Source organism: Somniosus microcephalus, unplaced genomic scaffold (genome assembly GCF_052327205.1).
Source record: "Somniosus microcephalus isolate GS21.2 unplaced genomic scaffold, FLI_Smic_1.0 unresolved_chr1, whole genome shotgun sequence".
Taxonomy (NCBI): domain Eukaryota; kingdom Metazoa; phylum Chordata; class Chondrichthyes; order Squaliformes; family Somniosidae; genus Somniosus; species Somniosus microcephalus.
The window spans coordinates 143,636,710-143,780,189 of record NW_028225179.1 but is presented as its reverse complement, the minus strand read 5'-3'; the positions used below and the strand labels follow the sequence as shown (position 1 = coordinate 143,780,189).

General features: G+C 48.7%; 8 protein-coding genes, 1 long non-coding RNA gene and 3 pseudogenes across 9 annotated transcripts in view; 8 read left to right on the top strand and 4 right to left on the bottom strand.

Moving 5' to 3' along the window:
* The first annotated feature begins 9,948 nt into the window (after positions 1-9,948).
* Positions 9,949-10,624, top strand: LOC147096163 (histone H2B 8-like). Its single transcript, XM_085975039.1, has one exon. It carries the CDS (start codon positions 9,971-9,973, stop codon positions 10,349-10,351), a length of 381 nt encoding a protein of 126 aa, XP_085831165.1. The 5' UTR covers positions 9,949-9,970; the 3' UTR covers positions 10,352-10,624.
* An 866-nt stretch (positions 10,625-11,490) lies between these two features.
* Positions 11,491-12,048, top strand: LOC147096162 (histone H3-like). The gene has a single exon (XM_085974110.1). It carries the CDS (start codon positions 11,491-11,493, stop codon positions 11,899-11,901), a length of 411 nt encoding a protein of 136 aa, XP_085830236.1. The 3' UTR covers positions 11,902-12,048.
* An 8,983-nt stretch (positions 12,049-21,031) lies between these two features.
* Positions 21,032-22,050, bottom strand: LOC147096161 (histone H2B pseudogene; annotated as a pseudogene).
* A 1,260-nt stretch (positions 22,051-23,310) lies between these two features.
* On the bottom strand, positions 23,311-24,177 carry LOC147096160 (histone H3-like). The gene has a single exon (XM_085974109.1). The coding sequence runs from the start codon at positions 24,175-24,177 to the stop codon at positions 23,767-23,769; it is 411 nt and encodes a 136-aa protein (XP_085830235.1). The 3' UTR covers positions 23,311-23,766.
* Positions 24,178-24,655: 478 nt separating this feature from the next.
* On the bottom strand, positions 24,656-25,564 carry LOC147096159 (histone H2B 8-like). The gene has a single exon (XM_085974108.1). It carries the CDS (start codon positions 25,528-25,530, stop codon positions 25,150-25,152), a length of 381 nt encoding a protein of 126 aa, XP_085830234.1. The 5' UTR covers positions 25,531-25,564; the 3' UTR covers positions 24,656-25,149.
* Positions 25,565-32,462: 6,898 nt separating this feature from the next.
* LOC147096158 (histone H2AX-like) lies at positions 32,463-33,018 on the top strand. Its single transcript, XM_085974107.1, has one exon. It carries the CDS (start codon positions 32,520-32,522, stop codon positions 32,817-32,819), a length of 300 nt encoding a protein of 99 aa, XP_085830233.1. The 5' UTR covers positions 32,463-32,519; the 3' UTR covers positions 32,820-33,018.
* Positions 33,019-37,541: 4,523 nt separating this feature from the next.
* LOC147096157 (histone H1.1-like) lies at positions 37,542-38,505 on the top strand. Its single transcript, XM_085974106.1, has one exon. It carries the CDS (start codon positions 37,622-37,624, stop codon positions 38,303-38,305), a length of 684 nt encoding a protein of 227 aa, XP_085830232.1. The 5' UTR covers positions 37,542-37,621; the 3' UTR covers positions 38,306-38,505.
* A 2,202-nt stretch (positions 38,506-40,707) lies between these two features.
* Positions 40,708-41,364, top strand: LOC147096156 (uncharacterized; annotated as a pseudogene).
* A 32,213-nt stretch (positions 41,365-73,577) lies between these two features.
* On the top strand, positions 73,578-77,297 carry LOC147096155 (uncharacterized). Its single transcript, XR_015074657.1, has 3 exons — positions 73,578-73,644; positions 75,120-75,208; positions 77,205-77,297. It is a non-coding gene; the product is annotated as an uncharacterized LOC147096155 (long non-coding RNA).
* Positions 77,298-79,007: 1,710 nt separating this feature from the next.
* On the top strand, positions 79,008-120,180 carry LOC147096154 (uncharacterized; annotated as a pseudogene).
* A 19,736-nt stretch (positions 120,181-139,916) lies between these two features.
* Positions 139,917-140,524, top strand: LOC147096153 (histone H1-like). The gene has a single exon (XM_085974104.1). The coding sequence runs from the start codon at positions 139,941-139,943 to the stop codon at positions 140,451-140,453; it is 513 nt and encodes a 170-aa protein (XP_085830230.1). The 5' UTR covers positions 139,917-139,940; the 3' UTR covers positions 140,454-140,524.
* Positions 140,525-143,284: 2,760 nt separating this feature from the next.
* Positions 143,285-143,480, bottom strand: part of LOC147096152 (uncharacterized) — a 1,642-nt gene continuing 1,446 nt past the window's right edge. The window contains exon 2 of the mRNA XM_085973788.1: positions 143,285-143,480. This exon is cut by the window's right edge and continues 500 nt beyond it. Coding sequence (XP_085829914.1) covers positions 143,285-143,480 — 196 coding nt within the window.

Below are 143,480 nucleotides of genomic sequence, written 5' to 3'. Positions count from 1 at the left end.
ATCTTTAATGTGACTCAAGTTTGTGAAATCGCTGGGTCGCTGCCCGGTTGAAACTACGTCACATGCCTCAGTCAGGCGTGCTTTGACGCCATTGCGGTCACCCTTATGCTGATTTCTGATTGGCTGTGGCCGGGCAGTTTTTTGGCGATATTTTCAATCCGCTTATGCAAATGAGGTTCCCTGTTGCATCACAAACGGTTTGCCGTTGGGAGATTTGGATTTTCAAAAACTGGCCGCGGGAACGAGTTTAACCGTCAGAAGTGCTCAATGGCCTCAAATTATGCTCATAATATTCCTCCAAACCTGTTTATTGCGGCCTGTTTCTGTGCTGTATATCCTATGTAATATGTAATTTCTGAAGAACCATTTTTCAACAATGCACCTTTATATTATTAGACTTTAGGTGGGATCATAATCATAATCATAATCAATTTTATTGTCATTGTTAGTGCACAAGTGCAGTACAATGAAATGTAGGCTTGCGGCTCCCGAGAGTGTACATTTAGATTAAGACATTTAAACATTCAACATACATTTGGCTTGTAATACATTAACATAAACATAACCATAATAAAGTGTATTGGCAGATGTGCAGGCTTTAGAGTTTATTTGTGGAGTTCAGTAGGATGACAGCCCTGGGAAAGAAGCTGTTCCTAAATCTGGTCGTTCGGGTGCGAATGCATCTGTAGCGTCTCCCAGATGGCAGGGGGGCGAACAGACTGTGGCTTCTCCCTTGAAAATTTAGTATAAATAAATATATTTAGTATTTGCCCTTTTGCTCCATATCCTGTGGTTGTCTACAACGGTGAACACTTTGAAGATCTGATTCTTCCCTACCTTTCTTTTCATCTCCAAGGTCTTCAAATGAATTGTCACTGCCCAACTCCATGGTTATTTCTTATTTAAGTGCTTTCAGTCCTCACAGCAGTGATGTCCCTGGACAAGGTTACCAATGACATTCTTTCTAACTGTGGCGCGCAACCCCTCCTTGACCTCTTGCAAGGCACCACACGATTAATCACTCCCTCCTCCTCTCCCATCTCCTGTCTGGTCCGCCCTTACTTGGTTCCACTGCAGTCCAATCTGTCCCAGCACATACCTTCTGGCTGGCGTGGCTAACTCAAGGTTTGTGACCGCATGCTTCTTCTCAGTGGCATCATCCTTCGACGTGTGGGTCAACTTCCATGTGTATGTTGGTGACAGTAAGATGTACCACCATTAGCTCTTCAACCACCACTGTGCTGTTTGACTGCTTGCTTGACATTAAGTCATGAATAAAGTAGAACTTTCCACAGCTTAACACCAAATCCAATTCTGTTTGGCTCCCATTAAGAACTGTTCCTTAGCGTCCATACCATCCCCACCCTGGGCTGTTTATTCAGCCTAAATACAATGCCATAGAAACATAGAAGATAGGAGCAGGAGTAGGCCATTCGGCCCTTCGAGCCTGCTCCGCCATTCAACGAGATCATGGCTGATCATCCAAGCCCTAGCACCTGGTCCCTACATCGACAGCCATCCCACCCAAGCCCTATCCCTGTAACCCCACGTATTTAATCCCCCCTAACACTAAAGGTCAATTTTTATCATGGCCAATCAACCTAACCCGCACATCTTTGGACTGTGGGAGGAAACCTGGAGCACCCGGAGAAAACCCACGCAAACACGGGGGGAATGTGCAAACTCCACACAGACAGTCACCCGAGGCCGGATTTGAACCCGGGTCCCTGGCGCTGTGAGGCAACAGTGCTAACCACTATGCCACCGTGCTGCCCACTGACCCTGAGCTGTACTTCAAACCCCATTTTATATGCATCACCCGGAGTATCTAATTCCACCTCCACAACATCATGTGTTTCAGTTTCTTCCTTTCCACTACTGCTGTTGAAACTCTCATCCACACTTTGGCCAACTTGGCTCATTGGTCGCACCCTCACCTCTGAATCAAAAGGTTCAAGCTACACTCCCGGGACATAAGCATACAATCTAGACCAAGGCTTCTGTGTAGTACTGAGGGAGCGCTGCACTGTTGGAGGTGCTGTAATACAGGTGAGATGTTTAACTGAGAACTAATGATCTGGAGACATGAGTTGAAATCCCACCATGGCAGCTGGGGAATTTAAATACAGTAAAATTAAATAAAAATCTGGAATAAAAAGCTAGTATCAGTAATGGTGCCCATGAAACTACCAGATTGTTGTAAAAACCCATCTGGTTCACTAATGTCCTTTAGGGAAGGAAATCTGCCATCATTACCCGGTCTGGCCTACATGTGACTCCAGACCCACAGCAATGTGGTTGACTCTTAACTGCCCTCTGAAATGGCCTAGCAAGCCATTCCATTGTATTCAAGAAGGTGGCTCACCACCACCTTCTCGAGGGCAATTAGGGATGGGCAATAAATGCCGGCCTTGCCGAAGACGCCCGCATCCTGAGAATAAAATTAATTGTTCAGGTGAATGCAAAAGATCCCACGGCACTATTTGAAGAAGAGCAGAGGAGTTCTCCTGGTGCCCTAGCCAACATTTCTCCCTCAGCTAACATTAGTAAAACAGTTTATCTTATTATTGTTTGTAGGACCCTACTGTGTGCAGATTGGCTGTCGTACTTGCCTATGAAATGGCAGTGACTACACTTCAATTAATTGGCTGTGGAATGTTCTGAAAGAGGCTATATAAATGCAAGTTCTTTCTTTCTTTCTTGTTACTTCCAGGTTTGGCTTCCACAACATTATTTGTTATTTTCTCAGAATGAGGGTGATGCCAGCAAAGCCACATTTTATTGCCCATCCCTAGTTACCCCGAAGTTGTGGCAATGACCCTTCTCCTTGAACTACAGCAGTCGTTGTGATGATGTTGTTCCCTTGATGGTGTTGGTTATGGAATTCCATGACTTTGGACCAGTGATGATGAAGTACCGGTGGTATATGTCCGAGTCAGGATGTTGTGTGACTTCAAAGTGAAGAGGGAGGTGATGATGTTCCCATATTACTGCTTTATCCTCTGATAGGTCACGGGGATGGGAGGTGCTGTAGAAATAAGTTTGGTGCGTTGATGATTTGCATCCTGCCGATAGTACAAATCGCAGCCAAAGTGCTCTGGTGTAGATACTGAATCAGTGACAGGGGCACTGATCAAGCAGAATTGTCCTTTTCCATACAGTTTTGAGTTCCTTGGTGTTGTTGTAGCTGCGCCTATCCAGACTAGTGACAAGAATTCCATTACTCTCCTGACATGAGTCTTGCAGATAGATGGCGGAGGAGCTTTGAGGAGTCAAGACGTGAGCTACTCATCACAGAATGTGCAGTCTCTGTCCTTCTCTTGAAACCACGTTGTTCATATGGCTGGTCCAGTAAAGCTTCTGCTCAATGGCGACCCTCCCACCCCATGATGTTGATGGTGTGGGAGGGGAAATTAATCAGCCTTCCAAAAGATAGGAGAACTGCACATGAGGATAGGTTACAGTATCAAGTATATACAACGAGGGGTTTCATTGTTATGACCCTTCTCCACCCCAGGCTATTTTATTGTATGGCTAGATATTGGGCAGTTAAGTTAAACTCCTAATCACACGTGATGCAGGGTCTGCTTATGGGAGAGACCGCTGTTACTGAGCACAAGAGAATATCCCCAAAATTTGTAACAGCTGGCAAGGAGTGTCGTAGATTGGATTTTTTCCCAACACCTCTATTCATGAAAAGAGCTGGAAGACAGTTTTCATAAGCAGATGAAGCATCTTATTAAAACTTGCATCTAGATTTTCCCCTGTGTTAAATTACCCATAGCCCAGGTCGAATAATTTACCCAGACTTCAGTAACTCGGGTACCGGAGGATCTGTGGATGCCCACCATCTATCATATCAGAGGGCAGAAAATTTCACACCACTAGACCGTGGGTATACAGGCTAAACTACTTGATCAGATTTAGTTACAGATATAATAATACGCAGAAGCAGAGAGATAAGCAAATACCAACAATACAATAACCAATCTTGCCGTATATACAAACTGGATTGACTATTTAACAATCTTCACCTAGGCAACTCCTTAGAAACAGATGAATAGAAAATAGGGCAGGTTCCGTTATGACAGTACATTCGTCCCCCACCCGATTTTTCTGTATTCGTTGGGCCCAGGCAATTGAGTACCTCACCTGCAGGAGGTAAACGATCCGCCCTACATCTTCTCTGTTAAAGTTGCATACATTAAGACTTTAAATCCTCGTGCGTAAGGCATCAAAGTATCTTTATCTTAATCGATTTCTGAACAAAAGCCATTTTGACCTGATCCATGAGTGACTGTCTCCAGTCTTCCACTTTGAAACCTAATTAAGAGAGATGTCTCCTTTTTGCACCCGAATTAAAATCATATAAAATAAAGACAGGCACTCTTGTTTTCAGGTTTTGCGGTCCTGAACAGGGTAGGGCGAGGGGAAGAGTTTAGTCATGATGCTCCGCCATGGTCTGTGGGGCTGGCTAAAATGGACCAGCTGGTCTTTTCCTGCCGATCAATTTTCGCATATTCAATAGTATCGATAAAGTAAAGACTGATCAGAGAGGTTACAACAAAGAGAGAGAGAGAGAGAGATTAAAGGCTATTAGTGGGAGAAGGATCACTGAGCGAATATTGTACTTCACCATTAATAAGATCACAATGGACTGATCATGCTAACCATAGTGACAATGCTGTCATTCCACACAATTCCCATGTGCCTCCTCTTACGAAATCATCTGGATTTCAATGAAAAAGGAGGAAATTATATATTTTTTAAGAAAAATGAATTATTTCAGATAAATATGAACTCTTGTTGTAACTGGTGCTCAGTAAATGAGGCTGGTAAAGTAAATTTTACATTTACATTTACTTTGTGCATATTTCTAGTAAGCAAACAAGGTAGCTGTTTATTCTGCTTTGGTAAAATACACACCTCGAAATATATATATATTCCTGGGACTAGGGACAGCGTCACTGGTCTAAAGCTTAGATGCTAAGCATGAGCCAGGCCTGGTTAGTACCTGGAGGGGTGACCATCAGTAGAAGACCAGGTGCAGAAGGATCACGGAAGGAGCCTCGGGAGGGGTGGCTGGTGAGCAGGCCCGGGCGTTGGGCTGAAGATTGTCAGACAGGAGGAATGGTGGAAATGGAATGGCGGCGCGCACAGGCGCAGCGGCTTTGCTTCTCCCAGGACGATGTTATTTGTACTGGGAGCTTGCAAGATCACATTTTGTTGTTCATGTACTTGTGCATTGTACAATGACAATAAAGTTGAATTATTATTATTATTATAATATATATATTTTATATATTTATATCTATAGCTATATATATATATATATATATATAAATAATGTCCATTTGAGATAATAGGAGGCAAGTTAGAAAGAAGTTTCCTTGAGGAACTTATTATCCAGGACAGCTTGGGCAGGGGAGAGGGCTTGAAGGATTCTCTGTGAGTGGTATTAGTATTGTCAAGTGTTTCAATGACTAACAGAACTAGGTGGTACAGTGGACCTCACCCAGAAGACATTGGCCTTTCAGCTCTGGGACTGGAGTTCAAAACCAAGACGTCACCTCTGTTGCTTGTGAAATGAGTTTGGGCCCAATTCTATGTGGTCATGTTCCCCCCCCCCCCCACTCCCTGACACCCGCCCCCCGCGACCCCCTTCCCCTGCCAACCCCAGCACAAAACGGCCTCATAATTCGGTGCAGAATTGGCTATCTCACTCAGAGAGACCACTGGAGGTTGATGTGGGAAATAGAAAATACCACATTGGTTCCGTAGGGGGTTTTCCTCTGGCACCGAGGCTGAGGCACCTTCTTGGAGCAGAGCTTTATTCTGTATCTAATCATACTATACACCCAATGCCTGATGCCAATGCTGGGTACCACAAGTGGAAAATGTTGGATTTTCCCAGCACTAACGCTCTTTCTTACCTTGTCAAATATTCATGAAAATCCATTTGATTCAATGGATTTAGCTGGCGTTTGCCTGGCATCCCATTTTACACTGGGCACCCCAGAATCACAAGATAACCGCCCCCTCCCACCCCTACTGCCAACCTTATGACTTGAGGGTGACAATTGTTGTTAAACTTGTTGTCATCCAGCTTATCATCCACGTCCTGATAATGAATGTTGGCTGGCTGTCTGATGAGGGTGGAGGCATCTCATGAATATCTCACGACTGAGCTTGATCCTGTTTACTCATCATCTACACACATGCACTTTCCAGTAGGATATGCTGAATAGTGATCAGAAGCAATTTCCAGCCCCCCAAACCCCGTAGTAGTGAGGTCAATTGTAGCCACAATACCAGTTGAGATCCATTAAGTCAGCATAGACCTGGGATTAAACCTGTGGACTCTTCTTGCCCATATGATTCCACTACTCACTAGATAAACCTGCTGAGCTAGTGGAGTCGGAGATAGTGAGACTGCCAATTTAGGGTAATCTTCCGAGTATATTCTAATAGCGTGGAATACTCACTCATCGCCAATGCATATCGCTTGCAATTTTCCATTATGCACATGTAATGGTTGAGTTTCGTCACCACTAGCAACTAGGAAAATGTAAACTTTTGTGCTTTTGTGTCAATTTATAGGCATTAGGAATTGGATTGATTCTCCCCAAAATACATTTCAAGTAGAACCCTTGCGACGCTCTCGGGCAAATTGTAGCACCACGGCTGTTGTCCTGATTGAGTGTGAAGTGGGGAAAGAGTTAAAATAACATCACTGGCAGCTCACAGAATGGTGTAAGAGAGGCAGTTGCTGACATGAAAGACCACATCCATAAGGTGTGGTCAAGATAACCGACCTTTGAGACTAAAAACAACTCAGTTGAGACATGATGCCTAGCAATTCAGCTGCCCTTATGGTTTTGTTATCTGGGTCACAATGCTTCCAAGTTATTTTTTAATCAGCCTTCAGCAGTTTGAGTGATTGATTGAGTATGCAGCTTGCACATGTTTACCTTAGAACATGTAACCCAATCCATGAAGGTGCATGTGGGCCAAGATCCAATCAGGTTGCGGGAATGAATTGTGCATGAGGCCACCATGCTTATTTGGATGTATAAAAATGTAATGCTTGCTGTAACAATTTGGAGAAGTCTGGCTAAGACAGAGCAGATTGTCTCCCCACCGGTGTAATAAAGATGGCTTGACTATCGATCTGAAAACCTTGTGTCGAGTGTTGGTTTAAAATACTCCACACCAAGTGCAACTAACAGAACCTGGACAGGGGATGACACCTGGGACCTCCACACATTAGATGATGCAGTACCAGGCTGAGAATTTTAAATATGAGATGTTGAGGGATCAGTTGTCAATGTAGGTCAGTGAGGACTGGGTGAATGGGATTTAGTGCGGAATAAGATATGGGCAGACATACTTTGGATGAGCTGAAGTTTATGGAGGGTGGGGGCTTGGAGGCTAGCCAAGGGATCATTCGAATAGTCACGTATGGGGGTGACAAAAGAAATAGATGAGGGCTTCAGTGGAAGATGGGCTGAGACAGGGTCAGAGGTGGGCAGCGTTATGTAGGTAGAAGTAGATGGTCTTTGTGATGGAGAGATTATGCAGTTGGAAGCTCAGCTAAGGGTTGACTAGGATGCTGTGGTTGCAAACAGTCTGATTCACCTGAGCTAATGGCTGGGCAGGGGATGGAGTTGATATTAAGGGTATAGAGCTTGTGGCATGTCCAAGTCCAATTTCGCCCTCAATGTCTTTTGAAGTGAGGTTTCTGGACAGACTTAATTGAATTTAAGGATTATAAAGTTGGTTGGTCCAGAAATACAATTCATAGCACCCAAACAGCCCTAACAAACGTCATGAACACCATTCTCTGTAACTGTGACCGTGGCGTTCTATCCCTCCTGACCTTCCTCAATCTCTCTGTAACCTTTGAGGTTCCATCATTGTCCTGCAACAGCTTGTCTCCATTATCCAGCTCAGGGGGACAGCTCTCAATTGTTTCTACTCCGACCTTTGTGAATGCAGCCACAGCATCTCTATCAATGGCTTCTCTTCCCATCCTCGCACCATCACCTGAGGAGGCCCCCGAGCATCCATCTTGACCCTCTCCTCTTCTTCACCTGCAGGCTGCCGCTTGGTGACATCATCCAAAAATATGGGGGTCAGTTGCTGCATTTGCGCTGATGGCACCCAGCACTACCTCTCCACCACCTCGCACAACCTCTCCACCACCCAGCACAACCTCTCCCCACCCAGCACAATCTCTCCACCACCTCGCACAACCTCTCCACCACCCAGCACAACCTCTCCACCACCCAGCACAACCTCTCCACCACCTCACACAACCTCTCCACCACCCAGCACAACCTCTCCACCACCCAGCACAACCTCTCCACCACCTCGTACAACCTCTTCACCACCTCACACAACCTCTCCACCACCTCACACAACCTCTCCACCACCCAGCACAACCTCTCCACCACCCAGCACAACCTCTCCACCACCCAGCACAACCTCTCCACCACCCAGCACAACCTCTCCACCACCCAGCACAACCTCTCCACCACCCAGCACAACCTCTCCACCACCTCACACAACCTCTCCACCACCCAGCACAACCTCTCCACCACCCAGCACAACCTCTCCACCACCCAGCACAACCTCTCCACCACCCAGCACAACCTCTCCACCACCCAGCACAATCTCTCCACCACCAAGCACAACCTCTCCACCACCCAGCACAACCTCTCCACCACCCAGCACCACCTCTCCACCACCCAGCACAACCTCTCCACCACCCAGCACAATCTCTCCACCACCAAGCACAACCTCTCCACCACCCAGCACAACCTCTCCACCACCCAGCACCACCTCTCCACCACCCAGCACAACCTCTCCCCACCCAGCACAACCTCTCCACCACTCAGCAGAACCACTCCACCACCCAGCACAACCTCTCCACCACCCAGCACAACCTCTCCACCACCTCGCACTACCTCTCCACCACCCAGCACAACCTCTCCCCACCCAGCACAACCTCTCCGCCACCTCGCACTACCTCTCCACCACCCAGCACAACCTCTCCACCACCCAGCACAACCTCTCCACCACCCAGCACAACCTCTCCACCACCCAGCACAACCTCTCCACCACTTCACACAACCACTCCACCACCCAGCAGAACCTCCCCACCACCCAGCACAACCTCTCCACCACCCAGCACAACCTCTCCACTGCCTATGCGGCCAGGAGTGCGTTGGAATAGTCAAGCCTAGAGGTACCAAAGGCATGGATGAGGGTTTCAGCAGCAGATGAGCTTAGGCAGAGGCGGGGTCGGGCGATGGACCGGCGGCGGAAATAGGCGGTCTCATTGATGGCGTGGATATGTGGTCGGAAGCTCATCTGAGGGGGGTGGGGGTTCAAATATGACCCCACGGTTGCGAACAGTCTGGCTCAGCCAGCTGCCCAGGGAGAGGGAGGGAGTCGGTGGCGTGGGGACGCAGTTAGTGGCGGGGACCGAAGACGATGGCTTCGGTCTTCCCAACATTCAGCTGGCTCAATGTCAGGCAAGCAGTCTGCAATTTAACAGGGCAACTTATGGTACCAAAAATATATTTTTCAACAGAAAATGCTGGAAATACTCCGTGGAGAGAGAAACAGAGTTAACGTTTCAGGTCTGGGACCCTTCATCAAGTATTTCCAGCAATTTCTGTTGTTATTTCAGATTTCCAGCATCCGCAGTATTTTGCTATTGTAATATATTGTTCAAGCTGCAGCCATGTGGAGACTCTCCCCCACGTGCCTGAAACAAGCTGCAACACCATGAGCGTTTCTGATTGGCCAGTTGGCACCCCTTGTTCCTAACTCACAATAGATACTTATGCGCTGGTTCACCAATAGGAATCCTTCACTTTCTGATTCCTCATTTGCATACGTCAACTATTAAATATCGCGTCCGGGAGACTTTCTCCATCACAAACCTTCACATCCATTCACCATGCCTGAAGCGGCGTCCAAGGGCCTCGCCCCGAAAAAGGGGCCGAAGAAAGCGGCCACCAAGAAGCGGGCCAAAGGCGACAAGAAGCGCAGGAAGACCAGGAAGCAGAGTTACAGCATTTACATCTACAAGGTGCTGAAGCAGGTCCACCCCGACACCGGCATCTCCTCCAAGGCCATGAGTGTCATCAACTCGTTCGTCACCGACATCTTCCAGCGCATCGCGTGCGAGGCCTCCCGCCTGATCCGCTACAGCAAACGCCAGACCATCTCCTCCCGGGAGATCCAGACCGCCGTCCGCCTCCTGCTGCCCGGGGAACTTGCCAAGCACGCCGTCTCGGAGGGGACGAAAGCTGTCACCAAATACACCAGCTCCAAATAAAGCCTCGGTCCTCCCACCTTAAAAATTCAACCCAAAGGCTCTTTTCAGAGCCACTCACGAGATCCAGAAGGGACTATTTATTTTCATTTGACTGATGACATTTGAAATATGGACAGCATAAAGAATGAAACTTTTTAAAAAAATGTTTTATCTTTCTGTATTTAATTAACCCTCACAGTTTCATTTTTTTGTCGTATGTTGAGATTTTGGTGGTGTGTTTTTGTAATACATCGTTAATTTAAAATAGATTGAAATTGAACAATAACAAAATGATGCATTGTCACTGCTCTGTTTTGTACAACACATTTAGAAGCGGGTCGCTGACAAGCTAAAATGATATTAAATCTGGAACCAGTAATTTTAAAGGATCAATTTGCCATAATTCAGATTTAATAATGAATTATTCAGTCTCATGCCATTTTAATGATCATTCAGTCCCACAGACGCTATAATTTTAATTAAAATGATTATTCAGTCGCACAGATGAAAATTTTTAGCAATTATTATTTAGTCTCACAGATGCCATATTCAGTCCCAGATACCATAATTTGTAACGATTATTATTCAATCCCACAGATGCAATAATTTTAACAATAATGATTATTATTCAATCCCACAGATGCAATAATTTTAACAATAATGATTATTCAATTCCACAGATGCAATAATTTTAACAATGATCATTATTCAATCCCACAGATGCAATATTAACAACAATGATTATTATTTAGTCTCACAGATGCCATAATTTTAATTATTATTCAGTCCCAGATACCATAATTTGTAACGATTATTATTCAATCCTAAAGATGCAATAATTTTAACAATAATGATTATTATTCAATCCCACAGATGCCATGATTTTAATAACTGGTTATTCAGTCCCACATAGGGCCATCATTTTAACAATAACGAGTATGATTCACAGACGTGCTTTTATTCTATAAGCCGCCTTTTTCGTTGGTGTTAATTTTCCCTCCCTTTCTCTTTGGTGTCCGAAGTTGGAGTGGATTGAAAAACGCACCAATCAGAGGCAGAGATTTGCCGTGCTTGCAGCCAATCAGAAGGCGCGCCTCGGCCGGCGACTGCTATAAAAGCCGCAGCCCGGAGCCCGGAGAAACAGCAGTAGTTCGAGGAGAATGGCGAGGACGAAGCAGACGGCGCGCAAATCCACCGGGGGCAAAACACCCCGCAAGCAGCTGGCTACTAAGGCGGCCCGCAAGAGCGCCCCGGCCACGGGCGGAGTGAAGAAGCCTCACCGCTACCGGCCCGGCACCGTTGCTCTGCGGGAGATCCGCCGCTACCAGAAGTCCACCGAGCTGCTGATCCGCAAACTGCCCTTCCAGCGCCTGGTCCGCGAGGTTGCGCAAGATTTCAAGACCGACCTGCGTTTCCAGACCTCTGCCATCATGGCCCTACAGGAGGCCAGCGAGACCTACCTGGTGGGGCTCTTCGAGGACACCAACCTGTGCGCCATTCACGCCAAGCGGGTCACTATCATGCCGAAGGACATCCACCTCGCCCGGCGCATCCGCGGCGAGCGCGCCTAAGCCTCCCGGCGCCAGCAGTCTTGACCCATTTGAGGAACGGGAACTTGAAACCAAACGGCTCTTTTAAGAGCCACTTCAATCCTTGGGAAAAGCTATAATGCAGAGAAACCAGAATAACCCAATATTTATATTTAATTGAATCCTGTATTTATCCCAATTGTTTCCAGTCTATCCCAAGTTTACAGACATCCTTTGCATTTACTTTCGTGATTTATTTATATCCTGCATTTAACCCAATTGTTTTCCGCCTGGCATATTAAGTTTGAAGCGTTGTACATGTAAACCATCATTTGCCTGAAAGTGTCGCAGGCAAATTAAAAAAAAACAAGTACTGGAAAACACTCAGCAGGTCAGGCAACATCTGCAGAAAGAGCAAAACCGAGATGGTGCGGAGAAAAGGGATTGAATCGGGCTGAAGGAAGGTTATACTAAACAATTACAAATCACTGATTAGGCCCCAGCTGGAATATTGTTCAATTCTGGGCACCCACTTTAGGAAGGATGTTAAGGCCTTGGGGAGGGGGCAGAGGAGATTTAGAGAATGCAGCATCTTGTTCAAAATTCTAAGCTGTTTTAAAAAAAATTATCGTGGTCAAAAAGAATTTCATCAAAAAGCCCACGTTGCTTCCAAAGAATTGAGACAGCTACTCATTGAAGGAACAAATAATCTTTAATAATTTTGAATACTGTAACAATCGTTCGATCGTTTTTCTTTTTTAATGTTGGCCACGAATTTACATTTTCAATTTAGAGCAGGTTTTACATTGAAAACAAATGGGTGCCTCCAGCCAGTAATTAATTTTCACAGCATTTTAACAAAGTATTAGAACTAAAAAGTCTGGAATGAAACATTTCTTCTGGAAGTCCGCTGGTAGATCTCTGAAGTTATTCAAATTAAAGTGGAGAATCTGGCTGAAGTTCTTTAGAAAGGAGGTGGGTGGCTCTGAAAAGAGCCTTTGTGGTCCGTTGAATCGATTTATTGATGTTTGTCCTTTGGGTGTAAACCTTGCTGGGGTGGCCAGTTTTCTTGGGCAGGACCCCACCCTGGGCTATGGTGACTCCGCCCAGCAGCTTGTTGAGCTCCTCGTCGTTGCGGATGACGAGCTACAGGTGGCGGGAGATGATGCGGGTCTTGTTGTTGCGGGCCGCGTTGCCGGCCAACTCCAGGATCTCGGCCGTCAGGTAGAGCAGGGCTCCGGCCCCCACCCGCTCCGAGTAGTGGCCCTTGCGCGACAGGCGGTGGATGCGGCCGACCGGGAACTGCAGACCGACTCGGGAGGTGCGGGTCTTGGAATTGGCACGTACTTTGCCTCCAGTTTTACCACGACCTGACAGCTTATTACAAACTCTCACCGACTCTAATTAGCCGCTTAGTACCGAGCAATTCTCCTTTTATACCTTTCAGCCAGATCGAGATGCGGTCATTTCTCATTGGTTGAATAACTTTGATTTGTTTCTGATTCGTCTATAACTCAGCAGAACAATAGACACATTACAAAAATTTAGCGAATAGGAAGCGGCGTCTTACCCATCCCTAATTAGCATACTTTGTCTCATGGACCAAGGGCAAACTTTTGGGGCACAGCGCGGCCGAAATTGGCTCCCTCAATATCAGTAACAAAAATCAAGCTGTCAATCCAGTTTCTCCATGCCAGCTTGTAAACTGAAAATACACCAAACTGACAAGCAGTTTGCGTTAATAAAAACAGAAAATGCTGGAAAAACTCAGCAGGTCAGACAGCATTTGTGGAGAGAGAAACAAAATTAACGTTTCAGGTCGATGATCTGAAACGTTAACTCTGTTTTTCTCTCTCTCCACAGATGCTGCCTGACCTGCTGAGTGTTTCCAGCATTTTCTGTTTTCATTTCAGATTTCCAGCATCCGCAGTGCTTTGTATCTGTAAGCAGATTGCGTTTACGGTAGGCTTTTGTCTGAGGGATTGTGAAACAAAAATAAAAGCATGTCAAGAAAAGCGTAATAAATGCAGCATTCCCCATCATAGATTTTCAATAGCTGTAAGAACATACACAAAGGAAATATTCAGTTCCTGGAGGTGGTGCAGAAAAACGCCGCTTAAACTTTTCGTCTTGTTCCAGTTTTTATTTTATCTATTGCAAGGCTATTAATCATTTTAACGCTCAATATTATTACAAATAGAAGGAAGACGATTGGGCAATTGGGATCGAATATTGCACACTGTCCCCTGCCGTTTTCTACTGCAGCCAAGTCAAGTCATGAAGATCTCGTGTGATTTATCCAACTGGAAAGAAATGCTATTGGCTGAAGTTAACACGCTTTCTATTCGAGACGAGAGGCACATTTCAGATGACTTTCTTGTCGCTTCCAGCCTCCTTCGTAGCCTCTAAGATTCGTTTTGCACGTCTCATGTGGTTGTCTGCATTAATTTTGTTTCTGCCATAACTCTCAAAGGAAAGGCAATATAAAGGCCGTCACACATTGCCCCTAAATCCTGGGTGAATTCAGCAGATTGCAGTCTTGTGAGCCATTGTGTGTAGCTCTGTCTCTCCACGTTGTCTAAAGCAGCAAAGAAAATAGCATGAAGTGCCTCACCGATATCCCACACAGAACGCTCCTGTCTGAACTCGCAATCCACTTGGATTCTTAATATTCACCCGATTTTATTTTGATGCAAATCCAGGCCTTCAGCAAATTCTCGCAATTCCCCTTTCTTTGAGCAGCGAACAGTAGCTACAGGGCTCGCCTATAAAAGTACACAAAACCATTTAGAGTCATAGAGTTTTACAGCACAGAAAGAGGCCCTTCGGCCCATCGTGTCTGCGCCGCCCATCCATCCCTGTCCAGTCTAATCCCATTTTCCAGCATTTGGTCCGTAGCCTTGTATGCAATGGCATTTCAAGTGCTCATCCAAATGCTTCTTGAATGTTGTGAGGGTTCCTGCCTCTACCACCCTTTTAGGCATTGAGTTCCACATTCCAACCACCCTCTGGGTGAAAAAGTTCCTCCTCAAATCCCCTCTAAATCTCCTGCCCCTTACCCTGAATCTATGCCCCCTTGTTATTGACCCCCCTACTAAGGGGAAAGGTTCCTCTTTGTCTACCCTATCTATGCCCCTCATCATTTTGTACACCTCAATCAGGTCCCCCCTCAGCCTTCTTTGCTCCAAGGAAAACAACACCAGCCTGTTTAGTCTTTCTTCATAGCTGAGGCGCTCCATCCCAGGTAACATCCTGGTGAATCTTCTCTGCACCCTCTCCAAAGCAATCACATCCTTCCTATAGTGAGGTGACCAGAACTGCACACAGTACTCCAGCTGTGGCCTCACCAGCGTTTTGTACAGCTCCATCATAACCTCCCTGCTCTTATATTCTATGCCTCGGCTAATGAAGGCAAGTATCCGATATGCCTTTTTAACCACCTTATCTACCTGTTCCGCTGCCTTCAGGGATCTATGTACATGTACACCAAGGTCCCTCTGACCCTCTGTACTTCCTAGGGTCCTACCACTCATTGTGTATTCCCTTGCCTTATTTGTCCGTCCAAAATGCATCACCTCGCACTTTTCAGGGTTAAATTCCATTTGCCACTTTTCCGCCCATCTGACCAACCCGTTTATATCGTCCTGTAGCCTGAGGCTTTCCTCCTCGCAATTTACCACCCCACCAATTTTCGTGTCATCTGCGAACTTACTGATCATACCTTTTACATTCTCATCCAAATCATTTATGTAGATCACAAACAACAAGGGACCCAGCACCGATCCCTGAGGTACCCCACTGGACACAGGCTTCCAGTCACAAAAGCAACCTTCGACCATCACCCTCTGCCTCCTGCCAGTCAGCCAGTTTAGGATCCAACGCGCCAAGGCACCCTGGATCCCATGGGCTCTTACCTTCTTGACCAGTCTCCTATGCGGGACTTTGTCAAAAGCTTTACTGAAGTCCATGTAAACCACATCCACAGCATTTCCCTCATCCACCCCCCTAGTCACCCCCTCGAAAAATTCAATCAGATTTGTCAGACATGATTTACCCTTGACAAAGCCATGCTGACTATCCCCGATTAATCCTTGCCTCTCCAAGTGGAGACTAATTTTGTCCCTCAGAATTTTTTCCAATAATATCCCTACCACAGATGTTAGGCTCACTGGCCTGTAATTCCCTGGTTTATCCCCGCTACCCTTCTTGTATAATTATACTACATTAGCTGTTCTCCAGTCCTCTGGTACATCCCCTGTGGCCAGAGAGGTTCTGAAAATTTGTGTCAGAGCCCCTGCAATCTCCTCCTTTGCCTCCCACAGCAGCCTGGGATACATCTCGTCCGGGCCTGGGGATTTATCCACTTTTTGGCCTGCTAAAACCGCTAGCACCTCCTCCCTCTCGATGCTAATATGTTCAAGTATGTCACAGTCCCCTTGCCCGATTTCTATGTCTGCATCGTCTTTCTCCATAGTGAACACAGATGCAAAAAATTCATTTAAAACCCCGCCTACATCATCTGGCTCTACACACAGATTGCCACTTTGGTCCCTAATGGGCCCTACCCTTTCCCTGGTTATCCTCTTGCCCTTAATATACTTATAAAACATCTTAGGATTTTCCTTTATTTTGCTCGCCAATGTTATTTCATGGCCCCTCCTCGCCCTCCTAGTTTCTTTTTTAAGTATGCCCCTGCACTTTTTATACTCCGCTAGGGCTTCTTCCGTCTTTAGTCTTTTGTAACTGCCAAAAGCCCCCCTTTTATTTCGAATGCATTTTTGTATATCCCTTGTCATCCAAGGTTCCCTTTGCTTGTTGGTCCCACCCTTGACCTTTACAGGAACATGTTGGCGTTGTAATCTCTCTATTTCCCTTCTGAAAGTCTCCCACTGTTTTGATGTGGATTTTCCTATAAGTAGCTGCTCCCAGTCCACTTTGGCCAGATCCTGCCTTATCATATTAAAATCGGCCTTCCCCCAACTTAGAACCCTTATTTCCGGGCCGTCTTTGTCTTTTTCCATGACCACCTTAAATCTCACCGAATTATGGTCACTGTCGCCAAAATGCTCTCCTACTGATACTTCCACCACTTGCCCGGCTACATTCCCCAGAATTAGGTCCAGTACCGCCCCCTCTCTTGTAGGACTTTCTACATGTTGGCTCAAAAAGCTCTCCTGGATGCACTTTAAGAATTCTGCACCCTCTAAGCCTTTCACACTCTGACTATCCCAATTTATATTGGGGAAGTTGAAATCCCCCACTATTATTACCCTATTATTTTCACACTTCTCTGAGATTTGCCTACATACCTGTTCCTCTATCTCCCCCTGACTGTTTGGGGGCCTATAGTACACTCCCAGGAAAGTGCTTGCCCCCTTTTTGTTTTTAAGTTCTACCCATATGGCCTCATTAGAGGAACCCGCTAATATATCATCCCTCCTTACAGCAGTAATTGACTCCTTAATTAATATTGCAACACCCCCTCCCCTTTTACACCCCCCTCTGTCTCGCCTGAAGATTCTATACCCCGGAATATTGAGCTGCCAGTCCTGACCCTCCCTCAACCATGTCTCCGTGACAGCAACAATATCGTACTCCCATGTGTTCAACAACAACTTCAGTTCATCCACCTTATTTGCAAGACTCCTTGCATTAAAATAAATGCCTTCCAGCCCTGCCATATTCCCTTTTGCCTTCACATATTTGCTCTGCCTTCCCAGCTGACTTGTTTTTTCCTCTGTATTTGGCTGTAAATCACCCCCTACTATAGCTCCACTCTGTACCCCATCCCCCTGCCAAGTTAGTTTAAACCCCCCCCAGCAGTGCTAGCAAACCTCCCTGCAAGGATATTGGTTCCCCTCTGGTTCAGGTGTAAACCGTCCGACTTGTACAAGTCCCACCTTTCCCAGAAGCAGACCCAGTGATCCAGGAAACTAAAGCCCTCCCCCCTGCACCATCCCTTTAGCCACGCATTCATCTGTTCTATCTTCCTATTCCTATACCCACTAGCACATGGCACCGGGAGTAATCCAGAGATTACAACCTTTGAGGTCCTGCTCTTTAATCCTTCACCTAGCTCCCTAAATTCTTGCTGCAGGACCTCATCCCTCTTTTTACCTATGTCGTTGGTACCAATGTGGACCACGACCTCTGGCTGTTCACCCTCCCCCTCCAGAATGCCCTGCAGCCGCTCAGTGATATCCTTGACCCTGGCACCAGGGAGGCAACAAACCATCCTGGATTCACGTCTACGGCCACAGAAACGCCTCTCTGTTCCCCTTACTATAGAATCCCCTACCACTATTGCTCTCCCACTCTTTTTCCCACCTTCCTGGGCAGCAGGAGCACCCCCATTGCCAGGAAGTTGGCTGCTGCTGCCTTCCCCTGGTGAGTCATCCCCTCAACAGTATCCAAAGCGGTATACTTGTTTGAGAGGGGAATGGTCACAGGGGTCTCCTGCACTACCTGCCTGCTTCTATTGCTCCGCCTGGTGGTCACCCATTTCCTGTCTTCCTGTGCAGCCCTTCCCTGCGGTGTGACCAACTCACTAAACGTGCTATCCACGACCCTCTCAGCATCGTGAATGCTCAACAACCCATCCACCCGCAGCTCCAGCGCCTCAATGCGGTCTGCTAGTAGCTGCAGATGGATGCATCTCTGGCACACGTGGTCATCAGGGGCACCGGGGTCCCTGAATTCCCACATAGAGCAAGAGGAGCATATCACGGGGCTGGGCTCACCTGGCATGACCTTCCCTTTACTTAATTTAAATTAATTTACTATCACCAATTAAAAATATCTCTAAGGCGCTTGTATAGTCTACCAACAGTCCCTGCTACACCAGAAAAGACCCTAGTAACTATAAACTACAGAGTTAAAGTTTAAAAAAGAGAAATACTCACCAACCAATCACTTACCTGCTCCCTGGTGACCTCACACTCTGATTACGTTTTACCTCTCTCCTCTGCTGTTGATTTGGTCCCGCCTCACCTCGCTGCTCCCTGTGGTCGGGCCTCGCTGCTCCCTGTGGTCGGGCCTCGTTGGTGGAGCCGGTTTTTAAGCCGGGCTCCGCCTCACCTCGCCTCGCTGCTCCCTGTGGTCGGGCCTCGTTGGTGGAGCCGGTTTTTAAGCCGGGCTCCGCCTCACCTCGCCTCGCTGCTCCCTGTGGTCGGGCCTCGTTGGTGGAGCCGGTTTTTAAGCCGGGCTCCGCCTCACCTCACCTCGCCTCGCTGCTCCCTGTGGTCGGGCCTCGTTGGTGGAGCCGGTTTTTAAGCCGGGCTCCGCCTCACCTCGCCTCGCTGCTCCCTGTGGTCGGGCCTCGTTGGTGGAGTCGGTTTTTAAGCCGGGCTCCGCCTCACCTCGCCTCGCTGCTCCCTGTGGTCGGGCCTCGTTGGTGGAGCAGGTTTTTAAGTTGGGCTCCGCCTCACCTCGCCTCGCTGCTCCCTGTGGTCGGGCCTCGTTGGTGGAGCCGGTTTTTAAACCGGGCTCCGCCTCACCTCGCCTCGCTGCTCCCTGTGGTCGGGCCTCGTTGGTGGAGCCGGTTTTTAAGCCGGACTCCGCCTCACCTCGCCTCGCTGCTCCCTGTGGTCGGGCCTCGTTGGTGGAGCCGGTTTTTAAGCCTGGCTCCGCCTCACCTCGCCTCGCTGCTCCCTGTGGTCGGGCCTCGTTGGTGGAGCCGGTTTTTAAGCCGGGCTCCTCCTCACCTCGCCTCGCTGCTCCCTGTGGTCGGGCCTCGTTGGTGGAGCCGGTTTTTAAGTTGGGCTCCGCCTCACCTCGCCTCGCTGCTCCCTGTGGTCGGGCCTCGGTGGAGCCGGTTTTTAAGCCGGGCTCCGCCTCACCTCGCCTCGCTGCTCCCTGTGGTCGGGCCTCGTTGGTGGAGCCGGTTTTGAATTCATCAATATAACCTCTAATTTACCATTTAGTCCTGCGATTGAGACAGTGCCATATTATTAAATCCGGATATTCGCCTGAATGATACTGACCAACTACTGTGTTTGTTGTGCCTAATATTGCATTAGCCCAATCACCAAAACATGCAACTAAATCGTTCTACAACTATGTGTCACTGAATCAGTGACGATCAATGCACTCACACGGGCTCTCTATGATAATTCGACTTTTTAGTTACAGATTTCCAAGAGGCCGAAGAGCAGGTAATAGGGTCGGTGCGTTTGTCGGTGTCACACTAACATACCACTAGAGTAGTTTTGTTGCTATGTAGAATCGTCAATTAAAATTGTTAGCTTGCCAAAAACGGCTTTAATCTGATTGCAGATTTTCTTATGTAATTAATAGAGCCTTAATAAAGCGTTGTGGAAGGACATGAGAAGGTTGGGCGTTTACAGAGAACAATTGCAAAATTCAGGCTGATAACAACTTTTCCTGCTCTTTTTTTCTGCTGGAGTCTTGAGTTGAGCTAAGCACACACCAATCACATTCAATATTCCACAGCAGCTAGCTGCTAACACGCACCGACTTAAACGGCAGTGTCGAGAAATTAACAAACTATCCGCAGGTTAACTGATGCGAACGCTCCCGGCAAAAGTTTGGTCACAAAGGATGCCCACAGAAGCGGCCTACTCGACATCCTATAATGACGGGGAAGTGTTTTAAATGGAGTTAGAATCCACCAGATGCGGCTCCATGCACAGCAGCTAGACATTTCATCATTTGACACACGTTTCTGTTGATATCGACCCATAACAACCTGCCTACAAACAACTTCCCGGGCACATGTGTTGGCTCCGAACTACGAGAACCACAATTTCAAAGTGCACACTGTTGCCAGACAGCTGAATTGAACGCACAGTTGCACAAATGGGCATGCTGTTCAACGTTTTAAAAATTGGCTTTTTGATTTAATTTCACATGAGGAACGAAACCAAGTAGCCTTCACTAGATGAATCTTTAAATAATTGGCAAAAGAACCAGAGAGGAGATTTTTTCTTTAGGCAACGAGTTGTTGTGATCTGGAACGCACTTCTTGAAAGCAGGGTGGAAGCAGATTCAATGGGGAATTGGATAAATACTTGAAAAGGAAAACAAAAAATTGCAGGGCTATGGGGAAAAGAGCAGAGGAGTGGGACTAATTCGATAGCCCTTTCAAAGAGCCGGCACAGGCACGATGGGTCGAATAGCCTCCTTCTGTGGTGTATGATTTTACATGTAAGGAAATAGCTTTAAAAAAAATTGAAAAAAAATGGCTAATATTTTAAGCGCCTTATTATAAACAGCAGAAATATCATAATTTGTGACATCACCCTCGGGGAAACGATTATTCGTTTTAATCTTGAAGTAAGTACGACTTAGGAGTAGTTGAAACGAGTAGCATAGGTGCATTTAAGGGAAAGCTAGATAAGTACATGAGGGAGAAGGGAATAGAAGGATATACTGATGGGGTGAGATGAAGAGGGGTGGGAGGAGACTCGTGTGCAGCATAAACAGCGGCATAGACCAGTTGGGGCAAATGGTTTGTTCCTGTGCTGCAGAATCTGTAACTCAATGTAAATATTTTTAGCCCGTGGCTGACATGACCAATGTGCTGAATGTGCAATGCCAGATACAGCAAATTAATGGCAGAATTGTCTTGTCCGCCAAATAAATTTATGCAGCTGCGTTACCATCATCTTATCAGTAAGATTGGAATATCTTCAGTGTCCATTTTTAAGACTGATAAAATAACTTCCCCCCCCCCCTTCCACTATATCATAACACCTTTGCTTGAATTTAGTGCCCTTCTTTGCTTATTGTGTGTGGCTCTTAAAAGAGCCGTTGTGTTTTTTAAAATTATTTTACATGGTCGGCCTAAATGGAGTTGGTGTATTTGGTAACAGCTTTCATTCCTTCAGAGACGGCGTGTTTGGTCAGTTCCCCCGGCAGCATGAGGCGGACAGCGCTCTGGATCTCCCTGGCCCAGATGGTCTGCCGCTTGTTGTAGTGAATGAGATGCTTGGCCTCGGAGGCGATGCACTCGAAGATGTCGACAACGAAGGAGTTCATGACACTCATGACCTTAAATGAGATCCGGGTGGCGGGGTGAGCCTGGGTCAACAGCCTGTACACATACGTGGAATCGCTCTGCTTGCGGATTTTCCTTCACTTGTTTGGCACATTCTTGTTCATTCATTTTATAGTAAGCGGCTGCTTCGACGTCTTACGAGACACACCACCCTGACCCGCCGTCTCCAGCATTACCGTCAGTTCAAACAACCTGCTACTCAATCAAAGGAAGTAGCTCCGCCTCTTGAATATATAGACCCCGTTATGCTAATGAAGAATTAGAAAGAGGGATTTCCTATTGGACGAACTCCAGCTTTAAACCAATTAGCTTTCAGATTGCGTTACCTCGCTCGAAGGAGCGGGCCAATCAGAAGCGCCAGACGGTTTGGATTGTGTGGGCGATCCCGAGCGGGAATCACTGGCAGCAGCGCGAGGTGACCTTTGACACCAAAGACCGCACCCAATGCAGCCAAGCGCTTGGGCTTTTCATCTTTATAAGCAATGCCGGTGGAGGATCTCCTGAAACATTCACAGAGACCCCGGCAATCTCTGCAGGGAGGCGTTGGAACCAGATGGCGGATTAGGATAGGTTAACGTGGTCGTTTCTCTTACCAGCTGTGATTTTCTAGCGTTATGTTTTAATTTTATCTGTGATAGTGAATGCTTCGCAAAATACTGTGGATGCTGGAAATCTGATTAACAACAGAAAATGCTGGAAACATTCAACAGGCCAGGCAGCATCCGTGGATCTGAACGGCAATAGATTGGGAGAAGGGGGAGGTGGGGGGCGGGAGTGCAACGAGACCTGGGTGTCCCTGTGCACCAGTCGCTGAAGGTAAGCATGCAGGTGCAGCAGGCGGTTAAGAAGGCAAATGGTATGTTGGCCTTCGTAGCGAGAGGATTCGAGTACAGGAACAAGGATGTCTTGCTGCAGTTATACAGGGCCTTGGTGAGGCCACACCTTGAGTATTGTGTGCAGTTTTGGTCGCCTTATCTGAGGAAGGATGTTCTTGCCATGGAGGGAGTTCAGCGAAGATTCACCAGATTGATACCTGGGATGGCAGGAATGACGTATGAGGAGAGATTGGGTCGATTGAGCTTATACTCGCTGGAGTTTAGAAGAATGAGTGGGGATCTCATTGAAACTTATAAAATTCTAACAGGACTAGACAGACTAGATGCAGGAAGGATGTTCCCGATGGTCGGGGAGTCCAGAACCAGGGGTCACACTCTAAGGATAATGGGTAAGCCATTTAGGACAGAGATGAGGAGGAATTTCTTCACCCAGATAGTGGTGAACCTGTGGAATTCTCTACCACAGAAGGCAGTGGAGGCCAATTCATTAAATATATTCAAGGAATTAGATATATTTCTTAAGGCTAAAGGGATTAAGGGGTATGGGGAGAAAGCAGGGAGAGGGTACTGAATTTGGATGATCAGCCATGATCGAATTGAAGGGTGGAGTAGGCTCGAGGGAGGGGCTGAATGGCCTACTCCTGCTCCTATCTTTCTATGTTTTAACACTGAAAAAGAACCATCTTTTGCAGGGCTATAGGGAAAGAGCAGTGGGACAAATTGGATAGGAGCCGGCGCAGGCACGATGGGCAGAATGACCTCCCTCCTGTGCTGCAAGATTTTATATTGCATTATTGCAACTTGCTCTACTTTTTCAATTTGGTCACTGCAACATTCATAGTTAACGTTTCAAGGCGGTGACCTGCTGAGTATTTCCAGCATTCATTCCAGATTCCCAGCAGTGTTTCGCTTTTTGTAATGTAAATATTGGATTATTCAGGTTTCTCTGCATTACAGCTTTTTCCCCACAAAGACTAAAGTGGCTCTTAAAAGAACCGTTTGGTTTCAAGTTCCCGTTGCTCAAATGGAGCAAGGCTGCTGGCGGCGGGAGGCTCAGGCGCGCTCACCGCGGATGCGCCGGGCCAAGTGGATGTCCTTGGGCATGATGGTGACCCGCTTGGCGTGGATAGCGCACAGGTTGGTGTCCTCGAACAGCCCCACCATGTAGGCCTCGCTGGCCTCCTGCAGGGCCATGACAGCCGAGCTCTGGAAGCGCAGGTCCGTCTTGAAGTTCTGCGCGATCTCGCGGACAAGCCGCTGGAAGGGCAGTTTGTGGATCAGCAGCTCGGTGGACTTCTGGTAGCGGCGGATCTCCCGCAGAGCCACGGTGCCGGGCCGGTAGCGGTGAGGCTTCTTCACCCCGCCCGTTGCCGGAGCGCTCTTGCGGGCCGCCTTGGTAGCCAACTGCTTGCGGGGAGCTTTGCCCCCGGTGGACTTGCGCGCTGTCTGCTTGGTCCTCGCCATTCTCCTCAGACTGCTGCTGGTCCTCCCGGTCTCCGGGCTCCGGCTTTTATAGCAGCCGCCGGCCGAGCTGCGCCTTCTGATTGGCTGAAAATCCGGCAAATCTCTGCCTCTGATTGGCGCGTTTTTCAATCCGCTCCATCCTCCGACACCAAAGAAAAAAGGGAGGGAAAATGAAAACCAACGAAAAAGGCGGCTTATAGAATAAGAGCACGTCTGTGAATCATACTCGTTATTGTTAAAATGATGGCCCTCTGTGGGACTGAATAACCAGTTATTAAAATCATGGCATCTGTGGGATTGAATAATAATCATTATTGTTAAAATTATTGCATCTGTGGGATTGAATAATAATCATTATTGTTAAAATTATTACATCTGTGGGATCGAATAATCGTTAAAAATTATGGTATCTGGGACTGAATAATAATTAAAGCTGGCATCTGTGAGGCAAAATAATAATCATTATTGCTAAAAATTCTCATCTGTGAGACGGAATAATTTTAATTAAAATTACAGCGTCTGTAGGACTGATTAATCATTATTAAAATGGCATCTGTGAGACTGAATAATAAATCATTATCAAAAATGTGAATTATGGCAAATTGATCCTTTAAAATTACTGGTTCCTGAATTGACAGATTAAATTTCATTTTAGCTTTTCAGCGACCCGCTTCTAAAGGAGTGCTTTGTACAAAAACAGGGCAGTGACAATACATCATTTTGTTATATATTTGTTAAATTTCAATCTATTTTAAATTAACGATATACTGTATTACAAAAACACACCAGCAAAATCCGAACATACGACAAAAAAATGAAACGGTGTGGGTTAAATAGTTTCATTCTTTATGCTGTCCATATTTCAAATGTCATTAGTCATCAAATGAAAATAAATAGTCCCTTCTGGATCTCGTGAGTGGCTCTGAAAAGAGCCTTTGGGTTGAGTTTTTAAGGTGGGAGGAACGAGAGGCTTTATTTGCAGCTGGTATATTTGGTGACAACTTTCGTCCCCTCCGAGACGGCGTGCTTGGCCAGTTCCCCGAGCCGCAGGAGGCGGACGGCGGTCTGGGTCTCCCGGGAGGAGATGGTGTGGCGTTTGGTGTAATGGATCAGGCAGGAGGACTCGCAGGCGATGCGCTCGAAGATGTCGGTGACGAACGAGTTGATGACACTCATGGCCTTGGAGGAGATGCCGGTGTCGGGGTGGACCTGCTTCAGCACCTTGTAGATGTAGATACTGTAACTCTGCTTCCTGGTCTTCCTGCGTTTCTTCTCTACTTTGGTCCGCTTCTTGGTGGCCGCTTTCTTCGGCCCCTTTTTCGGGGCGATGCCCTTCGACACCGCTGCGGGCATGGTGAATGGACGCGAGAGTTTGTGATGGAGAAAGTCTCCCGGACGCGATATTTAATAGCTAGGCGTATGCAAATGAGGAATCAGAAAGTGAAGGATTCCTATTGGTGAACCAGCGCATAAGTATCTATTGTGATTTAGTAACAAGGGGTGCCAACTGGCCAATCAGAAACGCTCCTGGTGTTGCAGCTTGTTTCAGGCACGTGGGGGAGAGTCTCCACATGGCTGCAGCTTGAACTATACATTACAATAGCAAAATACTGCGGATGCTGGAAATCTGAAATAACAACAGAAAATGCTAGAAATACTTGATAAAGGGTCCCAGACCTGAAACGTTAACTCTGTTTCTCTCTGCACGGATGCTGCCTGGCCTGCTGTGTATTTCCAGCATTTTCTGTTGAAAAATATATTTTTGGTACCATAAGTTGCCCTGTTAAATTGCAGACTGCTTGCCCGACATTGATCCAGCTGAATGTTGGGAAGACTGAAGCCATCGTCTTCGGTCCCCGCACTAACTGCGTCCCCACGCCACCGACTCCCTCCCTCTCCCTGGGCAGCTGGCTGAGCCAGACTGTTCACAACCGTGGTGTCATATTTGAACCCCCACCCCCCCCAGATGAGCTTCCGACCACATATCCACGCCATCACTGAGACCGCCTATTTCTGCCGCCGGTCCATCGCCCGACCCCGCCTCTGCCTAAGCTCATCTGCTGCTGAAACCCTCATCCATGCCTTTGTTACCTCTAGACTTGACTATTCCAACGCACTCCTGGCCGGCCTCCAACATACTACCCAACGTGAACTTGAGGTCACCAAAACTCTGCTGCCCCTGTGTGCACTTGCACCAAGTCCCGTTCAACCATCACCCCTTGTGCTCGATGACCTACAGAGGCTCCCGGTTAAGCAACGCCTCGATTTAAAAAATCTCATCCTTGTTTTCAAATTCCTCCATGGCCTCACACCCTCCCCCCCCCCACACACAAAGCTGGGTGGGCGTGTGTGCTGTGAGGAAGATGCAGAGAAACTCCAATACGATTTAGACAGGTTGGGCGATTGGGCAGATGCATGGCAGATGCAGTATAATGTGAATAAATGCGAGGCTATCCACTTTGGTGGCAAAGACAGGAAGGCAGATTATTATCTGAAAGGCAATAGATTGGAAAAAGGGGAAGTGCAACGAGACCTGGGTGTCCTTGTGCACCAGTTGCTGAAGTTATGCATGCAGGTGCAGCAGACGGTTAAGAAGGCAAATGGTATGCTGGCCTTCATAGCGAGAGGATTCGAGTACAGGAGCAACGATGTCTTGCTGCAGTTGTACAGGACCTTGATGAGACCACACCTTGAGTATTGTGTGCAGTTTTGGTCACCTTATCTGTGGAAGGATGTTCTTGCCATGGAGGGAGTGCAGCGAAGATTCACCAGGCTGATACCTGGGATGGCAGGAATGATGTATGAAGAGAGATTGGGTCGATTAGGCTTATATTCACCAGAGTTTAGAAGAATGAGAGGGGATCTCATTGAAACTTTAAAAATTCTAACAGGACTAGATAGACTAGATGCAGGAAGGCTGTTCCCGATGGCGGGGGAGTCCAGAACCAGGGGTCACAGTCTAAGGATAAAAGGAGTAAGCCATTTAGGACTGAGATTAGGAGGAATTTCTTCACTCAGAGAGTGATGAACCTGTGGAATTCTCTACCACAGAAGGCAGTTGAGGCCAATTCATTAAATATCTTGAAGAAGGAGTTAGATATATTTCTTAAGGCTAAGGGGATCAAGGGATATGGGGCAGAAGCAGGGACAGGGTACTGAGTTTGGATGATCAGCCATGATCGCATTGAATGGCAGAGCAGGCTCGAGGGGCCAAATGGCCTACTTCTGTTCCTATCTTCTGTTTCTCCAACAACAGTTAAAAACAGAGGGCTAGATTTTCAGTCGCTTGCGCCAGCAGTTAGCGCCTTAAGAGAAGTGATTTCCGGGCGCTATGCGTGTAGCGCCTGGGCGCAGCGCAGTTTGCGCCCCGCCCCAAATTAAGTTGCCCGTTAGCGCCGGCGCAAAGTTTAGCGCCCGCCCGGATGCGCGCGCAGAAAATGACGTCACATCCTCGTGCAACGCCCTTTGGCCGCCCCGATTGCAAACTTCAGTCGGACCGCCCCATTGTGCGGCGGGCGGCCGGAGCGTTTGGAAAAAGGAACGCAACACAACCAGCGTGGGCCCCGGGGGGCGCTAATTAAAGGGAACGTCCTCTCCAGTATAAAGGCCAGCCTTTTTTCAGAAAACAGTCTTGTGCAACGCATTTCTGGAGACACAACAAGGAGGATAGCTAACTGGTTTCAAGCAGCAAGAGCCAGGTATTTTTGGACTCAGGCCATAGCGCTGCAAGTGGCCATTTGGAAATTAGACTGTTTGCCAGGATTTGATGGGGGCTGCATGGGGTGCCAACGCGGAGCTGCAGCGCCATGTCCGTAGGGCTCGCAGACGCATTGTGAGAGGGGCAGCCCTGGCTAGAGGCAGAGGGGGCTACAGGCGTCGGCCACGTAGGCCTTACCCAGTCAGGCTATACCGCCAGCAGCGCTCCTACCTAAACATGAGTGCCGCGCGATGTGTTAGAAGGCTCCGATTCCGAAAGGAGGTGATTGCAGAGATCTGCCACCTGCTTCGCCGAGATCTGCGGCCAAAGCTCAGGTGCAGGGCGTCTCTGTCGGTGGAAGTGAAGGTGACGGTGGCATTGAACTTCTATGCCACCGGCTCCTTCCAATACGCTGCTGGGGACATAGCAAACATCTCCCAGTATGGCGTGCATCGCTGCATCCGCCACATGACCGAAGCACTGTTCAGAAGGAGAAGCCAATTCATCTCCTTCCCCATGGCCCTCGAGAGCCAGCATCAGCGCGCATTGGGATTTGCCAGACTCGGGGAATTCCCCTTGGTGCAGTGCGCCATTGACTGTACGCATGTGGCTTTGCGGGCCCCTCTGGAGCATGGCGAGCAGTATCGCAACAGGAAGGGCTACCATTCTCTGAATGTGCAGCTGGTATGTGACCACAAGCAGTGCATCATGGCAGTCAATGCCAGCTTCCCAGGCAGCAGCCACGATGCCTTTATCCTGCGGCAGAGTACTGTGCATGACATGTTCCAGGCACAGCCTCCCCCAAGAGGATGGCTCATCGGGGACAAAGGCTATCCTTTGTGCACCTGGCTCATGACCCCGCTCCGCGCGCCCAGGACCGCTGCTGAAGAGGCCTACAACGAGAGCCATCAAACCACCCGCAACATCATCGAGCTAACTATTGGGGTCATCAAGCAGCGGTTCCGCTGCCTTGATCGCTCCGGAGGAGCTCTCCAGTATTCGCCGGACCGGGTCTCCCAATTTGTGGTGGTTTGCTGCATGCTACACAACCTGGCTATCCGCAGGACTCAGGCACTGCCACCTGACGTTGGACCAGCACCTCAGGAGGAGGAGCAGGAGGAGCATGAGGAGGAGGAGCAGGAGTACGTTCCCAGGAGGGAGCGACCAGGGCCAAGGGCCGCACGACGCCACCTTATTACACGGTACTTCTAAGCCCACTGTCAGGGAATGGCCAGGGGCCATGAGGGAAGATGAATGCAGCCGCTCCGCAAGCCCTCAGCCGGCGAAGCCAACAAACACTAAGAAGAACAATCATGGAGACTGCATGAATAAAGATAATTTTTTATTGCACAAAAATGAAAAGCCCTTCCCACATGAATCCCCAAAAACAATAAACGGGCCCCACAAAAAGCCCAACAAACGACTCACTCCCACAAACTGGGGAGGAGTCACTCCACCTTTCTTCAAACCGGGCCTCAATGTCGGCCTAACGCAAAAAATAAGCCCTCCAAAAGCACAACCATGGGCAAAATAAAGATGGCCACCGCCATATTAAAGGAAAGCTGCCCACACCCTCTACTGAGTGGCCCGCGAGGGCGAGACCTTGGCCAGCCTTTTGCCTCCCCTGCCCGGCCTGCTGCTCCTTCGCAAGCTTTGCCCAGTGGCTGCTGCGAGGCTGGGGGAAGGCGCCTGAGGCTCAGATGCCCTTCCGCCAGATGCCGCTGGGGGGCGGCCTACACGGCGTTTGGGCCTCGAGGGGCCGTCTGCTGAGTGGCGCACCTGAGCCTGGCCACCATCAGCTGCAGCCGCTTGCCCTTGACGCCCCAGTGGGGGAATGGCGGCGACGGATGGCGCAATGTGGGCCAGCTGGCGTCTGGGATGCGCTGGCTGGTGCTGTGGCGCCGTGGCACTCGGCCGGGCCCGCACTGCAGGATCCGCAGCAATCAGCCGAGGGGCGGCTTGCTGGGATGGTCCAGCGCGGCGGCTGCCCTGGCGATGCCTGCCTGAGACAGCGCGTGTGGCAGCAGTGAGTACCCCTGTGGTCCTGGTGTGCGCGCGCATCACATCCGCCAGGGTCTTGACGGCATCAGTCAGCATGCGGCCACTCACGGCAGTTGCTGCCCCGAACTCGCGCACACTGGTCGCCAGCGACTCGATGGCCTCAGGCATGCGCCCCACCACGCTCATGAGCTCCGTGTGGTGCCGGTCCGAGTCGTCGGCCATCTTATCCAGCTTCCGCACCTCCTCCGAAGTGAAGGTGTCCGGACTGGAGTCGCGACTCTCCCGCTGGGGAGGAGGGGGCCGAACTAGGGGACCCTTGCCACGTTGGTGGCGGCGAGTGTGCCGATCAGCAGCACTCCTCTCTGATCCTTGCCCCCTTTGGGGGGAAGGCCGCGGGCCACGCGCACGGCTGCTGGGTGGCTGGACGCCACTGGTCCCAGAAGCTGCATTGCCCTGCGACAGTTCCTCCAGGCACTCGTCCAGTGAGGAGGTGTCAAGCATTTCCTCCTCTCCTGCGGGACGTGACTGTTCCCCCGAAGGTCCGGCTTGCTCCTCCTCCTCCTCCTGGTCGGAGGTGCTGTCACTGGCAGCTTCAGGGTCCTGGTCGTCACCAGCTGAAAGCAGGAATGCACAAGAGTAGCTTCAGAGTGAGGAGACGGCGTCAGCGAGGGAGTTAGGACTGGTGGGATTCAGCGCATTGGTGGGACAGTGGCAAAGGAGGTAGCTCGGATGGGCCAGTGCGATGCGAGAGGGCCAAAAGGCGAGGTCCTTACCATTGCCGGGCAGTGGAGGGTCGGATACACCGCACGCTGTGGGGACAATTACACGGGCTCCCATGAGCACACACATGCGCTCCTCCAGCCGAGTGAGCTTCTGCAGCTTGGCGCGGCCACCCCTGGCACGGGCCTGGCGATTAAACGCTACTTTAGCCTGCAAGAGAAAGGACGGGCTGTAAGTGCGGTGAAGCCCTGATGTAGTGTGCACTGCCTCCCATGGTGGAATAGCTTGGACAGAGTGAAGCCCTGATGTAGAGTGCACTGCCTCCCATGGTGGAATAGCTTGGCCAAAGTGTAGAGTGCCGAATGGCCATTTGATGCTCATGACTGTCCCAATGCTGCTGGCTGAGGGCTGGCCAATAGGACTTTCAGCTCACTTTGCCCATCATGTCAGGTGTACATGCAAGAATGAGGAGGAGACTGGAAAGGCTACTCACCTTCACAATCCTGGTCAGATCGTTGTATTTTTTACGACATTGTTTGTGGGTCCTGGGGGCATCGCCGGTGAACGTCACCCTCTGGGCGATCTGCTTCCAGGCTTTGGTGTAGTCATGGTGGGTTGGATTCCTCCCACTCTCTGGAAACAAGATCTTGCGCCTCACCTCCAGAGCTGTGACCATTATGTCCAGATCACCCTCTGAGAAGCGCAGGGCCTGCTGACGGGCCTTCTCTGGCGTTGCCATGACTCCCTGGGGCTGAGCAGCAGTGTTGAGGCCTCTTTGCAAGGCTGCAGTGTGCAGGGCATGGCAGCAGACCAATTCGTCCCTTCCCCCTTTAACAGCTGGTCGGCACCACGGGGTCTGCTGTCAGTGCAAAAATGACCGCACCCGCGCTGCGCCCCGCCTGGGCGCTATCCCTCTGGACCGCCGGCTTAGCGCCTAAAGGTAGGAGTGGAACGCCTCTTTCAGCGCTCCACCACTCTCTTAGGGCGAAGCCACTGAATTTCCGGCAACGGGGCGCTACTTTGGGGCGGGCGCTAACTTCGGGCGGGCGCTAAGGTTAGCGCCCCAAAACTGTCTATACTGAAAATCTAGCCCAGATTATCTGCTCATGATCTCATTGCTGTGTGTGGGGACCTTGCTGTGCACAAATTGGTTGCTGCGTTTCCCACATTAAGTGACTGCACTTCAACTAGTACTTAATTGGCTGTAAAGCGCTTTGGGACATCCTGAGGTTGTGTAAGGTGCTGTATCAATGCAAGTCTTTCTGTCTTTCATCAGGGCTGGTCTCCAGTTCCCGGTCGGCCGCATGCACTGGCTACTATTACGCCGACCGTGTCGGGGCCGGAGTTCCCAATTACCTTCAAGCGAGAGCTGGACCTGTTTCTGACTGGGGCGGAGGTTACCTCTTACAGAAGATGAGTACTGCAGAGTGATCTCGTGGACTCGTTTCCATCGCCTAGATGAGTCAGAGAGGAAATTCCCTCCAAATTGGCCTGTTTTAAAAAAAAATCTGTTTTCTCGTCTCTCCCAGGATGTCACATGGCTTCGGGTTGGGGGTGGAGACCATATATATTGTGATTCACAGGTTGTGCAGTTGTGTGAGACAGGCTGGACGGACCAGAGGACTTTTACCTGTCCGCCATTGTTCCTGTGTATGTTCGTACCTGGCCGCTGACCTTGAGGACCGCGCTGTGCCCCATGGTCCATGATCCATGAGACAAAAGTATGCTAATTAGGGATGGGTAAGACGCCGCTTCCTATTCGCTAAATATTTATAATGTGTCTATTCTGCTGAGTTAGAGACTAATCAGAAACAAGTGTAAGTTATTCAACCAATGAGAAACGACCGCATCCTGATCTGGCTGAAACGTATAAAAGGAGAATTGACCGGCACCAACCGGCTTATTAGAGTCGGTGAGATTTTTTATGAAGATGTTGGGCCGCGGTAAAACTGGAGGCAAAGGACGCGCCAAGTCCAAGACCCGCTCCTCCCGAGCCGGTCTGCAGTTTCCGGTCGGCCGCATCCACCGCCTGCTGCGCAAGGGTCACTACTCCGAGCGGGTGGGGGCCGGAGCCCCGGTCTACCTGACCGCCGAGATCCTGGAACTGGCCGGCAACGCGGCCCGTGACAACAAGAAGATCCGCACCATCCCCCGCCACCTGCAGCTCGCCATCCGCAACGACGAGGAGCTGAACAAGCTGCTGGGCGGGGTCACCATAGCCTAGGGCGGGGTCCTGCCCAACATCCAGGCCGTACTGCTGCCCAAGAAAACCGGCCACCCCAGCAAGGTTTACACCTAAAGGACAAACATCAATAAATCGATTCAACGGACCACAAAGGCTCTTTTCAGAGCCACCCACCTCCTCTTTCTGAAGAGCTACCTCCTAACTTTCATTCCCAATTGAGCTCCTTGAATGGGCTGTTGTTAAAAACCCGCCTTGACCTCTAATGAGTAGGTCACTAATCTTAATGGACCAAAGATCGTGAACAACGGGCGCCCGAAATCAGGAAAGGTGTCTGAGGTGGGCGAAGCTCTTTGCTCAGGAGGAAAAGCCGGGTTCTAATGGTGCTGCTGGAGAGCGAGGCTCCATTTGGAAAATGTGCCCTGTGGAGCTCCTTTATGTTGCCTGAAACGAACGCCCCTTTGGTTCGAGGCGACGGTTGCTTCACTCAAAACAGAAAGGGGGTAGAAATTCATCTGGGGCGGTCGTCCAAAACTGGCGGAATAGACTGGGCCGCCAGTTAAACGTCCCGCCCAATATTCAGTTCTATTGAGGGAGGAGGGATCATTTTAACTTAACCCGCCCAGCGGGAACAGGTTCCGGTTTTACACCTCATCCGATTGTAGTCTTCTTCACTTCTTGCGGCGAAGGTTCACCCGGGTGGTAGCGGATCAGGACTTGGGTGTCGCACAGTTTATATTGTTTCTATTGAAGTTGCGGGATGGGGGTAAAAGCGTAAATTCACCGCGCTATTGGAGTGCAAATTCGGGTGTCGAGCTGACCTCGCCTTGTTCTCGTTTGAGCGGGTTAGGTTAACTTCGGGTCTGAAATTGGTTTTGCTCCGTCGATGGCTGGAGCACCCTTGGTGGCCGTCTGTTTACCGGGAGCTTTCTCTTCAATTGATTTGCCTGCAGTTTGCTCGATTTCTGTCATCTTCTGACAACCACCACCAACCCCGTAGATCTGCCCAGTTGTGATTTTATATGGTCTACCCATTGGCTTCAAGGTTGAAGTATTGAGCGTACTCGGAGTGCTTTTCAATGTCCTTCCTCATGTATCGAAGATGCCGTCGCTCCTTTTATATTCTCCATTTTCTTCAGGCTGGTGTGCGATCCTTTCTCCTGTCTTGTACCTCATTGATGGCTCGGTATTCTTACTCCTTCCTCCCTCCTCATGGAAATCCAAACCCATCCCACAGTCTCCGACACAAGCTCATGCTTTCCCAATACTGGAGCATTCGAGAATGGCCTGGATGCTCAGTGATGGCTTAAAACAGACACCAGTGAACGTTAAATCAAGCAAGTTGACTAGGACCTTTTTTGGGGGATTGCTCAAAAACCCTAATCTATAATATCCTCAGATCCCTGATCATTCCTTTCCAGACGAGTAGTTACAGTAAACAGTTACAGCAATTGTTTTTATTCTTCATTCACAGGACATGGGCATTCCAGTCAAAGCCAGCTTTTATTGCCCATTCCTAATTGCCCTTGAGGTGGTGGTGAGCCGCCTTGCTTGCTAGGCCATTTCAGAGGGCAATTAAGAGTCAACCACATCCTGTGGGGCTGGAGTCACATATAGACCAGAACATTCCTCCCATTGTGTCTCTCTGAAAGAACTTCCAATGAATCCCACTTCCCTGTTCTTTCCCCATAGCCCTGCAATGTTTTTCCGTTTAAAGTAGAGATCCAATTCCCTATTGAATCTATTTCCACCACTCTTTCAGGCTGTGTATTCCAGATCGTACCAATTGGAATCTCTATGATCTTCTGCTCCCTGCTCCCTGGCTGCTGAGTAATGAATTTGGTCTGCAGACTCTTCAGCAAACAGGTTGGAAAGTTCAATCTGCAATGTTATTATTGAGCCCGACTGCATCCTATGATGAGGTTTGAACCATTTGACATAGTGGTCGACGGGGCAGCAGGCTTGTGCACTGCACTATGCACAGATAGACCATTCCCAGAGGGACATCAAGAGCTCCAGGTATATCCATTCGTGCGGCGAGCGCTGAGTATCCGGAAAAGTGCTTCTGAATCTTGGATTCATACAGGTGCTTCTTAGAATTCAGAAATTAATTCGGAAATGGGCGCAAAACACACAAATTTGGAAATCGCAAAACGGTCGGTATTGACACAGTCTTCCCTGTAACAACAGCTTTGGGGAGAGATGTATTAGCATAGGTTCAACAACTTTAAAATAAATTTGCGTGCGTGCCCGCAAGAAGGCGGAAGTTTTCCGCTTATGCATTTGCCGGCCCGCGATTTTCCTCCACTTCCCGCCTATGCTATTAAAATGTCGGGCCAGCGAGCGCAGAAGCGGAAAATCCCGGTTAAACTCCAGGGAAGCACATATCTTTAGCGTCATTGGGAAATTTCTGCCGAATTACTTTCAGTGCCAGATCAGATCAGAATGTTTAATTGCCGCTTTTTTTTAAATAAAGGAAATGTATTTTAATATAAAATCTCTGTAGATGACTAACTTTAAACACAGAATGGGTCACATGTGATTATTATGTTTCCGACAGCCACTATTGAATTGTCCGTGGACTCTGAGGTTCTGCCTATGTTTCAGTGACAAATCGGCTGAAGAAAAGCGAAGGGATTTATCAGGTCCATAATGTGCCCCATGTGTGTGTTGAAATAAATAAGGAACACATCGACCCAGTTCACATCAAATAACCTATAAGGATCTGGTCTGTTGCGTCCCTGGCCATCAATTAGATTGGGCGGTGATTACATAACGGATCACCCACAACTGCGACTGAGCGGTTGTAACCCTCGATTTAATAGTAACGTTGAAATGTTCAAAAGAGAACACATGTATTTTCATTCCGATGCTCGTATCTAGTGTGTTATTTTCCCCGGGATCCATTTATTCCTGATGTAATGGGTTAGCTGGGACCTCAAGCCTTGGACTGTATTGTCGAACACCTTTTAGTATTTAAAAAACTACGAGGAGCAAGCAATTGACATACCTATTTTTATATCTGCACCGTAAGAATTGAATTTGCAAGCATTCATTCGCCACGATCACCATCATTCAAATGGTATCAGTTAAGATTAGAAATGCTCTTTAAGACTCCCAACCCATCCTGAAAAAAAGATCAAATATCTGGTTATGAGCAGGCGGACGGAGTAAACCTGGTAATAATTAGTGGTACAATGACATGGAAATGTGGTGCATTATAAAGTTGTCTTGTGAACTGGGCTGATTTCAAACCAGACTGGTTGGCTATCCATTGGAACTGAAATTACGCCCTGATCAGGTCAGAGTATGGGGGCGAGTAGGCTCCCAACTCTCTTATTGCTCATTAGTCCCATCACCCACACCCACCCCGCAATAAAAATCACATTTGGCACAGCCTTTAATTGACTAAGGACGTCTGAATGGGTGGTTTGTATAAACAATAGCTGGCGTTTTGTGTTTAAACGGGGGCGGAGGGCGGGGGGCGGAAACTCGCATCATGTTCTGAAAATAAATTTTCAAGTTTCCTCCCTTTCAAAAATAAATGAGCTGCTACTGAACAGCATTTTAAACGATTTTTTTTGTGAACTGGGTCGATGTGTTCCTTATTTATTTCAACACACACATGGGGCACATTATGGACCTGATAAATCCCTTCGCTTTTCTTCAGCCGAATAGTCACTGAAACATTCTGATCTGATCTGGCACTGAAAGTAATTCGGCAGAAATTTCCCAATGACGCTAAAGATATGCACTTCCCTGGAGTTTAACCGGGATTTTCCGCTTCTGCGCTCGCTGGCCCAACATTTTTCTAGCATAGGCGAGAAGTGGAGGCAAATCGCGGGCCGGCAAATGCATAAACGGAAAACCCCCGCCTTCTTGCGGGCACGCACGCAAATTTCCACCCATCCCCCCTCCAACAAATCAGGAAAAGAAAAGTTCCAACACAAGCACGTTTCAAACGACTACATCACATTCTTGGATAACAACAGAAAACGCTGGAAACACTCAGGCAACATCCGTAGAGAGAGACAGAATTAACGTTTCAGGTCTGGGACGTTAACTCTGTCTCCCTCTTCGCAGATGCTGCCTGGCCAGCTTCCAGCATCTTCTGTTGTTATTTCAGATTTCCAGCATCCGCAGTATTTTGCTATTGTATCACATTCTTGGAGCCGTGAATTCCCCAGAGCAGGAATTTGTGAAGTCAAGCGATCCCATTGGCTTAACCCAACTGGCCGGTGCGCCGTCCCGGTCCCTGAATGATCTGTGCTACTGCGGCCACCTTCACGGGATCCTGGCAGCGCAGCCGAAAGCCCAGCGCCGGGGGTTCCCGCTGAAAGTTGGAGCCGAGCAGCCCCGCTTTGAGGGAGAATTCTCAATTCCGGCCAAAGCCGGCGTTTAGGGCGACCTTTCCTGGGCGGAAGGGGCAAAACGCCGAAAGGCGCCGCCGATTTTCGCACCTGGCCCCACTTTCGGCGTGGTTTTCAGGAAACCAGGGCCGCCACGCCGCCGCCGGCCAACACGGTGCAGCCGGTGCCTTGGGGCGGGCCGGGTGCCGGAGGCCGGGGCGGGTGGGTTTTGAAGGAATCTGGGGTTTTAATATCAGGGAGAAACACAAAAAGGCTAAAGTCAAGAGGTCAAGGGGTGGTGGGGGGGGAGAGGACAAGGGGGTGGGGCCAGGCGGCGGGTTTACCCCACTCCGTCCGCCTTCCCTGTATAAAAGCGCCGGCTCCGGCTAGCATCGCCTTTAGTTTCAGCCGCTTTTGGTCCGAGGTTAGTACAGGGAGGAGGAAAGAGCGATTCTTAACCCAACCCCAATCCCGGCATCACACCAGCCCCCGGGCATGGCTGAGAACAACCAAAAGGCGGAGGTGGGAGATTCGGGCGTGGTGGAGAAGCCGATGGTCAAGAAGCGGCGGCGGCAGCAGCAACACCACCATCGCCAGCACCAGCGGCCGGTCCCGCCTCGCCCCAAGAAGACGGGCCCCACGGTGACCGAGCAGATCCTGCAGGTGGCGGCGGCCACCAAGCAGCGGCGCGGCATCTCGCTGGCCGCCCTCAAGCAGGCGCTGTCGGCCCGCGGCTACGACGTGAACCACAATAACACCCGCGTCAACCATACGGTCAAGTACCTGGTGAAGGAAGGCTCGCTGGTGCAGACCGCCGGCACCGGCGCCTCGGGCTCCTTCAGGTTCAACCGCTCCAAAAAATCGACGGCCGCCAAGAGTTCGGCCGCCAAACGCCCGGCGGCGGCCCGGCCTCGCAAGGCGGCCCCAACTCGCCGCAAGCCCAAGTTGGCGGCGGGGCGGGCCAAGGGCCGGGCCGCCGTCCGCGTCCACAAGGCCAAAGCTGCCAAGGGCCGCAAGGCGCGGCTCTACCGCAAGTTCAAGCCCGCCCGCGGCAGTAAGGCGGCGGCCAAGCTCCGCCGGGGGCGATTGCCGGCTGCCAAGCCCAAGAGGTCGGTGGGGCGGCCGCGGAAAAACCCCGTCGTCCGCGGCTACCGGGGAACTACGCCTGCCGCTAAATAGGAGAAACTCCTGTGAGAAGAAAACTTATACCTGAACACAACGGCTCTTTTCAGAGCCACCGATTTTAACCAAATTTAGCTATAAACGAGTGGTCATTGCCAAATATGTTTTTTCTGAACACGGGTCACTAGTTGGAAAATGATAAAGGATAAATATTTTCGCAATGTAAGGATAACGAAATAAACTCGATGACAAATGTGTTTCGGAAGTTTTATAAAACATTGATGATTGATGATTTGATTACGGGGAGTTGAGGGAAATTAAAAAGCGAAAAGCGCTCTGATTATTGGGGAAAATTAAGAGCCGGTGTGAAAATTTTCCCCTGCTTGAGTCGGGATCACTCACCAAGCTAATGTGATGGCCACAGGGGCACCGCACAGGACACGTTAGTTATTAAGCTTTTAGTTTGATTGATTCTCCGGTTGGATTATTTTTCAGTGGCGCCCTCTTAAAGGCGGTGTATTTACTGGACTTTGGTCCGTTGCCACCTTTCCCAATCCAATTAAAGTTTCTTTTTGAAATACTGATGAACCCCCCACCAATCGAATTTCACAGCCCAATTTCACAGGTTGTTGATGGACGGTAGTTTTTTTAAACAAAAGTTAAAATTAATTTTCCACCCAGAATTGTTTCCTACATTACAACAGTTTACTAGACTTCAAAATGATTTCATTGGCAGTGAAGCGCTTCGGGACGTCTTGGGGTCGTGGAAGGCGCGATATAAATGCAAATCAATTAAAAAACATTGAACACACCTTTCTCCCTAAATGCTGGACGAACTGCTGAGCGTTTCCAGTAGTTTCAGTAATTTTTTTGTTTTTAGTTCCAGGTTTTCCATTTTTTGTACCTGTAAAATTCACCGCTCATTGTTAAAACAAAGGACAGAAAAATACTTTAAATTAATTGACAGGAGTCTGAGACAACTAATGTAAATACTGGAGATGGGGAAATCTCTGGGACATTCTTAGACTTTTTTTTATATTCATATATGTCCCAACGACAGACATCCTATAAAGTGATTTCATTCGGTTTTGTGGACGAGTACTCGACATGGCTGGCTCCTTGTCCCCTAGACTGATCGTAAACTTTTCTCTGCATCCCAGATTAATGTTAACGGAGGATAACACTAATACGATTGTTTAACACATAAATGCATCGGTTACACAATTTAATAGGACGGTGTCTGCATTTCACTAGTAAATACATTACACTAGTGTTTACTCGGGTCATTGTGCTGGTGTGTTTTTTGCTCAGTTTCCAGATGCAGTGGATCCTAAGAGTTGTACAATTACTGAACTGGGTCCATTCCTTCTTGCGGATGCAGCAGCCCAGCTGGATTTCCTTGGGAATGACGGTGACTCGCAGAGCAAGGATGGCGCACTGTCCTGGGAGCCCCACCTCAAGCAAAGACCGGTCTTGAAATCCTGTGCGATGTCCCCAAGCAGTTTGAAGATAACCGAATTCGTGGCAGTGGCGGGTTTGCGACTGAGCCCATGGCGCTCCGCTGGTCTTGGCGAGGGTTCTTCACTCCTGTCTTGTAGTCACGGCACTGCTAGGGGGGCAGCAATGGTTTCTAAATCTGTCTTTCTGAGGCGTTTTCCCCAAACGGTTTCGCCTCCTGTCACTTCCTCTCTGGCACCCGATCTGCACTCCAAATTGAAGCTCAGAAAGATGCGAGAGAACGCTCCCGGAGTGGAGGGCCAAATTATTTGCACCGGGGGCTATTCCCGAGATGTTAATAATCTACTGAAATCCCCAAACCCCGCTCCCCACAACAATTCACAAACCAAAGACGGTCCTCAGCCCAGCAGTAATCTGTCTGCGAGCTGCCGAGAAAGGCGGCTGGAGAAAAAAAAGTCATCACCTGCTGCTTCCAACATCACCTCACTGGGGAAACGACTTTAACTCAAGTCCAAACTGAGATGCGGAGAGCAATCAGAGCACAAACATTGCGTCTTCTGCACCGTGATGGCGAGTGTAGAAAACAGTCATGAAAAGGCAGGAAATGAAAGGATGAAAATGAATAAATAATCGATGAGCTGATGCCAAGATTTAACATTAAAAGCCTTTATTATGGTAAAAGGAAGAGAAGAACTTGAAGTTCTGGGAACTGTGTTGTATTGAGATAATTGGCTTCATGAACTGTCCCAAATTACATATCCGGGAAGGCATTATCACTCCAGCCTAGTCCACGGTTTGGAAATAAAACCAATCCCCTCGTGTAATGCGTTTCTTCTTAAACATTTAAGGAGCTGAGATGAGCCCAGGAGGTGAGACCTTTGGCTCTGCAGCGTCCGGTTCGCCTGGTTAAATAGCGCCGGCTGCTGGAAACTCTTCATTCCCCCAACACACACTCAGATAGAGAGAGAGAGAGAGAGAGAGAAAAGGTCCCAGCCCAAGCCATGGCCGACACTCTCCCTGCCAGGAGCACCAGGAGGAAGACCAGGGCTGCGCCCCCGGCCAGGAGACCCGGCGCCACCGTGTCCCAGCAGATCCTGTAGGCGGTGGCGGCCACCAAGGAGCGCCGGGGGCTCTCGCTGTCGGCTCTCAAGAAGGTCCTCTCGGGCCGCGGCTACGACGTGGCCAGAAACAACTGGCGGGTCAACCAGGCGGTCCGGAGCCTGGTGACCAAAGGCTCGCTGCTGCGGCCCACCGGCACCGGCGCCTCGGGCTCCTTCAGGCTCAGCAAGACGTGGGGCGACCGGGAGGAGGAGGAGAAGCCCAAGAGGGAGCCAGCCGCCGCCGCCAGGGAGAGGAGGAGGAGGATGAAGCAACGTGCGCTCAGGAAGGCGGCGCCCAGGAGCAGAGGCTCGACCAGGAAGACCAAGAAACACGGCGCCGCCAGGAAGGGGGCGAGGAGGGCCACCGCCCGCAAACCCAAGGGGAGGAAGGCGGCCAAGGCCGAAGGGAAAGGCAAACGCCACCGTGCAAAGCCGATAAATCTGGCCAAACAACCGGATCAGGAGGCGGACCAAACCCCCGCTCAGGAGACCTCCCTCTCGGAGAAAGAAAGCCAAGTGTGCTCGGAGCAACAGGACAGCTCCTGAGTGCAAGCGAATCTCCCCGAATGATTGATTTATTAGACTGGGGATAAAAAAAGACAACGGCTCTTTTCAGAGCCACAAAATAATTCATCAAAGAGCCGAATTAATTTTTTTGTGTAATTATGTAATTGAAATAACTGCGGAAGAAGGGGTGGTGGAAGTGCTTGGAAATAAATATACAACACGTCAGTCAGTCTGAACGTGTGGCGAGGTCATTCCTTAGGAATAGTCTTCAAAAGTGCTCTGCATTGTCAGCAATTTTAAATGTTTTAGAAGATAGGAATAGGTCATTCAGAACCTGGAGCCCGTTTTGCACGAAGAATCATCGTGGAAGTTGATGTAAGACGAGCCTGGGGGAATTTGCCCGTTTTGGGGGGAGATCTGGGACTTGAAACATTGTCTTGTTGCAACCAGGCGAGGCGCCTGATTGGCCGGCGCAGGAGGTGATGACCCCGGGGGCTGCTTCTATCTGGTCCGCCTTGTGCCATTAAATAGCAGCGGCGGCGGCTGATGCTGCTTTTTTGATGGCAAGTTGTTGAAATTGGAGATGACATCCCATCATTAAATTGGGCGAAAGAAATAAAGACTTGCATTTATATCGCGTTTTTCACGATGACCGGACCTCCCAAAGTGCTTTACAGCCAATGTACTTTTTGGTGTGTAGTCACTGTTGCAAGCTTCCACAAACAGCAATGTGATGATGACAGAAACATAGAAGATAGGAGCAGGAGTAAGCCATTCGGCCGCTAATGCCTGTTCCGCCATTCAATGAGATCATGGCTGATCATCCAAATTCAGTACCCTGTCCCTGCCTTCTCTCCATATCCCTTGATCCCTTTAGCCTTAAGAAATATATCTAACTCCTTCTTGAATATATTTAATGAATTGGTCTCCACTGCCTTCTGTGGTAGAGAATTCCACAGGTTCACCACTCTGGGTGAAGAAATTCCTTCTCATCTCTGTCCTAAATGGCCTACCCCTTATCCTTAAAGTGTGACCCCTGGTTCTGGACTCCCCGGCCATCGAGAACATCCTTCCTGCATCTAGTCTGTCTAGTCCTGTTAGAATTTTATAAGTTTCAATGAGATCCCCTCTCATTCTTCTAAACTCCAGCGAGTATAAGCCCAATCGACCCAATCTCTCCTCATACGTCATTCCTGCCGTCCTAGGTATCAGCCTGGTGAATCTTCGCTGCACTCCCTCCATGGCAAGAACATCCTTCCTCAGATAAGGCGACCAAAACTGCACACAATACTCAAGGTGTGGTCTCACCAAGGCCCTGTACAACTGCATCAAGACATCCTTGTTCCTGTACTCGAACCCTCTTGCTACGACCAGATAATCTTTTTGTTATGTTGATTGAGGGATAAATATTGGCCATCTCTGCTGACCTGAGTGCGAGGTCAGCAGAGAGTGCTGTGAGTTTGGGTAAGTGTGAGAGTTCTTTAATTGTTATTTCTCTTTAAATCATTCTTGATAAGATTACTTAAGCAGTTTAAGTAAAGGGGAAAAGTTAAGTATTTAGGCTTCTGTTGGTTAAAGAAGAGTAAAACAAGGTTACACTGCAGTAGGAGTAAATTGGCACAGCAGGCAGTGAAAACCAGTTTTCTAACCAATCAGCAGGGGTGACTCATTTGGCTGTAAACAAACAAACAGTATAAAAAGACCATTGCTAGTGCGAGCAAGCACTGAGTGCGAGGTCAGCAGAGAGTGCTGCGGGTTTGGGTAAGTGTGAGAGTTCTTTAATTGTTATTTCTCTTTAAATCATTCTTGATAAGATTACTTAAGCAGCTTAAGTAAATGGGAAAAGTTAAGTATTTGGGATTCTGTTGGTTTAAGAAGAGTAAAACAAGGTTACACTGCAGTAGGAGTAAATTGGCACAGCAGGCAGTGAAAACTAGTTTTCTAACCAATCAGCAGGGGTGACTCATTTGGCTGTAAACAAACAAACAAACAAACAGTATAAAAAGACCATTGCTAGTGTGAGCAAGCACTGAGAGCGAGGTCAGCAGAGAGTGCTGTGAGTTTGGGTAAGTGTGAGTTAGGGTAAGTGGGGTGTTAGGTGCTCTTTTCAAACTTTAACTCTGTGGGTTGCAGTTAATAAGGCCTTTCTGAAGGTGCAGAGTGACTGTTGGTGAACCATTTAACTGGTGTAATTAGAGGGATTGATTTAATTTAAATCCAATAAATTAAAGGGGATACTAGCATCTATAATCGGGCAGAGGGTGTCCATAACTAACAATAAAAATTTTAATTAATTACATAGAATGGAGCAGGTGATGTGTTACTGTTGCGAGATGTGGGAGCTGGTGAACCCCATTGAGGCTCACGGTGATTATGTCAGTGACAAGTGTCTGCTGCTACAGGAACTCCAGCTCCGTGTTGATGAGCTGGAGTCTGAGCTTCAGACACTGCGACACATCAGGGAGGGGGAGAAGTTCCTGGACTCTGTGTTTCAGGAGATGGTCACACCTATGAAGTTAATTAATTCAGATGTAGCCCATGGTCAGGGACAGGACAGTGTGACTACGAGTGAGGCAGGTACGGGGATCCAGGAGGTAGTGTTGGAGGAGCCGCAGCCCTTGCTCTTGTCCAACAGGTTCGAGGTTCTTACTCCCTGTGGGGACAGGAGCAGGGACTGCAGGGAGGATGAGCAACCTGGCCACAGCACCGTGGAACGGGGAGCCATTCAAGAGGGGGGAGTAAATAGAAATGTTGTAGTGGTAGGGGATAGTATTATTAGGGGGATAGATAGAGTTCTCTGCAGCCGAGAGGGAGAGTCCCGTAGGCTGTGTTGCCTACCCGGTGCCAGGGTTAAGGACATCTCCTCTGGGCTGGAAAGAAACTTGCAGTGGGAGGGGGTGGATCCAGTTGTCGTGATCCATGTTGGTACAAATGACATAGATAGGACTAGGAAGCCGGTTCTGTTGAAGGAGTATGAGCAGCTAGGGGTCAAATTAAAAGACAGAACCTCAAGGGTAATAATCTCTGGATTATTACCTGAGCCACGAGCGAATTTGGCTAGGACAAATAAAATTAGAGAGTTAAATGTGTGGCTCAAAGACTGGTGTGGGAGAAATGGGTTTTGCTTCCTGGGACACTGGCACCAGTACTGGGGCAGGAGGGAGCTGTTCCATTGGGACGGGCTTCACTTGGCCAGTGCTGGGGCTAGAGTCCTGGCGGATCATATAACTAGGGCTGTAGAGAGGGCTTTAAACTAACTAGTGGGGGCGGGGGGAGGTTCCTAGAGAGCAAATAATAAAAATGACAACAGAGAAGGTCATAGACTTAGGTAGCAGTGGGGAAATTAAAAACCAGAGCATGTCAGGAAGGGGCAGAAGGTATGGAGTAAAAGGTAAAGTAATAAAAAGGGCAAAAGCAGGAACTAAGTGTCACAAAACATATTTGAAAGTTCTCTATCTGAATGCACGTAGCATTCGTAACAAAATAGACGAGCTAATGGCACAAATAACGACATATGGGTATGATCTTGTGGCCATTACAGAAACATGGCTGCAGGGTGACAATGCCTGGGAATTAAACATACCAGGTTATTTAACAATCAGGAAGGACAGGCAGGAAGGAAGGGGAGGTGGGGTGGCTATGTTAATAAAGGAATGTAAGAAGTCACACAACACCAGGTTATAGTCCAACAGCTTTATTTGAAATCACAAGCTTTCGGAGCGCTGCTCCTTCTTCAGGTGAAGTGGAGAAATGCATAAAGACACAGCTTATATAGTCAGAGAATCATGTCAGATGTTTACAGGTAACCTTTCCAACTGCCATTTATCACACCTCGGCAGAGAGATAATCACAGCAGTCAAAGGTGTGAATGGTGTCCAAACAGGTCAGTCAGGGAAACATTACATCAAAGAACAATGAGGTGGGGTCACAAGGGGTCAAATATTGCAGATGCTGGGGTCTGTATGAAAAACAAAAAAACAGACAAAAAACATTTTTTTTGGCTGGAAATCACAGCAGGTCCGGCCGCATCTGTGTAGAGAGAACAAGCCAATGTCGACTCGAGTCTGGATGACCCTGCATCAGGTGGGGTTACATGTAGCGTGACATGAACCCAAGATCTCGGTTGAGGCCGTCCTCATGGGTGCGGAACTTGGCTATCAGTTTCTGCTCGATGATTTTGCGTTGTCGTGTGTCTCGAAGGCCACCTTGGAGAATGCTTACACGAAGATCGGAGGCTGAATGTCCTTGACTGCTGAAGTGTTCCCCGACTGGGAGGGAACACTCCTGCCTGGTGATTGTTGCGCGGTGTCCGTTCATCCGTTGTCGCAGTGTCTGCATGGTCTCGCCGATGTACCATGCTCCGGGGCATCCTTTCCTGCAACGTATGAGGTGGACAACGTTGGCCGAGTCACATGAGTATGTACCATGTACCTGGTGGGTGGTGTCCTCATGTGTGATGATGGTATCTGTGTTGATGATCTGGCTTGCTGTGGCAGGGTTGTGTGGTGTCGTGGTCACTGTTCTCCTGAAAGCTGGGTAATTTGCTGCGAATGATGGTCTGTTTGAGGTTAGGCGGCTGTTTGAAAGCGAGTAGTGGAGGCGTGGGGATGGCCTTAGCGAGGTGTTCGTCGTCATCGATGACATGTTGAAGGCTGCGAAGAACATGGCGTAGTTTCTCCGCTCCGGGGAAGTACTGGACGACGAAGGGTACTCTGTTGGTTGTGTCCCGTGTTTGTCTTCTGAGGAGGTCCATGCGATTTTTCGCTGTGGCCCGTCGGAACTGTCGATTGACGAGTCGAGCGTCATATCCCGTTCTTACAAGGGCGTCTTTCAGTGTCTGTAGGTGTCCATCACGTTCCTCCTCGTCTGAGCAGATCCTGTGTATTCGCAGGGCTTGTCCATAGGGGATGGCTTCTTTAACGTGGTTAGGGTGGAAGCTGGAGAAGTGAAGCATCATGAGGTTGTCCGTGGGCTTGCGGTAGAGTGAAGTGCTGAGGTGTCCGTCTTTGATGGAGATTCGTGTGTCCAGGAATGAGACTGATTCTGAGGAGTAGTCCATGGTGAGTTTGATGGTGGGATGGAACTTGTTGATGTTATCGTGTAGTCTTTTCAGTGTTTCTTTGCCGTGGGTCCATAGGAAGAAAATGTCGTTGATGTATCTGGTGTATAGCGTTGGTTGGAGATCCTGTGCAGCGAAGAAGTCTTGCTCGAACTTGTGCATGAAGATGTTTGCGTATTGGGGTGTGAATTTGGTCCCCATGGCTGTTCCGTGTGTTTGGGTAAAGAACTGGTTGTCGAAGGTGAAGACATTGTGGTCAAGGATGAAGCGGATGAGTTGTAGGATGGCGTCTGGAGATTGGCTGTTGTTGGTGTTGAGTACTGAGGCTGTCGCAGCGATGCCGTCATCATGGGGGATACTGGTGTAGAGTGCCGAGACGTCCATCGTGGCGAGGAGTGTTCCTGGTTCAACTGGTCCGTGGGTGCTGAGCTTCTGTAAGAAGTCTGTAGTGTCGCGACAGAAGCTGGGGGCATGTACCATGCTCCGGGGCATCCTTTCCTGCAACGTACCTCATACGTTGCAGGAAAGGATGCCCCGGAGCATGGTACATCGGCGAGACCATGCAGACACTGCGACAACGGATGAACGGACACCGCACAACAATCACCAGGCAGGAGTGTTCCCTCCCAGTCGGGGAACACTTCAGCAGTCAAGGACATTCAGCCTCCGATCTTCGTGTAAGCATTCTCCAAGGTGGCCTTCGAGACACACGACAACGCAAAATCGTCGAGCAGAAACTGATAGCCAAGTTCCGCACCCATGAGGACGGACTCAGCCGAGATCTTGGGTTCATGTCACGCTACATGTAACCCCACCTGATGCAGGGTCATCCAGACTCGAGTCGACATTGGCTTGTTCTCTCTACACAGATGCGGCCGGACCTGCTGTGATTTCCAGCCAAAAAAAATGTTTTTTGTCTGTTTTTTTGTTTTTCATACAGACCCCAGCATCTGCAATATTTGACCCCTTGTGACCCCACCTCATTGTTCTTTGATGTAATGTTTCCCTGACTGACCTGTTTGGACACCATTTACACCTTTGACTGCTGTAATTATCTCTCTGCCGAGGTGTGATAAATGGCAGTTGGAAAGGTTACCTGTAAACATCTGACATGATTCTCTGACTATATAAGCTGTGTCTTTATGCATTTCTCCACTTCACCTGAAGAAGGAGCAGCGCTCCGAAAGCTTGTGATTTCAAATAAAGCTGTTGGACTATAACCTGGTGTTGTGTGACTTCTTACATTTGTCCACCCCAGTCCAACTCCGGCATCTCCACACCATTAATAAAGGAAGGAATCACTGTAATACAGAGAAATGATATTGGGTCAAAAGATCAGGATAATGAAACAGTTTGGGTGGAGATAAGGAATAATAAGGGGAAAAAACACTAGTGGGCGTAGTCTATAGGCCTCCGAACAGTTGCAACTCTGTTGGACGGAGTATCAATCAGGAAATAGTTGAGGCTTGTAACAAGGGAACATCTATAATTATGGGGGATTTTAACTATCATATTAACTGGACAAATCAAATTGGGCAGGGCTGCCTTGAGGATGAGTTCATTGAGTGTATTAGGGATGGGTTTCTTGAGCAGTATGTAACTGAACCGACCAGGGGGCAAGCAACCTTAGATCTGGTCCTGTGTAACGAGGCAGGATTAATTAAAAATGTCCTAGTAAAGGATCCCCTTGGAATGAGTGACCATAACATGGTTGAATTCCATATTCAATTAGAGGGTGAGAAGGTTGGATCTCAAACAAGCGTGCTAAGCTTGAATAAAGGAGACTATGAAGGTATGAGAGTGGAATTGAGTAGAGTGGATTGGGAAAATAGATTAAAGGGTAAGACGATACATGATCAGTGGTGTACATTTAAGGAGTTATTTTACAACTTTCAAAAAAAATATATTCCACTGAGAAGAAAAGGGTGTAAAAGAAAAGACAGCCATCTGTGGCTAAGTAAAGAAATTAAGGATAGTATTCGACTAAAAACAAGGGCATATAAGGTAGCCAAATCTAGTGGGAGGATAGAGGATTGGGAAAACTTTAAAAGACAGCAAAAAATAACAAAAAGATTAATTAAGAAAGGGAAGATAGATTATGAAAGTAAATCAGCAAAAAATATAAAAACAGATAGTAAGAGTTTTTATAGTTATATAAAAAGAAAAAGGGTGGCTAAAGTAAATGTTGGTCCCTTAGAGGATGAGACTGGGAAATTAATGGTGGGAAATATGGAGATGGCAAAAACACTGAATGAATATTTTGTATCAGTCTTTACAGTAGAGGACACTAAAAATATCCCAACACTGGACAAACAGGGGGCTATAGGGGGGGCGGAGCTAAACATGATCAAAATCACTAAGGAAATGGTACTCGGTAAAATAATGGGACTCAAGGCGAATAAATCACCTGGACCAGATGGCTTACATCCTAGGGTCTTGAGGGAAGTGGCGGTAGGGATTGTGGATGCATTGGTAATAATTTTCCAAAACCCCCTGGACTCGGCAAAGGTCCCGGCAGACTGGAAAACTGCTAATGTAACACCCTTATTTAAAAAGGGCAGTAGACAGAAGGCTGGAAACTATAGACTGGTTAGCCTAACATCTGTGGTAGGTAAAATTTTGGAGTCCATTATTAAGGAGACAGTAACAGGACATTTGGATAATCATAATTTAATAGGACAAAGTCAGCATGGTTTTATGAAGGGGAAGTCATGTTTGACAAATTTGCTGGAGTTCTTTGAGGAAGTAACATATAGGGTGGGTAAAGGGGAACCAGTGGACGTAGTGTATTTAGACTTCCAAAAGGCATTTGACAAGGTGCCACACAAAAGATTATTGCTTAAGATAAAAAATCACGGGATTGGGGGTAATATTCTGGCATGGATAGAGGATTGGCTATCTAACAGAAGGCAGAGAATTGGGATAAATGGTTCATTCTCAGACTGGCAATCAGTAACTAGTGGTGTTCCGCAGGGGTCAGTGCTGGGTCCCCAACTCTTTACAATCTGTATTAACGATTTGGAGGAGGGGACCGAGTGTAACATATCAAAGTTTGCAGATGATACTAAGATGGGGGGGAAAGTAGTGAGTGAGGAGGACATAAAAAACCTGCAAGGGGACATAGACAGGCTAAGTAAGTGGGCAGAGATTTGGCAGATGGAATACAATACTGGAAAGTGTGAGGTTATGCACTTTGGCAGGAAAAATCGTAGAGCAAGTTATTATCTTAATGGCAAGAAACTGGAAAGTACTGAAGTACAAAGGGATCTGGGGGTCCTGGTGCACGAAACTCAAAAGGTTAGTATGCAGGTGCAGCAAGTGATTAAGAAGGCCAATGGAATGTTGGCTTTCATTGCTAGGGGATAGAATATAAAAATAGGGAGGTATTGCTTCAGTTGTACAAGGTATTGGTGAGACCGCACCTGGAATACTGCATACAGTTTTGGTGTCCATACTTAAGAAAAGACATACTTGCTCTCGAGTCAGTACAAAGAAGGTTCACTCGGTTAATCCCGGGGATGAGGGGATGGACATATGAGGAGAGGTTGAGTAGATAGGGACTCTACTCATTGGAGTTCAGAAGAATGAGAGGCGATCTTAGTGAAACATATAAGATTGTGAAGGAGTTGGATCGGGTGGATGTGGGGAGAATGTTCCCGATGATGGGTGAAACTAGAACTAGGGGGCATAGTCTTAGAATAAGGGGCTGCTCTTTCAAAACTGAGATGAGGAGGAACTACTTCACTCAGAGGGTGGTAGGTCCATGGAATGTGCTGCCCCAAAAAGCTGTAGAAGCTACATCATTACATAAATTTAAAACAGAAATAGACAGTTTCCTAGAAGTAAAGGGAATTAAGGGTTACGGGGAGCAGGCAGGAATTTGGACATGAGTCTAGCTTCGGATCGGTCATGGCCCTGTGGGTAGCGGAGCGGGCCTAAGGGCCGTGTAGCCTGATCCTGCTCCTATTTCATGTGTCTAATTCTGCTAGATTCAGGAGATGGTTCTGTGATAGTAGATTGGCGGTTAGGATCAGATCAGCCATGATCTTATTGAATGGCAGAGCAGGCTCAAGGGGCCGATTGGCCTACTCCTGCTCCTATTTCTTATGTTCTTATGTTCTTATGTAGGACAACGGAGAGAACTCCCCCATGCTCCTCTTCGAAATAGTGCCGTGGGATCTTTTACGTCCATATGAGAGAGCAGACGGGACCTCGGCCTCACCCGAAAGACAGCACCTCCAGGAGTACTGCACTGGAGTGTCGGCCTGGATTTTTGTGCTCATGTCTCTGGAGTGGGACTTGAACACACAATCTTTTGATTCCGAGGCGAGTGCTGCCCACTGAGCCACTGGCTGACACTGGTGGGTGCGCTTCAACCCTTCCCACCCACGCCCAATTTGCCCAAGGCTCTCCCCTGGCGCTAACACCGACCACCAGCAGGAGCAGCAGAAGATGACCCAGAAGAAGAAGCACCAGCTCCAATCCTACCTGCGCCGCAGGAGGAAAGAGCTGCGGATCTCCCAGCTGATCCTGCAGGCACCGTCGGCCCACAAGCAGCGCGGTGGCCTCTCCTCCGGAAGGCGCTGCTGGCCAACGGCCACGAGGTGGAGAAGAACCAGGCCCATGTCCAGCTGGCTGTCAAGAGCCTGGTGGGCAACGGCTCGCTGGTGCAGACCCAAGGCCACCGGCTCCTTCGTCCACAGCAAGAGGCAGAAACAGGGGCGGGCGGAAACTGTGGCCGGTATCAAGGCCAAGAATGAAACCAATACAACCACAGGGACAACCAGGAATGTCGGCAAGAAACCCACCAAGAAGCGGACTGAGAGGAAGACAACTTGCAGAAAAACTAAATTGTAAAAAAAACCTAAACAAATTGAAGGGAAAAAGAAAGGCATCTTAAAACTGTAAACATAAAGGCCTAGAAATTCAGTAGAGCCACGTTTGGGGCGCTACACCCGGGCGTTCACTAAATTTAGCGCCCGGCGCAACTTAGCGCCACCTTCGCCGATATTCAGTTGCATCGCCCCAAGAGGTTGCTGCTGCACTAAAGCAGGCAATGCACGACTATCATAAGGGGCTCAGCCGGCATGCCGAGGCGCTAACACCGAGGGCGGGTGCAGCGCAGGTGCGGCGAGTTGCTGATTGAAGGCAGACACGCTGGCGCCGGTCCGCTCTTAAAGGGGGAGGGTCGATTTGTTTGGCTGGCACACCCTGCACACTGCAGCCCTGAAGCAAGGCCTGACCATTGCTGGTTCATCATTTCTACGCCCAGGACCATGCAGAAGCCCGCTCTTCTTCCAAATCCCATTGCACGCTCTTGCTGCTTGTCCAGGGTCATGGGGAAGGAGATGTACTGACGTCTCCTTCTGAAAAGGGCATTGGTCACCTGGCGGCTGCAGCAATATACTGCGAACTGGGAGATGTTGGCAATGTCCCCAGTAGCGGATTGGAAGGAGCCGGTGGCATAGAAGTTGAGAGCCACCGTCACCTTCACTGCCACCGACAGAGACATCCTGCTCCTCAGCTGTGGCTGCAGATCTCTGCGAAGCAGGTGGCAGATCTCAGTGACCACCTCCCTTCTGAATCACAGCCTCCGAACACACTGCTCCTCAGACATGTTCAGATATGAGTACTGCTGGCGGTATACCCTGGGTGGGTAAGGCCTCCTGTGGCCCTTCTCCATCTGGCCATGACTGGCACTCTCTCACGGCGTCTCTGAGCCCTTTGAATGCAATGGAGAAGCCCAACGTTTCCACCCATTGCAGCCCCCATTATATGTGGCGACTCAAGGCTATGGCACTGAAAGTTAAATTCAAGTGCAAAGCTCTGGCCTGAAGCCAGAAGTACCTGTGCGAGCGCTGAATCAAAGCACAAAGCTCTCTCCCTTTGTCTCTCCAAATATCCGTCTCTCACACAGAAGGATTGGCACAAAATGGCTGCCACTTATAATGCAGGAGGAGTCCCCTTTAAATAGCGCCCCCCACGCCCCGCAGTGACTGGGAACCATTCCCCTCTACCAGTCGCTGGGGGCGCCAGGCGCACAGAAGGGTAGCACCACTAAAGTTCCGGTTCGGGGCGCACCAAGGGCGTTGCACCATGAAATGACGCCAGGATCTGCGCGCGCAGCTGAGCGGGCGCTGCGGTTTAGCGCCGCCGCTAAATCTTGAGTGAAGTTCGCGAGAGGCGCAGATTGCGCCGCGCCCAGGTGCTAGCTGCTTAGTGCCCCACTTCTCCTCCTCCTAAGGCGCTAGTGGCTGGCGCTAACAACTGAATTTCTAGGCCAAAGGCTCTTTTTAGAGCCACAATATCTCTGCAATGGACTGAAGTAACCATTTTAATCCATTCATTTCGCAATTAGAAAAAGATAAGTTTAAATGGTGAATATATTTAAGAAGGAGATAGATAGATTTCTGGACACAAAAGGCATCAAGGGCTATGGGGAGAGAGCGGGAATATGGTATTGAGCTAGAGGATCAGCCATGATCATATTGAATGGCGGAGCAGGCGCGAAGGGCCGAACGGCGACTCCTGCTCCTATTTTTCTATTTTTCTTTGTTTCTATGAAACATTACCAGTGGAGCCAGGTAGTGCTCAAGAGGGAACCAGATGCCTATTGGGAAGAGCAAAATCGGGTGTTGTACAAGATTTGTGCAACTTTGGGACAGCGGCAGAATGAGTGTAATAGTCCTTTATAGCTCCTGCACATTGTCAATGTCTTACAATTGAAATTCAGTGAAATCTCCCACTAACATAATCTCTCCTCGGTTGGGGGGGTGGTGGGGGGGCGGGAGGCGACAGGGGGGCTGCCAGTTGCTCCTTTCAGTACAGCTTGTCACCAAATCCATTCTGGTGGCTTTCCTTGTCTGCAATCAACCGGTTTGCGGTTTTGATCACCCTTATCTTTGTGTGTGGACATCCAATAGATGTAGCAGCAGATTGATATTTACACATTCGATGTAGGCAAGCATTCAGCTGGCTCTCATTCCACCGATTGGCTTGGTTTGTGCATTTTAGGTTTTCCTCAGGGACCACGATTACAGCTGATGAATCTACCCTTTCATAACAACTACAGGAACTGTTGGGAGGGCTTTAATGGACATCAATACTTCTAAACATGTTCTCATTATACATAATCTTCTGCCAGAGCTGTTTTCATCGCTATCAGGTTTCCTCTCAAATCACTTTACCTGTGCCGTTGGCATATCATTCTCTTTTCCCAGGAAGTCAGGTTTCCCAGGGCTCTGTCCTCTATGACTAGATTACTGAAGGTTTTCTAGACCCATCAGTAAGAAGGATTCTCTGAAACCCATGTTACACGAAGGGCTCATATATAACTCATAACATCCTGGAGTAAAAACTACACTTTGAATCCCTTCAATCAGGATTCTGCCCCACCCACATCACCAAAACAGCCATTAACAAAGTCGTGAAAGATTCTCTCAGACTTTCTCAGATCATTCTTGTGTTTAAATCTCTCCTTGGCCTCTTCTCTCTCCCAACTCTACAACAACCCTCCAAACTCATGTTCCTCTAAACCTGTCCAATTCTGCATGCCTCACCTCCCCTCGCCCCATCATTGATGGTCGTGTCTTAAAGAACATCAGCCCAACAATCTGGAATTCCCTCCCCAACTCCGCCACCACTCGCTCCTCATTTAAGACCCTCTTTAAAACCCGGCTCTTCATCCCTCCTAATATCTCATTCTTTTGCTCCCCGTCTATTCCCCAGCCCCCCTATTCTTCCGTTATTTTTGACAATATAAGGATTGCTGAATTCAACCTCCAGAATAAGCAAAGGGAGATTTAATGAAAGAGGGAGGCTGCTTTGCTACAATACAACATTGACTACACTTCATTGGCTGTACTACGCTTTGGGGTGTGCTGAGGTCGTGAAAGGTGCTATATAAATGCAAGTCTTTCTTTCTCTGATTCTCTGCATTCTGCAATATGATTATAAACAAACAGATCGGCCCCAATGGCTTAGTGATTTACCAAACTTGCATTTAGATTAATTGGGGTCAAATTACTTCGATACTAAGGCAGGAATTGTGCCAAATAAAACTGAGCATTCGTCTAATTTCAGAATAACTTTCTGCAGAAAATACAATCAGATTTATTTGCTACATTACAACAGTGACTACACTTCAAAAGTACTTTATTGGCTGTGAAGCACACTGGGGCGTCCTGAGGTCGTGAAAAACGCTATAGAAATGCAAGGGGAGATTTAATAGAGGTGTTCAAAATCATGATGGGTTTTGATAAAAGTAATAAGGATAAACTGTTTCCAGTGGCAGGCAACCAGAGGACACAGATTTAAGGTAATTGGCAAAAGAACCAAGGTGAGCTGATTTTTTTTGCACAGTGAGTTGTGATCTAGAATACACTGCCTGAAAGGGTGGTCGAAGCAGCTTCAACAATCTATATAAATACAAATACAAAATCAAAATACTGCAGATGCTGGAAATCTGAAATAGAAACAGAAAATGCTGGAAACACTCAGCAGCATCTGTGGAGAAAGAGAGAGAGAGAGAAACAGAGTTAACGTTTCAGGTCGGTGGCCTTTTGTCAGAAGTGAGTTCTTTCATGAGTTCCGACGAAAGGACATCGACCTGAAATGTTAACTCTGTTTCTCTCTCTCTCTATCTCCACAGATGCTGCCTGAGCATGTCCAGCATTTTCTGTTTCTATAAATAAGAAAGAAAGACTTGCATTTGTGGATAATGTGGATAAATGCGAGGTTATCCACTTTGGTGGCAAAAACAGGAAGGCAGATTATTATCTGAATGGCAATAGATTGGGAGAAGGGGACGTGCAATGAGACCTGGGTGTCCTTGTGCACCAGTCATTGAAGGTAAGCATGCAGGTGCAGCAGGCGGGTAAGGACATCGACCTGGAATGTTAACTCTGTTTTTCTCTCTCTCTCCATAGATGCTGCCTGAGTATGTCCAGCATTTTCTGTTTCTATATAAATAAGAAAGAAAGACTTGCATTTCTATAGCGCCTTTCACGGCCACCGGACGTCTCAAAGCACTTTACAAAGTCAATGAAGTATTTTTGGAGCGTAGTCACTGTTGTAATGTGGGAAACGCGGCAGCCAATTTGCACACAGCAAGCTCCCACAAACAACAATGTGATAATGACCAGATAATCTATTTTCATGATGTTGATTGTTCTTTATAAATGCGAGGCTTTCTTTGTAACAGAGAGGAGCGAGAGGGGCGGGGCTTCCTGGGCGGGGTCGTGGCCGAGCGGCAGGTTGACTCGATCTCGTCCGCCTTCCGCCCTTATAAACAAAGTCGCCGCCACGGCTCTGCCACAAGTTTGCGCGACGTCCGTCAGCGCGGACTTGCCCGATGGCCGAGACCATCCCTATTAAAGCGGATGTCCCCGCACCCGCTCCTCTCGATGCCGCCGCCAAGATGAAGGCCACCTACCGGCCGCAGAAAGGAAGCGCCGCCGCCGCGGTGGCCGAGCAGATCCTGGAGGCGGTGGCCACCACCAAGGAGCACCAGGCGGCCCCCAAGCTGGGCGCCCTGAAGAAAACCATCTCGGTCTCCGGCTATGAGCTGGAGAAAGGTGCCGCCGTCTGGCCCAACCAGTCGGCCAGCACTTTGGCCAACAAGGGCTCGCTGGTGGAGAGCAGCGCCGGCACCTCCTCGGCCTCCCTGCACCCAGATCGAGAGGCAGAGGAGGAGGAGGGCGTGGAAGGAGAGGCCGAGGATGGGTCCGAAGGAGGCACCAAGAGGAAACCGGCCGCCAAGAAACCGGACCGCAAGAGGGCGGCGGCTGCCAAACCTGCTGCCCACAAACACGCCAAGAAGTCGGCGGCGGCCAAGAGCCCCCGGAAGGCCAAGCCCAGAGAAGCCCCCAAGCGGCCCACAGCCTCCCAGACTGTGGGGCGTAAGCGATGGGCCCCGAAGACGAGGTAGACGGGCAGGAGCGGCGAACCGTCTCAACACTAAATAAAAGGCTCTTTTCAGAGCCACTCACACATTCACAAAATAAGGAGCTACATACATTGATTGATCTCCCATTTCGCCCTCCTCCATTCTCACCTGCACGGGATCACATTTTTGTCGACTGGGTCTAGTTATTCAGAATGATACAGAACTAAGAATGAAGAGGCTATGCAGGCCATCGTGCCTGTGCCAGCTCTTTGAATGAGCTGTCCAATCAGTCCCTTTCCCCCATCAAGCATTTATCCAATTCCCTTTTGAAAATTACTGATTCTGCTTCAACCATCATTTCAGGCAGCACATTCCAGATCGTCATAACTTCAGTGTAAAAAGAAATCTCCCCCTCTGGTTCTTTTGCCAATTACCTTAAATCTGTGTCCTCTGGTTACCTGCCAGTGGAAACTGTTTCTCCTTATTTTACCAAAACCCATCATGATTTTGAACAGCTCTTAAATTGCTCCTTAACCTGCTCTGAGAACAATCCCAGCTTCTCCAGTCCCTCATCCCTGGTATCATTCTAGTCTCTTCTGCACCCTCTCCAAGGTCTTGACATCCTTCCTAGTGTGGTGCCCAGAGTTGGGCGCAGTACTTGAACCTGTACCAATCTCACTTCTATGCGGGACGTGTTCTTTCTAGTTTTACTTGCAAACAAAGTTCATAATTAGGTCTATTTTTCTTTAACCAAAAAACGAAAATAATGGTCTTTGATTATCTTTACCCAGAGAGGACAGAATCCATTTGGTTAGAGTTGAGGAGCAAAAAGGGTATGATCACGCTATTGGGGGTATTCTATAGGCCTCCAAATAATGAGACGGGGGTAGAGGAGCAAATCTGCAGGGAAATCGCAGAGATATGCAAGAGCTTTAGAGTGGTGATATTGGGGGACTTTAAGTACCCAAATATCGATTGGGATAATGCTCGGGTAAAGAGAAAGGAGGGGGATGAATTTCTGAAATGTGTTCAGGAGAATTTCCTTGACCAGTATGTTCTTGGCCCAACTAGAAAGGAGGCATTGCTGGATCTGGTGCTGGGGAATGAGGTGGGCCAGGTCGACCAAGTGTCTGTGGGAGAACACTTAGGTACGAGTGACCATCGTTGTAAGGGTAAAACGGGACAGCTTCTTCTCCCCGAGCCGGACCCTCTGATGTAAAGGGTCGACATCCGCCTTATTCCCAATCAATCACTCGGAGTCCGGAGGTTCGTTCAGTAAAGCAACTTTATTTACAAGTCGGCAGGGAAGACACTCATCCTGGGATGAATGCTCTCCGATCGTGGAAAATCTCCTGCCTTATATACAGGTTTTGTTCTGAGTCGTGGCTACTGTTTGCAATTAGGTGCATTACACATATACATTTCTTTCATCATACAGTTGGCTTCGGGTGCAAATTCTTGTGAGCTGTGTGCATTGGTCTTGTGACCCCATACGTTGTCTCTCAATACATTACTCAGTTAGTGATTCACGGTTTGTGCACTTTGGCCACGACTACACCAGACTTTCCTTCTGGACATTGTTCATACCAATTCCTTATATGGTTGGATATATACTCTGTTCCTTAATCCCCTTATCTTTAACACTTTCAGTCCCCTCATTTGGTCCTGCTTAATCCCTTTTAATCATTGACCAACCCGATTATTTCTCCTATTATGGTGACCTGCCGGGGTGGTGATCAAATCCAACCCATTGGGTCACCTCTTTATATAATCACATTATCCTGATTTCTATGCCCCCTACATCCTTTCCATCGACATATTATCTATCCAAATACATAGGTTATAAGCATTAATGTTATTAGTACTATACATCCATTAAGCAGGTCTTTCTCCCAAGCCTTCGCTCGTTTGTAGTAATAGTCCGTCTGCTCGATGGGAATCTGCCCAGGAGGTTTCTGTAACAATTATCACCGAACAGCATACATCACTACTTTACCAAGGTCATGTACATTTCTTCCATTTCTTTCTTTCTTTTTTTGTTTTCTACGTTTTTTACAGGCGGCACATGCTGCTATTCCTAGTCGTATTGCTAAAGCCAATTGTTCTATCACTAATATGTGAGAAGTAACGTGGATCCATGGGTGGATGTTGACATTCATCCCCCAATCCCACAGCTTCTCATAACATGGGACTTCCTGTAGTTCTACTTCTATGTCCCTTTCTAGTTCCCCAAAGTTACTTTGCAATATTACGTATTGTTTCACCATTTTACTTAAGCCCTCTTTTATTTCTTGCAGATCCTCTTGCAGGCGGGGTATCGGAGCCCCCACCGGATCTTCATAGTTGACTAATTCGCCCATTAAACTATCTGGCACATTTAGTTTCATTTCCTCCCTTAAGTGTACATACACCAATCTGGTGTGTCCAATTGTCACAGGGATCTTTGGTGTGAAGCAGAAGTTAAGCATTGTGATTACACATACAAGGTTACTATATTGGTACTCAGTCTCTGTGGTGGCCATACAATACTCCCCTCTGCCTCTCTATCCCGAGCGGGTGTGATGGTGATCGACATGTGATAATTCCAACATGCACCCCTCTGTCTTATTATAGGTGCACTCATCCTTAGGGCCTTCTCCTACCGGATATGGGCATATCGTAAGCATACCTTTCCCTTGGCATCCATTTAGGGAGACTCCTCTTAAAGTACCATTCTTCCTGATGGCATAGGTATCAATTGGATAGTATCGGAGATATGTCTCACCCCTCACTATGCCTATGTTTGTTACCTGGTACTGTGGGTATGGAGTCGTGTCCAGTCTCACCATTGGCATCATGAGTACCATGCCTGTCATTGCTGTCACTTCTGCTTTGCATTTTTGTATCACTGGATATACTCTGGTCATCCCCTTGAGGGTACAAGCACTCAGAGGACCTGGATTCTGGCTCAGGCCATAGAGCTGTGTGCTGTTAATCCAGTCTGGTACTTCACCTCATTGTATCTGTGCCAGATTGTGTTTTAACTGTCAGGTGGTCCATTGGCCATAGGCATGACACAAGCCTCTCCCTACCCGATCTTTTGCCTGTTCCTCATCTCTATGGTTTAGTTTGTTGATAGTGCTAGCGTGGTCTGCTATAACTTTGATTCCCTCGAGTAATGTTCTTATCGTATGTTCTCCCAACTCTGATTCTTGTTGAACCAAACCAGTTTCTTTCTCTAAAATCTGTTGTATTACCCTTTGTCATTGTTCCACACTACTCTGGAGTCCTTGTATATCTAGGGCATTAATGAATGACATCCCCGTATTTATTCCCGTGAGTACATCATTTCCTAAGCCCCTCTTAATTCTTTGGTGTAATGCAGCATGTCCCCTGAAACTACTAGCCCCGGTTGCATCAGCAGCCTGGTTAATTACATTCCTTATCATATATGCATACAACTCTCAAGTCTCAGTAAACTTTTCACAATATCCTGGCCATTGTAACATGTTTAAGTTTATTAGTACCGGTACAATTTTGTGTCTCACATTATCATACAATTGTTCTCCCTCGGTAAATAACACCAGTCCATTTTCGGGCCCAGGCATCAATTTCAGACACCTTCGTTCTTCAGGCATCGTTGTGATTGGGGGTGTTGTTGGTTCTAGGGTTACTCCTTGTGGTGTGATCCTTGTTGTTGTTGGTTGCGGTGTTGTAACGGCGTGTACAATAGTCCATCTTATGTTATCGTCCGTGCAGCTCAGGACATATCCTCCCCCTACTTGACCCAACACCTGCCAGTGTCTATTACATCTTACCATATTGCTGGTATCTGTCATTCTACAGGGTCCGCATGGTCGTTGATCCAAGTTCACCCAAATACCTTTACACATGTAACATCCTTTTCCTTGTTTTTCACACACGTAACTTTGTGATATAATGAAGTTCCTCGTGGAGTCTCCACCAGGGGATCTTAGTTTGCAGTCCATTTCTTCCAGCCCATTATTTGGACTTATAAGTGTTGTCATCTGTTAGATCCGTGATTCTGAGAGTATGATGTTTTTCAATGACCACACGGATGCTGTAACTTAACAATCAACAGGTATTTACTGGAGTAGGGTAGTCTCAAGACTGGGGGTTAAGAGGCATGCTCAAGGCTTATATACAGGTGTGGTCACTGCCGGTACTACAGTATACAGGAGCTGTAAAAGTAGTTCTCTCTTAAAGGTACATACACTACAATTCCTCCCCTTTTAGATTAGCAGTACCCATAATATTCAAATAACAATTAACACTTTAACATGTACATTAAACAACAATAGTCCATTTATAGATTCAGTCTTTGGGGCGGCTTCCTGATCCTTTCGGGATAGCGCCTTTCCTGAGGTTCTTGTTCTTGGTGCGGAGGCGATTCTGGCCCCTTTTCATCGGTTAGTTCATCGGTTTCCACTGCTACTGGTTCTGAGGTAGATGCTACCGGTATGTCGGGTTCATCCCCAGGTACTCCGAAATGGCCTCTATCTGCACTGTGGGGTTTCTGTGATTCTGTGATTCTGTGATTCTGTGATACTCGAGACATGGGGTTGACTCGTTCCTGTGACGCTAAGATCTGATCGACGTGACGTCTCACAATGTTCCCCCCGACATCCACTGTGTGCATTAATGGCCCCTGCCTTGTGCATATCGTTCCGGGTTGCCATTTCTCTGTTCGGTAGTCACGGGCCAAGACTGGTTGTCCTACATTGAAGCTCCTTGTCGGCTTCTCATTGATGTGCTGGAATTGTTTATCCTCAACATTTCTTCGCACATTTGGTCTGAGCAAATCCAGACGAGATCTCAACCTTCGGTTAAAGAACATTATGGCCGGGGTCTGGTTGGTGACTGCATGTGTCGCATTTCTGTAGGCTAATAGGAAATTGTCCACCTTATGCTGTAATGGAATTTCATCGTTACACATGGCCTTTATTGCCTTTTTAAAGGTTTGTACGAACCTCACAGCCAATCCATTTGTGGCTGGATGATATGGGGCGGATGTGTAATGCCTGACCCCATTCCTTCTCATAAATTTCCAAAACTCTTCGGACACAAACTGTGGTCCATTATCAGAGCAAATCTGCTCTGGCAAGCCGTTCCTGGCAAATATGGTCCGTTGGACTGCAATCGTTTTCTCTGTGGTGGTTGAGGACATTTTTATCACCTCAGGCCATTTCGAGTGAGCATCCACTGCTATTAAGAACATTGGGTCCATGAATGGACCAGCAAAATCAATGTGCACCCGTTGCCATGGAGAGGAGGGCCACTCCCATGGGTGTAGAGGGGCTTGTGGTGGTGCATTTTGGAACTTCTGGCATCCTGAGCAGCTCTTGGTTAGGTCCTCGATTTGTTGATCGATCCCCGGCCACCAGACATAAGCCCTAGCAAGGATTTTCATTTTCACCCCTCCCAGATGACCTTCATGAAGCTCATTTAGCACTCTCTCCCTTAACTTGGGTGGAATCACCACTCGGGATCCACACATCACTGTCCCCTGGCATACTGACAGCTGTTCTCTTCTGGATGAGAATGCTGGCAACAGTGAGTCGCCATGTGTTGGCCATCCCCTCACCGTCAATTCATATACCCGAGACAGTGTCGGATCATTGCGGTTCTCCTTCTCTATATCCGCGTTCGTTACTGGCAATCGTTCAATTATTGACGAATAAAATATCTCGATAGGGTCCACTGCTGGTGCTTCCTCCACAGTAGGCAGTGGCAGGCGTGATAGCCCATCAGTGTTTCCATGCTGTTTCGTGCCTTTATATTCTATTTCATATTGATTCGCCCCTAGAAACAGGGACCATCTTTGTAACCGTTGTGCAGTCATCACTGGAACGCCCTTCTTAGGATTAAAGATGGAGACAAGTGGTTGGTGGTCAGTCAGCAATGGTGAACTTCTGCCCATGCAGATAGTGGTTGAACTTTTTCGCTCCCCACACTAGGCTGAGGGCCTCCCTGTCAATCTGGGCGTAGTTGCGCTCGGCTGAGATTAGTGACCGAGACGCAAAGGCTACTGGCCTCTCCAACCCGTCTGGGAATTTGTGCGACAGCACTGCTCCAATATCATAGGGTGATGCATCACATGCCAAACGAATTGGTAGTGCTGGGTTGAAATGGGCCAAAACCTCTTTTGATGTGATCAATTCTTTACACTTCTGGAAAGCTTGTCTACATTCGTCATTCCACTTCCATGGTACCCCTGTTTGCAGTAGGGTGTTCAGTGGGTGTAATACCGTGGACAAATTTGGTAAGAACTTATGGTAGTAGTTTACCAGCCCGAGGAACGACCTCAGTTGTGACACATTTTCCGGTGCTGGAGCCTTGACTACTGCCTCAATCTTTTCAGGGGACTTATGTAACCCCTCTTCATCGATGACGTGGCCACAATACGAGATCTGCTTCTGGAAAAACTCGCACTTGTGGCGATTAGCTCGTAGCCCATATTCCTTTAATCTGGTGAGCACCTTCTCCAAATTGGCGAGGTGATCACTGTCATTTTCGCCCGTGACCAGGATGTCGTCCAAATAACACTGGGTCCCTGGAATCCCTTGCAGGACTTGATCCATCGCCCTTTGCCAAATAGCCGGAGCCGATGCTACCTCGAACACCAGCCGATTGTATTGATAGAGACCTTTATGAGTGTTGATCGTGAGGCATTGTTCCGAGGCTTCTTCTCCCTCCATTTGCAAGTACGCCTGGGCTAGACCAATTTTGGTGAAGCGTTTACCTCCAGATAGCGAGGCGAAAATATCCTCAATTCGTGGAAGCGGATATTGTACCGTGTGAAGGATTGGGTTCACTGTCACCTTAAAATCACCACAGATGCGGATCTTCTTTGGTTCCCCAGGCGTATTACTCAACGACTTCTTCATTACAGGAACGAAGGGTGTAGCCCACTCGCTCCAGTCTACTTTGGACAGTACTCCTGAGCGTTCCAACCCTTCCAGCTCTGCTTCGACGGCTGGTCTGATCGCATAAGGCACTGGTCTGGCCTTAAGAAACTTTGGGCTTGCATTTTCCTCTATTTTAATCGTTCCTCTTATGCCTTTTAGTGTTCCGAATCCCTCCTGGAACACTTCTTTTGCGTCAGTTAGCATTTTTGACAGTCGTCCCGGTGTGACGTCATCATACTTTTTGGCCTCAACCTTCATTGCCTGTATGGAATGCCAATCTAATTGTATCTTCCGGATCCATTCACGTCCTAGCAGTGGTGGTCCTCCATCTGGCAATACATATAAGTCCATTTTAGGTATTTCCTGGCCATTGTATATCACTTTCACCCTTATTTTTCCTTTGGGGTAGACTTTTTGCCCCGTGTATGTCTTCAAGACAATCTCTGTAGCTTTCAAGTGTATATGTGAGAATAGCCGCTTGTAGTCCCTTTGTGTTATGGCTGTTAGGGCTGATCCTGTGTCCAATTCCATTTTCACTTGGACTCCGTCTAGCTTGAGTGTAACCCAGATAGTCTGGTGATCCTCCATTTTGGTTACCTTATGTAGTTTCAGACAACCCAGCTCCTTGCTTCCGGAGTCTGTGTCACTTTTCTGTTCATCTGAACTACTGTCCATCACCTTGTGTACCTTTTTGTACTCCTCCTGTGGAGATTTCTTGCTGTTGGTTTTCTTCCCAGACCTGCAGACTCTTGCTATGTGTCCTGCTTTTCCACACTGTCTGCACACTTGGTCCTTGAACCAACAATCCTTCTGGTCGTGTGTTGTTCTGCTGCAGCGATAACACTTCCCTGTTCCATAGGACATTTCATTGGTGCCATAGTCTTGCGGTCTCCGTTGTATCTCTGCTGCGCCCCTTGCGGCTGCTTCGTGTGATACTGCCATACTGAAAGCCTTGTCCAGCGTAAGATCCTTTTCTGATAGAAGCCGTTTCTGGGTTCCTTCACTTTGAAGCCCACACACAAACTTGTCCCTTAACGTATCTGCTAGTCCCACTCCAAACTGGCAGTGTTTCGATAGCTTGCACAGTTCCGTTAAGTACTCAGCATTGCTTTCGTCTTTGTGTTGGTTCCTTTTATGGAACTTAAATTGTTCTGCTATCAGCAGCGGTGTGGGGTTTAAGTGGTCCTGTAGGATTTCTACTATGCTTTCGAAATTCTTATTCACAGGCTTCTCTGGGGTTATTAGGTTTCGCAGTAACCCATAAGTTTTTGCACCCATGGAATTTAACAAAACCAGTGCTTTCCTAGCATCTGGCACCTCATTTGCCCTGCAGTACACCTCAATACGTTCCACATATGTCACCCAATCTTCGACTTCATTGTCGAACGTAGAGACACTGCCACTCTTCGGCATCCCTGGGTGTGATTTAACTGTCAAAAATGGCGTCTCCTGCAGTTTCCCTTCTTCTCCGCTGGCACAAAATGGCGTCTCCCACCCTTTCCTTTCTTCCCGCGCTCGCCCTTCTTCTGCGCTGCGGCTTCTAAAAATGACGTCTTCTTCTCCGCGGCTCAATGGCGTCTCCCGCGCTCTCACTTCTTCTCCCCGTGGACACTGTTCAGCCCTTGAGTCCTGGCTGCGCTCTGCGCATTTTTTTTGTCTGTGCGTCTTTCCCGTTTCCGCCGCTCGGTCCTGAACCCGGCTGCTGCTTTACCCTCTCTCTCTCCATTTTGTTTTTCCTCGACGCCGCTCAGTTTTCAACCCCCGGCTGCGCCCTGTGCGCTTCACCTTCTATCTTACCCCGTCGACGCTGCTCGGCTTTTTCTCTGCCGTCGGTCGGCTCCAGCCGCCGCTGTCCGGGAAGGGTCTGCGCTGTACCTGGTACCTGTCGTCAGTCTGTTGCTGATCATCGTGGCTGGGGAACCAAGCCCGGCTCTCCACAGCCTCCCCTGCGATGTTCACTCTCTGCCGGATGACTGGGCGGTTGCTCATGGTCGACGCCCGTGTTTCTGGCCTCGACTTTCTTCCACCGCCCTCCCGGAGCGAATCCTCGAAGGGAAATGCAGAGTTGCAGGTAGATTCGAATTGACACTCGTCGCCACTGTTAGATCCGTGATTCTGAGAGTATGATGTTTTTCAATAACCACACGGATGCTGTAACTTAACAATCAACAGGTATTTACTGGAGTAGGGTAGTCTCAAGACTGGGGGTACAGAGGCATGCTCAAGGCTTATATACAGGTGTGGTCACTGCCGGTACTACAGTATACAGGAGCTGTAAAAGTAGTTCTCTCTTAAAGTTACATACACTACATCATCAGAGTAGTTATAATAATCCATCTCACTGGATACATGTTTATCTGTAATTTAAACAGAGGTCTGGTCGTCTTCCGAGCTCTTTCCCCTAGAGGAGAGGGTGAATGGGGGTCTTTAGTGTTAAATGGTTTCACCTGGGTCCAGTGCTTCCATCGCATACCCGCCAGTTCCTGTAGACAAATACACATATCACTTGTCATTAATACAGTATATGGCCCCATCCAACAGGGTTCCATTCCCTTTCTTCCGATAACTTGCGTCATTACTTGTTGACCTATTTTGGGCAGCTCATTTCATTTGAGTCCAGGATTTTGTATTTCTAGATCTTTAATCTGTTGCTGGTTCCTCACTTCTTTATTTAGTGCTTGTACCTCCTGATTTAGTTGTACTAACTATAAATACTGTGACTACAAGAGCAGGTCAGAGGCTATGTATTCTGTGGCGAGTGTCTCAGCTCCTGACCACCCAGAGCCATTCTACCATCTACAAGGCACAAGTAAGGAGTGTGATGGAATACTCTCCACTTGCCTGGATGAGTGCAGCTCCAACACCATCCAGGACAAAGCAGCCTGCTTGATTGGCACCCCATCCACCACCTTAAACATTCACACCCTCCACCACCAGTGCACAGTGGCTGCAGTGTGTATCATCTACAAGATGCACTGCAGCAACTCGCCAAGGCCTCTTCGGCAGCACCTCCCAAACCCGCGACCTCTTCCACCTAGAAGGGCAGCAGGCACATGGGAACACCACCACCTCCAAGTTCCCCTCCAAGTCACACACCATCCTGACTTGGAAATATATTGTCCAATCCTTCATCGTCGCTGGGTCAAAATCCTGGAACTCCCTACCTAACAACACTGTGGGAGTACCATCACCACACGGACTGCAGCGGTTCAAGGCGGTGGCTCACCACCTTCTCAAGGGCAACTAGGGATGGGCAATAAATGCTGGCCTTGCCAGCGACGCCCACATCCCATAAACGAATAAAAAAAACAAGCCACTGTGTTTTAAAAAAAAAAGTTTCCTCATCTTCCCTCCGGTTCTTTTGCCAATTATCTTCAATCTGTGACCTATGGTTACCGGCCCTCCTGCCAGTGGAAACAGTTTCTCCTTATTTACTCTATCAAACCCCTCATAACCGCCATTAAATCTCTCCTTTATTTCCCCTTGATCCCTGCATTTTTCCCCTTCAATCCCCCCATCCCCCTTTCCCCCCTCATCCACTTCCCCATAAGAATTGAATCCAAGACCTTTCAATTTGCCACAATGCTGCATCGGGACATCTAAGGCCATCCTTTTTATAACGCGTGTATATTTGAGGTGATTGTCATTCGCCAGCAGATTTCCAGAATGGAGCAGCTTTTCTGAAGGCTGAGATGTGGGACCTTAAAGCGAGCAGTGTGGCAGAGCCCAGCACAAGGGCGGCATATACTTAGAATTAGAGCTCGGCCATTCAGGGGTGATGTCAGGAAACACTTCTTCACACAAAGGGCAGTGGAAATCTGGAACTCTCTCCCCAAAAAAGCTGTAAGGCTGGGGGGTCAATTGAAAATTTCAAAATTGAGATTGATAGATTTTTGTTAAGTAAGGGTATTGAGGGTTACGGAACTAAGGCGGGTAGATGGAGTTAAGATACTGATCAACCGTGATCTCATTGAATGGCAGAACAGGCTGGAGGGGCTGAATGGCCTCCTGTTCCTATGCTGACGGTTTTCTCCCCTTTATTGAAAGTGTCTTCCCTTCGTTATGCAGGGCAGCAGCAGCAGCAGCAGCGGGTGGTCAATCCGGAGCAGGCGGTGGTCAGTCCGGAGCAGGCGGTGGTCAGTCCGGAGCAGGCGGTGGTCAGTCCGGAGCAGGCTGTGGTCAGTCCGGAGCAGGCTGTGGTCAGTCCGGAGCAGGCTGTGGTCTGTCTGGAGCCAGCCACGGCCGCGGAGGAGCCGGTGAAGAAGACGCCAGCGCAGCTGAAGAAGGAGGCGATGAAGAAAGAGAAAATGGAGAAGTTCCTGCAGAAACAGGACAAGCTGAAGGAGCAGCAGCAGAAGCATCCGGAGGTCAGTGTGGGATGGGTGGGGGAGGGGGTCCGCAGGAGGTCACTCTGGGGGATCAATGGGAGGTCAGTGTGTGGTGGGTCGATGGGAGGTCACTCGGGGGGGGGGTCAATGTGAGGTCAGTGAAGGGTCAGCAGGAGGTCAGTGTGTGGGGGTCAGCGGGTGGTCAGTGTGAGATTGGGGGGTCCACAGGAGGTCAGTATGGGGGTGGGTCAGCGGGAGGTCAGTGTGGGGGTCAGCAGGTCAGTGGATCATTGCCGCCAGTTTGGGCTTCCAGAAGAGCCCAAACTGGCGGCAATGACCCAGTGACCTCCTGCTGACCTCCCATTGACCCAGTCAGCTACCTGTGTTAAAATGGCTCGGCGAAGAATGCCAGTGCTTGCACAGCGCTGTGAAGAGCAGTTACACTGGTTGTCAATAAAGTGTAAGCTTCCCAAATTCATTTTTTCTTCCCTTTGTAAAATTTAAGCTGCTGTTGTATTTTAAAGCAACATTAACGGCATTGAAGAAAACAACACTAGACAGCGGAGGTGGGGGGGAGCTAAAACAAAAGCAAAACACTTTTGTTGCTGGGAATCCGAAATAAAAACAGAAAATGCTGGAACATGTTCAGCAGGTCTGGCATAATCTGTGGAAGGCCATCGATCTGAAAGCTTAACTGTTAAGCCAGGGGCTCTACTGATCTGAGATGATCTGATTGCAATTCTCAGAGGGCCGCGGATGCTCAGTTGGTTGTGTATATTCAAAGCTTTCCCTCCCTATCCCCATATCCCTTGATTCCCCTAGAGTCCAAAAATCTATCGACCTCAGCCTTGAATATACTCAACGACTGAGCCTCCAAAGATTCACAACCCTCTGAGTGAAGACATTTCTCCTCATCTCAGTCCTAAATGGCTGATCCTTATCCAAGACTGTGACCCCTGGTTCTAGACTCTCCAGCCAGGGGAAACAATCTCTCAGCATCTACCCTGTCAATCCATTCAGAATCTTGTATGTTTCAATGCGATCACCTCTCATTCTTCTAAACTCCACAGAGTATCGGCCCAATCTACTCAATATCGGCAGCAGTCACTTCTGGGCTCGTGTGGCTTAAATCCTTCGTTCCTCCATTTTAATAGAATCATTGATCAGAAGCTGATGGATTTTTAATTTTTTTCCCCCCCCACTTGTGCAGAAAAAAGCCAAAGCAGAGAAGGTGGAAAAGAAGGATCTGGGAGTGATTACGTATGACATTCTGACTCCTGCGGGGGAGATAAAAGGTGAGGCAGAAGCAGCGTGACACGTCTGGTACCTGGCTAGCTGGGAGCATTAGACTGTTACTGGTACTGGAGCGATGGGGCTCTAGAGGCTCTGTGCTCATCATTGCTTCTACATATCACTCTCTAATTTCTCTTAAACACACCATCCTACCTGCTCTTCCTCCTCCCTGTTCTGCACTCTGTTGAAATTCTGCGCCGTCTCCTTTAACTCATTCCTCGCTCCCCTCTCTCCGTTCTCTCCCTCTGCTCTGACCCTCCGACCCCCCCCGCCCCCCCACCACCTTAGCTCAGTGGGCAGCACCCTCGCCTCAGAGTCAGAAGGTCGTGGGTTCAAGTCCAGCTCCAGAGACTTGAGCACAAAATCAGGGCCGACTCTCCCAGTGCTGTAATGAGGGAGTGCTGCACTTTCGGATGAGATGTTAAACCGAGGCCGCGTCTTCCCTCTCGGATGGAGGTAAAAGATCCCACAGCCACTATTGGGAAGAGCAGGAGAGTTCTTCCTGGTGTCCTGAGTTGATATTTATCCTTCAACCGAAGGTGCCCCCTGCACTCCCCGGCAACCCCCCGCCCGCTCTCTTTCCTCCCCGCCCTCTCTCCCCCCACCCTCTTCCCCCCGCCCTCTTCCCCCCCGCCCTCTTTCCCCCCCGCCCTCTTCCCCCCCGCCCTCTTTCCCCCCCGCCCTCTTTCCCCCCGCCCTCTTCCCCCCCGCCCTCTTCCCCCCCCGCCCTCTTCCCCCCCGCCCTCTTCCCCCCGCCCTCTTCCCCCCCGCCCTCTTCCCCCCCGCCCTCTTCCACCCCCCGCCCTCTTCCCCCCTGCCCTCTTTCCCCCCGCCCTCTTTCCCCCCTGCCCTCTCCCCCCACCCTCTCTCCCCCCTGCCCTCTCCCCCCCGCCCTCTCTCCCCACCCCGCCCTCTCCCCCCCGCCCTCTCCCCCCCGCACTCTTCCCCGCCCCCGCCCTCTTTCCCCGCCACCCTCTTTCCCCCCACCCCGCCCTCTTCCCGCAGTACGTCGAAGCAGCCTGGTACTCCTGGTGGGAAAAGCAAGGATTCATCAATCCCGAGTACGGGGTAAATGCAAGGGGCCGATGCTGCGCGGTGCCGTCACTAAGCGTGGTGAAGCCGAACGGTGCAGCCGTGAGTCTTCACTGCGGCCTGCTCTGGAACATCCAGCAGATCAGTGGGCCTGGTCCGGAGGCCCTGGACGAGGCAAGGGGAAACGGTGGGGAAATGAGCCTGTTTTCTTGCCTCTGACTCCAAAGGTTGTGGGTTCAAGTCCCACTCCAGAGACTTGAGCACAAAAATCTAGGCTGACGCTCCAGTGCAGTGCTGAGGAAGCGCTGCGCTGTCAGAGGTGCCGTCTTGTGGACGAGACGTTAAACCGAGGCCCCGTCTGCCCTCTCAGGTGGACAAGGCAGTATTTTGAAGAAGAGCAGGGGGGAGTTATCCCCGGTGTCCTGGGCCAATATTGATCCCTCAATCATCCTTATGAAAACAGATTATCTGGTCACTGTTGTTTGTGGTAGCTTGCTGTGCACAAATTGGCTGCCGTGCTTCCTACCGACCCCGGGAATGGAGCTGAGGCAGCACACCCTCTCCCCTCTGCCAGTGTTGGTCCCTGTCTAGGCCAGGAGCCTGGGACTGGAGTTGCTCTGCTGGCAGTTGGAGAAGCCTATGCCCCGGGCCCCCGCACTGACATGGCCCCGAGCTTGTTGAGCGTGACGGGAGGTGCCTAGCTTGGGCGTGGCTGGGGAACAGAGGCCCAGGCTTCGAGGCCTAGAAAAACGGTGAAAGGTAGGAAAATTATAGAGGTTAGAGAAAAGATTTACAGATTAATTAACTTTTTTAAAAAACAATTCATGTTTTAAAAGCAACTTATTTTTTTGCTGGAAATGTAGATTTGAAAAGAAACACGCAGAAAGTGGGAAAAAGAAATGAAGAGTTTGGAATCAAGATGGCAGTCACTCACCTCATTTCAGAATGATAAGGCCCGCCCACACATGCACCGATTGGTCAACCGTCAAGTCACTGAACTGTAGGATTGGTCAATCGTCCTGTCACTCGACTGTAGGATGGCCCGCCCGCACATGCAATGAACCCGTCCCCGTGACGCAGTGATTGGTCGACCGTCGGGTCGCTCAACCGTACGATTGGTCAACCTTCATGTCACTCGATGCTAATGAGCGGATAATGAGCGGAATTTTGAACGTTTTTTGGATACCGCATGCGCAATTTTTGTCTCACCAAAACGTAAATACGCTTATGACCGTTCTGGAATCGTAAGCTTTCTTTTGATGTGACGCACTTGTAGGTATGCTCTATAACTTTAGAGTGTATAGCCGAACAGTCAGACGGAAGGACAGACAGACAGATCGACTGCTTTATAGATACTAGCTGAAGTGCCCGGCTGGTCAACTGGTCCTGCACGCTCAACTCCGCCATTTCCGATATCGAGGTACCGATGGGTAATTTGTCAAACTGTTCTGACGCGCTTCCTAATCTGTGCGCTGTTGCCACTCCTCTACATGGGCTGCAAGCTTAGCTGACGCAACTCTCAATAGAAACAGAAAATACTGGAACTGCGAACTGGTTGGTTAGCTTTCACTTGCACAGGCGGTTAGAGTTGAGGTGAAGGCTTCCGTTGACACGTCGCACCTGAAACACTAACCTACCACCTTGGCTCAGCGGATAGCGCTCTCGCCTCAGAGTCCGAAGGTGGTGGGTTTGAATCCCGCACCAGGGCTTGAGCCCGCCCCCAAATCCAGGACGACACTCCAGTGTCATGCTGAGGGAGCGCTGCAGTGTTGGAGGTGCCGTCTTTCGAGTGAGCCGTTAAACTATGGGTTACGTCTGCCTGTTCCGGTGGATGCCTTTAAGACGTTCCTTAAAACTTACCTCCTTAGGTCGCCTGTCCTAACAATCTCCTTATGTGGCTCGGTGTCACATTTTGTTCAATAATCGCTCCTGTGAAGCACCTTGGGACGTTTTACTACATTAAAGGCGCTGTATAAATACAAGCTGTTGTCATTGATGTAAAAGATTCACAAGGCAGGGAGTTTTCCCGGGGCTCCTGGCCGTGATTCAGCCTTCAACCGATGCTGGAGGCAATTCTAGGTCTATATTTCGAAATATCTAAATATGTCTTTCGCATTGGCACTTGGCCGGGATGTTGCCCCTCAGCATTCCTGGCTCACCCTGGGAGCGCAGATCAGGAAATTCCGCACCGCCAGCCCGTGCTATTCTGAGCGTTATGGTGCTAAACTACTCTTATTTCAACATCACTTCCAACTTCCAAAAAACCTGCATGATCCCCCCTCCGACAGATCAGTGCTGCGAGTTACAGGGAGTCTGAGACCAGCATAGGAACAGGAGGAGGCCATTCGGCCCCTCGAGCCTGTTCTGCCATTCAATCAGATCACGGCTGATCTGTATCTTAACTCCATCGGCCCGCCTTGATTCCGTACCACTTAATAACCTTGCCTAAGAAAAAAAATCTATCAATCTCAGTTTTGAAATTATTACAGTAATTGGCAGCGTTTTAGGGGGAGAGAGTTGCAGTATGTTTTCAGTCTCGAGGGCTGGACAATCTCCGGCTTCCTGCAATATACAATATTCTTGTCAGTGATCAATAGAGCTTCTGATCAGAAATAATTCAGTTTTGAAATACTGAAGTGTTGGGGGTCGGGGATGGGAAGTGGAAAGTGCGATCACAGAGACACAGGGCGGATGTCGAAGCTCACAGTCCTTCATACAGGAGCTTTTGGGATACACTATATGGGTAATTGGAGACTTGCTTGGGGGAAAAGCTGACTTTGGAGCTTTGGTTCCCAAAGCTCTCCACCACTGTGGTTTTCTTCACCTTGTGTCTGGGTCTGTTGAAGACTAATTTTTTAAAAATTCGTTTGCTGGATGTGGGCGTCGCTGGCAAGGTCGGCATTTATTGCCCACCCCTAGTTGCCGTTGAGAAGGTGGTGGTGAGCCGCCGCCTTGAACCGCTGCAGTCCGTGTGGTGATGGTACTCCAACAGGGCTGTTAGGGAGGGAGTTCCAGGATTCTGACCCAGCGACGATGAAGGAACGGTGATATATTTCCAAGTCAGGATGGTGTGTGACTTGGAGGTGGTGATGTTTACATGCGCCTGCTGCCCTTGTCCTTCTAGGTGGAAGAGGTCGCGAGTTTGGGAGGTGCTGCCGAAACGCCTTGGCGAGTTGCTGCAGTGCATCTTGTAGATGGTACACACTGGAGCCATGGTACGCCGGTGGTGGAGGGAGTAAATGTTTAAGGTGGTGGAGGGAGTGAATGTTTAAGGTGGTGGACGGGGTGAATGTTTAAGGTAGTGGACGGGGTGAATGTTTAAGGTGGTGGACAGGGTGAATGTTTAAGGTGGTGGACGGGGTGAATGTTTAAGGTGGTGGACGGGGTGAATGTTTAAGGTGGTGGACGGGGTGAATGTTTAAGGTGGTGGACGGGGTGCCGATCAAGTGTGCTGATGGATAGAGATTGTCGTTGTATCGCGCGACTACCAGGATGGTGGTCTTTTTCACACAAAGGGTGAGTGGAAAGCTGAAACAGCTGAGGGCCTGGCTGTCAATGGTGGGGCGAAGGAAGTGGGGTGTGGGTGGGGAGATGCACAAGCGACCAGAATTGGAGGAGATCTGTTGTCTCGCCTTGTCTGAGATTGACTAACTCAGCACAGCCTTGTGGGTGAAAGGTTGGCCGAGCGTCATACTGAGGTGTGCTTCTTCCATCAGGTGGACAAGAAGGAGCTGACGGGCCGAACGCTGCTTCCCATGCCCAGTTACAAGGACAAGGTGGAGTTTGGAGTTCTGATCTCCTTCGTGTATAAAATCGACGGATCGGGTGAGTCCAGTGAAAGTTAATCGCCTTCCAGAGAGGGGCGGCGCTGATTGGAAATCATGATTCTGCACCAAGCATCGAGTTCAGTCGCGCGACATTACTTCCACTTCACTCTCACGTGTTTCAAAACTCGATACTATCTTACAGCACAGAAGGAGGCCATTCGGCCCATCGTGCCCGAGCCAGCTCTTTGAAAGCGCGATCCAATTAGTCCCACACTCTCCCTGCTCTTTCCACGTAGCCCCATTATCATTTTGAACACTTCCCACCGGTCTGTAAAACATCCGTTCACCTCTTACTCTCTGCTTTCTGCCAATTCTGTATCCACGCTGCCATTGTCCCTTTAATTGGCGGCCGTGCCGTCAGCCACCCAGTTCCCACGCTCTGGAACATAACGTAAGAAATAGGAGCAGGAATAGGCCACTTGGCCCCTCGAGCCTGCTCCACCATTCAATAAGATCATTCCCTCCCTGAAGCTCTCCGCCTCCCTCCTCCTTTAAGACGCTCCTTTAAAACCTTCCTCTTTGACCAAGCCTTTGGTCACCTGTCCCACTATCTCTGTGTAGCTCCATGTCGAATATATGTTTGATTTTGCTCCCGTGAAGCGTTTTGGGAGTACTGCGTACAGTTTTGGCCTCCTTATTTAAGGAAGGATATACTTGCATTGGAGGCAGTTCAGAGAAGGTTCACGAGGTTGATTCCGGAGATGAGGGGGTTGACTTATGAAGAAAGGTTGAGCAGGCTGGGTCTATACTCATTGGAATTTAGAAGAATGAGAGGTGATCTTATTGAAACATATAAGATACTGAGGGGGGCTCGACAAGGTGAATGCAGAGAGGATGTTTCCCCTCGTGGGGAAATCTAGAACTCGGGGGCACAGTTTCAGAATAAAGGCTCGCCCTTTTAGAACTGAGATGAGGAGGAATTTCTTCTCTGAGGGTCGTAAATCTGTGGAATTTTCTGCCCCAGAGAGCCGTGGAGGCTGGGTCATTAAATACATTTAAGGTGGAGATAGACAGATTTTTGCAAGATAAGGGAGTGAAGGGTTATGGGGAGCGAGCAGGGAAGTGACTTTGAGCCCAAGATCAGCCATGAACTTATTGAATGGCAGAGCAGGCTCGAGGGGCCAAGTGGCCTACTCCTGCTCCTATTTCTTATGTTCTTGTGTTTTACTACTTTAAAGGCGCTGTATAAATGCAAGTTGTTCTCTTCGCTTCTTCCTGGGCGGTGCTAGTGTGCATCGATTTTAGCGCAGGATTAACAATGAGGAATTATCGCAGGACAGGAAAAAAGAAGGCAGAAAGAAAGACTTGCATTTCTATAACGCGTTTCAAAGCGCTTTACAGCCAATGAAGTACTTTTTGAAGTGTAGTCGCGGTTGTAATGTAGGACACGCGGCAGTCAATTTGCGCACAGCAAGCTCCCACAGACAGCAAATGTGATCATGACCGTTATTTCCTTTTTCCGGGTCTTTGTAGATGAGGAAGTGGTGGTGGCGACCACGCGTATCGAGACCATGCTGGAAGACACTGCTGTGGCCGTTCACCCGCAGGATCCCAGATACCAGGTAACACCCAAACACGCGGGGCGCTTGGACCCCACGGGCCAGCTCTCGGATCAGCATGACCTACCTGAACCACGATGTTTCGAGCCTCTGACCTGGCCTGTGCATCCACTCTCGCAGTGCTTACTTAACGTCAGTTAGACTTGTAGCCTTAAAGGGAACGCACCAACGCTTCAGCCGCAGAATTATGCATTCTGTTTTGCATAGAATGTCAACATTATTAGATTATAGTGGAAGCTCTTGACTTACTGTGAACAGCGCCTTGTTGGTGTGACTGCATGCCTGTGTGTGTGTGTGACCGTGACTGTGTGTGTGTGACCGTGACTGTGTGTGTGTGACCGTGACTGTGTGTGTGTGACCGTGACTGTGTGTGACCGTGACTGTGTGTGTGACTGTGTGTGTGTGTGTGTGTGTGTGTGTGACTGCATGACTGTGACTGCATGACTGACTGCATGACTGTGACTGCATGACTGACTGCATGACTGACTGCATGACTGTGTGTGTGTGTGTGTAAGATAGACACATAGGAACAGGAGGAGGCGCTTCAGCCCCTCGAGCCTGTTCCGCCATTCAATTAGACCATGGCTGATCTATATCTTAACTCCATCTACCCGCCTTGGTTCTGTAACCCTTGATACCTGTGCCCAATAACAATCTATCAATCTCCATTTAAAAATTTTCAATTGAGCCCCAGCTTCGACAGCTTTTTTGGGAGAAGAGAGTTCCAGATTTCCACTAATCCTTTGTGTGAAGAAGTGCTTCCTGACATCACCCCTGAACGGCCTGGCTCTAATTTTAAGGTTATGCCCCCCTTGTTCTGGACTCCCCCACCCACCAGAGCAAATAGTTTCTCTCGATCTACCTTACCAACTCCTTTAGTCATGTTAAACACCTCAATTCGATCACCTCTTAATCTTCTATAACTCACGGGAATACAAGCCTAGTCTACACAACCGGTCCTCATAAATTAACCCTTTTAGCCCCAGTATCACTCTGGGGAATCTGCGCTGCAGCTCCGTCCGAAAGTGGTGCGAGTCAGGCAGTGTGTATTAAGGTTCATGCACATGGTCTGCACTTCCTGTACACATCCTCAGCAATGATTGTGTTTCACCCTTACTTCAGGACTCCCCAAGGGCTTCATCGCCAATGTATCACCACTGAATGTTTCATCTCTATACCTTGTCACTGGCCTACTACGTCTGAGGGATCAACTCCCTCCTTGGCCTTCCCACCTCCGTCTCCCAATTCCATTCAAAACCGGGAGGAGGGGGGGCGGGGGAGAAGCAAAAAATCTTTTCCCTTGTCGGTGAAATTTCTAATGTCCAAAATAAGGTTTTAAACAAAATGATATATTTCACCAGTAACTAATGGTCTTTTGTGAGGAAGGAGCTTCTTTCAAGCTTGTCTTTTGAAGGCCTTGGCATCTACGAAAAGCCTGGGCTCGAATTTAATTTCTTTCCCCAGAGTTTCAATGAATCGCACAGCACAGGAGGCCTTTCGGCCCATCGTGCCTGTGCCGGCTCTTTGAAAGAACTGTCCAATTAGACCCACTCCCCCCTGCTCTTTCCCCATAGCCTTGCAAATTTTCCTTTTCAAATATTTATCTAATTTGCTTTTGAAAGTGACTATTGAATCTGCTTCCACCGCCCTTACAGGCAGCGTGTTCCAGATCATCATAACTTGCTGTGTAAAAAAAAAAAAAAATTCTCCTCATCTCCCCCTCTGGTTCTTTTGCCAATTACAGTACCTTAAATCTGTGTCCTCTGGTTAACGACCCTCTGGCCACTGGAAACAGTTTCTCCTTCTTTACCCTGTCAAAATCATTGATGATTTGGACTGTTAGTCGAATGGTCAGACCTTGTGTGGAGTGGACAGTGCGGAGTCGCTGCATGGTTGGCAGGAGAATAGTGTTTTTGGTGGTTTCAACCCAACTCACTTAGTCCCTTAAATCAATTTTAGTTGAATAAGCAGATAACTGTTTTGCTTTTATTCCTTCGAGAATCTGAAAGGAAAGTTTGTCGTCCATCCTTTCTGTGACCGGAAAATGGCCATTGTCTTCGATGAGTTTGTGGACATGGACTTTGGAACAGGTAAGGTGCCCAATGTCCCACTTATTTTTGTTTGCCTATTTTTAAACAACAGAATGAAAGAATTTGCATTTATATAGCGCCTTTCACAACCTCAGGACGTCCCAAAGTGCTTTACAGCCAATGAAGTAGTTTTTTGAAGTGTAGTCACTGTTGTAATGTAGGAAACGCGGCAGCCAATTTGCGCACAGTAAGCTCCCACAAACCGCAATGAGATAATGACCAGGTAATCTGTTTTAGTGATGTTACATAGAATGTACAGCACAGAAACAGGCCATTCGGCCCAACTGGTCCATGCTGGTGTTTGTGCTCCACAGGAACCTCCCCCCACCCCTCTTCATCTACCCCCATCAACATAACCGTCTATTCCTTCCTCCCTCATGTACTTATCTAGCTTCCCCTTAAATGCGTCTATGCTATTCACCTCGACTGCTCCCTATGGTAGCGAGTTCCACATTATCACCACTCTCTGCATAAAGAAAATTCTCCTGAATTCCCTATTGGATTTATTAGTGACCGTCTAGTGAGACCACAGCTTGAGTATTGTGTGCAGTTTTGGTCGCCTTTTCTGAGGAAGGATGTTCTTGCCATGGAGGGAGTGCAGCGAAGATTCACCAGACTGATACCTGGGATGTCAGGAATGTCGTATGAGGAGAGATTGGGTCGATTGGGCTTATACTCGCTGGAGTTTAGAAGAATGAGAGGGGATCTCATTGAAACTTATAAAATTCTAACAGGCCTAGACAGACTAGATGCAGGAAGGATGTTCCCGATGGCCGGGGAGTCCAGAACCAGGGGTCACAGTCTAAGGATAAAGGATAAGCCATTTAGGACAGAGATGAGGAGGAATTTCTGCACCCAGAGAGTGGTGAACCTGTGGAATTCTCTACCACAGAAGGCAGTGGAGGCCAATTCATTAAATATATTCAAGAAGGAGTTAGATATATTTCTTCAGGCTAAAGGGATCAAGGGATATGGGGAGAAAGCAGGGACAGGGTACTGAATTTGAATGATCAGCCATGATCTCATTGAATGACGGAGCAGGATCGAGGGTCCGAATGGCCTACTCCTGCTCCTATCTTCTATGTTTCTATGTCTGTCTGATATTTATGGGCCCTAGTTATGGATTCCCATACAACTGGAAATATATTCTCTACATCTCCCATATCGAACCCCTTCATAATCTTAAAGACCTCTCTCAGGTCACCCCACAGTCTTCTCTTTTCGAAATTGGTTGAGGGATAAATATTGGACAGGACACAGGTAAGAAATATGCCCACCTGAGAGGGCAGACAGGGCATCGGTTGAATGTCTCATCTGAAAGACGGTACCTCTGACAGTGCAGAGATCCCTCAGTACAGCACTGGGAGTGTCGGCCTAGATTATGGGCACAAGTCTCTGGAGTGGGGACTTGAATCCATGACCCAAAGACGGTGAATCCTTTTGTCCTACTGGTATATCCCGAGATATCAGGATGTGCCTGCTGAGAACTGTAGCCAGGCAGCTTTCAAAAGTTTTAAACGTTACTGTCTTTTAGGTGTTGTAAAGATCACCGCAGCTCACGACCAGAATGATTGAGGTGGGGATGAGACACAACCTTGCGTTCATAAACATCATGGATGATAATGGCTTTCTCATCAACGTCCCTGAGCCTTTCTTGGCAATTGTTTAATTATTTTTCCCCGCTCGTATATTTCTGCTCACAGCCGTGAGGGATGTTAGCACTGTGAGCAGCTCCCTCCGACACTGTCCCATCAAACACTCCCAGGGCAGGTACAGCATGGGTTAGATACAGAGTAAAGCTCCCTCTACACTGTCCCATCAAATACTTCCAGGCCAGGTACAGCCCGGGTTAGATACAGAGTAAAGCTTCCTCTACACTGTCCCATCAAACTCTCCCAGGGCAGGTACAGCACGGGTTAGATACAGAGTAAAGCTTCCTCTACACTGCCCCATCAAACACTCCCGGGGCAGGTACAGCACGGGGTTAGATACAGAGTAATGCTCCCTCTACACTGTCCCATCACCAGGGCAGGTACAGCACGGGGTTAGATACAGAGTAAAGCTCCGTCTACACTGTTCCATCAAACACTCCCAGGGCAGGTACAGCACTAGTTAGATACAGAATAAAGCTCCCTCTACAGTGTCCCATCAACCACTCTCAGGTACAGCATTGGTTAGATACAGAGTAAAGCTCCCTCTATACTTTCCCCTTCACCAGGGCAGGTACAGCACGGGGTTAGATACAGAGTGAAGGACCCTCTACACTGTCCCATCAAACACTCCCAGGGCAGGAGCAGCACGGGTTAGATACAGAGTAAAGCTCCCTCTAAACTGCCCCATCCAACATTCCATGGGCAGGTAGAGCATGGGTTAGATACAGAGTAAAGCTCCATCTACACTGTCCCATCAAACATTCCCAAGGGCGTTGCATCACGGGGTTAGATACAGAGTAAAGCTTCCTCTACACTGTCTCCAACACCAGGGCAGGTACAGCAGGGCTTAGATAGAGAGTAATGCTCCATCTACACTCTCCCATCGAACACTCCCAAGGCAAGTGCAGCTTTGGTTGGACACAGAGTTAAGCTCCCTCTACACTGTCCCATCAAACGCTCCCAGGGCAGGTACAGCACAGGTTAGATACGGAGTGAAGCTCCCTCTACACTGTCCCATCAAACGTTCCCAGGGAAGGTACAGCACGGGTTAGATACAGAGTAAAGCTCCCACTTCACTGCCCCATGAAACACTCCCAGGGCAGGTATATTATGGGGTTAGAAACAAGGTAAAACTTCCTCTACACTGTCCCATCAAACACTACCAGGGCAAGTACATAACGGGGTTAGATACAGGGTAAAGCTCCCTCTACAGTCTCCCAGCAAACACTCCCAGGGCAGGAGCAGCATGGGTTAGATACAGAATAAAGCTCCCTCTACGCTGTCCCATCAATCACTCCCAGGGCAGGAGCAGCACGGGTTAGATGCAGAGAAAAGCTCCGTGTACACTGTTCCATCAAACAGTCCCAGGACAGGTACAGCACAGGATAGATACAGGGTGCAGCTTCCTCTACACTGTCCCATCAAACACTCCCAGGGCAGGTACATTACAGGGTAAAGCTCCCTCTTCATTGCCCCATCAAACACTCCCAGGGCAGGTACAGCATGGGTTGGATACAGAGTAAAGCTTCCTCTATAATGCCACATCAACCACTCACAGGGCAGGTACAGCACTAGTTAGATACAGAGTAAAGCTCTCTCTACACTGTCCCCATCACCAGGGCAGGTACAGCACGGGTTAGATACAGAGTAAAGCACCATCTACACTCTCCCATCAAACGCTCCCAGGGCAGGTGCAACACAAGTTAGATACGGAGTGAAATTCCCTCTACACTGTCCCATCAAACACTCCCAGGGTAGGTACAGCACAGGTTAGATACAGAGTAAAGCTCCATCTACACTGCTCCATCAAACACTCCCAGGGCAGGTACAGCACAGGATAGATACAGAGTAAAGGTCCGTCTACACTCTCCCATCAAACACACTCCCGGGGCAGGTACAGCACGGGTTATATGCAGACTAAAGCTCCATCTACACTGTCGCATCATATGCTCCCAGGGCAGGTAGATTACGAGGTTAGAAACAAGGTAAAGCATCCTCTACACTGTCCTATCAAACACTACCAGGGCAGGTACAGCACGGGGTTGGATACAGAGTAAAGCTCCCTCTACACGGTCCCATCACCAGGGCAGGTACAGGATGGGTTAGATACAGAGTAAAGCTCCCTCTTCACTGCCCCATCAGCACTCCCAGGGCAGGTACAGCATGGGTTAGATACAGAGTAACGCTCCATCTACACTGTCCCATCAAACACTCCCACGGTAGGTACAGAACGGGTTAGATACGGAGTAAAGCTCCCTCTACACTGTCCCATCAGCCACTCCCAGAAACAGCATGGGTTAGATACTGACTAAAGCTCCCGCTACACTGTCCCATCAAACACTCCCAGGGCTGGAGCAGCCGTGTTAAATACAGAGTAAAGCTCCCTCTACACTGTCCCATCAAACACTCCCAAGGCAGGTACAGCATGGCTTAGGTAAAGTGTAAAGCTCCCTCTACCCTGTCCCATCAAACACTCCCAAGGCAGGTGGAACACAGGTTAGATACAGAGTAAAGCTCTCTCTATACTGCCCCAACAAACACTCCCAAGGCAGGTACAGCATTGGTTAGATACAGAGTAAAGCTCCCTCTACACTATCCCCAATACCAGGGCAGGTGCAACATGGGTTCGATACAGGGTGAAGTTCCCTCTACTCTGTGCCCATCAAACACTCCCAGGGCAGGTACATTACGGGGTTAGAAACAAGGTAAAGCTTCCTCTACACTGTCCCCATCACCAGGGCAGGTACAGCATGGGTTGGAAGCAGAGTAAAGCTTCCTCTACACTGTCCCATCCAATACTCCGTGGGCAGGTAGAGCATGGGTTAGATACAGAGTAAAGCTCCATCTACACTGTCACATCATACACTCCCAGGGCCGGTATATTACGGGGTTAGAAACAAGTAAAACCTCCTCTACACTGTCCCATCAAATACTTCCAGGGCAAGCAGGGGTTAGATACAGAGTAAAGCTCCCTCTACACTGTCCCCATCACCAGGGCAGGTACAGCACGGGTTAGATACAGTGCAAAGCTCCCTCTACACTGTCCCATCAAACACTCCAAGGGCAGGTACAGCATGGGTTAGATACAGTGTAAAGCTCCCTCTACACTGTCCCATTAAACACTCCCAGGGCAGGTACATCACGGTGTTAGATACTGGGTAAAGTTCCCTCTACACTACCCCCATTAAACACTCCCAGGGCAGGCATATTACAGGGTTAGAAACAAGTAAAACTTCCTCTACACTGTCCCATCAAACACTTCCAGGGCAAGCATGGGTTAGATACAGTGTAAAGCTCCCTCTGCGCTGTCCCCATCAACAGGGCAGGTACAGCATGGGGTTATATACAGAGTAAAGATCCCTCTACACTGCCCCATCAAACACTCCCAGGGCAGGTACAGCACTGGTTAGATACAGAGTAAAGCTTCCTCCACACTGTCCCATCAAATTCTCCCAGGGCAGGTACATCATGGGGTTTAGATACAGGGTAAAGCTTCCTCTGCACTGTCCCATCAGTCATTCCCAAGGCAAGTACAGCATGGGTTAGATACAGAGTTAAGCTCCTTGTTCATTATCTCATCAAACACTCCCAGGGCAGGTACAGCATGGGTTGGATACAGAGTAAAGCTCCCTCTGCACTGTCCCATCAAACACTCTCAGGGCAGGTACAGCATGGGTTAGATAGAGAGTAAAGCTCTCTCTTCATTGCCCCATCAACCACTCCCAAGGCAAGGACTGCATGGGTTAGATACAGAGTTAAGCTGCCTCTACACTGTCCCATCAAACACTCCCAGGGCAGGTACAGCACAGGGTAGATACAGAGTAAAGCTCCCTCTTCACTGTCCCAGCAAACACTCCGAGGGCAGGTACAGCATGGGTTAGATACAGAGTAAAGTTCCATCTCATTGAAACTTATAAAATTCTGACAGGACTGGACAGACGAGATTCAGGAAGGATGTTCCCGATGGTCGGGGAGTCCATAACCAGGGGTCACAGTCTAAGGATAAGGGGTAGGCCATTTAGGACAGAAATGAGGAGGAATTTCTTCACCCAGAGAGTGGTGAACCTGTGGAATTCTCTACCACAGAAGGCAGTAGAGGCCAATTCATTAAATATATTCAAGAAGGAGTTGGATATATTTCTTAAGGCTCAAGGGGTATGGGGAGAAAGCAAGGACCGGGTACTGAATTTGGCTTATCAGCCATGAATGCATTGAATGGCAGAGCAGGTTCGAGGGGCCGAATAGCCTACTCCTGCTCCTATCTTCTATGTTTCTACACTATCCCCATCACCAGGGCAGGTATAGCACGGGTTAGATGCAGTGTAAAGCTCCCTCTACATTGTCCCCATCAAACACTCCCAGGGCAGGTGCAACACAGGTTAGATACAGAGTGAAGTTCCCTCTACCCTGTCCCAACAAACACTCCCAGGGCAGGTGCAGCATGGGTTAGATACAGAATAAATCTCCCTCTACACTGTCCCATCAAACACTCCCAGGGCAGGTGCAGCATGGCTTAGATACAGTGTAAAGCTCCCAATACCCTGTCCCATCAAACACTCCCGGGGCAGGTACAGCACGGGTTAGATGCGGAGTAAAGCTCCCTCTACACTGTCCCCATCAAACACTCCCAGGGTAGGTACAGCACGGGTTAGATGCGGAGTAAAGCTTTCTCTACACTGCCCCAACAACTCCCAGGGCAGGTACAGCACGGGTTAGATACATAGTAAAGCTCCCTATTCACTGCCCCAGCAAACACTCCCAGGGCAGGTACAGCACTGGTTAGATACAGGGTAAAGCTCCCTCTTCACTGCCCCATCAAACACTCCCAGGTAAAGGACTGCACGAGTTAGATACAGGGTAAATCTTCCTCTGCACTGTCCCATCAATCATTCCCAAGGCAAGTACAGCATGGGTTAGATACAGAGTAATGCTCACTCGTCACTGTCCCATCACAGCCCCAGGGCAGGTACATCACGGGGTTAGATATAGAGTAAAGCTCTCTCTACACTGCCCCATCAAACACTCCCAGGGCAGGTACAGCATGGATTAGATACAGAGTAAAGTTCCATCTCATTGAAACTGATAAAATTCTGACAGGACTGGACAGACGAGATGCAGGAAGGATGTTCCCGATGGTCGGGGAGTCCAGAACCAGGGGTCACAGTCTAAGGATAAGGGGTAGGCCATTTAGGACAGAAATGAGGAGGAATTTCTTCACCCAGAGAGTGGTGAACCTGTGGAATTCTCTACCACAGAAGGCATTAGAGGCCAATTCATTAAATATATTCAAGAAGGAGTTGGATATATTTCTTCAGGCTAAAGGGATCAAGGGGTATGGGAGAAAGCAGGGACCGGGTACTGAATTTGGATGATCAGCCATGATCGCATTGACTGGCGGAGCAGGCTCGAGGGGCCGAATGACCTAATCCTGCTCCTCTCGTCTATGTTTCTACACTATCCCCATCACCAGGGCAGGTACAGCACTAGTTAGATACAGAATCACAGACTCACAGAAACCTCACAGTGCAGATAGAGGCCATTTCGGCCCATCGAGCCTGCACCGACACATATCCCACCCGATCCCCGTAACCCCTACACCAACACATATCCCACCCTATCCCCGTACCCCCTAACACTAATGGTCAATTTTATCATAGCCAATCAACCTAACCCGCACATCTTTGGACTGTGGGAAGAAACCGGAGCACCCGGAGGAAAGCCACGCAAACATGGGGAGAATGTGCAAACTCCACACAGACAGTCACCCGAGGCCGGATTCGAACCCGGGTCCCTGGCGCTGTGAGGCAACAGTGCTAACCACTATGCCACCATGCTGCCTCTAGTACAGAGTAAAGCTCCCTCTATACTGTCCCCATCAAACACTGCCAGGGCAGGTACAGCATGGATTGGAAGCAGAGTAAAGCTTCCTCTACACTGTCCCACCATACACTCCCAGGGCAGGTACAGCACTGGTTAGATACAGATTAAAGCTCCCTCTTCACTGGCCCATCAAACACTCCCAGGTCAAGGACTGCACGAGTTAGATACAGAATAAAGCTCACTCTGCACTGTCCCATCAAACACGCCCAGGGCAGGTACAGCACTGGTTAGATACAGATTAAAGCCCCCTCTTCACTGGCCCATCAAACACTCCCAGGTCAAGGACTGCACGAGTTAGATACAGAGTAAAGCTCCCTCTGCACTGTCCCATCAAACACGCCCAGGGCAGGTACATCACTGGGTTGGATACAGAGTAAAGCTGCCGCTACACTATCCCCATCACCAGGGCAGGTATAGCACGGGTTAGTTACAGAGTAAAGCACCCTCTACACTGTCCCCATCAAACACTCCCAGGGCAGGTGCAGCATGGGTTAGATACAGAGTAGAGCTCCCTCTACACTGTCCCATCAAACACTCCCAGGGCAGGCATATTACGGGGTTAAAAACAAGGTAAACCTTCCTCTACACTGTCCCATCAAACACTGCAAGCGCAGGTACATGACGGCGTTAGATACAGAGTATAGCTCCCTCTACACTGTCCCATCAAACACTCCCAGGGCAGGTACAGCACGAATTAGATGCAGAGCAATGCTCCCTCTACATTGCCCCATCAAACACTCCCAGAGCAGGTACAGGATGGGTTAGATACAGAGTAAAGCCTCCTCTACACTGTCCCCATCACCAGGGCAGCTACAGCAAGGTTAGATAGAGTAAAGCTCCATCTACGCTGTCCCATCATACACTCCCAGGGCAGAAATATTGTGGGGTTAGACACGAGGTTAAACTTCCTCTACACTGCCCCATCAAACACTACCAGGGCAGGTACATCACGGTGTTAGATACAGGGTAAAGCTCCCTCTACACTGCCTGATTAAACACTCCCAGGGCAGTGACAGCACTAGTTAGATACAAAATAAAGCTCCCTCTACACTGTCCCATCAACCACTCCCAGGTACAGCATGGGTTAGATACAGAGTAAAGCTCCATCTACACTGTTCCATCAAACACTCCCAGGGCAGGTGCATCACAGGGTTAGATACAAGGTAAAGCTTCCTTTGCACTGTCCCATCAATAATTTCGAAGGCAAGTACAGCATGGGTTAGATACAGAGTAATGCCCACTCTACACTGTCCCATCAAACAGTCCCACGGCAGGAACATCACGAGGTTAGATACAGAGTAAAGCTCTCTCTACACTGTCCCCATCACCAGGGCAGGTACAGCACGGGTTAGATACAGAGTAAAGCACCATCTACACTCTCCCATCAAACGCTCCCAGGGCAGGTGCAACACAAGTTAGATACGGAGTGAAATTCCCTCTACACTGTCCCATCAAACACTCCCAGGGTAGGTACAGCACAGGTTAGATACAGAGTAAAGCTCCATCTACACTGCTCCATCAAACACTCCCAGGGCAGGTACAGCACAGGATAGATACAGAGTAAAGGTCCGTCTACACTCTCCCATCAAACACACTCCCGGGGCAGGTACAGCACGGGTTATATGCAGACTAAAGCTCCATCTACACTGTCGCATCATATGCTCCCAGGGCAGGTAGATTACGAGGTTAGAAACAAGGTAAAGCATCCTCTACACTGTCCTATCAAACACTACCAGGGCAGGTACAGCACGGGGTTGGATACAGAGTAAAGCTCCCTCTACACGGTCCCATCACCAGGGCAGGTACAGGATGGGTTAGATACAGAGTAAAGCTCCCTCTTCACTGCCCCATCAGCACTCCCAGGGCAGGTACAGCATGGGTTAGATACAGAGTAACGCTCCATCTACACTGTCCCATCAAACACTCCCACGGTAGGTACAGCACGGGTTAGATACGGAGTAAAGCTCCCTCTACACTGTCCCATCAGCCACTCCCAGAAACAGCATGGGTTAGATACTGACTAAAGCTCCCGCTACACTGTCCCATCAAACACTCCCAGGGCTGGAGCAGCCGTGTTAAATACAGAGTAAAGCTCCCTCTACACTGTCCCATCAAACACTCCCAAGGCAGGTACAGCATGGCTTAGGTAAAGTGTAAAGCTCCCTCTACCCTGTCCCATCAAACACTCCCAAGGCAGGTGGAACACAGGTTAGATACAGAGTAAAGCTCTCTCTATACTGCCCCAATAAACACTCCCAAGGCAGGTACAGCATTGGTTAGATACAGAGTAAAGCTCCCTCTACACTATCCCCAATACCAGGGCAGGTGCAACATGGGTTCGATACAGGGTGAAGTTCCCTCTACTCTGTGCCCATCAAACACTCCCAGGGCAGGTACATTACGGGGTTAGAAACAAGGTAAAGCTTCCTCTACACTGTCCCCATCACCAGGGCAGGTACAGCATGGGTTGGAAGCAGAGTAAAGCTTCCTCTACACTGTCCCATCCAATACTCCGTGGGCAGGTAGAGCATGGGTTAGATACAGAGTAAAGCTCCATCTACACTGTCACATCATACACTCCCAGGGCCGGTATATTACGGGGTTAGAAACAAGTAAAACCTCTTCTACACTGTCCCATCAAATACTTCCAGGGCAAGCAGGGGTTAGATACAGAGTAAAGCTCCCTCTACACTGTCCCCATCACCAGGGCAGGTACAGCACGGGTTAGATACAGTGCAAAGCTCCCTCTACACTGTCCCATCAAACACTCCAAGGGCAGGTACAGCATGGGTTAGATACAGTGTAAAGCTCCCTCTACACTGTCCCATTAAACACTCCCAGGGCAGGTACATCACGGTGTTAGATACTGGGTAAAGTTCCCTCTACACTACCCCCATTAAACACTCCCAGGGCAGGCATATTACAGGGTTAGAAACAAGTAAAACTTCCTCTACACTGTCCCATCAAACACTTCCAGGGCAAGCATGGGTTAGATACAGTGTAAAGCTCCCTCTGCGCTGTCCCCATCAACAGGGCAGGTACAGCATGGGGTTATATACAGAGTAAAGATCCCTCTACACTGCCCCATCAAACACTCCCAGGGCAGGTACAGCACTGGTTAGATACAGAGTAAAGCTTCCTCCACACTGTCCCATCAAATTCTCCCAGGGCAGGTACATCATGGGGTTTAGATACAGGGTAAAGCTTCCTCTGCACTGTCCCATCAGTCATTCCCAAGGCAAGTACAGCATGGGTTAGATACAGAGTTAAGCTCCTTGTTCATTATCTCATCAAACACTCCCAGGGCAGGTACAGCATGGGTTGGATACAGAGTAAAGCTCCCTCTGCACTGTCCCATCAAACACTCTCAGGGCAGGTACAGCATGGGTTAGATAGAGAGTAAAGCTCTCTCTTCATTGCCCCATCAACCACTCCCAAGGCAAGGACTGCATGGGTTAGATACAGAGTTAAGCTGCCTCTACACTGTCCCATCAAACACTCCCAGGGCAGGTACAGCACAGGGTAGATACAGAGTAAAGCTCCCTCTTCACTGTCCCAGCAAACACTCCGAGGGCAGGTACAGCATGGGTTAGATACAGAGTAAAGTTCCATCTCATTGAAACTTATAAAATTCTGACAGGACTGGACAGACGAGATTCAGGAAGGATGTTCCCGATGGTCGGGGAGTCCATAACCAGGGGTCACAGTCTAAGGATAAGGGGTAGGCCATTTAGGACAGAAATGAGGAGGAATTTCTTCACCCAGAGAGTGGTGAACCTGTGGAATTCTCTACCACAGAAGGCAGTAGAGGCCAATTCATTAAATATATTCAAGAAGGAGTTGGATATATTTCTTAAGGCTCAAGGGGTATGGGGAGAAAGCAAGGACCGGGTACTGAATTTGGCTTATCAGCCATGAACGCATTGAATGGCAGAGCAGGTTCGAGGGGCCGAATAGCCTACTCCTGCTCCTATCTTCTATGTTTCTACACTATCCCCATCACCAGGGCAGGTATAGCACGGGTTAGATGCAGTGTAAAGCTCCCTCTACATTGTCCCCATCAAACACTCCCAGGGCAGGTGCAACACAGGTTAGATACAGAGTGAAGTTCCCTCTACCCTGTCCCAACAAACACTCCCAGGGCAGGTGCAGCATGGGTTAGATACAGAATAAATCTCCCTCTACACTGTCCCATCAAACACTCCCAGGGCAGGTGCAGCATGGCTTAGATACAGTGTAAAGCTCCCAATACCCTGTCCCATCAAACACTCCCGGGGCAGGTACAGCACGGGTTAGATGCGGAGTAAAGCTCCCTCTACACTGTCCCCATCAAACACTCCCAGGGTAGGTACAGCACGGGTTAGATGCGGAGTAAAGCTTTCTCTACACTGCCCCAACAACTCCCAGGGCAGGCATATTACGGGGTTAAAAACAAGGTAAACCTTCCTCTACACTGTCCCATCAAACACTGCAAGCGCAGGTACATGACGGCGTTAGATACAGAGTATTGCTCCCTCTACACTGTCCCATCAAACACTCCCAGGGCAGGTACAGCACGAATTAGATGCAGAGCAATGCTCCCTCTACATTGCCCCATCAAACACTCCCAGAGCAGGTACAGGATGGGTTAGATACAGAGTAAAGCCTCCTCTACACTGTCCCCATCACCAGGGCAGCTACAGCAAGGTTAGATAGAGTAAAGCTCCATCTACGCTGTCCCATCATACACTCCCAGGGCAGAAATATTGTGGGGTTAGACACGAGGTTAAACTTCCTCTACACTGCCCCATCAAACACTACCAGGGCAGGTACATCACGGTGTTAGATACAGGGTAAAGCTCCCTCTACACTGCCTGATTAAACACTCCCAGGGCAGTGACAGCACTAGTTAGATACAAAATAAAGCTCCCTCTACACTGTCCCATCAACCACTCCCAGGTACAGCATGGGTTAGATACAGAGTAAAGCTCCATCTACACTGTTCCATCAAACACTCCCAGGGCAGGTGCATCACAGGGTTAGATACAAGGTAAAGCTTCCTTTGCACTGTCCCATCAATAATTTCGAAGGCAAGTACAGCATGGGTTAGATACAGAGTAATGCCCACTCTACACTGTCCCATCAAACAGTCCCACGGCAGGAACATCACGAGGTTAGATACAGGGTAAAGCTTCCTCTACACTGTCCCATCAAACACTCCCAGGGCAGGTACAGCACAGGTTAGATACAGAGTAAAGCTCCCTCTACACTGTCTCATCTAACACTCCCAAGGCGGGTACAGCATGGCTTAGATACAGTGTAAAGCTCCCTCTACCCTATCCCATCAAACACTCCCGGGGCAGGTACAGAATGGGTTAGATGCAGAGTAAAGCTGCCCCTACACTGTCCCCATCAAACACTCCCAGGGTAGGTACAGCATGGGTTAGATGCGGAGTAAAGCTCCCTCTACACTGTCCCATCAAACAGTCCCAGGGCAGGTACATCAAGGTGTTAGATACAGGTTAAAGCTCCCTCTTCACTGCCCAATCAAACACTCGCAGGACAGGTACAGCATGGGTTAGATACAGGGTAAAGCTCTGTCTACACTGTTCCATCAAACACTCCCAGGGCAGGTACTGCACGGGTTAGATACAGAGTATAGCTCCCTCTATACTGCCCCATCAAACACTCCCAGGGCAGGTACAGCATAGGTTAGATACAGAGTAAAGCTGCCTCTCCACTATCCCCATCACCAGGGCAGGTATAGCACGGGTTAGTTATAGAGTAAAGCTCCCTCTACACTGTCCCCATCAAACACTCCCAGTGCAAGTGCAACACAGGTTTGATAGAGGGTGAAGTTTCCGCTACACTGTTCGATCAAACACTCCCAGGTCAAGGACTGCACGAGTTAGATACAGAGTAAACCTCCCTCTTCACTGTCCCATCAAACACGCCCAGGGCAGGTACAGCATGGGTTAGATAGAGAGTAAAGCTCTCTCTTCATTGCCCCATCAACCACTCCCAAGGCAAGGACTGCATGGGTTAGATACAGAGTTAAGCTGCCTCTACACTGTCCCATCAAACACTCCCAGGGCAGGTACAGCACAGGGTAGATACAGAGTAAAGCTCCCTCTTCACTGTCCCAGCAAACACTCCGAGGGCAGGTACAGCATGGGTTAGATACAGAGTAAAGTTCCATCTCATTGAAACTTATAAAATTCTGACAGGACTGGACAGACGAGATTCAGGAAGGATGTTCCCGATGGTCGGGGAGTCCATAACCAGGGGTCACAGTCTAAGGATAAGGGGTAGGCCATTTAGGACAGAAATGAGGAGGAATTTCTTCACCCAGAGAGTGGTGAACCTGTGGAATTCTCTACCACAGAAGGCAGTAGAGGCCAATTCATTAAATATATTCAAGAAGGAGTTGGATATATTTCTTAAGGCTCAAGGGGTATGGGGAGAAAGCAAGGACCGGGTACTGAATTTGGCTTATCAGCCATGAACGCATTGAATGGCAGAGCAGGTTCGAGGGGCCGAATAGCCTACTCCTGCTCCTATCTTCTATGTTTCTACACTATCCCCATCACCAGGGCAGGTATAGCACGGGTTAGATGCAGTGTAAAGCTCCCTCTACATTGTCCCCATCAAACACTCCCAGGGCAGGTGCAACACAGGTTAGATACAGAGTGAAGTTCCCTCTACCCTGTCCCAACAAACACTCCCAGGGCAGGTGCAGCATGGGTTAGATACAGAATAAATCTCCCTCTACACTGTCCCATCAAACACTCCCAGGGCAGGTGCAGCATGGCTTAGATACAGTGTAAAGCTCCCAATACCCTGTCCCATCAAACACTCCCGGGGCAGGTACAGCACGGGTTAGATGCGGAGTAAAGCTCCCTCTACACTGTCCCCATCAAACACTCCCAGGGTAGGTACAGCACGGGTTAGATGCGGAGTAAAGCTTTCTCTACACTGCCCCAACAACTCCCAGGGCAGGTACAGCACGGGTTAGATACATAGTAAAGCTCCCTATTCACTGCCCCAGCAAACACTCCCAGGGCAGGTACAGCACTGGTTAGATACAGGGTAAAGCTCCCTCTTCACTGCCCCATCAAACACTCCCAGGTAAAGGACTGCACGAGTTAGATACAGGGTAAATCTTCCTCTGCACTGTCCCATCAATCATTCCCAAGGCAAGTACAGCATGGGTTAGATACAGAGTAATGCTCACTCGTCACTGTCCCATCACAGCCCCAGGGCAGGTACATCACGGGGTTAGATATAGAGTAAAGCTCTCTCTACACTGCCCCATCAAACACTCCCAGGGCAGGTACAGCATGGATTAGATACAGAGTAAAGTTCCATCTCATTGAAACTGATAAAATTCTGACAGGACTGGACAGACGAGATGCAGGAAGGATGTTCCCGATGGTCGGGGAGTCCAGAACCAGGGGTCACAGTCTAAGGATAAGGGGTAGGCCATTTAGGACAGAAATGAGGAGGAATTTCTTCACCCAGAGAGTGGTGAACCTGTGGAATTCTCTACCACAGAAGGCAGTAGAGGCCAATTCATTAAATATATTCAAGAAGGAGTTGGATATATTTCTTCAGGCTAAAGGGATCAAGGGGTATGGGAGAAAGCAGGGACCGGGTACTGAATTTGGATGATCAGCCATGATCGCATTGACTGGCGGAGCAGGCTCGAGGGGCCGAATGACCTAATCCTGCTCCTCTCGTCTATGTTTCTACACTATCCCCATCACCAGGGCAGGTACAGCACTAGTTAGATACAGAATCACAGACTCACAGAAACCTCACAGTGCAGATAGAGGCCATTTCGGCCCATCGAGCCTGCACCGACACATATCCCACCCGATCCCCGTAACCCCTACACCAACACATATCCCACCCTATCCCCGTACCCCCTAACACTAATGGTCAATTTTATCATAGCCAATCAACCTAACCCGCACATCTTTGGACTGTGGGAAGAAACCGGAGCACCCGGAGGAAAGCCACGCAAACATGGGGAGAATGTGCAAACTCCACACAGACAGTCACCCGAGGCCGGATTCGAACCCGGGTCCCTGGCGCTGTGAGGCAACAGTGCTAACCACTATGCCACCATGCTGCCTCTAGTACAGAGTAAAGCTCCCTCTATACTGTCCCCATCAAACACTGCCAGGGCAGGTACAGCATGGATTGGAAGCAGAGTAAAGCTTCCTCTACACTGTCCCACCATACACTCCCAGGGCAGGTACAGCACTGGTTAGATACAGATTAAAGCTCCCTCTTCACTGGCCCATCAAACACTCCCAGGTCAAGGACTGCACGAGTTAGATACAGAATAAAGCTCACTCTGCACTGTCCCATCAAACACGCCCAGGGCAGGTACAGCACTGGTTAGATACAGATTAAAGCCCCCTCTTCACTGGCCCATCAAACACTCCCAGGTCAAGGACTGCACGAGTTAGATACAGAGTAAAGCTCCCTCTGCACTGTCCCATCAAACACGCCCAGGGCAGGTACATCACTGGGTTGGATACAGAGTAAAGCTGCCGCTACACTATCCCCATCACCAGGGCAGGTATAGCACGGGTTAGTTACAGAGTAAAGCACCCTCTACACTGTCCCCATCAAACACTCCCAGGGCAGGTGCAGCATGGGTTAGATACAGAGTAGAGCTCCCTCTACACTGTCCCATCAAACACTCCCAGGGCAGGCATATTACGGGGTTAAAAACAAGGTAAACCTTCCTCTACACTGTCCCATCAAACACTGCAAGCGCAGGTACATGACGGCGTTAGATACAGAGTATAGCTCCCTCTACACTGTCCCATCAAACACTCCCAGGGCAGGTACAGCACGAATTAGATGCAGAGCAATGCTCCCTCTACATTGCCCCATCAAACACTCCCAGAGCAGGTACAGGATGGGTTAGATACAGAGTAAAGCCTCCTCTACACTGTCCCCATCACCAGGGCAGCTACAGCAAGGTTAGATAGAGTAAAGCTCCATCTACGCTGTCCCATCATACACTCCCAGGGCAGAAATATTGTGGGGTTAGACACGAGGTTAAACTTCCTCTACACTGCCCCATCAAACACTACCAGGGCAGGTACATCACGGTGTTAGATACAGGGTAAAGCTCCCTCTACACTGCCTGATTAAACACTCCCAGGGCAGTGACAGCACTAGTTAGATACAAAATAAAGCTCCCTCTACACTGTCCCATCAACCACTCCCAGGTACAGCATGGGTTAGATACAGAGTAAAGCTCCATCTACACTGTTCCATCAAACACTCCCAGGGCAGGTGCATCACAGGGTTAGATACAAGGTAAAGCTTCCTTTGCACTGTCCCATCAATAATTTCGAAGGCAAGTACAGCATGGGTTAGATACAGAGTAATGCCCACTCTACACTGTCCCATCAAACAGTCCCACGGCAGGAACATCACGAGGTTAGATACAGGGTAAAGCTTCCTCTACACTGTCCCATCAAACACTCCCAAGGCGGGTACAGCATGGCTTAGATACAGTGTAAAGCTCCCTCTACCCTATCCCATCAAACACTCCCGGGGCAGGTACAGAATGGGTTAGATGCAGAGTAAAGCTGCCCCTACACTGTCCCCATCAAACACTCCCAGGGTAGGTACAGCATGGGTTAGATGCGGAGTAAAGCTCCCTCTACACTGTCCCATCAAACAGTCCCAGGGCAGGTACATCAAGGTGTTAGATACAGGTTAAAGCTCCCTCTTCACTGCCCAATCAAACACTCGCAGGACAGGTACAGCATGGGTTAGATACAGGGTAAAGCTCTGTCTACACTGTTCCATCAAACACTCCCAGGGCAGGTACTGCACGGGTTAGATACAGAGTATAGCTCCCTCTATACTGCCCCATCAAACACTCCCAGGGCAGGTACAGCATAGGTTAGATACAGAGTAAAGCTGCCTCTACACTATCCCCATCACCAGGGCAGGTATAGCACGGGTTAGTTATAGAGTAAAGCTCCCTCTACACTGTCCCCATCAAACACTCCCAGTGCAAGTGCAACACAGGTTTGATAGAGGGTGAAGTTTCCGCTACACTGTTCGATCAAACACTCCCAGGTCAAGGACTGCACGAGTTAGATACAGAGTAAACCTCCCTCTTCACTGTCCCATCAAACACTCTCAGGGCAGGTACAGCTTGGATTGGAAGCAGAGTAAAGCTTCCTCTACACTGTCCCATCCAATACTCCGTGGGCAGGTAGAGCATGGGTTAGATACAGAGTAAAGCTCCATCTGCACTGTCCCATCATACACTCCCAGGGCAGGTATATTATGGGGTTAGAAACAAGTAAAACTTCCTCTACACTGTCCCATCAAACACTTCCAGGGCAAGGACAGCACTCGTTAGATACAGAATAAATCTCCCTCTGCACTGTCCCATCATCCACTCCCAGATATAGCATGAGTTAGATACAGAGTAAAGCTCCCTTTACACCGTCACCATCACCAGGGCACGTACAGCACGGGATTAGATACAGAGTGAAGCTCCCGCTACAGTGTCCCTATCAAACACTCCCAGGGTATGTACAGCACGGGTTAGATAGAGAGTAAAGCTCCCTCTACAGTGTCCCATCAATGACTCCTAGGGCAGGTACAGGATGGGTTAGATACAGAGTAAAGCCTCCTCTACACTGTCCCCATCACAGGGCAGGTACAGCATGGGTTAGATGCAGAGTAAAGCTCCATCTACACTGTCCCATCATACACTCCCAGGGCAGGTATATTGCGGGGTTAGAAACAAGGAAAAGCTTCCTCTACACTGTCCCATCAAACACTACCAGAGCAGGTACAGCATGGGGTTAGATACAGAGGAAAGCACCCTCTACACTGTCGCATCAAACACACCCAGGGCAAGTACAGGATGGGTTCGATGCAGACTAAAGCTCCATCTACACTGTCCCATCATACGCTCCCAGGGCAGGCACATTACGGGGTTAGAAACAAGGTAAAGCTTCCTCTACACATGTCCCATCAAACACTACCAGGGCAGGTACAGCACGGGGTTAGATACAGAGTAAAGCTCCCTCTACACTGTCCCCATCACCAGGGCAGGAGCAGCACGGGTTAGATACAGGGTAAATTAAACACTCCCTGGGCAGTGACAGCAATAGTTAGATACGGAGTAAAGCTCCATCTACACCGGCCCATCAAACTCTCCCAGGGCAGGTACAGCACGAGGTTCGATACAGGGTAAAGCTTCCTCTACACTGTCCCATCAAACACTCCCAGGGCAGATACAACATGGGTTAGATACAGAGTAAAGCTTCCTCTACACTGTCCTATCACACACTACCAGGGCAGGTACAGCACGAGGTTAGATACAGGGTAAAGCTTCCTCTACACTGTCTCCATCACCAGGGCTGGTACAGCACAGGGTTAGATACAGAGTAAAGCTCCCTCTACACTGTCCCCATCACCAGGGCAGGTACAGCACGGGTTAGATACAGAGTAAATTAAACACTGCCAGGGCAGTGACAGTAATATTTAGATACGGAGTAAAGCTCCCTCTACATTGTCCCATCAACCACTCCCAGGTACAGCATGGGGTAGATACAGGGTAAATCTTCCTCTACACCTGTTGTGTATGTACCTTTAAGGGAATAACTGGTCTCAGACTGCAGTACTGGCAGTGACCGCCCCTGTATAAAAGGCCCTAGCAGGCTTCTGTAGTTTCAGTGTCCAGGTTGTCTCCATTCAGTAAAGACTTGTTATAATCAACTCCTGCAGTCCGTGTCTCAATTATACACGGACATAATACTGGCGACGAGTAAGAAACGAACTTACCTGCAACTTGGCAGCACCTCAGGCGACGTTATTGAAGGTTGAAGCCAGAAGAAAGAAAAAAAAAAAAAAAATAATCCAAAGAAACTCGAGAAACGGGCGTCGACCGTGGGCAACCGCCCTCCAAATCACCAAATTGAAAAGTGCAAGAGAGACTGTCGAGAGCCAGGCTTGGTCTCCAGTCTGTGGTTTCCCAGCTAATCGGGCTGGTGGCAGGTAGTGCACTGATCCTTCCTGGGCTGCGGTGGGCTAGAGCTCGATCGGGTGGCTCTGCAACGGGGCCGGGCAGCGAGTCGGGAAGCAAAGAGAGAGAGAGAGAGAGGGTGGAGCACACAGGGCGCGGCCGGTGCTTCGCAGCCGGGCAGCGTTCGGACCTAAGAAGAGGGAGGGAAGTATCCCAGATGGTCCGCTCCATGACGGGAATGGTTCTTCAATTAACGGAGCAAATATTGAAGCGCGATAGAAAAATAAAAATACCGCGGAGAGCGGCGTTGGCAGTAGCGGCAGCGGCGGGAAAGCACGGGAGGCGCCATCTTAACTCGGCGGGGAAGAAGGAAAAGTGCGGGAGGCGCCATTTTGATCCATCGGGGACAAAGGCAAAGCGCGGGAGGCGCCATCTTAGATTTTCAAGATGCCAAAGACTGGCGATATCACTGCCTTCGATAATGCAATATAAGACTGGACCACGTATGTGGAAAGAGTCGAGGTATATTGCGAGGCAAACGAAATAGCCGATGAGAAAAAGGCATCGGTATTACTAAATTTAATGGGCGCAAGAACGTACGGCCTATTGCGGGACCTGATTACTCCAGCCAAACCGAAGGCGAAGAGTTTTAACGAAATTGTTGCTATCCTACAGGAACACCTAAATTCTACACCGCTGCTGATAGCAGAAAGATTTAAATTCCACAGGAGAAATCAGCATAAAAATGAGAGCAATGCTGATTACCTTACGGAACTACGCAAGCTATCAAAGCACTGCCAGTTCGGAGCAGGACTGGCAGATACCTTACGGGACAAATTTGTCTGTGGACTCCTGAGTGAAGGAACCCAGAAGAGGTTACTCTCAAAGAAAGAGCTGACGCTAGATAAGGCTTTCAGCGTGGCAGTATCGTATGAAGCAGCAGCAAGGGGAGCTGCGGAAATACAACAAAAGCCACAGGAATACGGCACCCACGAAATGACACGGGGATTTGCAAAATGTTATCGCTGCGGCCGAACAAACCATGACCAGAAGGACTGCTGGTCCAAGGACAAAATATGCAGGCAATGCGGAAAGATGGGACACATTGCACGAGTTTGCAGGTCTGGGAAGAAGACCAACGACAACAAAAAGGCAACTAAGGAACCGTACAGGAAAGTACAAAAGATGACGGACAGTAGTTCCAAAGACCAGATGAGCGATAGTGAATCCGGGAACAAGAGACTAAGCTGTCTCAAACTTCACAACGTAATCGCAAAAGAGGATCACCGAACCATTTGGGTCACCCTCACGATAGCAGGGTCCCAAGTCAAAATGGAATTGGATACAGGATCAGCTCTAACCATCATGAATCAACGAGACTACAAGCGGCTATTCTCACACATACCCTTGAGAGAGACATCCATTGTCTTGAGGATGTATACGGGGCAAAAAGTATACCCCAGAGGAAAAATAAGGGTGCCTGTCGAATACAACGGCAAGAAAATACGGAAATTGCATCTCTACATTCTGCACCGTTATTGGGACATGAATGGATCAGAAAGATAAGTTTAGACTGGCACTCCATTCAGGCACTGACGGTGGCTGGTAAAAAGGATGACGACGTCACTCCTGGACGATTGTTAACAATCTTAGCTGACACCAAAGAGGTATTTCAACAAGAACTGGGCACTCTTAAAGGCGTAACCGCCTCGATAATAATAGAGGAGAATGCAATTCCCAAGTTTTTCAAAGCAAGACCGGTACCATATGCAATTCGCCCAGCCGTCGAGGCAGAGCTGGAGAATCTGGAGAAGACAGGCATGTTATCTAAGGTAGACTGGAGTGAGTGGGCGACACCCATCGTTCCTGTCATGAAGAAAACGTTAAACAATAAGTCTGAGGAGCCAAGGAAGGTTCGCATCTGTGGGGACTTCAAGGTGACGGTGAACCCAGTCCTTCACACAGTACAATATCCTCTTCCAAGGATAGAAGATATCTTCGCCTCACTATCTGGAGGGAAGCGTTTTACAAAAACTGATGTAGCACAAGCATATTTGCAGATGGAGGTTGAAGAATCCTCTAGGAAGTATCTCACGATAAACACTCACAAATGTCTTTACCAGTATAATCGACTGGTATTCGGAGTAGCATCAGCTCCGGCGATATGGCAAAGAGCGATGGAACAAGTCCTGCAAGGGATTCCGGGGACTCAGTGTTACTTGGACGACATCCTTGTGACAGGTGAAGATGACAGTGAACACCTTGCCAACCTAGAGCAGGTGCTCACTAGACTACGCGAACATGGGCTACGAGCCAATCGCCCTAAGTGCGAGTTTTTTAAGAAACAGATATCGTATTGTGGCCATGTGATTGATGAAGAGGGGTTGCATAAGTCCCCTGACAAAATTGAAGCGGTAGTTAAGGCTCCAGCGCCTGAAAATGTGTCGCAACTGAGGTCATTCCTCGGATTGGTGAATTACTACCATAAGCTTTTGCCGAATTTGTCCACAATTCTGTATCCACTGAATGCCCTACTACGAACGGGAGCAGCATAGAAATGGAGCGATGAATGTAAGTGGGCCTTTCAGAAGAGTAAGGACCTAATCACTTCAAGAGAAGTATTGGCTCACTACAACCCATCACTACCGATAAGACTGGCGTGTGATGCGTCTCCCTACGGTGTTGGGGCGGTACTGTCACATAAATTCCTTGATGGTTCAGAGAGGCCGATAGCTTTTGCGTCACGCTCGTTAACTTCAGCCGAGTGTAACTACGCCTAGATTGACAGAGAGGCCCTCAGCCTGGTGTGGGGGGTGAAGAAGTTCAATCACTACCTGCACGGTCAGAAATTTACTCTACTAACTGATCATCAACCTCTCGTCTCCATTTTCAACCCTCAGAAGGGCGTACCGATAATGACGGTACAACGGCTACAGAGGTGGTCCCTTTTCCTAGGGGCACACCAATATGACATCGAGTACAAAGGAACTAAGCAGCATGGGAATGCTGATGGATTGTCGCGCCTACCGTTGCCGACGGTGGAAGAAGAACTGGCAGTGGATCCAGTGGAGTTATTCCACTCGACTATAGTCGAATGTCTCCCTGTGACGAATGCAAACATAGAAAAGGAAACACGAAATGACCCGACACTCTCCTGGGTCTATGATTTAACGGTGAAGGGATGGCCAGCACATGGCGAACCACTGCTGCCAGCATTCTCGCCGAGAAGAGAACAGCTGTCAGTGTGCAGAGGAACCTTGATGTGTGGATCCAGAGTAGTAATTCCACCCAAATTGAAGGATAGAGTGCTCAATGAGCTTCATGAGGGTCATCTGGGAGGGGTAAAAATGAAGAACTTAGCCAGAGCATTTGTGTGGTGGCCGGGAATCGATAGAGAAATCGAAGAGATGACCAAGAGCTGTACAGGATGCCAGAAGGTCCAAAACACCCCACCACAAGCCCCTCTACATCCATGGGAGTGGCCCTCATCTCCATGGCAAAGGGTGCACATTGATTTTGCTGGTCCCTTTATGGACTCGATGTTTTTAATTGCGGTGGATGCACATTCAAAGTGGTCAGAGGTAATAAAAATGTCCTCAACCACCACAGAAAAAACTATCACAGTCTTACGAACCATATTCGCCAGGAATGGGCTGCCTGAACAGATTTGCTCTGACAATGGACCACAGTTTGTGTCTGAAGAGTTCCGGAGGTTCTTAAAGAACAATGGTGTTAAGCATTACACATCCGCCCCATATCATCCAGCCACTAATGGATTGGCCGAGAGGTTTGTTCAAACATTCAAGAAGGATATCAAGGCAATGTGTAATGAAGATATACCCCTACAACACAAGGTGGATAACTTCTTGTTTGCCTACTGGAATGCGACACATGCGCTTACCAACCTAACTCCAGCCTTGATGTTCTTCAATCGAAGACTACGATGCCGCTTGGATTTGGTTAAGCCAAACGTCAGAAGAGATGTGGAGAACAGGCAGTTTCAGAATATGAATGAAAGGCCGACCAGGAGTTTTAAGATAGGTCAACCAGTTTTGGCCCGGGACTACTGCACAGAGAAATGGCAGCCAGGAACAATCTGTACATGGCAAGGATCTCTAATGTATACCATGGACGTTGGAGAGAGCATTGTAAGACGCCATGCTGACCAGATTCTAGAGCCACTGGAAAACATCACCTCCACACCACGATCTGATACACCTGGCAATGAAACCGAAGTACCAATTGCATCTACCGCAGAATCGGTGATATTGGAAGCAGACGAACCAAACAACGACATTGATCCCGACTCAACCTTGCCAGAAGAACCTGATATCCCAAAGAGGCGTTATCCAGACAGAATCAGGAAGCCTCCTCAAAGACTGAACTTATAATTGCTTAACTTCAACCAATGTATCTAGCAACCGTAATTGTAATTAGTTATTATTTAGCTGTTAAATGAATGTTATGTACTGTTTATCTAAAAGGGGAGGAATTGTTGTGTATGTACCTTTAAGGGAATAACTGGTCTCAGACTGCAGTACCGGCAGTGACCACCTCTGTATAAAAGGCCCCAGCAGGCTTCTGTAGTTTCAGTTTCCAGGTTGTCTCCATTCAGTAAAGACTTGTTATAATCAACTCCTGCAGTCCGTGTCTCAATTATACACGGACATAATAACACCGGCCCATCAAACTCTCCCAGGGCAGGTACATCACGGAGTTAGGTACAGGGTAAAGCTTCCTCTGCACTGTCCCATCAATCACTCCTAGGGCAGCTACAGTATGGGTTAGATACAGAGTAAAGCACCCTCTACACTGTCCCATCAAACACTCCCAGGGCAGGTACAGCATGTGTTAGATACAGAGTAAAGCTCCCTCTACACTGTCCCATCAAACACTCCCAGGGCAGGTACATTACGGGGTTAGAATCAAGGTAAAGCTTCCTCTACACTGTCCTGTCAATAAGAACATAAAAAGTAGGAGCAGGAGTAGGCCATACGACCCCTCGGCCCTGCTCCGCCATTCAATAGGATCATGGCTGGTTATTACGGGGTTAGAAACAAGTAAAACTTCCTCTACACTGTCCCATCAAACACTTCCAGGGCAAGCATGGGTTATATACAGAGTCAAGCTCCCTCTTCACTGTCCCATCAAACACTCGCAGGGCAGGTATAGCACGGATTAGATACAGAGTAAAGCTACCTCTACACTGTCCCCATCACCAGGGCAGGTATAGCTCGGGTTAGATACAGAGTAAAGCTCCCTCTACACTGTCCCCATCAAACACTCCCAGGGCAGGTGCAACACGGGTTAGATACAGAGTGAAGTTCCCTCTACCCTGTCCCAACAAACACTCCCAGGGCAGTTACAGCACTGCTTAGATACAGAGTAAAGCTCCCTCTACACTGTCCCATCATACACTCCCAGGGCAGGTACATTACGGGGTTAGAAACAAGGTAAAGCTTCCTCTACATTGTCCCTTCAAACACTACCAGGCAGGTACAGCACAGGGTTAAATACAAAGTAAAGCTTCCTCTACACTGTCCCCATCACCAGGGCTGGTACAGCATGGGTTAGATACAGAGTAAAGCTCCCTCTACACTGTCCCCATCACCAGGGCAGGCGCAGCATGGGTTAGATACAGAGTAAAGCTCCCTCTACACTGTCCTATCAAACAATCCCAGGGCAGGTACAGCACGGGTTAGATCCAGAGGAAAGCTCCCTCTACCCTGTCCCATCAAACACTCCTGGGGCAGGTAGAGCATGGGTTAGATACAGTGTAAAGGTCCCTCTACACTGTCCCATTAAACACTCCCAGGGCAGGTACATCACGGTGTTAGATACAGGGTAAAGCTTCCTCTACACTGTCCCCATCAAACACTGGACGGACTAACAAGGCAAGGGAATACACAATGAATGGTAAGACCCTAGGAAAGACAGAGGATCAGAGGGACCTTAGTGTGCATGTACATAGATCCCTGAAGGCAGCAGAACAGGTGGATAAGGTGGTTAAAAAGGCATATGGGATGCTTGCCTTCATTAGCCAAGGCATAGAATATAAGAGCAGGGAGGTTATGATGGAGCTGTACAAAACGCTGGTAAGGCCACAGCTGGAGTATTGTGTGCAGTTCTGGTCGCCACACTATAGGAAGGATGTGATTGCTTTGGAGAGGGTGCAGAGGAGATTCACCAGGATGTTACCTGGGCTGGAGTGCTTCAGCTATGAAGAAAGACTGGACAGGCTGGGGTTGAGAACATCATTGAGAACATCTACCAGAAACGCTGTTTACGGAGGTCACTGACCATCATCAAAGACCCTACCCACCCCAGCCACAGTTTGTTTGCCCCCCTGCCATCTGGGAGACGCTACAGATGCATTCGCACCCGAACGACCAGATTTAGGAACAGCTTCTTTCCCAGGGCTGTCATCCTATTGAACTCTGCAAATAAACTCTAAAGCCTGCACATCTGCCAATGCACTTTATTATGTTTATGTTCATGTTACAAGTCAAATGAATGTTAAATGTCTTAATCAAAATGTACACTCTCGGGAGCCGCAAGCCTACATTTGGTTGTATTGCACTTGTGCACTAACAATGACAATAAAGTTGATTATTATTATTATTATTATTATTGTTATTATTAGAGCAGAGAAGGCTGAGGGGGGACCTGATTGAGGTGTACAAAATTATGAGGGGCATAGATAGGGTAGATAGAAAGGAACTTTTCCCCTTAGTAGAGGGGTCAATAACCAGGGGGCATAGATTCAAGGTAAGGGGCAGGAGGTTTAGAGGGGATTTGAGGAAAAACTTTTTCACCCAGAGGGTGGTTGGAATCTGGAACTCACTGCCTGAAACGGTGGTAGAGGCAAAAAACCTCACAACATTCAAGAAGCATTTGGATGAGCACTTGAAATGCCATAGCATACAAGGCTATGGACCAAATGCTGGAAAATGGGATTAGATTAGACAGGGCTTGATGGCCGGCGCAGACGTGATGGGCAGAAGGGTCTCTTTCTGTGCTGTATAACTCTGACTCTATGGCGTTAGATACAGGGTAAAGCTTCCTCTACACTGTCCCAGCAAACACTCCCAGGGCAGATACAGCATGGGTTGGAAGCAGAGTAAAGCTTCCTCTACACTGTTCCATCCAACACTCCGTGGGCATGTCCAGGATGGGTCAGATACAGAGTAAAGCCTCCTCTACACTGTCCCCATCACCAGGGCTGGTACAGCACAGGTTAGATACAGAGTAAAGCTTCCTCTACACTGTCCCATCCAACACTCCGTGGGCAGGTAGAGCGTGGTTTAGATACAGAGTAAAGCTCACTCTACACTGTTCCCATCAATCACTCCTAGGGCAGGTACAGGATGGGTTAGATACAGAGTAAAGCCTCCTCTACACTGTCCCCATCACCAGGGCAGGTACAGCACGGGTTAGATACAGAGTAAAGCTCTGTCTACACTGTCCCATCAAACAGTCCCAGAGCAGGTACATCACGGGGTTATATATAAGAACATAAGAACATAAGAAATAGGAGCAGGAGTAGGCCAATCGGCCCCTCGAGCCTGCTCCACCATTCAATAAGATCATGGCTGATCTGATCCTAACCTCAAATCTTCTATCACTCTGCATCCACCCGAACCCATGTGATCTCCCGGGAGAGGTGAAAAACCAGATAAAGACCCAATGGCCAATTTGAGAGAAAAAAATCTGGGAAATTCCTCTCCGACCCATCTAGGCGATCGAAATTCTTCCAGGAGATCACCCTGTCCCTATATTTTCTACAGTACTTACCTTCTGTAAAGGCGATCTCCACCCCAGCCAGGAACAGGGATAAAACCATCTCCTGAAATCTAACAGAATTAGAACACAGTAGGAGCAGAACAAGGCTACACGGCCCCTGGGCCCGCTCCACTACCCACAGGGCCATGACCATTCCGAACCCAGACTCATGTCCAATTTCCTGCCCGCTCCCCGTAACCCTTTATTCCCTTTACTTCTAGGAAACTATCTATTTCTGTTTTAAATTTATTTAATGATGTAGCTTCCACAGCTTTCTGGGGCAGCAAATTCCACAAACCTACCACCCTCTGAGTGAAGAAGTTTCTCCTCATCTCAGTTTTGAATGAGCAGCCCCTTATTTTAAGATTATGCCCCCTAGTTCTAGTTTCACCCATCATTGGGAACATCCTCACCGCATCCACCCGATCAAGCCCCTTCACAATCTTATATGTTTCAATAAGATCGCCTCTCATTCTTCTGAACTCCAATGAGTAGAGTCCCAATCTACTCAACCTCTCCTCATATGACCACCCCCTCATCCCCGGGATTAACCGAGTGAACCTTCTTTGTACTGACTCGAGAGCAAGTATGTCTTTTCTTAAGTATGGACACCAAAACTGTATGCAGTGTTCCAGGTGCGGCCTCACCAATACCTTGTACAACTGCAGCAATACCTCCCTGTTTTTATATTCCAACCCCCAAGCAATAAAAGCCAACATTCCATTGGCCTTCTTGATCACTTGCTGCACCTGCATACTAACTTTTTGAGTTTCGTGCACCAGGACCCCCAGATCCCTTTGTACTACAGTACTTTCCAGTTTCTTGCCATTAAGATAATAACTTGCTCTATGATTTTTCCTGCCAAAGTGCATAACTTCACACTTTCCAGTATTGTATTCCATCTGCCAAATCTTTGCCCACTTACTTAGCCTGTCTATGTCCCTTTGCAGGTTTTTTATGTCCTCCTCACTCACTACTTTCCGTCCCATCTTTGTATCATCTGCAAACTTTGATATGTTACACTCGGCCCCCTCCTCCAAATCGTTAATATAGATTGTAAAGAGTTGGGGACCCAGCACTGACCCCTGCGGAACACCACTAGTTACTGGTTGCCAATCTGAGAACGACCCATTTATCCCAACTCTCTGCTTTCTGTTAGAGAGCCAATCCTCCACCCATGCCAGAATATTACCCCCAATCCCGTGATTTTTTATCTTGAGCAATAATCTTTTGTGTGGCACCTTGTCAAATGCCTTTTGGAAGTCTAAATACACTACGTCCACTGGTTCCCCTTTATCCACCCTGTATGTTACTTCCTCAAAATACTCAAGCAAATTTGTTAAACATGACTTCCCCTTCATGAAACCATGCTGAGTTTGCCCTATTAAATTGTGTTTATCCAAATGTCCCGTTACTGTCTCCTTAATAATGGACTCTAACATTTTACCAACCACAGATGTTAGGCTAACAGGTCTATAGTTTCCAGCCTTCTGCCTACTACCCTTTTTAAATAATGGTGTTACATTAGCAGTTTTCCAATCTGCCGGGACCTTTGCTGAGTCCAGTGAGTTTTGGAAAATTATTACCAATGCATCCACAATCCCTACCGTTACTTCCCTCAAGACCCTGGGATGCAAGCCATCAGGTCCAGGGGATTTATCCGCCTTGAGTCCCATTATTTTACCAAGTACCACTTCCTTAGTGATTTTAATTGTATTTAGTTCCTCCCCCCCTAGAGCCCCTTGTTTGTCCAGTGTTGGGATATTCTTAGTGTCCTCTACTGTAAAGACTGATACAAAATAATTGTTCAGTGTTTTTGCCATCTCCATGTTTCCCACCATTAATTTCCCGGTCTCATCCTCTAAGGGACCAACATTTACTTTAGCCACCCTTTTTCTTTTTATATAACTATAGAAACTTTTACTGTCTGTTTTTATATTTTTTGCTAATTTACTTTCATAATCTATCTTCCCTTTCTTAATCAATCTTTTTGTTATTTTTTGCTGTCTTTTAAAGACTTCCCAATCTTCCATCCTCCCACTAGATTTGGCTACCTTATATGCCCTTGTTTTTAGTCGGATACTATCCTTAATTACTTTACTTAGCCACGGATGGCTAACTTTTCTTTTACACCCTTTTTTCCTCAGTGGAATATATTTTTTTTGGAAGTTGTAAAATAACTCCTTAAATGTACACCACTGGTCATGTACCGTCTTACCCTTTAATCTATTTTCCCAGTCCACTCTCATTAATTCCGCTCTCATACCTTCATAGTCTCCTTTATTCAAGCTCAGCACGCTTGTTTGAGATCCAACCTTCTCACCCTCTAATTGAATATGGAACTCAACCATGTTATGGTCACTCATTCCAAGGGGATCCTTTACTAGGACATTTTTAATTAATCCTGTCTCATTACACAGGACCAAATCTAAGGTTGCTTGCCCCCTGGTCGGTTCAGTTACATACTGCTCAAGAAACCCATCCCTAATACACTCAATGAACTCTTCCTCAAGGCTGCTCTGCCCAATTTGATTTGTCCAGTTAATATGATAATTAAAATCCCCCATAATTATAGCTGTTCCCTTATTACAAGCCTCAACTATTTCCTGATTAATACTCCGTCCAACAGAGTTGCAACTGTTCGGAGGCCTATAGACTACACCCATTAGTGTTTTTTTCCCCTTATTATTCCTTACCTCCACCCAAACTGTTTCACTATCGTGCTCCTTTGACCCAATATCATTTCTCTGTATTATAGTGATTCCTTCCTTTATTAACATAGCCACCCCACCTCCTCTCCCTTCCTGCCTGTCCTTCCTGATTGTTAAATAACCTGGTATGTTTAATTCCCAGTCATGGTCACCCTGCAGCCATGTTTCTGTAATGGCCACAAGATCATACCCATATGTCATTATTTGTGCCGTTAACTCATTCATTTTGTTACGAATGCTACGTGCATATATAGGGTAATGCTCCGTCTACACTGTTCCATCAAACACTCCCAGGGCAGGTACAGCACGGGTTAGATGCAGAGTAAAGCTCCCTCTACACTGTCCCATCAAACAGTCCCAGGGCAGGTACAGCACAGGTTAGATGCAGAGTAAAGCTCCCTCTACACTGTCCCTATCAAACACTCCCAGGGCAGGTACAGCACGAATTAGATACAGAGCAATGCTCCCTCTACATTGCCCCATCAAACACTCCCAGGCAGGTACAGCATGGGTTGGAAGCAGAGTAAAGCTTCCTCTACACTGTCCCATCAATGACTCCTAGGGCAGGTACAGGATGGGTTAGATACAGAGTAAAGCTCCATCTACACTGTCCCATCATACACTCCCAGGGCCGGTATATTGCGGGATTAGAAACAAGGTAAAACTTCCTCTACACTGTTCCATCAAACACTACCAGTGCAGGTACAGAATGGTGTTAGATACAGGGTAAAGCTCCCTCTACACTGCCCCATTAAACACTCCCAGGGCAGTGACAGCACTAGTTAGATACAGAATAAAGCTTCCTCTGCACTGTCCCATCAACCACTCCCAGGTACAGCACGGGTTAGATACAGAGTAATGCTCACTCTACACTGTCCCATCAAACACTCCCAGGGCAGGTACATCACTGGGTTAGATACAGGGTAAAGCTTCCTCTACATAGTCCCGTCACAAACTCCCAGGGCAGGTACAGCACGGGTTAGATGCAGAATAAAGCTCACTCTACACTGTCGCATCAAACACACCCAGGGCAGGTACAGGATGGGTTCGATGCAGACTAAAGCTCCATCTACACTGTCCCATCATACGCTCCCAGGACAGGTACATTACGGGGTTAGATACAGGGTAAAGCTTCCTCTACACTGTCCCCATCATCAGGGCAGGGGCAGCACGGGTTAGATACAGAGTAAATTAAACACTCCCAGTGCAGTGACAGCAATATTTAGATACGGAGTAAAGCTCCCTCTACACTGTCCCATCAACAACTTCCAGGTACAGCATGGGGTAGATACAGGGTAAAGCTTCCTCTACTCTGGCCCATCAAACTCTCCCAGGGCAGGTACATCACGGGGTTAGATACAGGGTAAACCTTCCTCTGCACTGTCCCGTCACAAACTCCCAGGGCAGGTACAGCATGGGGTTAAATACAGAGTAATGCTCCCTCTTCACTGCCCCATCAACCACTCCCAAGGCAAGTACAGCATGGGTTAAATACAGAGTAAAGCTCCCTCTACACTGTCCCATCAATCACTCCTAGGGTAGCTACAGGATGGGTTAGATACAGAGTAAAGCTCCTTCTTCACTACCTCATCAAACACTCCCAGGGCAGGTGCAGCATGGGGTTAAATACAGAGTAATGCTCCCTCTTCACTGTCCCAACAAACACTCACAGGGCAGGTACAGCATGGGTTAGATACAGAGTAAAGCTCCCTCTACGCTGTACCAATCACCAGGGCAGGAGCTGCACGTGTTAAATACAGAGTAATGCTCCATCTACACTGTCCCATCATACACTCCCAGGGCAGGTACAGCACGGGTTAGATCCAGAGGAAAGCTCCCTCTACCCTGTCCCATCAAACACTCCCGGGGCAGGTACAGCATGGGATAGATACAGTGTAAAGCTCCCTCTACAGTGTCCCATTAAACACTCACAGGGCAGGTACATCACGGTGTTAGATACAGAGTAAAGCTTCATCTACACTGTCCCCATCACCAGGGCTGGTACAGCACAGGTTAGATACAGAGTAAAGCTTCCTCTACACTGTCCCATCCAACACTCCATGGGCAGGTAGAGCGTGGTTTAGATACAGAGTAAAGCTCACTCTACACTGTTCCCATCAATCACTCCTAGGGCAGGTACAGGATTGGTTAGATACAGAGTAAAGCCACCTCTACACTGTCCCCATCACCAGGGCAGGTACAGCACGGGTTAGATACAGAGTAAAGCTCCATCTACACTGTTCCAGCAAACACTCCCAGGGCAGGTGCATCACAGGGTTAGATACAGAGTAAAGCTTCTTCTGCACTGTCCGATCAATCACTCCTAGGGCAGCTACAGGATGGGTTAGATATAGCGTAAAGCTCCTTCTTCACTACCCCATCAACCACTCCCAGGACTGGTACAGCATGGGTTAGATACAGAGTAAAGCTCCCTCTACACTGTCCCCATCACCAGGGCAGGAGCAGCACGGGTTAAATACAGAGTAATGCTCCATCTACACTGTCCCATCATACACTCCCAGGGCAGGTATAACACGGGTTAGATCCAGAGTAAAGCTCCCTCTACACTGTCCTATCAAACACTCCCAGGGCAGTACAGCACGGGATAGATACAGTGTAAAGCCCCCTCTACACTGTCCCATTAAACACTCACAGGGCAGGTACTTCACGGTGTTAGATACAGGGTAAAGCTCCCTCTACACTGCCCCATTAAACACTCCCAGGGCAGTGACAGCACTAGTTAGATACAGAGTAAAGCTCTCTCTATACTGCCCCATCAAACACTCCCAGGGCAGGTGCAGCATGGGTTGGAAGCAGAGTAAAGCTTCCTCTACACTGTCCCATCATTGACTTCTAGGGCAGGTACAGGATGGGTTAGATACAGAGTAAAGCCTCCTCTACACTGCCCCATCACCAGGGCAGGTACAGCACGGGGTTAGATACAGTGTAAAGCTCCCTCTACACTGTCCCATAATACACTCCCAGGGCCAGTATATTGCGGGGTTAGAAACAAGGTAAAACTTCCTCTACACTGTCCCATCAAACACTACCAGGGCAGGTACAGCACGGGGTTAGACACAGAGTAAATCTCCCGCTACACTGTCCCCATCATCAGGGCAGGAGCAGCACGGGTTAGATAGAGTAAATTAAGCACTCCCAGGGCAGTGACAGCAATAGTTAGATACGGAGTAAAGCTCCCTCTACACTGTTCCATCAACCAATCTCAGGTACAGCATGGGGTAGATACAGGGTAAAGCTTCCTCTACACTGTCCCATCAAACACTCCCAGGGCAGGTACAACATGGGTTAGATACAGAGTAAAGCTCCCTCTTCACTGTCCCATCAAACACTCCCAGGGCAGGTACAGCACGGGGTTAGACACAGAGTAAATCTCCCGCTACACTATCCCCACCACCAGGGCAGGTATAGCACGGGTTAGATACAGAGTAAAGCTCCCTCTACACTGTCCCCATCAAACACTCCCAGGGCAGGTACAACATGGGTTAGATAAAGAGTAAAGCTCCCTCTACACTGTCCCCATCACCAGGGCTGGTACAGCACGGGTTAGATACAGAGTAAAGCTCCCTCTACACTGTCCCATCAAACACTCCCAGGGCAGGTACAGGATGGGTTCGATGCAGACTAGGGCTCCATCTACACTGTCCCGTCATACGCTCCCAGGGCAGGTACATTACGGGGTTAGGAACAAGGTAAAGCTTCCACTACACTATCCCCATCACCAGGGCAGGTACAGCACGGTTTAGATCCAGTGTAAAGCTCCCTCTACACTGTCCCATCAAACACCCCCAGGGCAAGTACAGCATGGGTTGGATACAGAGTAAAACTCCCTCTACACTGTGCCATCATGCACTCCCAGGGCAGGAATATTACGGGGTTAGAAACAAGGTGAAACTTCCTCTACACTGTCCCATTCAACACTCCGTGGGCAGGTAGAGCATGGGTTAGGTACAGAGTAAAGCTCATTCTACACTGTTCCCATCAATCACTCCTAGGGCAGGTACAGGATTGGTTAGATACAGAGTAAAGCCTCCTCTACACTGTCCCCATCACCAGGGCAGGTACAGCACGGGTTTGATACAGAGTAAAGCTCCGTCTACACTGTTCCAGCAAACTCTCCCAGGGCAGGTACATCACAGGGTTAGATACAAGGTAAAGCTCCCTCTGCACTGTCCCATCAATAATTCCCAAGGCAAGTACAGTATGGGTTAGATACAGAGTAATGCTCACTCTACACTGTCCCATCAAACAGTCCCATGGCAGGAACATCACTGGGTTAGATACAGGGTAAAGCTTCCTCTACACTGTCCCATCAATCACTCCCAAGGCAAGTACAGCATCGGTTAGATACAGAGTAAAGCTCCCTCTACACTGTCCCATCACAAACTCCCAGGGCAGATACAGCACGGGTTAGATACAGAGTAAAGCTCCCTCTACACTGTCGCATCACAAACTCCTAGGGCAGGTAAAGCACATGTTAGATACAGAGTAAAGCTCTCTCTACACTGTCCCCATCACCGGGGTAGGTACAGCACGGGTTAGATGCAGAGTAAAGCTCCCTCTACACTGTCGCATCAAACAAACCCAGGGCAGGTACAGGATGGGTTCGATGCAGACTAAAGCTCCATCTACACTGTCCCATCATACACTCCTATTGCATGTACATTATGGGGTTAGATACAGAGTAAAGCTCCCATTGCACAGTCTCCATCACCAGGGCAGGTACAGCACTGGGTTAGATACAGGGTAAAACTGCCTCTACACTGTCCCTATCACCAGGGAAGGTACAGCACGGGGTTAGATACAGAGTAAAGCTCCCTCTACACTGTCCCCATCACCAGGGCAGGAGTAGCACAAGTTAGTTACAGAGTAAAGCTCCATCTACACTGTTCCATCAAACACTCCCAGGGCAGGTACAGCACGGGTTAGATGCAGAGTAAAGCTCCCTTTACAATGTCCCAGCAAACACTCCCAGGGCAGGTACATCACGGGGTTAGATACAGGGTAAAGCTTCCTCTACACTGTCCGATCAAACACTCTCAGGGGAGGTACATCACAGGGTTAGATACAGACTTAAGCTCCCTCTTCACTGCCCTACCAAACACTCCCAGGGCAGGTACAGCATGGGTTGGATACAGAGTAAATCTTCCTCTACACTGTCCCATCAACCACTCCCAAGGCAAGTACAGCATGGGCTAGATACAGAGTAAATCTCCCTCTACACTGTCCCATCACCAACTCCCAGGGCAGGTAAAGCACAGGTTAGATACAGAGTAAAGCTCCTGCTACACTGTCCCATCAAACACTACCAGGGCAGAAACAGCACTAGTTCGATACAGAGTAAAGCTCCCTCTACACTGTCCTATCAAACACTCCCAGGGCAAATACAGCACGGGTCAGATACAGAGTAAAGGTCCCTCTACACTTTCCCATCAAACACTCCCAGGGCAGGTACAGCACGAATTAGATACAGAGTAAAGCTCCCTCTTCATTGCCCCATCAAACACTCCCAGGGCAGGTACAACATGGGTTGGATGCAGAGTAAAGCTTCCTCTACACTGTCCGATCCAACACTTTGTGGGCAAGTAGTGCATGGTATAGATACAGAGTAAACCCCCATCTATACTGTCCCATCATTCAATCCCAAGGGATTAGAAAGAAGGTAAAACTTCCTCTACTCTGTCCCATCAACCACTCCCAAGTACAGCACGGGTTAGATACAGCGTAAAGCTCCCTCTACACTGTCCCCATCACCAGGGCAGGTACAGCGTGGGGTTAGATGCAGAGTAAAGCTCCCCCTACACTGTCCCATCAATCACTCCCATTGCAGGTACAGGATGGGTTAGATGCAGAGTAAAGCTCCATGTACACTGTCCCACCAAACATCCCTAGGGCAGGTACATTACGGGGTTAGATTCAGAGTAAAGCTCCCTCTACACTGTCCCCATCAACCACTCCCAGGTAGAACATGGGTTAGATACAGAGTAAAGCTCCCTCTACACCGTCCCATCATACACTCCCAGGTCAGGTACAGCATGGGTTATACACAGAGTAAAGCTCCCTCTACACTGTCCCATCAAATACTCCCAGGGCAGTTGCAATACGGGTTAGCCATCGTCCTTTGGATTGGGGATGGAGCAGAGTGACAGCCCCAGTCGAGGGAACCTATCTGCTGGGCCAGCGATCATCATCAACTGTGCGCCCTTTGTTTATTTCTGTTTTGTTCCCACTTTGTGCAGGGAATGAAGAGGTTCGATGCCCGTAAAGTGGTGCTGGAAGCCTTGAAACTAAAAGGTCTCTTCAAGGAGGTGAAGGACAATCCTATGGTGGTGCCAGTCTGCAGGTATGGACTAGAGACCTAGGCCTTTTTAATACAAGGTGGAACAGTTCAGAAACAGTAAAATTATAAAGCAAATAGAAACATAGAAACATAGAAGATAGGAGCAGGAGTAGGCCATTCGGCCCTTCGAGCCTGCTCCGCCATTCAATGAGATCATGGCTGATCATCCAAATTCAGTACCCTGTCCCTGCCTTCTCCCCATATCCCTTGATCCCTTTAGCCTTAAGAAATATATCCAACTCTTTCTTGAATATACCTAATGAACTGGCCTCCACCGCCCTCTGTGGCAGAGAATTCCACAGGTTCACCACTCTCTGGGTGAAGAAATTCCTCTTCATTTCAGTCCTAAATGGCTTACCCCTTATCCTTAGACTATGACCCCTGGTTCTGGACTCCCCGGCCATCAGAAACATCCTTCCTACATCTAGTCTGTCCAGGCCTGACAGAATTTTATAGGTTTCGATGAGATCCCCTCTCAATCTTCTAAACTCCAGTGAGTATAAGCCCAATCGACACAATCTCTCCTCATATGTCATTCCTGCCATCCCAGGTATCAGCCTGGTGAATCTTCGCTGCACTCCTTCCATGGCAAGAACGTCCTTCCTCAGGTAAGGCGACCAAAACTGCGCAAAATATTCAAGGTGTGGTCTCACCAAGGCCCTGTACAACTGCAGCAAGACATCCTTGTTCTTGTACTCGAACCCTCTTGCTACAAAGGCCAACATACCATTTGCCTTCTTAACTGCCTGCTGCACCCGCATGCTTACCTTCAGCGACTGGTGTACAAGAACACCCAGCTCTCTTTGCACTTCCTCTTCTCCCAATCTATTGCCATTCAAATAATAATCTGCCTTCCTGTTTTTGCCACCGAAGTGGATAACCTCACATTTATCCACATTATAGTGCATTTGCCATATTTCTGCCCAATCACCCAACCTGTCCAAATCGTGCTGGGGTTTCATGACATCCTCCTCACAGCATACCCTCCCACCCAGCTTTGTGTCGTCTGCAAATTTGGAGATATTACATCCAATTCCCTCGTCCAGATCATCATTAATATATATTGTGAACAGCTGGGGTCCTAGGAATTCCTAGGAATGGCCCAGAAATTCGGGTCATGGGCTTCCCGCGCGCGGGTGCAAGCCCCCGACCTGCACTTACCTTGCGCGCCAGCCGTTGAGCTGTGGGCCCGCGTGGAATTCCGATCCTGGGCCTGCTCCAACTGCCGGCGCGCAGTGCTTGCGTATCCCAGGGGCGCAGTTAGTTCGATGCATCCCCTGGGATCGCGTGGGCCATGGGGAGCCAATCGGAGCAGGGAAATGCCCATTCATAAGTTTGACAGGAAGTGCTGTCAAAACTTATAAATACTACGGGCCCCAAAACATCACTAAATCTTCAAATAAAATTTAAAAAAAACATCGCATTTTTAAAATAAACTATAAATTACAGGAAACTTTCATTTAACCAGAGGTTAAATGTCCGGAAAGCGCTATCTACCGGCAAAATTCAGGAGCCGTTTCCTATAAGTTTTTTTACTTCTCGTTGCTTTTTTTTTCCAGTCAGGCTCTGCAAGGTCTAGCTGAAGTTGTTGCTTAGCTACAGAGACGCTTTTAAGCTGCGGCCGACTGTTTTGAATCTGTTGCTAAGCAACAGGGTTTGTTGATTCACACGGAGCTCAAAAGCTCCATATGTTTTAACATTAGCGCTGGTTTCTACGGCAGTTTTGATGGTACGGCACCAGCTCGGCCCCGTGAGTGCCGGATACCAGAAAGTTTCCTGTACATGAAATAACTATTTTAAACAATAATTTAATTTTTGAAAAAATAATTTTATTTTCTAACGGGGCTAAAAATAAACTTACCTTTCTTTAAAGTATTTAAAAATAATAAACCTGTGGAAAAAATGTTTTAATTTTAATTAATTCACCACTTACCTTGTAAAAAGCAGGCCTTACGCCTACTTTTTAAATGTCTAACTCCTGCAGACTTGCCCTCCCGGAGAAACCTGCAAAAGAAACGTAAGTTCGATGCGCACGTGCAGCCTCTCCTGCGCACGCGTTCCACCTCTTAACCCCTTCTTCCAGGGGAACGGAAGTGCTGATTTCCTGCGCATGTGCAGTGCATGCAGGAAACTGGTACTTCCATTGGGCCTACGGGTGAGTACCCCGTGCGTACTCACCCGTGGAGACCCGAATTTCTGGCCCAATGTCTATGTAGATTGTGAGGCAAGACATATCGTGGCTGTGCTTGTGTGTGTGCGTGTGCGTTTCACTTTTAATTATTGAGAAATCAAAGGACTGATGCTGTAAAGACGTCAAGGCAAATTGGAAAGTCGTGATTAGGTGACGGCAGGATTTGGGTTTTTAAAAGCCCGTAGGCTGGATAAGCTGAGGGAGAAGGGTTCCCTGGCCTCAACCATATCAATTACTGGAGACCAATGATCCGGTTAAGCTGCACGACCGCGCGGTGGTCTGGAGATACTGTGCAGTCCGCTTGCTGGCTTCACAACGGGAAATGTGAGGAAATTTGAATGGGCCGGGCAGCCCCTTAAAGGGACCGTGCAGACCCTTAAAGGGACCACGCAGCCAAAAACAAATTTGAGGGAACGTTGCTGGAGAGTCGCTTGCTCCCTAGTCCCATCAGTCGAAGAACACCTGTACTGGTTGATAAAGCCGCCTTTTTTTCTTCTCCAAGGATGCAATTTGATTTATTTTAATGGGTGTTTTTTTTTTCTTTTTAATTTGTTTGGACGTCCCACTTTGGGCTGTTTTCTCCCAAACTCTTCAAAAGCCCGATTTCCTTCTGTGAAAGAAGGCGCATGGTCATGCAGCCTAGGTGTCCCTTCTGTTCGCTCTGGGTTTGCCTCAGTCCGCTGTAGCATGGTGAGCTGGTTAGCCCAAGAAGCTCACCGTACACAAGAAAAGCATGATTTCAACCCAGGAAGTATCTGCGGTATTAGAATGATGGGCTTCATTTATTGCTTAATTTGTTTCCTTTCATTTATTCATTTCAATCTTTCCCAATTAACAGTTGTATTCTGTCTAACCACCTTTGTTGTGAAATATTCCTTGGGTTACTCATTTCAATCTTTATTCCTCGAGGCAAATTGTGGGGTAGTGTTTGGTGACGAGTATGGGTGGCTTGTAGGAGGCAGATGAGAGGTAAAGAGTTCTGCGGTCGTGGGAAAGAATCATAGAAGGCTACAGCACAGAGCGAGGCCATTCGGCCCATTGTGCCTGTGCCGGCTCTTTGTAAGAGCTATCAAATAAGTCCCACTTTTCTTGCTCTTTCCCCTATAGTGCTGCAAATTTTTTTCCTTTCCGAGGGGGTGATTTTGACAGCCCTGGGGAGGCGGGTATGAACACGGGACTGCCGGGAAAATGGCATGCCTCCATGCCATCTTCCTAGGAGGCGGGTAGCTGTCCCGCGCTGGTTCCCGTCTCCTTGGAGGCGGGAAGGGATTAAAGCCTATTAACTGCCTGTTAACAGGTAGTTAACAGGCAGAAAATAGGATTAGCCCCTTTTTGCGGGCTTCCCGAAGGCTCCAAAACAAACCAGCTAAGTGAGGCGAGTAGTGGGTCTGCGGGGGTCAGAGGGGTGCAAAAGTGTGGTGTGAAGGTAAGTGATGGGTGTAAGAGTGTAGAGGTGAGTATCTGAGGTAAGTGCAAAGTGTTAGTAAAAGTGTACTTACCTTTGTTTCTCCCTGCAGGCTTCAGTCGGTTTGTATGCGGAGAGTCTCGGACCTCCGTGTTGCAGATGAGAGATGGCCGTTGCATTCTCAGATGCAACAACCATCTCATTTCTGTAAAAGAAAGAAGGTTGATGAGGTCTTGAATGCAAGACACCTCGTCAAACTACAGAGAATGTCACTGTTTGACAGCTTCACCGAGCTGTCAAACGATGACAATTCACCTGTCAAAACTGACAGATGAAATGTCATACGTTGATGCTCTTTGTAACCAGCTTTCCCTTAATTGGCCTGCTAAGCCCGCTGGGTGGGCTTAACAAGGTCAATCAAGGGAAAATAGCGTGGGTTGGCCGGAAGTTTTTGGAGGCGGGACTGAAACCCGACAAGTGGGAGTCCCACCTCCAAAAGCTCCCCATTGAGAAAATCACCCCCCAAGTATATATCCAATTCCCTTTTGAAAGTTAATATTGAATTTGCTTCCACCACCCATTCAGGCAGGACATTCCAGATCAGAACTGAGTTCGGGGAGATGGTGCAGTCAGTCTTGGTTTCAACACAAGTGAGAAAGGGGTGCAAGGCCGTGTAGTTGGAGTTTAGGAACGACGGGAGAAAACTTGGAGCCAGGGCCACGGTTGTAGCGATAGAAGAGATGGTGAGGTCCTGAGTGAAATAATGAGGGAGAGAATGGGAATGAAAGGGTCAGAAGTGAGATGAGCTGCTTCTTGCAAGCTGCCAGTAGTGTGACAGAGGTGCTGGGATGTACGCACAGCAAGCGAGCAAATGAAAAACTTACGTCTCTTCCATTTCAGTCGCTCCAAGGACATCGTGGAACCCCTGTTGAAGCTTCAGTGGTACGTGCGCTGCAATGAAATGGCAAAAATGGCAGCTGATGTGGTCCGGAATGGAGATCTGAAGATTGTCCCTGAGACTCACCTCAAGACGTGGTTTAATTGGATGGACAACATCAGGTACGCACCGAGTAGATTAATCCAAATTAGATAGGTTTGGGTGCCAGAGATACGTCAACTTGTCGGTTTTATTAATATCATCAGAAAGTACAAGTGAGTTATATATCTATATACTTACCAGTAGGATATCCCTCAGGTCAACCTTTAACTCTAATTCCAGTCCAGGCGAGTTCTCAGCACGGAATTCCAAGGAATTACTGAAAGTGAGCCTATTTATAATACCTGGATGGCCAATGTCGGGTGACTCACTCTAAATCTATCAATTCTGAGATTATTGTCGTGATCTTTAAATGGAGTACGTTACTATACCAATAGATGGCAATGTCACACAATACTCCAATCTTACTGGGATGTGTGCTTTATGTGGATAAGGAAATTTTGCATGCTTATCAACATCACACCATAACACAAATGATAACAGCTGAAACATAGACATCTTACATAGAATTAACAGCACAGAAACAGGCCATTCGGCCCAACTAGTCTGTGCTGGTGCTTGTACTCCACAAGCGTCTCCTCGCAACCCCGTTAGCTCCAAACTAGCGATATTTCTTACACATACCCTTTCATTCTTCATGGGATGAGAGGACTGTCCTGCGAGGAGAGATTGAGTAGACTAGGCCTATACTCTCTGGAGTTTAGAAGAATGAGAGGTGATCCCATTGAAACATACAAAATTCTGAAGGGGATTGACAGGGTAGATGCTGAGAGGTTGTTTCCCCTGGCTGGAGTGTCTAGAACTAGGGGGCTTAGTCTCAGGATAAGGGGTCGGCCATTTTGGACTGAGATGAGTAGAAATTACTTCACTCAGAGGGTTGTGAATCTTTGGAATTCTCTGCCCCAGAGGGCTGTGGATGCTCTGTTGTTGAGTATATTCAAGGTGGAGATAGATTTTTGGACTCTAGGGGAATCAAGTGATATGGAGATAAGAGTGGGAAAGTGGAGTTGAGGTCAAAGATCAGCCATGATCTTATTGAATGGCGGAACAGGTTCGCGGGGCCGAGTGGCCTACTCCTGCTCCTAATTCTTATGTTCTTACTAAATTGCATTAATCTGACACATACGAACATACGAATTAGGAGCAGGAATAGGCCCCTCGAGCCTGCTCTGCCATTCAATGGGATCATGGCTGATCCGATTACTCCACATTCCTGCCTACCCCCGATAACCTTTCACCCCCTTGCTTATCAAGAATCTATCTACCTCTACCATAAAAATATTCAAAGACTGCTTCCACCACCCTCTGAGGAAGGGAGTTCCAAAGACTCACGACCCTCTGAGAGAAAAAATTTCTCCTCATCTCTGTCTTAAATGGGCGACCCCTTATTTTTAAACAGTGACACCAAGTTCTAGATTCTCCCACAAGAGGAAACATCCTCTCCACATCCACCCTGTCCAAGCCCCTCCGGATCTTATGTTTCAATCAAGTCACCTCTTACTCTTCTAAACTCCAGCGGATACAAGCCTAGCCTGTCCAACCTTTCCTCATAAGACAACCCGCCCATTCCAGGTATTAGTCTAGTGAACCTTCTCTGAACTGCTTCCAACACATTTACATCCTTCCTTAAATAAGGAGACCAATACTGTACACAGTATTCCAGATGTGGTCTCACCAATGCCCTGTATAACTGAAGCATAACCTCCCTACTTTTGTATTCAATTCCCCTCGCAATAAACGATAACATTCTATTAGCTTTCCTGATTACTTGCTGTACCTGCATGCTACCCTTTTGCAATTCATGCACTAGGACACCCAGATCCCTCTGCATCTCAGAGCTCTGCAATCTCTCACCTCCTGCTTAGTTGGCATTCATTCCCCCTGCGGACTCCGAGCAACTTAATCTAAACCATGTGTTAGCCTCTGCCACACACGATACATTTTCATCATACAAAGGTATTAACACTGACTTTTGTCCTATGATACTTTTCCTATCACATTATACACTAGCCGACACACAGTGAGCTCAACTGTGTTAGGAGGAGCTGAGCCACTCCTGCAGATATGAGTTGGCAGGGAAACAATTTGTTTGGTTGATGCACCGGTCAGACTGAATTCCGGGGCTTCCCCCAATGCCTGTGCGGGGAAGCGTGCAGGTTAACGGTAGTGCGAAGCTGCACGGACCAGGGAGGACCTGGGTTCTCCATCCCTCGCCTGTGCCAGGCTCACTCGAAGAAGGGTGAACCGGTCTGCCTCAGTAATTTTAAGGAAGGGGTTCATGGAATAGAAACATAGAAACATAGAAGATAGGAGCAGGAGTAGGCCATTTGGCCCCTCGAGCCTGCTCCGCCATTCAATGAGATCACGGCTGATCATCCAAATTCAGTACCCTGTCCCTGCCTTCTCCCCATATCCCTTGATCCCTTTAGCCTTAAGAAATATATCTAACTCCTTCTTGAATATATCTAATGAATTGGCCTCTACTGCCTTCTGTGGTAGAGAATTCCGCAGGTTCCCCACTCTCTGGGTGAAGAAATTCCTCCTCATCTCTGTCCTAAGTGGCTTACCCCTTATCGTTAGACTGTGACCCCTGGTTCTGGACTCCCCAACCATCGGGAACAGCCTTCCTGCATCTAATTTGTATAGTCCTGTTAGAATTTTATAAGTTTCAATGAGATCCCCTCTCATTCTTCTAAACTCCAGCGAGTATAAGCCCAATCAACCCAATCTCTCCTCATACGTCATTCCTGCCATCCCAGGTAACAGCCTGGTGAATCTTCGCTGCACTCCCCCCATGCCAAGAACATTCTTCCTCAGATAACGCGACCAAAACTGCACACAATACTCAAGATGTGGTCTCACCAAGGCCCTGTACAACTGCAGCAAGACATCCTTGTTCCTGTACTCAAACCCTCTCGCTACGAAGGCCAACATACCATTTGCCTTCTTAACCGCCTGCTGCACCTGCATGCTTACCTTCAACGACTGGTGCACAAGGACACCCAGGTCTCGTTGCACTTCCCCTTTTCCCAATCAATTCTCGTTCAGATAATAATCTGCCTTCCTGTTTTTGCCACCAAAGTGGATAACCTCGCATTTATCCACATTATACTGCATCTGCCATGCTTCTGCCCAATCGCCCAACCTGTCCAAATTGTACTGGAGTTTCTCTGCATCCTCACAGCACACATGCCCACCCAGCTTTGTGTCGTCTGCAAACTTGGAGATATTACATCTAGTCCCCTCGTCTAGATCATTAATATATATTGTGAATAGCTGGGGTCCAAGGACCGATCCCTGTGGTACCCCACTAGTCACTGCCTGCCACTTGGAAAAAGACCCGTTTATTCCAACTCTTTGCTTCCTGTCTGCCAACCAGTTCTCTATCCAAGTCAGTACCTTACCCCCAATCCCATGTGTTTTACCTTTACCTGCTAATCTCTTATGCGGGACCTTATCGAAAGCCTTCTGAAAGTCCAAATACACCACATCCACTGGTTCTCCCTTATCTATTTTACCAGTTACATCCTCAAAAAATTCCAGTAGATTAGTCAAGCAGGATTTACCTTTTGTAAATCCATGTTGACTTTGTCCGATCCTGTCACTGTTTTCCAAGTGCTCTGCTATTACAACTTTTATAATGGACTCTAGCATTTTCCCCACTACCAATGTCAGGTTTACCGGTCTATAATTCCCCGTTTTCTCTCTACCACCTTTTTTGAATAGTGGGGTTACATTAGCTACCCTCCAATCCATGGGAGCTGTTCCAGAGTCTATCGAATTTTGGAAGATGACCAGCAATGCATCTACTATTTCTAGGGCCACTTCCTTAAGTACCCTAGGATGTAGATTATCAGGCCTTGCGGATTTATCGGCCTTCAATCCCGTCAATTTTCCTTACACCATTTCCCTACAAATACTGATTTCATTCAGTTCCTCCCTCTCATTAGAACCTATGTTCCCCGACATCTCTGGGAGGTTATTTGTGTCCTCCTTTGTAAATACAGAACCAAAGTATGTATTTAATTGGTCAGCTATTTCTTTGTTCCCCATTATAAATTCCCCTGATTCTGACTGCAAGGGACCTACGCTTGACTTCACCAATCTTTTTCTCTTCATATATCTAGAACCAGGAACAACAGCAGCAGCAACAACAGCAGCAGCAGCAGGAGCGCCAGGCTGCTGCTCACCCACCTGAAGCTGCACAGGCCAGAAGGGGCCAGCACCTGGAAGCCCGTAGGCACAGGAGATACCCCCCAAACAGGGTCTACAGACGCAGGGTCAGCTATCTCAACATGTCAGGGCAGCAGTGCCAAAGGCGGCTCCGATTTTTGCGACAGGTAGTGACTGACATCTACGCAATGCTACAGCAAGACCTGCTGCCCAGAGGACCAGGTGGACAAGCATATCAGTGGCCTTCAAAGTCACCACCGCACTCAACTTTTTTGCCTCGGGTTCATTTCAGGGATCAGTAGCAGACATCAGCGGCATCTCCCAGGCGGCCGCACACACTTGCATCACGCAGGTAACCGATGCCCTCTTTGCCCTCACCAAGGATCGAGCAAGTGCCACAGCGCGAGCGGTTGGATTAGCTCATCTGGCAGGCTTTTCAAGGGTGCAGGGCATCGTTGCCTGCACACATGTGGCCCTTAAGGCACCCCATCGCAATCCAGCTATTTTTGTCAACCGCAAGGGCTTCCACTCCCTCAATGTTCAGCTGGTGTGTGACCATAAGAAGGAAATTTTGCCTGTTTGTGCCATGTAACCTGGCAGTTGCCATGACTCCTTCATACTGCGCCAGTCTAGTGTTTCTGCGCTCTTCAGTCCGCCAGACCAACTTAACAGATGGTTACTTGGAGACAAGGGCTATCCCCTGAGGACGTGGCTAATGACGCCATTGAGGAGGCCAGCCAACGAAGCTGAGGAGCGCTACAACTCCAGCCACATTTCCACCAGATCCATCATCAAGCAAGAAGATGCGCTTCAGATGCCTGGATAGATCAGGTGGAGCCCTACAGCACTCAGCAGCCAGGGCCTCCAGAATCGTTGTGGTTTGCTGTGCACTTCACAACATGGCACAGCGCCGTGGCTTGCAGATTCCTGAGGACGAAGTGGCTCCTCAAATATCCTCCTCAGATGAGGAGGAGGAGGAGTGCGAAAACGAACATCCTGCAGAGGTCCATCAACCAGCGGCAGCATTACGCGAGAACACTGCTGCCCGGGATGCAAGGAATGCACTCATCCTGGCCAGATTTGCTTAGCCTTGTCAATCAAACACTGTTGCCTCACAGCTTCTTACCAGAGCATTGACAAAGGCCAAGAACCAGAGGATTCCTAGAATTCTGACCACCGTACTGACAGTTGCAAGTATTCCTAAGACGTCAATGTGGAAGTCCAAATAGCGAAATGACAGATGCCACAACTGCAACATTTGCCATCAGAATGTTTATGTTCAATAACGACGTGATGGCATTTTTACACTAAACACAAAATTGCACCCACCCTTGTGACTATTTGTGCAGGAGTTTCCTCTTATGCATGCTCCTACGTGGTGCTTCCCCTGTGGCTTCAGCAGATGTGGAGGCCCCTTGCTCACTTTCCTGCTGCTCCTGTCTCGACACCTTTGGCGGGCGTCCCCTGGAGTTGTGAGCCTGTGAGGGCTCGACAACCGTCTGCTGCTTCCGCGGCTGTGCTGGGGTTGAGACGTCTATCTCACGTGGGTGTGGACTCCGGTGGGGCTCTGACCGAGGGCTCTGCAGTGGCATGGAAGTGTGACCTCTTGGAGAGGAGCCCCCACTTCCCTGAGGTCTGCCACCAACCTCCCTCTCATGGGTCAGGTCTCCCTCAGCACCTGCAAGTGGCTGGAGAGCACCTTGCTGCACATCAGGGGGGCCATGGGGACCCGTATCTGCAATGGTAGTCCTACTCAGAAGGACTTCCATGAAGGTCTGGTTTCTGTGTTCAATAGATGCCCATCGCTCCTCAAGAGATGTCATTCTATTCTGAACCATTCTATCCAGTATGACTTGGACAGGTTTGGTGATTGGGCAGAAGCATGGCAGATGCAATATAACGTGGATAAATGCGAGGTTCTCCACTTTGGTGTCAAAAACAGGAAGACAGATTATTATCTGAATGGCAATAGATTGGGAGAAGGGGAAGTGCAACGAGACCTGGGTGTCCTTGTGCACCAATCGCTGAAGGTAAGCATGCAGGTGCAGCAGGCAGTTAAGAAGGCAAATGGTATGTTGGCCTTCGTAGCGAGAGGGTTTGAGTACAGGAACAAGGATGTCTTGCTGCAGTTGTACAGGGCCTTGGTGAGACCACATCTTGAGTATTGTGTGCAGTTTTGGTCGCCTTATCTGAGGAAGGATGTTCTTGCCATGGAGGGAGATATGGGGACACTGCATGAAAGTGGAAATGAGGTAGAAGATCCGCCATGATCTTATTGAATGGCAGAGCAGGTTCGAAGGGCCAAATGGCCGACTCCTGCTCCTATTTCTTATGTTCTTATATACAGTATCTTTCACAACCTCAGGGCATTTCAAAGCACTTCACAGCCAATGAAGTACTTTTTTTGAAGTGTAGTCACTGTTGGAATGTAGGCAACCAATTTGCGCACAGCAAGCTCCCACAAATGGCAATGTGATAATGACCAGATAATCTGTTTTTAGTGATGTTGGTTGAGAGTTTAATACTGGCCAGGATACCGGGGAGAACTCCCCTGCTGTTCTTCAAACTCCCCTGCTCTTCTTAGAAATAGTGCCATGAGATCTTTTCGGTTCACCTGAGAGGGCAGATGGGGCCTTGGTTTAGCATCCCATCCAAAAGACGGCATCTCCGACAGTGCAGCGCTCCCTCAGTACTGCACTGAATTGTCAGTGTAGATTTTTGTGCTCAAGCCTCTGGAGTGGGACTTGAACCCACAGGTATCTGACTCAGAGGTGAGAGGGCTGCTCGCTGAGCCACGGCTGACTTGGCATAGAAGCATACAGCACAGAAGGAGGCCATTCGGGCCATCGTGCCTGTGCCGGCTCTCTGAAAGAGCGATCCAATTAGTCCCATTCCCCCTGCTGGTTCCATTAGCTCTACAATTTATTTCCTTTTCAAGTATTTATCCAATTCCCTTTTGAAAGTTACTACTGAATCTGCTTCCACCGCCCTTTCAGGCAGCGCATTCCAGATCACAACAACTCGCTGCGTAAAAATATTTCTCCTCATCTCCACTCCTGGCTTTATTGCCCATCATCTTAAATCTATCTCCTCTGTTTACCGATGTTATATATCTTGCCATTATCTTGAAATTATGGACATGGGCTAAGTGGACGCATGCATGAGTATAATTTCAGTTGTACTCTTTTGATGCACACTTAAACAAATAAACTGTAACTAATAAAACTTTAAATGAAACTTAACAACTTAAATTAAAATTTGGTTTCCGGGGGTGATGATGCGCTCCAGTCCCTGCGGTGCCCACCGGTCGTGGAAGGCCTCGAGCGTATCGGCGGACACCGCGCGCTCCATCTCCAGGGCCAGCCGGGCGCGAACGTGGCCGCGGAAGAGAGGCAGGCAGGCAGTCGGGCCGAACGACCCCCTCGACCGCCCGCTGCCTGGACCAGTTAATGGCTATTTTGGCCAGGCCCAGGAGCAGTCCCATGAGGAGGTCCCCCGACCTGCCCGCTCCCCTCCGCACTGGGTGACCAAAGATCAGAAGCGTGGGACTGAAGTGCAGCCAAAAATCGAGGAGCAGCCCCTTCAAATAATGGAAGAGGGGCTGCAACCTCTCACACTCCGTGTAGACGTGAAACATGGACTCCTCCAGGCCGCAGAAAATGCAGGCAGCCTGGGAGTCCATGAACCTATTTAAAACCATATTGCATGGGACTGCTCCGTGCAACACCCTCCAGGTAAGTCCCCAATAGAACAAGGGAGGACTCCCGCATAGAGAGCCCTCCATTGGGGGCCTCCGCCTCCGCTGGATGGCAAGACGGCACGCCAAGGCAGGCGAAGATGGCAAAGTGGAGAGTGTGCAGGAGCAGCCCGTACAGGAAACACCTCCGCGTGGAATGAAAAGGCACGGAGGGTATTTCCTCGAGACGGCTCAAGTTGTGTGGTGCCAGTTCCCGAGGGGACTTTCGGGGCCGGGCGCCGATGAGGAATTCCATCCAAACAGGGGAAAGCTCGGACGGGATCGCCCCACGTGCTTGAGCCACCTCGATACACCTAGTGGAGTCGGGGCCCAGTGCCACTTCCACCGACTCGATGGCTTTGACCGTGAGCTGGACGTTGGCCCAAGACAGGCGCCGTGCCAGCTCCTCCGGTGCCATCCAGCCCGCTCCTCTGCCATCGAGCAGGTCCCCAACTCTAGTCACCTTGCCAGGCACAGCCCTGCACTCTGCCAGCCACCCGAACCCGCGGTCGTGGAGGTGCGGATTCCTGAGCAGCGGCTCCCGAAGGACAGCCGCCACTCCTGACGGGGGAGAGCTCCACCTGGAAGCGATGTAGTTCCAAACCGATAGCAGTTCCTGGTAGAAGACAGGCAGCTCCCGTAGGCTGGAACGTGTACCGCCCACTTTCACAAACAGGAGCTGCGTGTCGTAATTGAGGCCGTGCAGCTGGCGGAAGAAATACGTCGCCAGCGCACACAATCTTGGCGGATTCTCGACGTACAGGTATCTCTGCAGTGTCTGAAGATGGAAAGTCGCAGCCTGGGTGCGAATGCACACCAGCGCCTGACCGCCCTCCCTAAGTGGGAGACTCAGAACTGCGGCAGAGACCCAGTGCTTCCTTTTGTCCCAGAAGAAGTCGATGAGCTTCTTCTGCATCTTGGTGACAAACGCAGGGGGAGGGATGAAAGTGACCAACCAGTACCACAACATGGCGGCCACCAGCTGGTTTATGACCAGCGCTCGACCCCTGTAGGGCAGCACTCGGAGCAGTCCTGTCCAGCGCCCGAGAAGAGCGGTAACTTTGGCCCGGGGCCGTGTAGGACTGGTCGGGGTGGATCATGTGGGCCAGCACGGTGCCAAGGCGGGCTGACATGGCCCTGGCAAGGATTTTGTAATCCGTGCTGAGGAGGGAGACCGGGTGCCAGTTCTTAAGAAGATGGAGATCGCCCTTCTTGGGCAGCAGGACAATGACTGCCCTGCACCAAGAGGGGGGCATCTCCCCAGTCGCCAGATTTTCCCCCAGGACCCGCATGTCGTCGCCCCCCAGGATGTCCCAGAATGCCCTGTGGAACCCCAAGGTCAGCCCGTCCAGCCCTGGGGACTTGCCCCTCGAGAGCTTCAAGATTATGCCCATGGACATGTGCAAAGGACATAAAGCAAATACCCTGCAAAACAGATCGAGGAAACTCGGGCACAATTGTGTTACGCACGTAATTATTCTACGCCCGAATTTCCTCGCTATTTTACCCTTGTCTATAGATCCCTGTGTTGGACTGCTTTCTTGTTCTTCTTCATTTTGTGACTTTAAACACCAGATTATGCACACACTCAGTTGTAGTAATGCAGGGTCAGGCTTTGATTGAAACCTCATGCTATCCACAACCAGTATGAGTGCACAAGTCCCTTCATACCACACCATTCCAAAATGAGAGTGAGCTGCTGTTGAGACATCACACTATCCACGATTCCAGTGTGAGCTACTAAACAGTGTTCCTTTACATTTCTTATACCAATTTTCACCTTTGATCATTGCATTCCATGCAGACTACCAATAAAGATAAGCAGAGACAAACAAGTTATTGGAGAGCAGCTGCAGTTATTTAATTAGCTAGCTCGATTTACAAACAGTATAAAAACAGGGGCCCAGTGGAGACAACCAAGAAGCTTGTAGAGACTGGGATCTTTGCCTTGTAGGCATGAGGGCTTGTGACTTTGTACAAAGAGCTGAGACTTGAGCTCTGTAAATGTTATTTACTGTAAAATGTTCAAATTTTAAATAAAAAAAACAGTAAATGTGAAAAAAAAAGCCTTTAAAAAATAAATAAATAAATAAATAAAAACAGGGGCCTGTGAGTGAAGCTAGCACAGAGTGAGAAACTTTGGTAAGTGTGGGAGTTTTAAGGGTTAATCTCTTTTAAAAGCTAATGTTAATTGCTGGTAGCTCTTAAGTAAGATCAACTGTTTAAGTTAAATTTTAAACATTAAGTTTCTTTTTGGTTTAAGCAGGGACAAACAAGCAAGCTCTCTTGCTGGAGAGCAGCTGTAGTTAGTTAATTTGTTAATTAACTAGCTAGATTTACAAACAGTATAAAAACAGGGACCCTGTGAGTGCATCTGCATTGAGTGCAGCTGGCACAGAGTGAGAAACTTTGGAGTTTGGGAAGTGTGGGAGTTGGGGGAAGGAGGTGCTGCTTTGCCTTGCTTTTGCAAACTTCTCCTGCAGAGTGGCGGTGGACCAGAGGGAGCAGACTGAGGCCCAAGAGTGGGGATAAAACCAGCAACAGACCTGCAACAAGAACAGAAAACTACAGTGTGATGTCACCGGTAAGGCAGGTATTGATTGGTAGTGACTGGGCTAAGTTTTAAGTTAAAATATAGCATATAACTAAATTTTAAAAACTGAACTTAATTTAATTAATTTAATAAACTAATTGAGGTAAATAATTTGATTAACACTAAACTAATTAATTAAATAAATAGAACAGGAGCTGTGTTGCTGCTGCAATATGTGGGATCTTGTGGACATTTTTCTCCAGGGCGACTACATCTGCGGTAAGTGTCTGCGGCTCGAGGAGCTTTGGCTCCGAGTTGAGCAGCTGGAGTCTGAGCTGCAGATATTGCGAGACATCCGGGAAGGAGAAAGTTACCTGGACCTTTTGCTCCAGGGGGCAGCCACACCCATTAGATTAACTGCTTTAGAATTGACACGTGGTCAGGGACAGGAGAGTGTGACTATGAGTGAGGCAGGTACGGGGACCCAGGAAGTAGTTTTGCAGGAGCCTCAGTCCCTGCACTTGTCCAATAGATTCGAGGTTCTTGCAACCCTTGCAGACAAGTGCAGGGACTGCGGGGATGACAAGCAAACTGACCACGGCACCATGGTACAGGAAGCCGTTCAAGTGAGGGAAGTAAAATGGAAGGTGTTTGTAGTAGGTGACAGTACAGTTAGGGGGATAGACACTGTTCTCTGCAGCCAGGAGCATGAGTCCCAAAGGCTATGTTGCCTGCCCAGTGTCAGGGTAAAGGACATCTCCTCCAGGCTGGAGAAGAGCTTGGAGTGGGAGGGGGAACATCCAGTTGTCGTGGTCCACGTAGGTACCAACGACATAGGTAGGACAAAGAAAAAGGTTCTGCTGAGAGACTTTGAGCAGCTAGGGACTAAATTAAAGAGCAGAACCAGAAGGATGATAATCTCTGGATTATTACCTGAGCCACGAACAAATTGGCATAGGGTCCATAGGATCGGGGAGATGAATGCGTGGCTCAAAGATTGGTCTGGGAGAAGTGGGTTTTGATTCGTGGGGCACTGGCACCAGTAATCGGGAAAGAGAGAGCTGTTCCGTTGGAACGGACTACACCTGAACCATGCTGGGACCAGAGTACTAGCGAATTGAATAACTAGGGAGGTAGATAGGGCTTTAACCTAAATAAGGTGGGGAGGAGGGTCCTGGTGGAGAGAAATCTAGAATGCTAAAGAGAAAAGACAAGGAAGCAGTGCAAGAAAGTGATTGGGGTAAGGATAACCAGATTGTGTCAGGAAGGGACAGAGCGTACAAACAAAGGAGTGCACTAACAAATAGGGTCCGGGTAAGGAAAAAATGGTAATAAGGCAAATAGGGCCATAGTACAAAAAAAGTTTAAGATGTCTAAAAATGTTAAAATGACAAATCTGAATGCACAAAGCATTCATAATAAGGTAGACAAATTAACAGCACAGATAGATGTAAATGGGTACGATATAATTGTGATTACGGAGACATGGCTGCAGGGTGACCAAGGCTGGGAGCTGAATATCCAAGGATATTTGATATTTAGGAAGGACAGGCAAAAAGGAAAAGGAGGTGGTGTGGTGTGGCCTTGTTCGTAAAGGATGATATCAGAGCAATAATGAAAGGATATTGGCTCAAAATCAAGATGTTGAATCAGTCTGGGTGGAGCCAAGAAGCACCAAGGGGCAGAAAACATTGATGGGTGTTGTCTATAGGCCTCCAAACAGTAGTGGTAATTTAGGGGCTGGCATCAAACAGGAAATTAGAGATGCATGTAACGAGGATACTACAGTAATCATGGGTGATTTTCATCAACATATAGACTGGCCACACCAAATTAGCAATAATACTGTGGAGGATGAATTCCTGAAGTGTATGAGATGGTTGTTTCGATCAGTACATTGAGGAGCCAACTAGGGAACAGGCTATCTTAGATTGGGTAATTTGCAATGAGAAGGGGTTAATTAATAATATTTTGCGGGTTCCTTTAGGGAAGAGTGACCATAACATGATCGAATTCTCCATTTAAGATGGAAAGTGAAGAAGTCCAATCCGAAACTAGGGTCCTAAATCTAAACTAAGGAAACTACGAAGGTATGAGAAGTGAGTTGGCTATGATAGATTGGGGAGCTTCATTAAAAGGCATGATGGTGGCTAGGCAATGGCTAACATTTAAGGAATGAATGCATGAATTGCAACAGTTATACATTCCATTCTGGTGCAAAAAGACAAAAGGAAAAGCAGCCCAACCATGGCTAACCAAAGAAATTAAGGATAGTATTCAATCCAGAGAGTCATATAAAGTTGCCAGAAAAAGTAGCAAGCCTGAGGATTGGGAGCAGTTTAGAGTTCAGCAAAAAAGGACCAAGAGATTGATTGAGGGGGAAAAATAGAGAGTAAACTTGCAAGGAACATAAGTGGATTGTAAAAGCTTCTACAAGCATGCAAGAAGAAAAAGATTAGTGAAGACAAATGTAGGTCCCTTAGTCAGAAACGGGAGAATTTATAATGGGGAACAAGGAAATGGCAGATCAATTAAACAAATACTTTGGTTCTGTCTTCACGGAAGAGGACACAAATAACTTTCCAGAAATGCTAGGGAACCAAGGGTCTAGTGAGAAGGAGTAATTAAAGGAAATTAGTAAAAAAATAGTGCTGGGGAAGTTAATGGGACTGAAAGCTGATAAATCCCCAGGGCCTGATAATCTGCATCCCAGAGTACTAAAAGAGGTACTCATGGAAATAGTGGATGCATTGGTTGTCATCATCCAAAATTCTATAGATTATGGAACCGTTCCTGCAGATTGGAGGGTAGCAAATGTAACCTCACTATTTAAAAAAAGGAGGGAGAGAGCAAGCGGGGAACTACAGATCGGTTTGCCTAACAGCAGCAGTAGGGAAAATGGTAGTCTATTATAAAGGATGTGATAACCAGGACACTTAGAAAATATCAATGGGATTAGACAAGGTCAACATGGATTTATGAAAGGAAAATCGTGTTTGACAAACCTACTGGGGTTTTTTGAGGATGTAACTGGTAGAATAGATAATGGAAAGTCAGTGGATGTGGTGTATTTGTATTTTCAGAAGGCATTTGATAAAGTCCCACATAAAAGGTTAGTGTGAAAAATCAAAGCACATGGATTTGGAGGTAATATGCTGGCATGGATTGAAAATTGGTTAACAGACAGGAAACAGTAGGAATAAATGGGTCTTTTTCGGGATGGCAGGTGGTGACTAGTGGGGTACCGCAGGGATCCGTGCTTGGGCCACAGCTATTCACAATATTTATCAATGATTTGGATGAGGGAACCAAATATAATATTTCCAAGTTTGCTGGCGACACAAATAGGTGGGATTGTGAAGAAGATGCAAAGAGGCTTCAAGGCGATTTAGACAAGTTGAGTGAGTGGGCAAATACATGGTAGATGCAGTATAACGTGGATAAATGTGAAGTTATCCACTTCGGTAGGAAAAACAGAAAGGCAGAGTATTATTTAAATGGTGATAGATTGGGAAATGTTGATGTACAGAGGGACCTGGGTGTCCTTGTACACCAGTCACTGAAAGCAAACATGCAGGTGCAGCAAGCAGTTAGGAAGGCAAATGGTATGCTAGCCTTCATTGCAAGAGAATTTGAGTACAGGAGCAAGGATGTCTGACTACAGTTGTACAGGGCCTTGGTGAGACCACACCTGCAGTACTGTGTGCAGTTTTGGTCTCCTTAACTAAGAAAGGATATACTTGCCATAGAGGGAGTGCAGCGAAGGTTCACCAGACTGATTCCTGGGATAGCAGGACTGTCGTATGAGGAGAGATTGGGTTGACTAGGTCTGTATTCACTAGGTCTGTATTCACTAGAGTTTAGAAGAATGAGAGGGGATCTCATTGAAACGTATAGAATTCTGACGGGGCTAGACAGACTGGATGCAGGGAGGATGTTTCCCCTGGCTGGGGGCGGGGGTGTCTAGAATGAGGCATCAGTCTCAGGATATGGGGTAGTGTGGCGGAGCCACCAAAGGACTCGGATCGTTTGTACATAATTCCTTTAACAGCATGTTAGCCACAACCGGTGTCTGTATCTTTATCTGTACTGTTTAACTGAGCAGAGCGCGGTTACTTTAACAACACGGTCAAAACGTGATGACGTCATGCCGTTCATCATGTGATCCCCCATTGGTGGGAAGAAAGTTATGACATCAGCCAGGGAACGGCCCCAGCAGTCCTCGTGGAGCCTCTGAAGAGAGCAGACCTGTATTCCACGTTGTCCTGCAGTTTCTTGTTAAAACCTGTTTGTTTCATTAAAGTTCGTTTGATTGATTACCTGAGCAGTACTCAGTCTTTTCGTTAGGAACTCCCGTTCCTACATTGGTGATCCCGATTCTTGCGAACGGATTTCGCAGAAGATTTACAGAATGAAAACGAACGCCGTGTCTCTTAAACTGCCACAGTTCTGGGAGCAACAACCAGCCACCTGGTTCATCCAAACTGAAGCCCAGTTTGCCATCCGGAACATCGTTGCGGATCCGACCCGTTGCTACTACGTGGTCTCCGCCCTCGACAGCGCCACTGCCTCGCGGATCGTCAGCCTACTCGGTAATGCACCCGCGGACGGCAAGTATGATACCTTAAAGGCGCGGCTGCTTCAAGTCTTCGGACTCTCCAAGTCAGAGCGCGCTCGCCGCCTCCTAGCTATGCCCGGCCTCGGGGACTGCAAACCGTCCGAGCTCATGAGCCAAATGCTCACGCTCTTGGGTGCCGAACTGGAATGCTTCCTTTTTAGGGAGCTGTTTCTCTGCCAACTACCAGAGCAAGTTCAGGCAGCCCTAGCCAGTTCAGAAGTCACGGACTGCGCAGAGCTTGCTGCCGAAGCAGATAAGATTTTCGCAGTCACCCAGCAGTGCTGTGCTGCCATGAGGCGCACATCCCCTACAGACGCGGCTCCAGCTCCACTCGCAGCAGGCTGGTGCTCCTACCACGCCTGTTTTGGCGCGAAAGCCCGACGCTGCCGCTCTCCCTGCAGCTTTTTGCCCCAAAAAAACAAGGCCCCTGCAGTGTTCCTGGCGAAGGAGGACCGGCTCTAACGGGCGCTCCGTGGCTGCTATGGCCATCGGATCTTCGGGGAAACTTCTGTTCATCACCGATTCCCTATCGGGTCGACGTTTCCTTTGCGACACCGGGGCGCAGTGCAGCATCCTGCCTGCGTCGAACCTCAATCTCCAAGCTGGGGGCCACGGACCTTTCCTCGAGGCGGCTAATGGCGCAGCCATTTGTACGTTCAGAAAGCGATGGGTCCAAGTGTGTTTCGGCAGTCAGCGCTTCTATTGGGAATTCGTCACAGCCAAAGTCTCGCAAGCCATCCTAGGGGTGGATTTTCTGTGTGCTAACGGTTTCCTTGTCGATGACTGGCCCCGCTGGTTGATTAACGCGGCCACCTACCACTCGATTCCATGCCACTGTGGTAACGCTGTGTCGCGCTCTGTCGCCTGCATGTTCCCACATCCGGATGCCTTCACTCGCCTCCTTGGAGAGTTCCCGGAGCTGACCAGGCCCACCGTCTCCTCCTCGGTCACGAAACATGGGATGGAGCATCATATTACCACTGCCGGCTCCCCGGTTTATGCACGGTCTCGACGGCTGGAACCTGGCAAGCTCGCGGCTGTGAAGGCGGAGTTCAACACAGTGGAGCGGCTGGGGATTATTCGCCGGTCGAATAGTCCCTGGTCTTCGCCGCTCCACATTGTTCCGAAAGCTGGCGGCGGCTGGCGACCATGCGGCGACTACCGACGCCTGAATGACGCCACTACTCCTGATCAGTACCTGGTCCCGCATATTCAGGATTTCTCGGCCCATTTGGTGGGGAAGTCCATCTTTTCAAAAGTTGACTTCGTCCGTGGGTATCACCAGGTTCCTGTGCACCCGCAAGATGCTCCAAAAACCACAGTAATCACCCCGTTCGGTCTTTGAGTTCCTGCGGATGCCATTTGGTTTAAAGAACGTGGCACAGGCTTTCCAGCGTTTAATGGACTCTGTGCTTCGAGACCTAGCCTTCATTTTCGTCTACCTCGACGACATCCTCATCGCCAGCGATAGCAAGGAAGAGCACATCGGCCATCTACGTGCCCTCTTTTCTCGCCTGAGCCAGCATGGTTTAATCATCAACCCGGCCAAGTGCCAGTTCGGCCTGCAGCGGATCGATTTTTTGGGACAACGCATAACATCAGACGGCGCGGTCCCCTTACTGACGAAGGTGGAGGCTGTTACCGCTTTCCCGTGCCCACAGACCGTCGGGGCCCTGCAAGAGTTCCTTGGGATGGTCAACTTCTATCACCTATTCATCCCTAAGGCGGCTCTGCTTATGCAGCCTTTGTATGAGGCCGTCAAGGGCAAGTCCGGTAAAATCCAATCGGCTGGACGGCTGAGATGGACGAAGCTTTCGTCAACACAGAGCGCCTTGGCGAACACAACCATGCTGGTGCACCCACTTCCAGGTGCCACCATTGCCCTTACCACGGACGCATCGGACTACGCCATCGGCGCAGTGCAGGAGCAGTGGGTCAATGGCACGTGGCAACCGCTGGCATTTTTCAGCCGTCGGCTACAAAGGAATGAACGCAAATACAGCACCTTTGATCAGGAGTTGCTGGCCCTTTTCCTAGCCATCCGCCATTTCCGGTTTTTATTAGAAGGATGTCACTTCATGGCTTTTGTCGACCACAAGCACTGACTTTCACCATGGCTAAAACCACCAAACTGTGGTCAGCTTGTCAACAACGTCACCTGACGTTTATTTCTGAATTTACCATGGACATTCAACATGTGTCTGGTAAAGACAACCTGGTAGCGGATTGCCTCTCGCGCGACGGTCAATGCGGTTCACCTGCGGATTGACTACACCCTCATGGCTGCAGATCAGGCCTCGGACCCAGAGGTCCAGTCATACAGAACCATCCAATCCAGTTTCCAAGCGGCCGACGTCAGTTTCCATGCCGCAGGCACCACGCTCCTTTGCGACATCTCCATGGGCGTCCCCCGACCTATCATGCCAGTCGCATGGCACCGGAAAGTGTTTGACGCCATACACGGGTTGTCGCACCCTGGTATGAAGGCTTCACAACGGCTAATGTCGGCGAAATTCGTATGGAAGGGTATGCACCTTGACGTTCGTGACTGGGCCAACACCTACATTGTTTGCCAGAAGGCCAAGGTCCAACGTCGTGGCAAAGCTCCAGTGGCTATGTTAGCTGTCCCGGAGCGCCGTTTTGACCACGTGGACCTGGTGGGACCACTTCCACCTTCCCACGGTTATGCTCATCTCCTCACCATGGACCGCACCACTAGGTGGCCAGAGGCAATGCCTTTGGTTTCCACCACTTCGGCGGCCATCACTAGAGCCTTCATCTCATCTTGGGTTGCTCGTTTCGGGGTACCAGCGGACATCTCTTCCGATCGGGGGCCATAATTTTCCTCGGAGCTCTGGAACGCTGTAGCTCAGGGGCTCGGCACCAAACTTCATCGCACCACCGCCTATCATCCACAGGTGAACGGCCTTTGCGAGCGATTCCACAGGTCGCTTAAAGATACCCTATGGCCCAGTCTTCAAGGTGCAGGATGGGTGGACAGACTCCCATGGGTAATTTTGGGTCTGCGGTCGGCACCCAAAGAAGACCTGCAATCGTCCTCGGCGGAACTTGTTTATGGCCAGCCTCTCCGAGTTCCAGGTGATTTTCTACCTTCTACCCTGCAGCCATGGTCCGCCTCTCAACAACTCGTCAGCCACCGGGAAGCAGCCAGATGCTTCGCGCCGGTGCCTACATCAAATCACGGCCTGCAGAGCTCCCACGTGCCGGCTGAGCTGAAGAGCGCCGAGTACGTCTTTATCCGACACGACGCTCACCGGGATCCACTCAACCCCCTCACACGGGTCCGTTCCGCGTCATCGAAGCGGGAGACAAATCCTTTGCGGTCGACATCGGAGGGAAGCCGGATCATATTTCGGTGGACTGGTTGAAACTGGCTCATTTGGACCTGGATGGCCCAGTCGTCACCGCTCAACCGCCGAAACGTGGTCGCCCGCAGCCGCCCGCCAGTTTGACCACAACCGCTGCACCAGCTCGACCACAGCCACCCGACAACTCGACCACCGTCCATCAGCTTCCTCTCCCAGGTTATTGAAGCCGCACACAGACTGGTCAGGCCTCCTCAACGTCTCTCTTTTACTGTTAAACACAAGTCTGGGGGGGCACATGGGGCGGAGTCACCAAAGGACTCAGATCGTTTGTACATAATTCCTTCAACAGCATGTTAGCCACAAGCGGTGTCTATCATTATCTGTACTGTTTAACTGAGCAGACTTTAACAGCGTGGCCAAAACGTGATGATGTCATGCCGTTTATCACGTGATCCCCCACTGGCGGGCAGAACGTGATGACGTCAGCCAGAGAACGGCCCCAGCAGCCCTCGTGGAGCCTCTGAAGAGAGCAGACTTGTATTCCACGTTATCCTGCAGTTTCTTGTTAAAACCTGTTTGTTTCATTAAAGTTTGTTTGATTGCCTGAGCAGAACTCAAGTCTTTTCGTTAGGAACTCCCATTCCTACAGCAGGACATTTCGGACTGAGATGAGGAGAAATTTCTTCATTCAGAGGGTGGTGAACCTATGGAATTCTTTACCACAGAAGGCTGTGGAGGCCAAGTCACTGAATATATTTAAGGAGACAGATAGATTTCTAGACACAAGGCATCAAGGGGTATGGGGAGAGAGCGGGAATATGGTATTGAGATAGAGGATCAGCCATGATCGTGTTGCATGGTGGAGCAGGCTCGAAGGGCCGAATGGCCAAGTCCTGCTCCTATTATTCTATGTCTATGTTTCTAAATCATAGCGTTTGTATGTACCTTTGATATACTAACAGAATAACAACACAAACTAAACAACCAGGCACTCAACTCTTCTAATTGATTTATTGCTGTAATAAACTCTCCATTGCATAAACAGAAGTGACCTGATCCCCGACCTGACAGGCACATCGGTCAGCCCTCTGATCTGTGGAGATACATTTTTGCTTTAAAATCCCCTTGCCAATTTATAACCCATATACTCAGCAGAAAGCTGTTTTAACTTTTAACTGATCGTGTGCTGGTCTCACAGATGGCGCAGAAATAGCGAGGTACCCAAATAGGTTGAGCCCTCGTTCCCACACCTTGCACTGGAGCACATTGTGGCGCTTTATAAAGGCTCTAGAAATACTCAGCAGGTCAGGCGCCATCTGGGGAGAGAGAAACAGAGTTAACGTTTCAGGTCGATGACCTTTTGTCAGAACTAACTTTTTCCAGAGATGTAACAGATTTTAAGCAAGGGCACAAAGGGGGGGAGGGGAGTAAAGAACAAAACGGAAGGCGTGTGTGATTGGGTGGAAGGCAGGAGTGATTAAGTGAAAAAAGGTATGACAGTACAAAGCAAAAGGAGGTGGTAATGGGACAAATAAAGGAACAAAAGATAAGTCTCGAAGAAGTGTAAATGGGAATGGCAGAATCATCAACAGCTGTCATGTGAAAAAATAGAGGCAGAGGTTATGGTCTGAAATTGTTGAACTCAATGTTAAGTCGAGAAGGCTGTAAAGTGCCTAATCGAAAGATGAGGTGTTGTTCCTCGAGTTTACGCTGAGCTTCATTGGAACAGTGTTGGAGTGGAGAATTAAAGTGACAGGCGACTGCAAGCTTGGGGTCAGACTTATGGACTGAAAGGAGGTGTTCCGCAAAGCGGTCGCCCAATCTGCGTTTGGTCTCCCCAAGGTAGAGGCGACCCGATTGTGAGCAGCGAATAGAGCATACTAAATTGCAAGAAGTACAAGTAGATTGCTGTTTCACCTTGGAAGAAGTGTTTGGGGGCCCTGGATGGTGGGAAGGGAGGAGGTAAACGGGCGGGTGTTGCGTCTCCTGCGCTTGCACGGGAAGGGGGAAGTTTTGGGTGCTGGGGGGGGGGAACAATCGAAGGAGCAGACATAGAATCATAGAAGATAGGAGTAGGCCATTCGGCCCCTCGAGCCTGTTCTGCCATTCAATGAGATTATGGCTGATCATCCAAACTCCGTACCTTGTCCCTGCCTTCTCCCCATATCCTTTGATCCCTTTAGCCTTAAGAAATATATCCAACTCCTTCTTGAATATATTTAATAAATTGGCCTCAACTTCCTTCTGTGGCAGAGAATTCCACAGGTTCACCACTTTCTGGGTGAAGAAATTCCTCCTCATCTCAGTCATAAATGGCTTAACCCTTATCCTTAGACTGTGACCCGTGGTTCTGGACTCCCCTGTCATCGGGAACATCCTTCCTGCATCTAGTCTGTCTAGTCCTGTTAGAATTTTATATGTTTCAATGAGATCCCCTCTCATTCTTCTAAATTCCAGCGAGTATAAGCCCAATCGACCCAATCTCTCATCATACGTCATTTCACAGAATCACAGAAACCCCACAGTGCAGATAGAGGCCATTTCAGCCCATCGAGCCTGCACCGACACATATCCCACCCAATCCCCGTAACCCCTACACCAACACATATCCCACCCTATCCCCGTAACCCCACGTATTTAATCCCCCTAACACTAAGGGTCAATTTATCATAGTCAATCAACCTAACTCGCACATCTTTGGACTGTGGGAGGAAACCGGAGCACCCGGAGGAAACCCACGCAAACACGGGGAGAATGTGCAAACTCCACACAAACAGTCGCCCGAGGCCAGATTCGAACCCGGGTCCCTGGCGCTGTGAGGCAACAGTGCTAACCACTATGCCACCGTGCTGCCCAGGGTATCGTGGAGGGAGCGGTTCCTTCGGAGACAGTTAAGGGTAACGGATTTGATCGGCGTTAACCCCCTTCCAGCCGGTCAATTTGGCGGGGGGAGGGGGAATCCTCAAATCCACACAGCAGCATATGCTGGAGAGAGAGAGAGAGGGGGGCGAGTGGTGTGGAATGTGGCAAGAGGAGCGCAGCAGCTGATTGGCGGACGCGGGAGGTGATGACTTCATGGCAGGGGGGTTGCTTCCAGCGCGTCAAGGGCAGGGTGTGGAATGTGGCAAGAGGAGCGCAGCAGCTGATTGGCGGACGTGGTGGAGGTGACGACCCCATTGCTTCTCGCGCGTCCGCTTTGCTCCTTTAAATAGGAACGCCGGAGGCGGTTTCTCCTGCAGCTGCGACGGGCGGCGCTGAGGGTGGGAACATCCTATCCAGATGGTTTCCAGACCCGCCGCCGCCATTCCACAGCAGCAGCGGAGGAGGCGGAAGACGAAGCCGCCTAAACGGCGGCCCTACCGGCGCCCGCGCAAGAAAGGCCCGAGCATCAACCAGCTGATTCTGCAGGCGCTGTCGGCCCGCAAGCAGCGCGGAGGCCTGTCGTTGGCCTCGCTGCGGGAGGCGCTGCTGGCCAACGGCTACGACGTGGAGAAGAACAAGATCCGCCTGCGGATGGCCGTGCGGGGGCTGGTGTACAACGGCTCGCTGGTGCAGACCAAGGGCCGGGGCCGGGGGAGCGCCGCCACCGTCGGCTACCTGAAGCTCGGCAAGCGGCAGAGGAGGAGGAGGAAGGCCACCACGGCGGCGGCGCCGAAATCCCGGGCCGGGGTCAAGGCCAAGAAGGAGACCAACGAGAAGAAATGCCGGACCAAGACCCCCCCCAAGAAGCGGACTGCGGTCAAAGCCTCTCCCAGGAAGACCAAACCTAAACCCAAAAAGACCAGGAAGTAAACGTTTTTATTTGGGAGTGGTGGGGAAATCAGCTCAAAACTCCAAACACAAAAGGCTCTTTTCAGAGCCACAACTGCCTCTGCAAAAAAAGGCTGAAAACCAATTCAATTCCTACAATCATCGACCAGCTTATTTTTTTAGTTTTGGGAAAGTGGGGTCCAATTTGAGTCCCACACTTTCTCCCCCTTGTCGCTCTCTCTTCCCTGATTTACTTTTTTTTCGCCGCTAAAAGGATGACTGGGAAGTTTAGATTTCGCTTATTTATTTCTGGAGGGCGGTGCACACACGGCAACAATCTCCCTGGATGGTGTAGACTGGCTAGATAATTGGCAGAGAAAAGAGCTGAGATTGAGGGACAACAGCAACTTATTTATTTAGCGCCTTTGACGTAAAAAATTCCCCTAGGCGCTTCACAGGAGTCCCAGCAACAGCCGGATCGACCGCAATAATTGTCCAATCTTGTACGTTTCTGTATAGGAAATATTAATTTGCTTTTATAGCTGCGATTGGCAAATCCATCAATTAATGTTTCTGCTACAATTGCGAGATGGCAGCACTGCTCTCGCATTCCTGTATAACTTGCAAGTGACTGTCATCTGATTTGCTTTCCTTACTTCAGTTAGTGTTTCATCCAAGCTGTGACATTGAGTCCAATGTCTCTTTTTTCTAGCCGACCGTTTTCTGACTTGATTATGCCGATGTGAAGCGTTTTTCCGGGACGTTTTTTTTCTCTGTTAAAGGAGCTGTACGATTGCAAGTTGTCCAATTGTTGGGTGTCCGGTGTCATTCCCCCTCGGCATAGGATGTGGAGTAAGATGCATGTTCCAGTCCATAATGGTCCACAGTCACACAGGTCTTGTGCATCAGTGGGTTTGAGGCGAGTTGTTTCTCGTAGCAAGGAGGGGTGGGTGGACTAGGTATGGTAACCCCCTTCTTCCAGGGAAGGGAAAGGGGTTTGAAAAAGGGAGAATTTCAAAAGGAAAACACACGAACATGACCTCAATTCGGAAAGACCATCAAAAGAGCTTAAAGAGCGGTCTTGGCCCTGGAGAAGTTCAGAAGTCTATTGGGACTTCCCCTCGAGGGAGGAGGAGGAAGGAGCAGGGAAGTGGGACTAACTGGATGCCTGTAATAGCAGGCTAGACAAGAGTCTCAATGTTTCTGTCCTGAAATCCTGGGATTGAGCGTTTTCTCGGAATCTCCCCAATGGTCTCCAGCTTTGAATCTTTGGCGGATTGGTTCTGCCCGTCGCCCCGTCTTTATCTGTTTGCACAATTTTAGCAATCCTATTCAATTGTGCAAAGGCGCATTTAGGTTAAATATTAACATGTCAAGTTTAGTTTAATTGAAAAGGAAAAGCTTAAGATAAATCTTGTGGAACAAGCGTTCGGCCATGCCTTGTACTTTGCTTTTGATTTTGAAGACATCACTTTGTAGGATGTGTTACAATTGTCATAGTTTAATTTAAACAAGTGTACCAGGTAGTAAAGATGAGGGTTTATTTATCGTTTCACGCCCATCAAATGTATCGGACACGTGTCGATAAATTGAAAGCACGTTTTTAGCAACACAAGTAAAACCTTGTTATAAGCGGGGAAATACTCGCCGCTCATGGAAACATGAAAGGAAAGCTGAATGTGCTGAAAACACACGGCGGTTCAGCCGACGTCTGCGAGAGAGCAAGACAGGTTAACAGTCGGGGTGGAAGATTGTGAAGAAAGGCATCGCCTCTGGAGGAGCAAGCTGTGAAATAACGTCCGATGGGCAATGGTCACCGGAAGAAGTAACGCGCGGCGGATGGGCGCTCCGCTCCCAGTGTGTGTCTGACCATCTTCTAGTTGTATTCATGTCGAGGGCAAAGCGTTGATGTTGGACTCTGGGACCCTAAAGCAGGTGGGTTCTTCATCATTCTGCAGACAGGTCCTCACTTCAGTTTCTTGGGTAGTTTTGGACGGTCGCGCTTTTTGGGGTATTGTGGAATTCAAAAGGCCATTCGGGCAGTCCGATACATTCGCCACAAGCCACGTGTGAATAATTGGAAATCCAGATGTGGCCAATTGCATTTCCGATTAATACATTTTAAAAGAAACCTGTCAGGGACAGCGTCGCTGGGCACGCGATCTTAATACTCAATATTCGCAAGGTGTAGGCAAATGTACTTTACATTTTTTGTGTGCATCTGTTGGGAAACTGGTGAGATAAAAAGCAGAATGCCAGAGTGTTTATTCAGCGCTGAGCGCTTTACTTCCTTGGTCACGGAATGGTGCTTGGTGTTTGTTAAGTGAATATACACGTGTTAAGTAAATATACACGTATGAAGCATATGTATCTTTGAGTGTATGTAAAGGAGCTAGGAACATAGGAACAGGAGGCCATTCAGCCCCTCGAGCCTGCTCCGCCATTCAATAAGATCATGGCTGATCTGCGACCTAACTCCATATACCCTCCTTTGATACATTTTTGTTAACTAAAGGGACATGGGCCAATCTCAGATTTAAAATTAACAATTGATCTAGCATCAATTGCCATTTGCAGATGTTCCAAATTTCTACCACCCATTGTGTGTAGAAGTGTTTCCTAATTTCACTCCTGAAAGGTCTGGCTCTAATTTTTAATTATACCCCCTAGTCCTAGACTCCGCAACCGGTGGAAATAGTTTCTTTCTAGTTTACCACTAAAATTAGTGGTGGCTAAAACAGCGAACTTCTATTGGACAATGCTCATTAAAATCAGAATTAACGGTGCCGAACTGCGCCCCTCCGAATCATTTCACAACAGTGGAGCGCTGAATTATTATATTATATTTTGCACATTGCATAGTGGCGATCAGCTTAAGCTCGGAATTTTGCTCGCATTTTGTGGCTCTGAAAAGAGCCGTTGAGTTTAGAATGAAGTTCCAGAGCCTGCGCCCCGTTTCCAACGAGTGATTTTCCTCTAGCGCCGTTTTCTGCTGATTTTGCGCAGGCGCCCCGCCGGCTTGGCCTTGCCGCCTCTGGCGGGCTTGTTTGTCCAGTGGGGCCGGGCGGC

Coding starts and splice junctions, on each gene's coding strand:
- LOC147096159 (XM_085974108.1), bottom strand. CDS start 25,530: ATGCCCGCAGCGGTGTCGAAGGGCATCGCCCCGAAAAAGGGGCCGAAG.
- LOC147096158 (XM_085974107.1), top strand. CDS start 32,520: ATGAAGATGTTGGGCCGCGGTAAAACTGGAGGCAAAGGACGCGCCAAG.
- LOC147096162 (XM_085974110.1), top strand. CDS start 11,491: ATGGCGAGGACGAAGCAGACGGCGCGCAAATCCACCGGGGGCAAAACA.
- LOC147096157 (XM_085974106.1), top strand. CDS start 37,622: ATGGCTGAGAACAACCAAAAGGCGGAGGTGGGAGATTCGGGCGTGGTG.
- LOC147096160 (XM_085974109.1), bottom strand. CDS start 24,177: ATGGCGAGGACCAAGCAGACAGCGCGCAAGTCCACCGGGGGCAAAGCT.
- LOC147096153 (XM_085974104.1), top strand. CDS start 139,941: ATGGTTTCCAGACCCGCCGCCGCCATTCCACAGCAGCAGCGGAGGAGG.
- LOC147096163 (XM_085975039.1), top strand. CDS start 9,971: ATGCCTGAAGCGGCGTCCAAGGGCCTCGCCCCGAAAAAGGGGCCGAAG.